Source organism: Dermacentor andersoni, chromosome 6 (assembly GCF_023375885.2).
Source record: "Dermacentor andersoni chromosome 6, qqDerAnde1_hic_scaffold, whole genome shotgun sequence".
Lineage (NCBI taxonomy): Eukaryota > Metazoa > Arthropoda > Arachnida > Ixodida > Ixodidae > Dermacentor > Dermacentor andersoni.
Window position 1 is genome coordinate 7,741,621 of NC_092819.1, and position 144,179 is coordinate 7,885,799.

The 144,179-nt window shown below is 47.4% G+C and overlaps 1 protein-coding gene, 2 long non-coding RNA genes and 2 pseudogenes across 4 annotated transcripts; 2 read left to right on the top strand and 3 right to left on the bottom strand.

The window, feature by feature from the left end:
- The first annotated feature begins 1,653 nt into the window (after positions 1 to 1,653).
- Positions 1,654 to 8,931, top strand: LOC129382193 (uncharacterized). Of its 2 annotated transcripts, none has more exons than XR_008610276.1 (3): positions 1,654 to 1,734; positions 7,438 to 7,528; positions 8,655 to 8,931. It is a non-coding gene; the product is annotated as an uncharacterized lncRNA (long non-coding RNA). The 2 variants fall into 2 exon arrangements; XR_008610275.1 differs by lacking the exon at positions 1,654 to 1,734 and adding an exon at positions 6,494 to 6,604.
- A 17,352-nt stretch (positions 8,932 to 26,283) lies between these two features.
- LOC129382219 (uncharacterized) lies at positions 26,284 to 104,964 on the bottom strand. Its single transcript, XR_008610313.2, has 3 exons — positions 104,830 to 104,964; positions 100,823 to 100,895; positions 26,284 to 26,417 (listed from the first exon to the last, which is right to left on the bottom strand). It is a non-coding gene; the product is annotated as an uncharacterized lncRNA (long non-coding RNA).
- Positions 39,449 to 46,540, top strand: LOC126521655 (larval cuticle protein 16/17-like). Its single transcript, XM_050170376.2, has 2 exons — positions 39,449 to 39,850; positions 44,360 to 46,540. The coding sequence occupies exons 1-2, from the start codon at positions 39,815 to 39,817 to the stop codon at positions 44,744 to 44,746; spliced, it is 423 nt and encodes a 140-aa protein (XP_050026333.1). The 5' UTR covers positions 39,449 to 39,814; the 3' UTR covers positions 44,747 to 46,540.
- Positions 47,693 to 47,864, bottom strand: LOC126521755 (U2 spliceosomal RNA; annotated as a pseudogene).
- Positions 104,965 to 128,652: 23,688 nt separating the features above from the next.
- Positions 128,653 to 128,792, bottom strand: LOC126521760 (U2 spliceosomal RNA; annotated as a pseudogene).
- Positions 128,793 to 144,179: the final 15,387 nt, after the last annotated feature.

A 144,179-nucleotide genomic window follows, 5' to 3' on the forward strand; every position in this document is an offset into this window, starting at 1 on the left:
TTTTAGGCGTCTGGCAACAGAAACGGACTTGCTGATTTATAACAAACCCATACGGGCTAGTGCGGTGGCGCAGATGTCTAAATGCGGAATAGATTAGAACGATCGCCGTGAACAATAGCGTGACGTCAAGGTTATCGCAGTATATAAGCAGGAGAGGTATCGACGCTAAAAAGAGCTGCGTTATCGATAGGGCAGACACGTATAGTTCGTACACCCGAAGAACAACATGCGTACGAGGAGCGCTGGAGGGAACAGAACAAGAACGTCAAATGACCACCGAAGAAGAACGTTCGCGCGATGCTGAATGAAAACAACAATCGCGAGCCCGGGCACCTCCGAACGGGCAACGACGCCAAACTCGCAACGCAAGAAAATGATAACCATTCCACTATGTAGAGATGGCATGGCAGCGAAATCACTTTGCTTTTCGTTTGAGAGCTTTGACTGTCGTAAGCTTTCGCTGTCATTCCATCTTCACAGAGTGGAATGATTGTTATTTTTGCTTCTAAAGTATTCGAGGTTTCAATATCCTTATTTCTGAAGTTGCGTTGCATCGTATGTTTATCGGTCTTCTCAGTGAGCAATTACCCGCTGCTTCTTTTTCTTAATCCAGTACATTAGTCATTGTTTGGTGCTGCACAAGCATGAGTATATGCCATCCGTTTCTTTTTAATGCGCGTTTTACCGTTCCCTTTCCATTCCAGTGAAATTGCCACTATCTAGCATCAACAAGTCCATAGACCAAAACTTCATGACATTAGTCGGGCTGCGCGTGCGGGTGAGCGTCTCATTGCGCGCTTTCTGCTGTACTCACCGAACACTGTGCCCAGACGCCGTAGCAGAAATCTTCCTCGCGGGAGTGCTTGCCGCACACCCGAGTTGTAGCCGATGGCTGCTTGCTGATTCCAAGTTTCCCGATCCAATCTTCACGCAGCTCCTAGTCATGCGGGTACGTGTGAAGACTGACACCGGGCTCCGTTGCGTACATCCGACACTGCGGCACCGAGCAGTAGCCTACCATGTTGGACGCCTTCAAAAGCAGCCACTTGCTATTATATTGCTTTCATGTGTTGTCAAGCACACACACCCGAAGAGGGGAAAGCTCCCCACTTCATCAGAACCGCAGCGCAGGTGGGATTTTAAACTTCCGTTCCCAGCTCGCTTCGGCGCTTTCGAAGCAGCCGACGCGGCCACTGCGTTCACGTGATCCCTCATACCACGTCACGCCGACAGCGGCGCCAGCTTTTCCAGTGGTGGAGCACGCCCCCAATACGCAGTGGGTGTAAAGTGGGGCTATAGTTTCGGTATTGGCAATAAAGCCTCGCCGTGACACTGGTAGCCAAAGGAAAATTCAAGAACTTTTGATTATGTGGCTCTATCTTTTCAACATACATAACAATAAAGTGAAGCGATGCAATTATAAGTAGAAATAAAATGCGCTTTTGGCTTGTTTTTCCTTTTCGGCGTCTTATATGCTTATTTAGGCGCTTGATTTGTTGCGACGACGGGCGGCGCTTTCGCTCTTATCTCTTGGTCTGCTGCTGCCGCTTTCTATGCATGCGCACGTTTTTTTTCGTATTCTCTGCAGTTAGGAACTTTCTTTCTGTGCCTGCGAACGTTCTGGCATTGTCGGAAAAACTGAGGAAAGGGCACGCGGCGTGCTGCACGGATGTGGTGTGGCGACTCGGGCAGGAACAAAAGGGCGAAATTTTTCAGTTTCCGAACGGACAAAAGGTAAGCACACTTTTTCAGCAGTCGTTGTGAAGAAACAAGCGCTATCCTTATCAAAGCAGCTATAAGACGAAACGAAAGATCTTCCGCGGTGGTATTCAAGTGAATATTTGTTTTGGCTTGGCGCGGCGCAATCTTCTGCAGTGTTGTAAGGAACGGAAGGTACTTGTTGACAGTTGCACGTGGACCGATTGGTGCTAGCTGACGTGCAGACAAAAATATCGCTTCGGTATATGTTAGCGGTTGCGTTTCATTTTTTCTACGAGTAGAAAACTTCTAATTTGTCTATGCCGAAGGTATTTGAATGCTTGCTGCACAAACGCGTCACGCTGAAGAGCATTCAGGTGACCAGTCTTCAGTGGCACGAGCATCGGGTGACACTCCTGTTTCTTGCGCAGCACTTCCGGTTCACCTGCTGAGATGATCGTGGAGGAAATTCAAAATAAAGCAGATCAAAAATAGAAAAAAATACTACAGTACAACATTTACGAGTTTCCTTATAGATATTGTCACGTGGAGTGACGTATGAAGAACACAGTAGCAATAATGTGAAAGCCAAAACTAACTTTTATTGGGCGAACCTGTGCCCACAAAAACAGGCTACACTTATAGCACAAAGATAGCGGCGAACACGGTCGGCGATCGTCGAAAATCTGACCAGCGGGTCAAGCGCGTCGGCTTTTAGTCGTCGAATGTTTAGTCGTCGAATGTTTAGTCGTCGAATGTTTCAGAGTAATCGCTGGGACCCGCGTGCCTTCTACAAAGTTCTACATTATTCGCGTCGCGCACATATGCAATCAGATTACACAAGGTTTGGTCATAGACAGCGGATGGAAGCATCGATAACATTCCAGAAACTTCCCACACATGCAAGCGCGTCCTGCGCTGTGCGATAACATTTCTTAGGCGATGAAACGTGTCGCCCGATAAAGACAAGTACACGTGCCAATATGATATCAGCGCATAAGTTTAGTTACAAGTTGTGTTACTGAGATGTCTGGAATAATTAGAATTAATTAGAAATCACTGATTACGGCACACCAAACCACAGAATCGTAGACATTAGAGACCCGCCGCGTGAGCACGACTTTGGCGATATTCCCGGAAACCCGGAAGTAGAAATCGTGAGTAATGACGTAACTAATGACGTCACACACAAGGAGGTGGCATGATATAACCGGCTAAATAATGGAAAACAGTTGTCTTCGAGTTTGGTTCGTGCGTTGCGTTCGCCTAAGTTAACCTAAAAAACACCAACGTCGAGGTCCTAAGTCAAAGATGAGGGTCGCCTACCATTTTCTTTTTTGACATTACCACCTTTTAACGTTGTTACGGTTGGCGTGTAACACCCCGAGCGAAAAGAGGGCTCGAAAGACACTGCTCAACTGAAATGGAGGATGGATTCCTAATTTGTTATGGTTGTCTCGAGTGGTTGCCGGTCTGGCGGACGCCCCGAAGCGTTTACAGGCCCCTTTGTGTATGCGACCAAGAGAGAACCCTTTTCAGAAATTGTGCGACTCTAGGAGAGACCCTTTCCGCGAACTGTCCGACTTAGGGGAGGCCCTTTCCGCGAACCAACGTAGCTTAGAAGAAATTATCAGCCGCCCATCTCAGACCTGCGGGTTGCCACCAGAGGAGGCAAGCCGGGACAACGTCGCCTAGAAGAAAGGATCAGCCGCCTACGATTCCCGACCCGCGGGTTGCCGCCAGCGAAGGCAAGCAAGTGCAACGTCGCCTAGGAAAGTGGGAGCAGCCGCCAAGCAGCGAAGAGACTCAGCGCATGTCACTTGACTCTGACGTAAGCAAGATCCCGCCTACGGTTTCAGTGGGCCTATTTAAGGGGTCCCGCAATGTACTTTTTCAATTCATTCATTCTCTTCGCATCCTTCACCAATCATTGAATAAACAGTGCAAGTTTCGCACTAGAAATCGTATCGTCCCTGCCTGGTCACCATGGTCTACCAGACGCCTGTAGCCTGCCGACGCCACGATACCCAATAGTAACGCCGGTCGAGCTTCGAGAAATGGTGTCGCAACAACTGGTTGGCAGCCCTGGAGACCCCAACTTTGGACGACATCTAAGAGATCGTCTCCTCTTCGTCCTGGTGACAACGTTCGGAAGGAAGGTGTCAGGATTCATGAATGCATATGGTGAGTGCAGGGCTTTTATTCACTAAGATATCACTTGGCTTTACGCATTTTTGAGGGAAAGTACAAAGCAGTGATTTTTTCTTTAACCGCTGACGGAAGTTTTCAGTACGTCGAGGTTGTTATAGAGTGAAGAGTTAGCAGCACTAAGGGCAGCCATGAACTTGAAGGCACTAAAGAAGCCGGAATTGTTTAACTTGGCCAGAGAATTGGGCCTCCAAACTGCCGAATCAAAGAGAAAGCCGGAGATCCTTGAGGCGATCGAAGCGAGCGGGGCAGACGACGGTGAACTGAAGGAATGCCTAGAGAGCGTTGCGGATAAGGAAGGAAAGGAAGAGCGTAAGCGCCTAGAAGAAAAAGAAGAGCTCGAGCGGGCAGCATGTGAGACCAAAGAAGAGCGCGACCTTGAAATGAGGCACCTAGATATTGAGTTTCTGAAGGCTCAAAATACTGAAAGACCTAGCACAGAGGCATGAGAAAGCGAGCGCAGAATGACAGACTTGATGGCACCATACGCAGGGTAGGAGGGGACATATGTCTTTTTCTGGTGCAGTTTGAGCGCACGTGTGAGAAGGCAAAATTCGCGAGAAACATGTGGCCGCAACACTTGCTTACGTTGCTGCCACGTGAGGTAGCTGATATCATTGCACGCATGGGGAAAGAAGAAGCAGATGAATTCGACATAGTCAAAGCAAATCTGCTTAAAGAGTACACCCCCTTAAGCAATGACTCATACCCGTGTAGACGCGTCCTCCCAATTACGACAGAAGAGAAGTGAGATTCTACGCTGGAATGATGAGCCGCAACGGAGCCAGCTGTGGAAGAAGACGACGGCGACGAACGCGCGAGCAGTGGCACTAGTGCGGTTGGCGCCGATAATTGTTTAGCAGTCCTTTCTTGAAAAAGTTGCACAAAACGTTTTTTTCAAAAACGTCAGTTCTTACCCTTGTGCTTGGGACCTATTTGGATCCCACATGTGACGAGGGTAGTTCAAGGGCGCGTTACAGGTCCCTGAACCCACAGGGGTATATGACATTGAGCTTGGACCCTTTCTGTACCATCATCGCCGTGTCTGCGTACTTTGTGTGCCTCCTTTGTCTCCGTCGGTTCTCGCGCCGTAGCCTTCCACTATGTTCAACCAACAAGCCCAACCAGTTACTCTGCTCAACTTTGTCACCAGAATAGGCCCACATGATGATTTGTTTTTGTAAACATCTAGGGGACACTTTTTAAAGCGGAGTTTTCTTTGCCGCTTCTTTCGACTTTCCCACTGCTGCTGCTGTCCGGCACGCCGCTAACGCCGGCCACGTCAGGACATATAGTTGAGAAGCCCGCCACTAACACGGGCCGCGTCGGGACGTGGTCGAGACGTGGCCATGTCACAAAAACATAAAAGGCATTCGCTGTGGGTGTTTTGTTTCATGACATTTGTTTATGAGCTGTCATTCTCAAAATTCCGAGCAATAACTTTGTAAAGAATGTAAGACAAGGTATGTGCCACGTGGAGGGCCTGCACGGTTGTGGTTCAGAATGATTACTTGCCAAGCGACCGTGGCGTCGACACCAGATTATTTGTGACACGTGGCCCCTAACGCTATCGCGTTAGTACATGAGAAGAGTGTGGCACAAAGGAAGGACGACCAGAGAAGCTCGTGTCAAGATTTGTGCTGCGTCGCATCTGCACAATGCGCTCTAGACGCCCAACTATGCGTGACGCCTCGCAATACTGTGCAGGACCTGCCGCGCTTGTCTTCGCGCTCACCCGCAACAGCAACGGCAGCAGAGGGAGGAGGCACGGTTGGTGTTAACGAGGTAATAGACAGGAGGCAGTTTTGTGAGCTACAACGCTACAACCCAGAATGACGCCGAAGCGTGCACTTTGTGCCGACGAGACGAAGGCCTGCATAAAGCGTCGAGCAGAGCAAGAACAACAAACACAAGCGGAGCAGGCAAGGTAACATTTCACATCCCGTCACGACTGTCCTGTGTCGCCAATATATCACCGCCAAATAACGTCAACGAACGCAAACAACAGACAAAACTTCGCTTACATCGATTCCCACAGTGCGTGGGGTCTGCATATTTTTTCCAGATCCTAGCATGCATAGACAGCTTCGCTGTAAAAAGCAATTCCGTAGCACTCACCGTTTGCGTTTTGAATGACAAGAAGTTCGAGTTACCTGTGAGACGACATAGGTTCGCTTCACTTTTCAACATGTGCCTAGAAGGGCAGAATGTTTTCGTCGCCCCTTCTTACTCTCAACTTTGGTTGCACTTTAGGTGCTCTTTAATCATGAACACGCGTTATTTTGCCCATTTTTCATATGTGCCATAAGGCTAAATTACGCTAAATGGGCAGCCCTGGCGGGGCTGACATGGGAGCGGTTGTACAACGGCTACGCCCTCTGCTCGGGCCACTTCACAGAAAGCGTTCTCACCGACCTGACCAAAACGAGATCATTGTCATATCTTTTTCTCTATGCTGTTGCGGTCGGCTGTGCCTACTGCTGGAGTGGAAGAGTGATAGATGAATATAAGGAAAACAAGTTATTAGTGGTTGCGAATCTCACCATCTGTAGTTTATTATTTTTGTGCAGAAACCCCCAGACGGGGCACGGCGCAAGTGCCATGAGCACGGCGAGCGCTGTCTTTCCCGTTTCCTACGGCGCCGGGTACCACGTGACGTTACGCAGCGAGATTTGCTCCGCGCGTACTAAGAAACCGGGTACTTGCCAACTTCTCTTTATCGCTCGCTCTTCTGCGGTGCGCGATGTTCCCGATTATTGGCTAAACTAACAAGCCGAACAGTTTTGGCTGACTATGAGCGAATTCATGTTGGTAAAAAGCCGCGCCTCGCTTGGCGCTACAGCATACGACACGGCGAAGACAGTTCTTGCCGCGCGCTGCTGTGTGCTCCCCAAGCTTGGTTTGCCAGCACCAATTGATCGGGAGCGAAAATTCCAATGCTCAGTTGCCAAGCAGCTTTAAGCTATTGGTAGTTTCCCTCTTGTGGGTATTTTGCAGAAGAAATGAAGCCAAATAAAAGGCTCAATTACCTAATCCTTCACAAGACGAATCAGAAACTTTCATAGATCGAGAAAACAAGCTGAAAAAAACTTATGCCTAGTATTCGAAGCCAGCTATTGAGAAGCCAGCAATGCTTAACGTGTTACAAACTTGGAACTTTGCTTATTAAATTTTGGAGGCATATTTCTACTTGAAATCCTGCAACCAAATATTATCAGAACTGACCTGCATTAATTAAGAGTGCTATTTTACGAAAACAGTTCTGTTTTTTTTTGTCACATGCACTAGAAATTTGATAATGAACGGACTTATCATGTAGTGTTTCCATAATTGTGAAGTGATGTCATGTGGCACGCATTTGTCGCCTTGGAATTCACTTTACAGTGGAACATGACATTCAAGCATCGACAGGACGCTGCATGCGCTTGTCCTATGTGCCTGTGTGTAGTGTTCCTTTACACAGCCTGCAACTTGGCTAAAATTTGTCAACTCGCCTAACAAGATGTTCTGATGATGTATCTGTATTTACAGGTTCTACACCGCCGCAGCGAAGCCAAAAGCGGAAAATATATTCACCAGAGACCGCAGGTGTGATCCACCGACTAAGGAACAGTACGCAAAGGTATTACAAGTCAGCAAACTTAAAAGAACTGCCGAAATATTACCGCGAGGAAAGCACTGGACAAGTTGATGTATCATGTGAGCCCAGAGTTCTACCAACTCTTGCAGAGCCAGGTGACATTCCATTATCGCAAGAGGAAGGAAAGGACATGTATAAATGGTTTCCGGAGCACGTTGGTGTGGTCGCGCAGTTGTGCGGTTGACTGTACTGAAACATAAGCTAAACAGCAGTCTACTATATATATAAGAAATCTTTTGTTCTATTAAGTGTCACATAGACCTGCTGAAGCAGTTCTGCTATGCGTGGCTTTTGCTGCACATAAATGACATCAATCTGAATCTCGTAAAACAGCGTGAGAGAAAGTTCGCTGCAGAAAGAAAGCTCAAGAAGCTTGAAAATTAGAAAACATATCCTTACTGATATATTATTTTTTTTGCAATTCCGACAGTTCTTAGTGCGTTTTCTTCATGAGCCTATCTATACAAAATATTTCGGCACGTTTCAATATTTGCATTAACATCGTGCAGCGTGTTGTCTGTGTGCAGACAATAATTTCTCTCGCATTTGCACCCTCCTCTTTAAATATTATTACATAGCTACCATGCATGGATCTTGGGATGCTGGAACCTTCTTAAGCTTACCTCAGTAAAGTTGTGCAAATACTGATGTTGCTCGACACACTTGACTGCAGTGATCTCATTAATATGGCAAAAGTGGGAGAGGGGGGGGGGCCCTTCAGCAAAGCCACGAATAATATTAATAAGCAAAGAAAACATGCTGTGCCAGAAACGAGTGTTCTAGAAAAGTTGAAATGGTTTCGCCTCCTTATTGTGTCGACACCGAAATGACCTACAGCCAATGGTGAAACTCCTAGCGTAGCTCTGACACCTGTCCTATGCTTCAAACAAGTCGCACGGATCTATGGGCACTGTTAAAGAAAGTGCATAACGTAGGTTCAGTGTATCAGAGGAAGGTCCTGAAAACCATTCAAAAGAATTGCTCTGAGCAGATTGCCGTGACGCATTCAATGCAGCCGATGTGAGTTATACATTCGAATATATTTCTCCATAACCCGAAGCCACGCGTTCAGTAATACCTGTGTGCATCTCTCTGCCCTTGCCCACAGACGACGAACCCCTGATTGGCCCCTGCTCCTCCTGGATTTACAGTTTCTCAACAAAAAACTTGGTGCTACTTGTTATTGTCTCGTAACTGTGCCATTTATGCCAAGATGACAATAGAATAAGCGAAGTGCATTACACATTTTAAGAAACATCTGCAATATGCTCGCGACGAATTTCGCAATGATACCTTGTTCGCATGCATATGAATGAAACTTTTGTGGTCTTACATGCTGTATTGCGAAATAAAACCATATATGAAAAAAAAAGAACTATATACGTTGTCAATATAATTTGCGAAATATTTATCGGCACATTACACAAGGAGAGAAAGTTGACTATGTATAGCATGTTTTTGGACTAGCAAGTATAGCCGTTGTATGGAATAAAAAAAACGAAGTTGTTTTTACTGCATGCGAAGAATGTGGACCCGCTTCTTTTGATAATCTTTTTATTACTGACAAATAACGGTTGCGACAAACAGTTGCTTTGATAGAGTTGCATTGTGCACGGTGTTAGGATCGGCCTGCAGCTATTTCAGCCCGCTGCACGTGTTCCGATCCAACCGGGACGGTGGCGCACTTCAGAGAACTGCGGATAACCGGCAGCCACGTGGGGAGGGGTCAGCTCAGGGGAGTTCTCGAGGGGAGGTAATTGGCGGAACTTCCCCATGCGCTTTTCGAGACACCAGACAATGTGCTACCCGGTGCGCCACCCGGGGGGGCTCCGAGTTCGACGAAACAGGCTTTGTGCGCAACAAGACAACGCCGCCCTGTTCTGCTATGAGTTGGGGAGTTGCCGCGGGAACGCCGACGAGGGCTCCTTCCCACGCGCCGACCAAGACGCAAGACAATGTGCTACCCGGACGCGCTACCCGGTTCGGCTCAGAGTTCTACGAAGCCCCTCTGACGTCGGCTCCGGACCATTGCACCTATGTGTGTGTGTGTGTGTGCGTGTGTGTGAGCCCTCCTCCTCCTCCAAGTCGAGAGCCGGCCTCCTCCAAAAGGGAGGGTCATCTACAATGACGTCGAACTATGACGCCGAGCGGAGTGCTTATAAGCAGCGATTGTCGGCTGCTGGAGTGTGCTCGTTGTCGTGCTCGAAATGTACTCGTGAGCTGTGTGCTCGTCTTGCGGGCTCCATTTGGGAGTGACGCTAGACTGTCGATGTATCTCATGTTCAACTGTAAATAACATGTAAATAAATCCTGCTCTCCTAAGTCCCGACGAAGAGTCAAGCTCCTTCCTACAGCTACGACTGCCAAATCTTACATCTGAATGGCAGCGGTGAGATCAGCCTACAGCTCGTAGGTAGTCCAACAACTCTGACAAATGGTGGCAGCGGCGAGATCATCCGACGAATCTTACAACGGCAAACAAACATGGCCTCTGCAGCAATTTTCTGTCTATGAGAAATTGTCAATTAAGCTTCAATAAAGCTCTGACTGTGGCTTTCTGCTTGTGCTTTCGTTCTGCTTGCTGTGCTATACTGTTGCAGGAAATTGTAGGACGCTGTCCCATGTATGTATGATCGTAGTACAGAATGCGCCCATTTGTATACTGGCTAAGGAGATACTCAGTTCTACATTATTGTGCTGTGTATTGAATGCCTTGATGTGCAATAGGCTGCTAATAAAAAAACAGTGAATAAACTACATTTTCCTGCCTACTTGTGTTTTGCCGAAACAAAATAGCCGTGCCGCATGCAATACTGGCTCGGGCATCTTGAACAGAAAAAAAGATAAGTTTTTACACAGATGCGTTGCCCATATGTTGCGACTACGAAAAGAAAAATTAGAAGACGAAGGGTATTGAAAACAAGATCTGAAAGCGGAAAACAATCTGAATAAATAAATGCAAGCGGTGTTGGCTTCCGTCGGCGCCTGCAGAGAAAGTCGTGTGCCCGTCGAGAGCATAGCAGACGACAAGCACGATGGCGTTTCCCCTTCGCGCGCCAACAAAACCGTTGCCATGGCAGCATGCTTGATTTCTTCTTTGTTTGTTTCTCTCTGAGTTTGGCCTACCAAGCACCAGAGGAGAAATTGGCGCTCGTGACGCAATTCCCGTTTACGCGGGGGGTATGCCACCTGACATAGCATCGTGGTAATCGCCTCTGCTGATCGCCAATCATCAGCCTTCTCGGACCTTGTGCGTCCATTCTCGTGAGCATCAGCCTTTATGCTTTTTCGAAATCGGGCCCGAAAAAAATATACATAAAAGAATAGTGTAACGTGTAGCCAAATGAATGCGGGACCATGTACGTCAATACATTCCATCGTCTTGTTGAGATCGGTTTTGTGCAATCGATCTCGTGAGACCGTGGCATCACCACCGACGTCAAAAAAGGAAGAACGCCACGATATATGCCCCGGCAATCGAGGGGAAAAAAAAGAAGAACGACAAAAGAAAATACCGAGCACTACGAACAATCACCAGACGATATTATATCCTTTATGTTTATTTATCGGACCTTCAACTAGCCTTCGGCTACGGGTCCGACAAATGTTTGTTACTTGTGTATAATATATTATAAGGAAATAATCAGTTCATTCATTCATTCATTCATTCATTCATTCATTCAGTCGTTCATTCATATCTCCATGAAATCTAGGGCTCGACGGAAACCCGTCTGGTCGAGAAAATTCATGGCGGGAAATATGAGGCGCCGACCAGTCGTCGAAAAAGAAAAAAAAAAAGGACGCTTCGGGCCTTGTTCAAAATCTTGATTGTGAACAAGGCTCCAGTAGTGGGGCCAAAACGTCCTTTTTGCCTTTTTCAACGACTGGTCGGCGCTTGATATTTCCCGCCGTTATATCTCCATGTCAATATATCAACACATTGTGGCAGTGTTATATCGACACTGTGACAATATCAGCAGAAGTATAGATGTAAATTTTCTCGTGAGAGGAAGCGCTCGTCTGGTTTGAGCGGTTTCACCGTGGCCATTCAGAAGACTTGGGATGGATGGATGTTATGAGCGTCCCCTTTGGAACGGGGCGGTGGGTTGCGCCACCAAGCGCTTGCTATTATACTGCCTAATGTCCTACCTAGGTTAAACAATGAAAAAAAAAAAACACTACGAACTACCACACCCAAATTTTCCGATCCCCTATTGTGAACTGTGCTTTTGTACGTCTCCATCTTTTGTCGTTTCCCTACTTTTCTTCCCCCACTCCTCCAATCGCCTCTTACTAATGCCTATTGCGGACATGTTTGCTTTACCACTACTCCCGCTGAACCCAAGGGCTTCAAGGAGGCCAGTGGTGCCTAAATCAACCGCTGGGTAGACGTCTTCACATTCCAATAAAACATGCTCCGTCGTTTCCCTAGCTTTACCGCAGCAAGCACATGCTTCTTCTTCCTCCTTATATCTCGCTTTATAGGTGCGTGTTCTAAGGCATTCCGATCTCGCTTCGAAAAGCAATGAGCTTCCCTTTGAGTTATCATAAATTCTTTCTTTCCTGATTTCGTTTTTTCTTCTTAAGTAGTTACTCATGGCAGGTTTCTTTTCCATTGCCGCCACCCATGAGATTAATTCAGCCCCTCTGACTTTCCGCTTGACCTTCTTTGTTGCTGTGTTGCCCACCCCACAGGCCGCATACTTGCTGGTATGCTTCTTTTCCTGCACTGTGAATCAATGTTTTTCCTGTACAGATACCTGAACACTCTCCCAGCCCATTTACTTTCCTCCATATTCCTTAGCCGTTCTTCATACTCAATTTTACTGCGAGCTTCCCTCACTTCAAAACTAGTCCAGCCCATATCCCTCTGCACAGCTTCATTTGTAGTCTTCCCGTGAGCGCCCAATGCGAGGCGACCCACTGACCTTTGGTTCCCGTAGAGTCCTGATTGTACACCTGATTTAAAGCAAACAACTGCATTTCCAAAAGTAAGTCCTGGAACCATTGCACATACCTCGGAGCATGACTTCTTTCATGCTACCAGCGCCCTCATGTGGCCGCTACAACGACATCGTCTCGCCGTCTCTCTCATGAATGCCCGAAGGGCACTTCCAAGAAGAACGAACGGTCGTTCCATTTCCGCACGTGCGTGCTATTTTTTTCAACGATTGGTCCCACGCCGTGAAACACTGATCAATACTCCTTTGATAATCGGGTGCATTGGAGAGGGGAATCGCTTTTACCCGTTTCATCGGTGGGTGTTGGGCGGCGCGAGCGGGTTCGAACCCGGCACCGCCCGCACTCGAGACGGACATTCTAATTACGTTACGGCTGCAGTCGGTAACTTAAAATGTTGAAGATCGCTACGGCGCGTCGCTGCTGAGCGGGAAAACTAAATCAGATGTTCCGAATCCGTCAGTATATGACGCCAACTTACGAAAGGTCAACAGAGTTTTCATGTTTTCTTGGGGGATTCTTGCGATCCATAGTCTGGCCCATTCGCATTGAATGAACCTCAGATTGTCCATCAAACGCCGCGAGAGAAAATTTCAGTCATGCATGATGGCGCCACTAGCGCTGCTGCGCACGTGTTCCGGCATTCCGACAATTGCCACGCGTTGACGGAAATGCTCCTGAAGGTCTCCACCACGGACGAAGAGCAGCCGTTCCAAATGTGCTTTTATCGGTTCATAGATTCTCTACCGTGTCTGTAGATTCTCTACCGTGTCTAGGGATCTTTTGAACCTACTCGTTCGAGTTCTGCCGATCTGCCGCGTTCACAGTTCTTGAATATAAAGGTGAAACAAAACCGCAGGAGTGAATGATTTGAGAGAAAGAAAAGACCGCGGCGGTGCGGTGGGTGGAACTCGCAATAAGTTGCTCTCCGCAAGGAGGAGTCGGCGGCGACGACTGCAAACGATGAAGTGCGGTCCGTCGGAGGACGGCGCGCGGCCAGGGCGATTACACGTGTTGCCGGGGCGGCCGTCCGCTCCATTAGCATCGCGCGACGACGGCGTGGGAAAGAGAGAGAGCGCGCCTTCTTCCAACCGGCCGGGAACCGAGGAACGCTGCTTCCAAAAAAGACCGAGTCGTTAACGCGCCCTTGAAGCTCTCTTTTTGTTTTCCCCCCTGCTATTGCACAGTGACTCCGCAAATTGTAAAACACTGGTCACGTTAAATCTGACTGCCAATCCTGACTGCGTTTCTGTTTTTTTCGTTGTACGGTGGATACCGAGCGAATGATCGTATTGTAGATTAATAAAGAAGGGTTATATTCGCTGCACAAATAAAAAAAAAGTGGAAACAATGCTACACCCGGCAAAGCTGTTACACTGAACACCAGAGACCCCGGGGTGCTCTTGTACAGTGCAGCCGCGCGGTGGCATAGGAATGACGGGTTAATATTCAGACCTTGCGCTTTGCTACAGCAATGATATGTGACATTTTTTACAGCTGCCCCTCGGTCGGTTCAGGTGCTATTGATAGCCCCAGATTCTTGTTCTTCAATTCCGAAAGTATCATCCTGGCCCAACGCTATAAAAGTGTCGACCCGCTCCCTTTGTCGGCGTTTCTTAACGGCTTTAGTTTTTTAGCACTGAAGTGTCCGAAGGAACGTGTCGGGGTGATTATACGCTTATAATAAAGCTCTTTGTACAGTGAACGTTTAGCTCGGTCCCGGCTGGTTTACCGTCGTAGAGGTCCCGAAGAAGCCCCGCTCTCCAGCGGCATTCTTGGGGGCCCGCGGTTGGCGGGGGAGGCGGCGTGATTTACCTTCCCGCTTCGCCGCCAATTTTCTTCTTTCTGGATCAATAATTATTATCTGTCTTGCCCGCCAAGGGCCAGCTCTCCCCTGCTCGCTTCTTTCTTTCTTTCTTTCTTTCTTTCTTTCTTTCTTTCTTTCTTCACTTTGTCTCGGTGCTCAGCGCGGGCCTTCCGCACAGATTGTGGATGGAGGAGGGAGAGCCGAGGTCACGACTTGTCGGAATCCAAGGTCACGGTCTCTGGCTGCTCGCTCTAGCCGCCGCCTCGGGTCAGAGGTGACGGCGCGGTGCGGTACGGTGCGCGGCTGCCCTTTCGACCGGCCACAGGGGTCGAGGCGGCCACTCCCACGTGGCCGCCCAAGTCAGCGCCACTGAGGAGACGCCGGGCGATGATCGAGTCCCTCGTGGTGGCACGGCCGAGCCGCAAACCTGCCCGCCTCTCGGCGCTTCGGCCGGAAAAGGAGGGAAACGCTCGAACGTGGGAATTCCGCTGGGCTCGCGGAAAGAGAAAAGCGAGGCAAAGACCCATCCAGATCAGATGATTCAAATGAGTTCGGCGCAAAGGATGAACGAAACCAGTCGGCTTACGCCGGAGAGTATAACGCGTCGCCTACGGGCCCGTACGCAGGTAAACCACGTCGAATAATAGGTGCTGGCTGTGTGGTTAATTGCACTGTTTTACCTTCGGAATTGATCTGCCGAGTTTCTTTTTCGAGTGGCAAAGTGAATGCCGATTCATTGCTGCGGCGAGTAGACAATAACTTGTTGCATTATTCGGCAAACGAGTTTTGAACAGCGATACCAGCACTTGAACATGTCAATGAATGATGCGAGCACCTTCCGGCCCAATTTTGAACAAACAGTTTCATCATCATCATCATCATCATGGTTACGCCCACTGCAGGGAAAAGGCCTCTCCCATACTTCTCCAACTACCCAGGTCATGCACTAATTGTGGCCATGTTGTCCCTGCAAACTTCTTAATCTCATCCGTACACCTAACTTTCTGCCACTCCCTGCTACACTTCCCTTCTCTTGGAATCCAGTCCGTAACCCTTAATGACCATCGCTTATCTTCCCTCCTCATTACATGTCCTGCCCATGTCCATTTCTTTTCCTTAATTTCGACTAAGATGTCATTAACTCGCGTTTGTTCACTCACCCAATCTGCTCTTTTCTTATCTCTTAACGTTACACCCATCATTCTTCTTTCCATAGCTCGTTGCGTCGTTCTCAATTTAAGTAGAACCCTTTTCGTAAGCCACCAGGTTTCTGCCCCGTACGTGAGTACTGGTAAGACACAGCTGTTATACACTTTTCTCTTGAGGGATAATGGCAACCTGCTGTTCATGATCTGAGAATGCCTGCCAAATGCACCCCAGCCCATTCTTATTCTTCTGATTATTTCAATCTCGTGATCCGAATCCGCGGTCACAACCTGCCCTAAGTAGATGTATTCCCTTACGACTTCCAGTGCCTCGCTGCCTATTGTAAATTGCTGTTCTCTTCCGAGACTGTTAAACATTACTTTAGTTTTCTGCAGATTAATTTTTAGACCCACTCTTTTGCTTTGCCTCTCCAGGTCAGTGAGCATGCATTGCAATTGGTCCCCTGAGTTACTAAGCGAGGCAATATCATCAGCGAATCGCAAGTTACTAAGGTATTCTCCATTAACCCTTATCCCCAATTCTTCCCAATCCAGGTCTCTGAATACCTCCTGTAAACACGCTGTGAATAGCATTGGACAGATCGTATCTCCCTGCCTGACACCTTTCTTTATTGGTGTTTTGTCGCTTTCTTTATAGAGGACTACGGTGGCTGTGGAGCCGCTATCGATATCTTTCAGTATCTTTACATACGGCTCGTCTACACCCTGATTCCGTAATGCCTCTATGACTGCTGAGGTTTCGATTGAATCAAACACTTTCTCGTAATCAATGAAAGCTATATATAAGGGTTGGTTATATTCCGCGCATTTCTCTATCACCTTATTGATAGTGTCAATATAGTCTATTGTTGAGTAGCCTTTACGGAATCCTGCCTGGTCCTTTGGTTGACAGAATTCTAAGGTGTTTCTGATTCTATTTGCGATTATCCTTGTAAATAATTTGTAGGCAACGAACAGTAAGCTGATCCGTCTATAATTTTTCAAGTCTTTGGCGTCCCCTTTCTTATGGATTAGGATTATGTTAGCGTTCTTCCAAGATTCCGGTACGCTCGAAGTCATGAGGCACTGCGTATACAGGGTGGCCAGTTTTTCTAGAACAATCTGCCCACCATCCTTCAACAAATCTGCTGTTACCTGATCCACCCCAGCTGCCTTCCCTCTTTGCATAGCTCCCAAGACTTTCTTTACTTCTTCCGGCGTTACTAGTGGAATTTCTAATCCCTCTAGACTATTATCTCTTCCATTATCGTCGTAGATGCTACTGGTACTGTATAAATCTCTATAGAACTCCTCAGCCACTTGAACTATCTCATCCATATTAGTAATGATATTGCCGGCTTTGTCTCTTAGCGCATACATCTGATTCTTGTCCATTCTTAGTTTCTTCTTCACTGCTTTTAGGCTTTCTCCGTTCCTGAGAGCACGTTCAATTCTATCCATATTATACTTCCTTATGTCAGGTGTCTCAAGCTTGTTGATTAACTTCAAAAGTTCTGCCAGTTTTATTCTTGCTGTAGTGTTAGAGGCTTTCATACATTGGCGTTTCTTGATCAGTACTAAAAAGTTAGTCAAAGTCAAACATGATTAAATGAAAGCAGCCTCGAGGCAATTGAATGCTTTTTTTTGTAAATGCTTCGTTTAATTTCTTGGAGCTTTAAATAGGTAAGTGTAATCGGAAACATTTATTTTGTGAAGTAAATATAACCGCTTTATATTTCTGCAGCATGTGAACAAGAATAGTCGCTTAGTTGTCGCCATGAATGACACAGATGGCCTGTTTTATGACAGCCCTTTGGCAATACGTAGATACGGTATACGGCCGGCTATCCCAAAGCAAAAGAAAGTTAATGAGAAAATATAAAATAAAAAGCCAGATGAACAGTTTGAACTACATACACCCGTGTGAATGTACACGTCACAAGTGTACTTCAGTAGGTTTATCGATTTATTTATAATGGATTGACACTATGTCGCAGGCTCCTCCACAACCTTAAATTGTTGAATGAATGAAGGATGATGAGTGGCTTTGCTGCTGAGCACTAGGTCGCGGGTTCGACTTCAAGTCGCGGCGGCCGGATCCCGCAATGCGTTCGTGTGCTTTGAGTGCACCATTATGAACCAAATTGGCTGGTGATCGTATTCACCTGCTATTTCTCGGGCGTAGCGGATATGTGTTACCTTGAAATAACATCCCACTTTTCTCTCATGGGAGGAGCAGGAAGCCGCAGTACTGGCTCTCGGTTGCCACCTGTGCGCTCGCGTGCACGTGTGCCTAGCCCCGAGCGTGTTGGCCAGCGCTACTCGCGGGAGGAGGAACCGCCACGTAGTACGCGAACAGTCGAAACAGGGAATCCGCGCGGTGCTCAACGTCTGGCGGCGGATATACGGTCCTGACGACGACCTCGAAGTAGTCATGACTTGCTTTCATCCCACAAATGCATTATCTTAAAACCTAGTTACGGGGGCATCAACAGTGTAAACGGATACTTTACTGCCATTTAGTGCACATAAAAAAGCGTGCAGCCATATTTTATGCACACAGAGTTCATAAACGGCAAGAATTCGTCGGCCAAGCATGCTTTGCAGTGAAGGCGCATTTCGGGGGTGCCTATCGATGAGATTCGTTGTGGACTTCGAAAATTGTTTCCTCGCTTCAAGCAAAATGTACTCAAATTAAGATTTCTAGGTCACAAGATGAAAAACTGGTGCGTTTAATGAGCTAGTTAACGCATAATTATCTGGAGGCCCTTAATGCTTAATGTAAGACTGCTCATCATCAAAAAGTGACTTTATGACGAATTCGGAAGTAATTTTCTGGCAGAGTACTTGATTTCGCAGTCGAACACTATATTTAGCATAAATTATAGAAGCGGGGAGAAATACCGACGATTGCGATACTCCCCGATGCGAAATTTAAGCGCAGCTCTATACGTGAAAGAAGTATGTGTGTCAATATTTTGTATTATGATTAAAGGGGTGCACGCTTTATATTACAAAGAGAGCGCTGTGAGTAGCGTGCCTGGCGCAACACTCTGTCTCGTGCGGCACATTGCAAATGGAGCGAAGTGTGACGTGACTGGCTCGCTAATCGGGAGTTCGTGAGAGGCAGCGCGTGAGTGACGCGAGGGCGCGATTCACAGCAGCCGCCGCAGACAGACCTCCGCTCATGCAGCGCTTTGTTTCCATATGTGGGTATCGTTGGACGCGCTCGCCGTATGCCTTATCGATGGCGTCATCGGTGAACTGACGACAGCGTGCTAGTCTTGCGCCATCTGGTAACGGTCGTCGCCGCAGAGCCCGTCTTGCGCGGCCATACGCTTCTCCCGCCTTCACCATACACCCCTCCGCCTCCTCCTCTTTCCTCCTCGCGCTTTCCTCGCTATCACCGCCCTTCAGCCCAGCTGCGCTCCACGCTCGCTCTTTCATTCTTCGCTGTGCTCGATGTGCTTCGATGTGCTGAGGGACGCCGACGCTCAACGGCATCTAGGAACTGCGCTTTAAAAAAAGTACAAAAGAATGTTGCAGCTTAAACCTTAACGATGCAAAGAATTTGTGAAAATGCGCAATTTTTCGTTGTTTTTACTTTGCCAATTTAACGCCGTAAATTCATAAATGCGTTCACATATGACGTTACATAAAAGAATCAAAGAGATATTTCGGTGAATCACACAATTGCGAACTTGCCCGATTTCTTCCAAGAGAAATCGCGATGGTCACTTTTGCGGTCTGGGACGTTTCGCGTGGAATGACCCAAAAACGAGGACCTCCGCTCAAATGTGTGATTGTTCAGTTCAAAAGCCTTTTTTACAGCGGAGCTGTCTTAGACTAGTTTCTAGCGTTTCGCATAGGCAAAAACGATGGCGGCGTCTATAAAGCTAAAATTGCTTAAGCATAAGGCAGAAACTTATCAGCTTGTGTGCAATTGTCCAACTAATTAGCGCGCGAGGCTTGGAACCAAAAGCGTGGCAGAACCTTTCGCCAGAGATATCAGTTAGTGGGGCACGATTGAAGCGCTACTAGGTGAGGGGGGAGAAACACTGAAACTAGATAACCAATGCGAAAAGAAATGTTGAAAAATGTTTAATCAGAATACTGTCATACGAGTAAATATTCCATTTAAAATATTTTGCTGTACTAAAACAACAAATGTTAATTTTTTTCTATTTGACAATTTATTAGTTCGTTCTTGGTGACCTTTATCAACCATTGACTTTGGCGCAAGACTTGGCAAGGCTGCGGAAAGCAGCTATTGAGTCATGCGCAATGGCGTTGCTCACTTGAACGTGGCAGTTTCACTCGAGTTCCTTTATGTCCTTATTTGTTCAAAGTGCGGCACGCGCTTACTTCAAATTTTTTGTGACCCAGCGCATGACGTTCGTTGGCGAAAGGTGCGGATTCTTCCTTATCGTGCAAGTTCACGCTGCGGCGTCCAACGCGCCGTGTCTCGTCGTCACGATAAGCGCGGAACGCTCCGCGAAGAAACGTCGCGCTATGTTCGTTAACTCTCCGTAACGAAGGCCTTGAACGCCCGGCGGGCAGCAAAATAGTGTGTGGAATGTTTTCGAAATGACAATGTTGTCTGATAACTGTTGGATACCAATACATGGTGTCTCTCGGAATCGCGAATGATTCCGTGAAGAGGCTTCGCATATGTTGCTATACATTACGACTGTGCGCTGGACATAGTACTTTTCATCCATTGAAACATGTTTTGTTTGGTTGCATTATTCTAGACCAATAAAAATGAAGTTGCTTTCGAGACCCCTGTGGCACTATGATTTACTTCCATCCTATTCGCTGACCTTCCTAAGGAACCTACTGCAGCAATTTGCCGTCAATAACAGCCTAATTATGTTCACACTAAGACGTACGCCACTCCTGTAGTTTAATGACACGCTGACGCTTCAGCTGAGGCGAGTCACAAGTTCGCCTCAGTTTCAAGAGAAAAATAACTGCTGCCGTAGCGGTGGAAACGCCGGACGCTAAAGGAATTTAAACATTCACGCCAATCAGCACAAGATCTTGACGTCACTTCCATTTCAGGTTGTGACATCACTTTTCATTTTTTGTTTTTTGTTTGCTGTTAGTTGTCCCTCCGATACGTAGATGGCGACGGTTGCAACGAGCCGACATTTTGTTGGCCTGTGGGCTTCTATACGGAGGCTTTGCTACCAGCCTACCTTGGTATGTGTCCCAGCTGCGTTTCCGGCCAGATGTGTCAAAACCGGCGACGGAGGATGGTTTGATGCGCTGCGACACACGCAAACAACGGCAGCGCGACCGTGGCGCGCCCTATGCCTTGCAGACGACGACGGGCCTTGCCGTGGAAGGTGCCGGCCAGACAGACTGGGGACGGAATCCTTGTCGCCCACTGTATACGTTGTATACGTTCATCCCGGAACGTGAAAGAGGGTTCTTGAAGACTTTATGATCGACACATTTGGGTGGATCCCGATCCCATCGTCATTGTGGGCGACTTCAACGTCGATGTATCTCGTCCCGACGGAAAGTGGTTCTTGGCGTTTCTCTCAGAAAGGTTCGACCTTCAATGTTACACCAAGGTCAATGTCTCCACGACGCGCCATCGGTCGCGCATAGACGTACACCGTTCGCTGAGAACATCTCCAGTGTCGTCACAGAGTCCGTGACCCTCTATCATAGTGACCATGAAGACATAATTACCCTGGTCACGAGATAAGCGTAAATACGAGTAAACATACCGGGCATGTTTGTGTTATATTGTTTTGCTATTTTCATTTGCACCTTCACAGAGTGGAATGGCTCTGAATTTTTTTTCTTAATACTGTGTTCAAACTTTGTAAATAAGTTGTTTACAAATCATACTATTACAATGCACTACAGGCCCTTTTTACTTGGAGGCTACATTACGTAAATAATGCTGCAAATATTTTTTTCACACTTTCACTGGTTTGACAGATTGTTTACGGTTTATTTGTTCTCACGGCAGTTTTATTAGCTAAAATAAACGCTTTCAACACCCTCACTCCGACTTTATTTTGTTGTAAAAGAAGCTTTCTTTTAATTAATGAAGTGCTACATCTTTAGTGTTTCTCTTACATAAAAACTACATAGCTTGCAATAACACTAAACAAACAAACAAACAACACTCATTTGCAATAAAAATTATTAGTTCCAATGTTACATTGGCGTTGTTGCTTTAAACAATAGGTTTCTCAGCTGCAGAGTAAAAACAGTAGTACACTAATGTAGAATTATTCTGCGCGACATAGCTTCCCGTCACCTGGGCTGATTTTAATGAAAGTTGTTGCATTTCAGAGAGAAGTTTATATTCTAGTGAGTATTTAAACGAAATATTAATCTAGGGCCTCCATGTTTTTTTTTTTTAATATTAAAGCTTTCTAAGTATGAAAAAAGAAAATTCGTGCGCAGTTTGCACTAGTGGTGCAAGGCTGGAGTCAATAGCGGAGTATGTGATCACCTAGCTTTTACTTGACTTTCCTAACCTGTTCGAAGGTTTTGCGCAGATATGCTAGGTTTTGGTAAGTTTTTGGTAGGCTCGGCTAAGTCGTTTCTAAGTTTTGCGAGGTTATGGTAGGCTTGGCTAAGTTATTTCTAGGTTTTGCGAGGTTATGCTAGGTTTTGCTGAGTTGTCTCGGCGTGCTTGACGCTGGAAGTTTACGAGCAGTCGCAGGCCGCAATCGCTTTCTGGCGACGTCGAGTGTTCAGGCGTGGACTCTCGCGTTCCCTGGACTGAAGCTCGGTAACTTCGACTCGGCGTCGCCTGTTCTGAGCTGCAGCTTCGGCGCGGTGTTCTGGATCAGCTCGGCGGCGACGCATCCCTTCTCGCTTGGCAGTGCGGCGCTCTCCCTGGTAAGCCGCTTCTTCTTCGGGCGGCAGGACTTTCTTCCGCCTTCCCATGGCATCAGCACGTACGCACGGAGTAGAGGAGGCGAGAGGTGTGTCGCCGCGCCGGCTGTTCCGAGCTTTTACTCGCCTGTGACGTCACGACTCCGCCCTATGCGCGGCGCGTGGGTGTGCGAGGAGGTTACGTGGCTCGGCGCTCTCGCAGGCGGTTGCTAGGCGATGCGAGGCGGCGCACAGCGGGGCCGAGTTTTCTGGTAATGCTCCACGGCGGAACTAAAAGCTTAAACAGTTACAGTGTTAAAATGGAAGCCCTAACTTTACGAATGTGGCTGTGGTAAGAGGACGGCACCCTGATGCTTGTACTCGTTGTGCGGAGCCGAGAGGTGCAATGCGCGGGCTTTTCGTGCTCGTGTTCGGCGTGCGGGGTCGATGAGCGGGTCGACCAGCTGGCAGAACGACGCAGCACGGCGAGCTTTTAACGCGAGCGGATTGAACGCTGGGCCACGTCCCGACGTCCCGGTATCGTACTGCGAACCGGGACCCACTGCGGTTCCTACCATCGTTCCTGCTGACGTCGTCCCGGCTTGCACCACCGCTGCTGCCAAGCTCGGGCCACGTTCCAGAGCTAACGCTGCGGAACCTGGGCTACGTACTGGCACCCTGCGCCCGAGCCTGGCCGCTGCTGTCCAGCTTGGCTACACGCCGGAGCTGTGCTGCTGAGCCCGGGCTGTCGACAACCTGCGGCGCTCGCCACCGCCGGGAGCCAAGTGCGCCAAGCCGTCGCCGCGACGCTCCCACACGACGGTGAGGCTGTTCATTGCGAAGCGCGTCTCCATGTGCCGTGCTGCTGGCACTGTCTTTGGGCGCTTCCTTCGTGCGTCTGGCTGACCTGCGCCCACACTCTAGCCCCACAGTGGCACTCTGCATCGAAAACGGATATCGCCGTTCTGTAAACTGCAGGCGGAAAAATTTAAAGCGGACAAATTCAATACATAAATTTACATCTCCCGTGAATTTCTTACAATGTTTACGAGGGTATTGCAAAAGTCACAGTCAGATAATTTTATTATTATTATTATGGGGTTTTTACGTGCCAAAACCACTTTCTGATTATGAGGCACGCCGTAGTGGAGGACTCCGGAAATTTCGACCACCTGGGGTTCTTTAACGTGCACCTAAATCTAAGCACACGGGTGTTTTCGCATTTCGCCCCCATCGAAATGCGGCCGCCGTGGCCGGGATTCGATCCCGCGACCTCGCGCTCAGCAGCCCAACACCGTAGCCACTGAGCAACCACGGCGGGTTCACACTCACATAAGGACGGTATATTGCAGAGCGGTAAGCGATACATTCATTTTGTTCGCTTTGAAAGTACTATTAGATGAAGTTTATACAATTGTGATATCGTTTCTTTTATTCTTGAGTTCAATTTGTAACCTTGATAGTTTCGCTTTCTAAAAGTTTTCAATTTTTGGCAATTTTCATAAAGAATTTTCAGTCTAAATCGAAAATCCGCTTCCACCAGCCACTAGATTTAAAATTTTGCTTTTAAATACAATGAACCTCACCAAATTGGTGTAGTCATTGCCGAGAAAAACGATTGCTCCTTTCCCAAGCATGTATGTAGATAGGAGCCCCGGAGGCTTCTTCCTAACTACATTGACTTAATCAGTACTTCCCACATTGATGTAAAATGTTAATAACCCTCCCCCCCCCCACACACACAGACACGCACAATTCTTTCATTACTGTTAATCTGATAATAACATAATCCGTGCGCTTACATTGCCTTCCGCCTTCTCTTATCCTGTCGAGGGCTCAATGTTATCACTGCCGGTGCTGTCATGGTGGTGGCATGATACCACTTGACCGCTACCTACCTTCATGGTGACTTATTCATCCTCTTCTTGCCACGGTACACTTTGCACCGGTGAATTTAAAATTAAGTGGCATGGTTATTATTTGTTGCACTCCTGATGAATTGAGGCTTTATGTGACTGCTTTATTGACAAAAAAAAAAAATTTAACATCAAAAACGTGAAGCGATGTCTTTTCTTGAGCGCGGTGATTGGTAAATAAATATATTTTGGAAATCAGAGCTCGTACGTGATAACATATCGTGCTCTCGTTGCATTTGCTCCCACGCTGATGAGCATTACATTATGGAGATGTTTCAAGTGACCAGTATAAATATGGACTTAAGTGTTTGCGCTTGCTCAGTTCATAAAATAGATGAACTTGTGTAAACGTGGCACTCGATCGTGCACAGTCTGTCTCCTACTATGAGGTCTTGCGTATACTCATATAACGCCGTCACTTCAGCACTAAATTTTTCGTGGTCACACGCAGTTTCTTCAAGTGCAAGATTATATATATATTTATAACTGCATTCTGCAACGGACCAAACGTATCCATAAAGATGAGCCCTTATAGTGTGATGCGCAGGTTTATAGAGCACCTTCAGAAACCACCGATCGAGTTATTTCCCGTACTATACGGCTTACGCAGTCCCTTTTTCCGGATTGCAATGAAAGCCCCAGAAATATGAAAAAAAAAAAACACGTGACGGAGGGGTTACGCAGTCGTATCGTGCTGCTCTCAAGCGTGCGTTCGATGAACAAGGTCGGCTGCATCGTGACTGGCGACGGGCAGGGCGTTCTTTATCTCCTCGGCAGCTCTCGGCCAGCAGCATGCATTGGCACCGTCATCCGACGAGAGCCGATATATATATATATATATATAAACCAGATGCGAAGGTTGTGGGATCGTTCCCCGCCTGCGGCAACTAATTTTTTCATCCACTTTCAATTCCATAATTTATCGTTCCTTCATTTTTATTTATTAAGCACAGGTAATTTCCCCTATGTTGTCCTTGGTGTCAGTGTTTGTTGGCTTCTTATAATATATACATATATATATATATATATATATATATATATATATATATATATGAATCCCGGCGGCCACAGCGGCCGCATTGAAAAGATCCGTGAAAAGACCCGTGTGCATTGAAAAGATCCTGCGAAAAGACCCGTGTACTTAAATTTAGGCCAACGTTAAAGAACCCCAGGTGGTCGAAATTTCCGGGGTTCTCTACGGCGTGCCTCATAATCAGAAAGTGGTTTTGGCCCGTAAAACTCCATATATATATATATATATATATATATATATATAGTTGAATAAACGAAGGAGAACACTTACGAAAATTGCATTTTTAATGCTTTAACGTTTCGGCCGTGGCACGGCCTTCGTCAGAATACCACCACCGTCATAATATTGTGACGAAGGCCATGCCACAGCCGAAACGTTAAAACATTACAAATGCAATTGTCGTAAGTGTGCTCTTTCGTCTATTCAACTACCTATGCACCGGACCTACAGAACTTTTCCTTGAATTATATATATATATATATATATATATATATATATATATATATATATATATATATATATATATATATATATATATATATATATATATATATATATGCGTGCTCAGTGTCAGTCGCGGATTTACGCGAGCACAGGCGAGGGGATATTTTGCTGCAGGAACGGCACACGTGGTCCAATGCCACCACACACGTAGCGGCCCCTGACGCACAACAATGCGCTACAGGTTCTGGCCGTCGTGACACTAAAGAGATGGCAATGGGAAGAAGAAAAACAAAAGATTTGCCGTCACACTTTTTTTCCCTGACAACGCCGGTGTCGCCCGTACAGGCCACGCCTCCTTCGCCATACTTCTGTGCAGCAGAGCGCGAACCGATCTAACGGCCGGTGGACTTGCTGGCACGGTAATTCATTTGGGGACACTGGACACTGGAACTTCGTCTGTGAGTGTCGCGCGAATCTGGATCCGGATAAGTGGAAGTGGGTGCGAGGGCGTAATTTTTTATTTAAGACGCGAGTGATTTACAGCCTTTGTCAGTGTGGTTCGACATGTAGTTTCCAGCGGGAATTCGTACCTGCGTCGCCTCGAGGGACGCCGCCAGAGGCAGGCACACGTGCGCGCCTGCGAAGCCCTCGCCGCGCAACAGTGGCTTCGCTTGGCGTCGTCTGGTCCGGGGCAGTCGAGGGCAGCAACCACGCACTTCTGCGGATGATGAGCAAAGGGCACGAAGTAGCTCAGCAGTGCGCTATTGTATTTGCCTTTGTTTGCTTCCACGGAGAGAGAGAAAGAGGCTGGGGGGAGAGGGTGGGCCGCACTGCAGCCGGCACATCGAAAGAGCGAGCATCCAGTGCCCAATAGCAGGGATCTATCACTGCATTAATTTCTCTCCACGTCCGACACGATTCCAACAGTCGCTCTTTTTTTCTTGTTGTTTACTTTTGCAGCTAACAAAGACATTCATATTTTTTGCGTCTTTCGCCTACCGGACCGACAAGGGGCGCAGCGTAGCCGGCGTTGCACGCATTTGACGAGCCTCGCGAGAGAACGCACACCCTCGGCGGCACCAACGCCGCCGTCCCATAATTTTGCGGCGAAGCAGCATCTCGGCGCGGAATCTGCGGCCGACGGGGAACAAAACGTGGAGACGGCGAATAAATAAACGCCGCCACGGGGGAGCTGCGACACGCACAGCGGCGATGCGCCGAGCGTTTTTTACCGGAACCGGGAAAGAGCGACGCCGCCGAAGAGACGCGCCGCAGCGCAGAACCGGATTGGCCCAAAACCGAATGTATACAACGGGGCCCGTGTGTGTAACCGGGAAGAGAAGCGTTTTTCACTCGGTTCTTTCTCCCCCGAGCTCGTGTGAATAACGAGACGTGCTTCGAGCATTCTGGGAAGAACGCTCACGGGCGCGTGCGTGCCGAGGGTGGAAAGGGCGCGACGCTTAGGGGGGCGTCAATTGCGGTGATGCGGTGATGGTTGTTAAACCGACTTTTAATTCCAGCCGTTGCTTTCTTCCCTGTTCTTTTTTTTTCTTCAATGCAACGGAAAGCTTACCGACCAGAGTGTCCAATCATACAGTGGTAATGCGGTGGTACACTTATTACGAATTTTCCTTTTATCTCCAGTGAGGATGCAGCCGTACGCGGGACACATGCCAGATGAGCGTGAAAGGGATTATATGCAGCCATCGCCGAAAATCAAGTGCTGCCTGGTGCGGACGTAGATAGATTGCACAGCTATAGTTCTTCTTGTAGGACGCTTCTACAACGGCAGGCAATCCAAGGCGTACAAGTGCGTAGCAGGCGCCAGCGTAACGCGTATTCGAGAGACCAACGGCCTTTTTGTCCTTGCCTGTTCAGATCGACGGGTACCGAATCGTAGGTTATGCCGGTGGTGCTATTCTTAATGCGAAAGCACTATACGTCCCATCAGACAGAAAATCCCGCATGGTCGACGGATGGTACCAAAAATGGCCGACGGCGCAAAGAGTAAAAACACGTCAAAAATAATTCGGATTGACGTCAAATTCCTCATGGAGATTCCTGTAAACAAAGTAAAATTAGTGGCGTTGAAAATAAATTTTCGTACATTTGGGTCTGTGAGGGAAGCGAACCTACGAGCCCGCTTCCCCGACGCCATGGCGATGACTAAAGCTGTGCCTAGAGGGTGCGCACTGCACACGTCACGCCGCAGCCATATGGTTGCGACGTGAGAGTAAGATTACTCAAGGTGGAGTAAACAGAATGAAGGTGGAGTAAAGTGAGTGAAGATGGACTATGGCTTATGGGGCTTCACCCCCCCGCCGAAATTTTTTCGTGCTGTCCATGCACCGCCGACCAAAACAACCCCCGGCGCCGGAAATCACTGTGGATTTTGTCTAGAATGTCTTTTTCACGCTCGCAAACACATTTCACCGCGAACATTGCGAACTCGGGCTGGATTTCGTGGCAACGCCCATGCACCGGGAGTCACATAACGCAAGCAGCCGCATCCGAGCACAAAGTTTCAAGGGCGTTTTGATGGCGAACTTAATGGCGAACGAGCTCGCCGCGGCATTTCGCGGAGGCCGCGGAATCTACGGAACGCACGGATGTAAATTCCGATACTTTATGGGTATAAAGTTCTTATAAACTTTTGATTTGAAAGGTGCATTGGCATTTCCAAAGTTATGCTTTAGATCTTCAATGGCGGAATTTTGTAGGTTTAATGTTGTTATAAACATTTGATGCCAAAGGTGCATTGATTTTTCTAACGTCGTACATCGGAACATACAACGAGACAAGCCAAATCAACACACTATCGACAAGCTGACAAAGCACGCAGCGACGTCCGATGAGACAAAGCGTTGTGGTGGTTCATTTGTGCCATGTCACAAAAAAATATCAACATTTTTTTTCTCTTACGCCAAAGCGTCCATGTCAAGACAGGAGAGCCAGCAAAGGTAACTACGTTCTTATTTATTGTTTATATTTTGACTTTTATTCGTGAGGACACATTGAGCCTCTTTAATTTTTTTGTTCCCGCTACCCTACCAGCGGGCTGCCAGAGCCAGCCAGAGCGTATGCGTATTTCTCGTGTTGTCCCGACCACCACGCGGCGTACTTCGTTGCACGTTCAATTTTCTCTGGCCGAGTGGATTTTCGCCTGGCAGAGTTCCGGACGCTTTCAGGCTAGCAGACGAGAAAAAGAAACAATGGTCGCTCGCCGCCATCACTGTGGGGACTCGACGGATTGCACCGCGTTCGCTTGAGCGCAACCTCTCTGGAATGTCTTGTCTCGCCGGTGTAGGATACAGAGCAGGATGCGTCTGGGGGCCCTATAACGTAAAACTATTCCAATGTTTTTATTCCAATCTCCTGACGTCAAATGTGCGTAACCGCCGACGCAAGCATCGGGCGGTGACACGCAGGATTGTTAAAAGAGACCAATCAAATGCTTTCCTCGTTTATAGGAGGTCTCTTTTGTTTGCTTTGAAAACGAAAAACATTGCCTACACTGAGCGACTTGTCTTATCTAATTGGCTGATAAGAGGCGAGCAGCACGGCTCAAGTGGAGAGGTATTCGATGGGGCCGAGCCAGTGCACTGAAAATCGATAACCGGGTGAAGAGGCTGGTGCGGTGTTTGCGATTGGTCCGCTTTCCCTTACTTAGCTTGGGGTGCCTGATCGAAGATCGCGGCGACATGCAACGGAAGGTTAAGAATGCCTCTAAAAAAATCATCAGCAAAAAAAAAAGTTGACTGAGCGAGGTCGTAAACGTGCAGAAAGTGCTCGAAAACGTTACACAGCCACGCAAAAAGTTTTACTGTACGCAAATAAACCCATGCTCTCCGGCAGGTGCGAGTAGTCAATGCCTGAGAGATCGGCGGCAGCCATCTTTTATTCCTTTCGGAACGGGACAGCCTGCGGCTATTCAGAGAAAAATTCAGTTTTGTTGGGCATATTAATTCATCTTTAACGCGTACACATCACTTTGACGCGGTGAGTTTTCGCGGTTTTGTGACGTCGGATGACAGGCAAGTGAAGTAGGTGCAGCCCGACAACTTTTGACCAATAGCCGAGGTCTAATGGCGAGAAGGCGTCGAATCAGAAACAAATATTTTTCTTTTGTTCTTTGCAGTCATGCACAATCAGTGTGTTCACATCATATCAGATGGGGAGTTACCGCGGTTTTCGTGACGTCGCGTGACAGACAGGTGACGTGGGGGGGGGGGGGGTTAAAAAAGTTGTTGGCCAATGGCGGAGGGATGATTGCAGAATTGGAATAGAAAAGTTTGGAATCATCATCATCATCATCATCAGCCTGGTTACGCCCACTGCAGGGCAAAGGCCTCTCCCATACTTCTCCAACTACCTCGGTCATGTACTAATTGTGGCCATGTTGTCCCTGCAAACTTCTTAATCTCATCCGCCCACCTAACTTTCTGCCGCCCTCTGCTACGCTTCCCTTCCCTTGGAATACATTCCGTAACTCTTAATCACCATCGGTTATCTTCCCTCCTCATTTCGTGTCCTGCCCATGCCCATTTCTTTTTCTTGATTTCAACTAAGATATCATTAACTCGCGTTTGTTCCCTCACCCAATCTGCTCTTATCCCTTAACGTTACACCTATCATTCTTCTTTCCATAGCTCGTTGCGTCGTCCTCAATTTAAGTAGAACCCTTTTCGTAAGCCTCCAGGTTTCTGCCCCGTACGTGAGTACTGGTAAGACACAGCTGTTATAAACTTTTCTCTTGAGGGATAATGGTAACCTGCTGTTCATGATCTGAGAATGCCTGCCAAACGCACCCCAGCCCATTCTTATTCTTTTTGGAAGTTTGGAATAGCTTTACGTTATAGCGCCCTGGTTCTCGGTGGAACAAGCGTCTCACGTTTTCTTCGATATTCCTTCGGTAGCCACACTAGGTGCCCAAAGTAGGCATTCCATTGTGGCCAACATGCTTTCCTTTGCGTTCTTTTTTTTTCAATTCCCTGTTCCCGCTCCACAAAAGACTAAAAGACATTGTCGCGGCGCAGCAAATTGTCGCATAGTGAAAGTTCGACTTTGTTACTTTTTTTGCGAAAAGTAATGGGCCACGGGACGCTTCAATTGCCGGATACTCTTATTATATTATTTCGATAGCAATTATATGGACACTCCAGGCGCGTTCCTGCTGTCGCCCTCATGTTCCGTATAAACTCCAAGGGCGATAACATCGTGACCGCGCGCCGCATATTGTATATCTCAGTTTCAGTTTATTGATGCAATTGAGATTTTGTACAGATAAAGTAACTGTAGGATGTCTCATAGTCAAAGACTGGGGAGGGACCTCCAAAAATTGCGAGTGAGAGCGTAAGGGAGGGGGGGTGGCATGGCTTAGCCGACGATGGCGGCTCAGTCTTGCTTGCGCAAAGTAGAATCGCGGGAGGAAGCTTGCCGCCCTCCGTCGCGCGCAATACATCGGGGGTAGTGGATGCAATGGGGGCGGGATCGAGGATTCTGTAAATCTGTGGTAGCGCAACATGTTTATTTGCCTTGTTTGATGCGTTATACACAGTGATTTTTTCTTAGATACGTAGATTTATTGGAGACTTATACGTATATTTAGATATCTTGTTTCGAGGTTTTGTGTAATCATGCAGTGAACTTTGTTTCCAGTGACACTTTCTTGCCCTTTATCAAGCTGTATCTTCACATTTGCATATTCCATTGTATCTTCGCATTTATAATGTTCGAGGACCAGTCAAATGAAAGTGAGCCTACCCACACCGCGCAATAATGGTTTGGTTCATTACATGCGAGACATGCGCGTAGCAAACAGGCATCTCTCATTTACAAAAGTGACACGCAGGTGTGAGAATAAATGTTCTTTAATGCTATCATACACTGGGTTTAACACGATTGCGTGACGAAATGCATGCTCCAGAAATTGAGCAGCGCGGTGCGGTGAAGTTTTTGACAGCTGAAGGTGTTTCCTAAAAAGAATTCAGTCGCCGTATGGCTGCCGTGTACGTTGAACATTGCATTTTATTGGCCACTGAGAAGCGTTGGAGCAAACGGTTCAAAGAAGGACGTGAAAGTTGCAAAGACGATCCAAGACCGGACCAAAGCCACCATGCAATCACCCCCAACAAAATTGCAAAGCTTGATGAGCTGATGAGACAAGAACGGAGGATAAGAATTGGTGAACTGGCAGAGCGTGTGAACCTCAGTCACGATTCGGTTCACGCCATAATTTATGAACATCTTGGTTATCGGCTCTCGTGTAATGGATGCCCAAGATTTTGAACCACCGCCAGAAGACGGAGAAGTTCGGCGCTGCCTTGACTCATCCGATCCGGTATGAGAATAAGGGTGACAATTTCTTGTCTCCAATTGTGATTGGAGACGAACCATGGTGCCACTTCTACGAGCCTGAAACACGACGGCAAAGCTTACAGTGGAAACATTCGAATTCACCACCCCCAAGAAAGCAAAGGCCGTCATTTCTGCCGGAAAGGTGTTGTTGACTTTTTTTTTTCGATTGATTGTCAGGGGCCATTACTGGTAGCATTTCCTAAATCTTGAAAGGCTATCAATTGTTTCCGATATCGTGAAACGCCGGATCGGCTGCGTGTCGCAATGAAGAACAAACGACGTGGAAAATTGATGAATGGGGTCATCTTGTTCCGCGACAATGCCCGTCCCCGTGTCGCGGATGTGGTTAATATAAAACTGGCAAAGTTCAAGTGGGACACGCTGCGACATCCGCCATACAGCTTAGACCTGTCGCCTTGCGACTTCCACATTCTGGGGCAACTGAAAAAACAGCTCAAGGGAACCGGATTTGTGTCGGACGACGGCGTGAATGAGTCAGTTGCAGATTTTTTGAAGCAGCAACCCAAGGAGTCCCAACAGGGGAATCACGCGACTAGTTAGTCAATGGGACAAATGTCTAAATGCTCATGGAGACTACTCTTAAATACAGTACCCCTTTTGTCATATGTTAGCATTGGCTCACTTTCATGCACTTTCATTTGACTCGCCCTCGTATATTTTGCAGAACTCCTGCTTTTTATACGTATTCTCTGTTGCGGCTATAATTTCGGTGCAATTACTCACGATACACGACCGGTGACAACTGCTCCTGCGTAATACATTGGAACAAATGACAGCGTCATTGATATTTTTCACTGGCCGTTGCATGTGTACAAGAATGTAAACAAGGTTCTTGAACGACGAAGTTTCATTAACATGTTTGTCCTCAAGTTGTTCAAACTGATATAGTTCTAAAGTTCGTGTGATATTTTCTTTACTTATAAAATGGACAAAAAACATGGAAGCACTGATATCAGTTATTTTCGGCACAGTTTTTGGCGCATACGAATATATTCTTTTATTAAAAAGTGCATAAGTTACTTGTTTTGACAGTGCGTAGCGTTCAAGAATTCGTTTGCAGCATCTTTGGCAATGGCATTGCAGTTATTATTCGTGTATTTCATCGCTCGACAAATTGTTTAAGAGGAAACTTTAGCTCGGGCCCAACTCCGACGCGGCCTATTGAAATACGTGTAAAACGCAGAAACGCTTTTCGGAGATAAACCCTGGATCGCTTTTAATAAAATATGTTGCATTTGAGAGAAAAAGTCGAATTCTAGTGTCTGTTGGAAGCGGAATTTCGGTTTAGGGCCGGAATTTTGTTTAAAATATTTTGAAAAAAATTGAAAATTCGAAAAAAATAGGAGCACGACGTTTACAAACTAAATAGCTCTGCATCAAGAACAGATATCGCGGTTCTGTAAACGGCATCTACTATAACAGTCAAAGTGGACAAATTTGGGGAGTCAATTTCTATCTTATGTGAATTGGTTGCGTTGTGTACAAGGGTTCTGCAAAAGCCGTATTTTCATACTGAATTTTATGAGATTCATGTGTAACATATCAATTTTGTCTGCTGTAGATGTACCGTTCGATGCAATTCACCGAATTGTGATATCGTTTTTCATTGTTGAGTTACAGAGTTTTAAACTTGATAGTTTCGTTTTCTAAAAATTTGCGATCTTTGCCAAATTTTAATAAAGAATTGACAACCTAAATGAAAAATTCCAAACAAGCAGTCATAAGAATGTAAGTTCTTTTTTTTTTCAATGCAACAAACCTTGTCAAATTTGGTGCAGTGGTTGCCGAGAAAAACGAATTCTCCTTCTACATGTATTTAGATTGGAGCACCCGAGCTAAAGCTACCTTTTAAGGAGGCGGCCGGGCTGTAACCTGAGACCCCCCCCATATGAAATTTCTGGCTACGCCACTGACCACTGGGGATGTGCTGTGCTCTATACAGTGACACGAAAAATATCCCTTAAGTTCCTCCGATGCCGAGGGGAATCCAACCCAGGTGAAAAGGGTTCATCGAGGACAGCAACCCGACACATCAACAGGTTCAATAACGTGGCTGTTTGGGCCTGTTGCTAAGACACGACAGAAAGCGCAAAGCCAGACGAGGACGGCGAAATAAGACTGAGACACGCGTGCGCTAACTTGCAACAATTTACTGAGACACGCGAAACGCGGAGTCTAAAGGCACTTTGTGGCCGAACATCAAGCGAGCGCCGCTAGCAAAACAATCGGTGACTACCCAAGTATCGTAATCGCTTTGGAGTTCAAGCAATGGACGGCTTGCACACGCAGTTGTCCCCCAAACTATCATTTATCCCTGTCTCGATAATTTCACGCGTCGGTTGGCAGCTGCTTCTCGTGACGATGGCGCAGTCTTCATAGATTGGCACGCAGCTCGATTTTGCAGCGGAGTTTGCGCTTTTGCCGGAACTGGAAACAGTACTAGCATCGTCACTAGATTCACACTTCCTAAGTGCGGATCAAGAAACTCTCCGCGCGTGTCCATCACATTTCTACGGTGTTCCCGGAGGGGATCCTTTACACACCTCCCAGTTAGGCCTATATAAGTGTTACTACAAGAAATCGGTACACTATATATATACACGATTGACCCCGCACATTCAACGAACTCGTCCTTGTGCTTCTTATTGCACCCAGTCTTGTACGAGGCGCCAGGATTAGTCATATTGCACATTTCTTGAAGCTTGTCAGGAGCAGTAAAAAACAGCAACTTGAGCGTTCTCCTTTTGTCCAATCGTTTTTTAGTCGATGTGACAAGCTGCGAAAGTACGAAATCACCGCACACTTCTGCTTCCCACCAGAAACCCGCAAGACATCAGGCAGTTTGACGAATTCCGTTTTAGGATGCCTTCGGCGACACTGACTAGTACGCGAGTGGGATACCCAGAAGCAGTCGGCTGGAGAACCGTTCATTGAAGCTAGCAGCCATTAGTTCAGGGCAAGATTTGCGCAATGCGTTGGAAAGGCGTGGTATTGCAGTACCCCTCTTAACCAGTTTTGAATGAACTCAGTCGTACGGGAGCAGTGGCTTATTGGCGCGTGGTTCGTACTTCCAGTAAACCAGTTCGTCGTGAAATTAAAGACTAATGTCAAGGAATCTAATAATGTTATCTGATGGCATCTCATGGTTTATTTCTAGCGGCGCTAAGCCTGTGCGTACGAAGGTTAGTGTGTGATTGGCTAGTGATTCAAATGAGTCATGAGCCGCAGTCAAGGAATACTAAGAAGTCATCTACGTACCTAAAAGCCTTTGCCACAATGAATTCGGCAAGGCAGCAGCTAAGTCCCCTGTCAAGTTGTGCCACCCACGAGATGCCATCAGATAACTAGTATTAGATTCCTATTATTCCCATTCTACACGGCCCATGCCCCCCCCCCCCCCCAAAAAAAAAAAAATTATGGGGTTTTACGTGCCAAAACCACTTTCTGATTATGAGGCACACCGTAGTGGAGGACTCCGGAAATTTCGACCACCTGGGGTTCTTTAACGTGCACCTAAATCTAAGCACACGGGTGTTTCTCGCATTTCGCCCCCATCGAAATGCGGCCGCCGTGGCCGGGATTCGATCCCGCGACCTCGTGCTCAGCAGCCCAACACCATAGCCACTGAGCAACCACGGCGGGTGGCCCTTGCCTACGGACGCATCACAAAGCTTCGCTGCAAAAACTCGAGGAACGGGACAGCAACTGCCTCTGCAGTGGGAGCTCCACGTGACACGTCCAATGTTGCCCGACTGCTGCGCGTGTTCATCCTGAAGGCCAAGGCCAGCGTTTACGAACCGAGTCGTTAGGTGTCACTAACGGGCTTGCGCAAGGTTTACCATCTTAGGACCCACAGTTATGCGGGAGAGTCACGACCGCTCGATTCGAACACGCTTTTTATCGAGCGGCCGTGGTCACGCCTCTCGCTTGCATGTGTCTGGCCGAGCACTTGCGCAGAAATTCGTCACTTCATCTTCCGCCTCTGTAGAGCCTTTAGTTAAAGCTACCACTCGTTTATGGAACAAATAGACCTTGGTGCTTTGAAATCAGTATTTGGCGAACATGAGGAGAACGCAGCATGCACACCAGCAGAATGCCAAAAGAGCAGCGGTGGCTTTTCCTGGCTACGAGTGCCATTATTGTCCATGGTAGAGGATACCGAAGCGTCTAAGAACGCTGGACAACTCTAGCATTAACTCTTACTGGCTGAGCATCGCTGATTATGCCTATGCTGAATTACACGTGCACTTGAACATCCTGTTTGTTACAGACGCAACGTGTTTTCAACGCCCATGCTAAATTTCAGCGCAAATGAGTCACCAAACCTCAGAGAATATATACTAGGCGGGCCCTGTATAGCAACACAACAGCGGGTAACGGCTACGGTGGTTACACCGGCTCTCCCACGAGCAGGGAACCGATGCAGCGAACGCTGTAAGGCGAAATCGCTACATCGTGTTACGTGCGGACAGGCGAGCACCGAATGCAAAGGTGCTGTTCAGTTGCGTTTGAGCTCGCACAGCGAATATGCACTCCGGCTGCACGGTCAGCTTCTCTGCCGAGCACTGTAGTCCCACGTGACGGAGCACGGATAATGGTAAGGTGGGAGACACAGACGCGCAACTCTGCTTCGTACGGGTGCGCACAGCAGAACGCTAACGCGCCAGCTGGTACGTCGACCACCGACGCCGTATGGCGCAACAGCCAACGCCGGTGATTATAGGTCGCCCAGCGCCTGTACTACACAGATGTCACGAGGGAAGAAAACAGAAGAGTGACCAAGAAACTAACAAGTAAACATCACAATAATAGGAAGGCGGCGCGGAAAAGGATTTCAAACGTAAAGCTCGACCTAATGCGTTGTGCTCACAAATGTCTGACGCAGTGGAGGCCAATCGGCTTTCCATCTGGCCATTGGGTCCGTGCAAATGGGCCAGACCGACGGGCTTGAGTCCTGCGAAGGATGGGCCGATATCCGCTCGACCCGCTTGACAGAGTGCGTGCGAACACGGCCGAGTCGATTCGGGTCAGCCCGACTTCCTACACGACCCGCTTGCGTCGAGTTTATGCAAAGACAACTCTTATTGAGCAGGACAGAGTGATATCGAAAGGCTAAAAGCTCTACGACAATTCAAACTAATCTTAGTAAGCGGAGTTATAGGCGCAACAAAATACTTGATTCGGTGGTTTCTGTATTTCTTACAATACTGCTAACCACAACGATAGGGGTCCTTGCAGAGTGGTAAAGCAAACAGCAAATACATCACAGCATCATTCATAAAAAAAAAAGTAATCAACAGATTCGTTAGCGTGAACCTCGGATGTTAAATGGACACTAAAGAGAGAGAGAGAGAAAATAAAAAAAAAGGAGCTGCTCGACTCGTCCTAGCGAGTCGGCCTTTCGGGACGTAAAGCGTGCTCTTCCCAAAGTATACAATCCAGCAGAGGACGGGCGCTGACGCCGCCTTCGTCAGCTCGCAGTGACGTCATGGATTTTTGTGGCGTTTTCTCGAGCCTAGTTAATTTCTTATCGGTAAAGACGGACTACATCGTATTTTAAAAGAGCCAAATACTGAACTAAGGAAGCTTCAAGAACTTTTACGGAACCACAACGACCTAAGTGCGAAACAGTACTTTTCAGTCGACGAAGCTTCGACCCTCCACTTATCAACGTATTACCGCGAAACCAACGAAAGTAGAGTTCTCCAAGACTACATTGTTGTTCTAAAGTTATTTACTGTTCCCCTTTGGTGTCCTGTTAAACGCGATAATAAAGCGAAAATAAACACAACAGGAAGACAGAAATAACGAGTTTGGTGACCCCACCAACAGCCCCATGGCAAGCCCCCTGAATGAACGTGTGGCATGCTCGATTGATCGTTCCCGTAGCGCTCTGAAGGACCTGCAATACAGCTCCACAGAAGCAGTGCTGCGACAATACTTGAGTCGAGTATCGGTGCGTCATCGTCGCCACTCGAGCCCACTGCTTCTCGCTGCACAAGCTCGGCTGCTGTCTCACATTTGAATAGGCGCCGCGGAGTGCTCTCCGACGACGGGCGTGTTGCCTTCAGGGCCGGCTGGCGTAAGTGGTTTGTGATGCCACGTGACAGTGACTTGCAATTTACGTGATGTAACCGGCTGCTTCCTTCGCACACGAAGCCGCGCCGCAGCTGGCCTGTTTTCAGTTGGCCGTATTACAGGCGTTGCGCGTTGGAGGAAGTTGGAGCTACCTTATAAATAAATAAATAAATAAATAAATAAATAAATAAATAAATGCAACCACTGTATTCCACTGAGTATAAAGTGACGGAATTCAACTTCCATTCTAATCCGGTCTGCGAAAGAGTCCAGGAAGGGAATATTGGGCAATGTTCTGAACAATCTGTTTCTGAAACGTCCGCTGTAGATTTTACGAGGCGCTTACACTGCGGTTCACAAAGAGCAACTACCACACGACACAAACACGCAGACAAGAAGTGATAAAAAGTAAAGCTAAATCTTGGAAGAGATACTCCAATGAAGGCTTCTCCTACGCTACACCATTCACTCGTGCGATTTCCAGTAGTTGTAGAAAGCAGAAAAAAATAAATGAAGTAACCGAATAAAATGTAGCAGACTCACGTTCCCGCGTGGGGAAATGCTGCCCATTCAAGAGGAAAAGCGCGATCGACAAATCGTGCGCGGAAGATCGCGGGGGGTACGAAGGCATCACGAGGGGATGAGGAGGGACGCGATTCAAAGGGGGGGGGGGGACACGATCGAAGAGCGGTGCACCTCTTCGGAATGCGGGGAACGACGCGGCGGTCCCTCCGGAAAAGCACAGTGTCCGTCGCGCACGCATGGCCGTTCGGTCGGTGAAGGGGCTCGCACGCGAACCCACCGCGTGGCATGCGCGCTTTTTGAACCCACGAATAGAGCTGCATTCGCGCAGCCACGCGCTCGCCGACGAAGAAAGAGGGTCTGCGGAGGAGTGCATCGGTGCACAGCATCTTCCAGGGCTATCCTCGCCAGACTCATTTTCTTGTCTAGTTGCCGCCGATTCTTCGGGAGGCGGTCATACAACACGCACGCTGGTCCAGGACGGACGCAGAAGCGCGCTCGGGAGAGGGGAGCAGCAATTTCCTATTTTGCGGCGGGCCACTCGCTGTGCTCTTCCTGACACCTCCTCGCCCGCGTCGTCCCGTCGCAATCTCAGTCATCTCGTCCCTTCCCGTTCGTTCTCTCACCCGCACGCGCAGTTCCAAGAGCACAACGGAAATTGGTCTGTCCTCCTCGCTGCGTGAGAAGGCGCGTAGCCGCGTCCTCCTCGCCGCTCCAGCGCGTGCGAGATGCGTTGTTTCGGCCACACGTCCGCTCGTAGGCTGCTTTGTACGGGCGTGTATTCGCCCCCTCCACGCTTGCGTGCTGCACGCTTTGCGTTGATTGCAGCGGCGAACGTGGCGAGGAGGCGGCGGCGCGTTTGCGCATTTTCGCGTAGTGCACTGCGTCGTGGCGGGGGTGGTTTCGGCTTTCTCTCGCCGAACGAACGAAGATGGTCACGGAGGAGCGAGCCAGAAGAAAGTGCCGAGGGTCTCTCTGCGGGGGGAGGGCGTATAAAAGGGAGTAGCCACCCCGTGGACCGCAGCAAAAGGAGGAGCCCGCAGTGTCCGAACTCCGCCTGCCGCGTGTGCTAGTCGCTCGCACACCCTGAGGCACCTCTTCACGCTCCGAGTGGACGCAAGAACGGCACGCCGGAAGATGCCCGCCGCGATGGGATTGCCCGTCTCAATCAAGGTCAGTGCAGATGGCCTCCCATTCCGAAAGCTACGGAATTCGCACAACTACGAGACGAAATTGGAACCGCCGTAGCCGTTTGCAGCTTAGTAAGCGGGGCCCGTATTCACAAATAAAACTCGTTTTACGTTACAACCAGTCCTGATGCCGGACAATGTTCGAATAGTGAAACTTCCTAATCCAATCCAATATTAAGAGAAAAATTACCTTCGAATATCGAATATTTTCTTATTTCTAAACAAACAAAAGATGAAGTGAAATATGAACATTACGCGGAATCCGTCTGGTGAAAAGGATGAAGCTTCTCTATATATTATAATTATTTGTCAAATGTATATAATGCTTTCGCAATTGGATGTCCGCATACCCGCGGAGCTTCTAAGTGAACAGCAACTGCAATAACTTATCTGGGGCACCACAGCAATCACAGTAATGAAACAAGGAAGCAGCACGTCACCAGGGAAAAAAAAAAAGAAGTGTGACGATTGTTTCGAAGAGATGTAAACGTGCTGACAGTGGCGAAATGATAAATCTAAACAAAACAAAGTTGTGTACAGGCTACCTAGGAATTCTTATTTCCTGACTGGAGATTATCGGTGTGCGTTCGGCACTGCACAGCAGCAGCAGCAGCGGAACCATTCGGAGCGGTACTGAGTCCCGTCGTTCTCTCCTTCCCTCGAGGCTCCGATATTCGAAATAAACGAACAAGCGGCAATATTGAATGCCGAATTCTCGAATTAAATAGCACACGCTATTCGATTATTCGAAATTCCGAATATTTGCGGACTCCTAAAATGTATCAGCGAAGGCGGCCGGCCGTTTGCAAAGAGCTCTTGCGAATCTTCGTGAATTCGGCCCCTGATTGGCGCTGCTCGCGAACTTTTTGCTCAAGCGAAGGGAAGCACCAGACACGCTGACGTCAAGAGATTCGTAGGTGTACGACGTGATGTCGTTGGTGGAGGAAAGGGATTGGAAAACTTTTGGCGAAGTCTGCCACGCGGTGCACTTAATTCGGACGTCCATCGACACTTCGTTTTTAGCATATACTTGTTCTACGGGAAAGGGGTAGCTGGCATCGTTTGAAGTCGCTAACAACTACTAAGTACCATGTAAACAAAAAAAAGAAAATCCACGCAGAACCCTACTCCAGTTGCCTGCACGTATTCAGCGAAGCATCTTCGACTTTGCTTCCATAAATTGAACCTAATCTCCGTATAACTTATATAAAGTCTTGCTTTCTTTTGTTTTTGCACTATGCAACGCTCCATTCCTACTTTGTTGAGCGGTACAGAACGAAGGTAAAGAGTAAGGGTTTCGATGTATACCAAAAACAGAGTAAGTTCTGTTTATGGACTCAAAGGCCATGTTAAATTATAAAGGAGATCGCTCAAGGTAGTCCAGCCGTCATATTTAATTTATAGCCTCCGAGAGGAATATTTTGTCGCAGAATAGGTATACACTGCGATTATAGGATTCCTTTTAAATGTCGTAAACAGTGCGTTGCTGTGCAATGAAAAGTGAACTAAAGACTCGCACGTTGCATTTAGCGGAGCTCCTTATTTCGAAGTAATCTATTTTACTGGTGTCTTGCTGTTGTTCGCCTTTCAATATAGAGCATTTAATCATATATTGTTGATTTACTTCAGTTAATATCAGTGCGGCACTGAAAATTGATTTTTCTCCATTTGACGCCGTGACAAGTGCATTGCTTTCAGACAAGATGACCTGTGGCGTACGAGGTGACCGTCGCGAAATTAAACGTTCTGAAGTGAGAAACGAAACAAGTCCAGCTGGCCTTTTTCTTTCGTCTCTTCGATACGAGATGCATAGATTGCTGTCTTTCAAACCATTTTCTGACGAATAATTCTGCTTAATTGTGCCGATGTTATTAGGTGTAGCCGCGTCAAGCGCTGCTCGGAACCGTTCATGCACAGTGCTCGGAGGAGTGCTTTGGAAGCGCCGGATGATGAAAGACTGTCCACGCTCTGTAAGAAAAAGCAAAATAAATGGGGGTTCAGTATACGAAGCGGCCCTTCGTCTCGTTTCAACTTATAGTTTAACGCTTTGCGCAAATCTTCGTTACAGAAGCAGTCCCGACACTTGCAATAGAGAGCAAAGCTCGAGAAATGAGAAAAAAAAAAAAGAAACTAGATCTACACGCATGCACTGCGAGAGAGCAGCGCTTGTTCAGCGCTTACTGCGGCATGCTGTGGGATGTAATCGAAAAGTGTGCCAAGTCCTGTTCAACTCTCAACTTTGTCACAGGCGCAGTCAGAAGGGCACAAGTTTGGCGGTTTATTTTACCGGGTTTATTACGGGTGTGTGGCTGCACACATCCACGCACGCACGTTGAGAAAAAAGGAACAATGCGCGGGAGACAGCGTGCTGCGCCTGCTCGACCATCCGGGCTCAGAAGTCAATGAATGAGATCGTTTGCCAAGGTTGGCATCGGGGAAGTGAGCCTACTCCGTCAATCACCTACATTATCCCCCCCCCTTCGAGTCACACTAGAAGTGAACCCTTCCCTTATAGGAATGGCGCAAGCACATCCACCTTCCAAGCGCTGACAGGCTCATTTTCGAGCGAAAGCACGAAGTCTTGTCAGTGGAAATAGGTCGGCTCGTGACCACGCTGGTACGGAAGTGCTGAAGCGAGAAATAATTTATTCACACACACACGAAGGCACAGACGTCTGTCCGAGCTGACGCTTTCCGGATCCTCGTGTGCGCGAGTCACCCACGGGCCACAAAGTGCGCGCGCGTCAGGCAGCGCACGCGCCGCAAGCTCTTCCCCGCGACCCCCGTCAGGCAGCTGTAACGGCGACGTCACTGCAGAAATGTAAGTACGTGCCAGGTAGCGGAAAACAATAATGAAATTTCCCAAGCCTTCCGCATGTCGTGCCGGTGGTGTCTGCAGCTAATGCAATTCGGCTGGCCACGCTTTCAAACTGTTATTCTCGAAACACGTCTGATAGACCCAGAAAGGCCGCAACTTTTGCTGCGTTCACATACGCCGAGTGCGAAAAGAAATGCGAATATTTGTTCGCCATTTTTTATTAATTGAATTGGAGTTGCGTGCAAATATAAAAGGCCAGCTGAGAAACCGAAAAGGATTGCGCCGATGACCTAGCAGCGTCTTTGCCGTGGCTGTTGCAGTACATGTACAGGTGCCACATTGAATAACTTGTTTGCTTCTCAGCCTCTCACCAGGCTGAGAACAAGCGGCCTGGCAGAGCATTTCACGGCACGCAGCCAGCAGTGCCTGTGGCTGCACGGGGCGTGTCAGTGCTTTGGTGCAGGTGCACCGGGCATTTATCGCAAGGCAGCAATGACGAAGAAGGGAAAAAAGAAAAAAAGCTAGAGTCTCGTTTCGTCCACCTTAGCTCTCCTTATATTGGAGTGTATGTAGAATGAAATTCTGAAACGACGTAAGCTCGCATACGCAAAGAAAACTATACGCGCGCGGCCTTTTAAAGGTCCTTGAAACTGGAATGGTCAGGCGGAGTATGTATGTATACTTGCTCCCCATACGTGACGTGTTCTTTCACAAGCTTTTCCTTGAAATTATAAAAAAAAAATCAAGAGAAACGTGACTGTCATGCACTGTACCATTTCATATGAAACAGAGTAATTCTTAATTAGATTAAATTATATTATGAGATTTTACGTGCCAAAACCACGATATGATTATGAGACAAGCCGTAGTGGGGGACTCCGCAAATATGCACCATTTCGGGTTCTTTAACGAGCACCTAAATCTAAGCGCACGGAGTTTTCGCATACCGCCCCCATCGAAATGCGGCCGCCGTGGCCGGGATACGATCACGCGACCTGGCGCTTAGCACCCCAACACCAATGCCACTAAGCAACCACGGCGGGTATGGTAATTCTTCGATGCTTTCTGCGATTTAATTTACTAACACACATATACAGTGTGCGTGCGTGCGTGTCGACAGGAACGAGTAACGATCCTGAGAATCGATAGGAAACAGTAACTAAACGTAGCGCGATGTCTCACCCTTCTGATGAACGGTCTCAGGTGAGCGAAGAGTGAGTGATGGTAAAGACCTTTCTCAAGGTCGTGTTCTGCCGACAATTAGGGGAGGTATAGGGAGAAAATTTATGTATAGAAAGGCGGGACGGTTAACCAGAGGCAATTCTGGTTGCTTACTTTGCATAATCTCGAGAAGCACGTGCTGTACAGGCTGAACAATCGATCACTATCAGAACTAAAACTTCTGGGGCCAGTTCAAAAAAATAAAAAAATAAAAGAAAACTCCCCGCAGAATGCTATATTTGCGCTGTTCGAGTTACTGAGTTCTACGGGAATATATGATAGACTTTAAGAACGCGTACCTGCTATCACTAGTATGTGCTGTTCACTGTATGTGCTTAGTTCTCTCTCTCTCTCTCATTACGCTCTATTTTTCTTTTTATTCGGGCGAAATTAGGAGGGCTTCTGAATCCCTGTTTCCTCGCTCTTACGCGAATGCTTCCTGCACGTGCGCAGGTGCTGGTACTGCTTTCAGTAGTCGTGTGCCACGCGGAGCCGGCTATACCATCGGGCAAGCGCACTCAGTACTTGGTGCAGGACCACGCGGGCAAGGGCACCTACAAGTTCGGCTACGACACGGGCGAGGGCGCCCAGCAGCAGAACTTTCGCCAGGAGGAGCGCACCTCGGACGGCACTGTGCGCGGTCGGTACGGCTTCACGGACGCCAACGGGTACCTGCGAGTCATCGAGTACATCGCCGACGAGACGGGCTACCACGTGATACACACCAAGACGGAGCTGCCGCAGAACCGGCCGCGGTCGACGGTCAAGCCGCACGCGCCTTTTCTGGGCCCGCTGCCGCCGTTCATCCCGCGGCCGCAGCCCGAGGAGGAGGAGACCTGACCCTCCGGACGACGAGCGGCTGCCTCCCCGGAAAAGCGGGGCTGCCGAGCGACGAAGCGCCCGCTGTTGCGCCTCGCCCCGGCGACTCGGGCCACGCACAACCGCCGACGGCGTGCGGCTTCCTGTCGCCGACCGTGCGCGGTGCTTTCGTCCGAGAAGCGTCGCTCGCGTCGATCATCGATTACGCTGGTCACCGATCACTCGCTGCAGAGAAAAGCGCAATTTACTTGAGGGGACCTCCACGTGCCGAGAGTGTGAGCTCTCAGCCCACATAAACCGGTGACAAGCCGGTACAAATTGTGGTCGCTTGGATGTCTATTTCAAGAACCGTGCGTGCCTCAAGTTATAAAGGTCAACCGAAAGACCGCACATTTCTTGAGTGTGTGCGTCGGTCCCCGAATTATGTAAATTGGGCAGCAGTACAGTACAACATGATCTTTTTCATTGTGACGAGCACTCTCAGATGAAAATGCCACACGAGTAGTATTTGCAGAAGTGCGGCTCCGCTGGTGAAGATGTTAAGTCCATACACTTCTTTTTCGGTCTTCCTTTGTTCTCGCGAAGGTGGTCTCTCAATTTTATATTGGATCCGTCCATTATTATCTGCAGGCACGAGCAGGGCTTTTTCGTCTCTCTTTTTTCCTCCCTTCATTTGCAGTACTCTGGCGCTTCGCTTTTACAAGCGCGCGGATGACAGCTGACTGACGCCGCGAGGTCACGCCGTCTTCGGGGGCTGTTTCGGCGTCCGCTCTGTCAGCTGGTGCTGGCTGCGAGCTGGGAACAAAGTGGCCGCGGTTCGACAGCCTCCGTAGCGGAACTCCAGCGGCAATCCATCCCGCCATTCAGGACTTCAGTCCAACTTTATCGGCTTTTTTTTTCTTCAAAAACACGCTCAAAAACACATTTAAAAAAAAGTTTTGAACTACGCCTTATTTAATATTTTGGTCGCCGAAAGTCAGATGATACCGTTTGCAGCCGCTACACGTGCTTCCTCACGAACCAAACCCGCAGTGCTTGCCGCCACGTATCGCCGAGCTTGCCGGAGCCAAAAATAAAATTGATTGACACCGAAATTAAATTAGGGTGTCATCGAGCGAGGGAACGCTCGTAATTCGCAGTGCCACCACGCGTAGAAAAGAGAGAGGAGGAAAAGCTTCTCTCACGGAAGCATTGCGCGTCACGTGAATGCCGGACCACCTGAACGTGAAAGGGAAGCCCGAAAGCTGCCGACTGTGATCCTGTCGTGTCTTTTATTGTGGTCTTCTATTACAGCGCGTGTATACCCAGAAATTTTCGTTAGTTGGTGTGAAATGTGGATGTGTGATTAAGGCGTGCTATGTGGCTGCGTGTGTCCCTCTTCTTTCCTTTTGGGTCTGAGCATTATTTACCTCCTCATCTCATTGTGAGCAACGTGACGCATGCTGAGTGAGAAAGTCTGGTAGCAGAAGTCGTTGCCGACAATTTGTTTTGACACCGTTCTCCTCTGTGTGGATCTTCATTTGTGTACAAAGAAAAAAAAAAGAGAGAGAAAAACAAAACTCGGTGCTAGACACCAAAGTGCAATGATGACAGAGTGTAGAGCTGTGCTTAGGCAAATAATTTATTCGCATATAGCGAGCTAGAGCTGAAAGGCAAGTGATAAATAAAGAGATGTTCGAGTGCGTTATTTTATGTGATATATATGTCGTGTGTTATCCTACATTTTATGCCGCCCTGGGCTGTTCGAAGAATGATTACGTGCCTTCTGCGAAAATAGTGGTCTGCCTTCGAATAATAAACTGTTACCATAAACTATCTCCTTTGTTCGTGTTCATTTTATGGCCTTTCACTGCCAACGTATCTAAAGAAAGCATTTAGGTCAGTACAACTTGGCACTTCAGAGTGCCAAAACAAAAAAGCACGAGAAAAATTTTGTGACGCTCCAGGTGACTGAAGCCAGGTGCTCTCTTAAACAACGCAAGGTTGCGGCAAACACGTAGTCCAATCAGGGCGTTGCGTCAACGCGCGTCAGCTCCTGTTCCGCAGTGAACGGCCCAGTCTCGACGTCACTGGGCAACGACAAGTGCCACACCACCGTGGACAGAACCGCCCGACATTTTTGTGAAATTGCCTCAGAGGCATTGAAAACAAGCATAACGAAGACTTGAAAGGTTGGGCTTTGGTGCCGTCACATGAGACCAGTCATATCGATAAACGGTTTGATTGGTCTCATGTCGATGTAAAATAATATTGTGTTAATTGTACGATTTCTATATGCTGCGTGAGAGCGCGCGGGAATGTGCCCTATCTTTGTTATCTCATAGATTGGGGGAGCAGGAGAATAAGGATACGAAGGGCAACAGGGAAGGACGAGGCCATCATGTGCGCGTGTAAGAGCAGCGCCATGCAGTCAAAGGGGTTCGAGCAGACGAACCTCTCAAGGAACACGCACGCTTCAGTGGATGCAGGCAGCAACGCCGACTCCCCAGAGTCGTACGGCGAGGCGTGATCCAGTCGTGTTGGGGAGCAACGGTCTCTGCGCGGCCAAAGCAACGGCACAGAATGCGCTCCTCTCCGCAGCCGCGCACGACGTCGCATGCGGCAGTCAGTCATTCCGGTGAACAGCGAATGCGATTTGATGACGGCAACTTTTATACCTGCAAAGACTTTTCTGAACAGGGTTGCATTGGAAAAATTCTGTGGAGCTATGGCGAGTGCCTTGCACTTCTGCTCAGTTATCCTGAGTGCAGAAGGCGAAGCTGCACCGCAGCGTCTGTTCTTGAAGTGAAATTTGAACACGAACGTTATTCTTTGCGCTGACGTGTCGTGCCAGTAATCGTGTCTGTGTACAAATTCCCAGTGATGCTGAGTGACCGCATACACGACGAAAAATAATTACGTGGCTTTTTTTTCATACAGCGAAGCTGTATATGACTAGTTTCCAGCGGATCGACGTCCTTAGACTAAGAACCATGGGCCGATCCCGAAGATAGTGCGATACTGGGCCGACCCGCCGCAGCAGGCTTCGAGCACTCCGCCAACTTGCAAAAAAATGTTTAATATCTTGGGTCCAAATAAAACCCGTACCAGATATTAAGCTGATAAGAACAGATGCTACACTTTGACCCGCGTCGGCCATGTCTACGTTCGTACCGCCCGTTCTTTGTCGGCGTTCCAAGCGCCTGCGTATCTCCTTTCCTTCCGCTCTCCCGTCATGGCGGTCCCGTCGTCCACGTGAATTTGTATAAAAGTCACGGTGACTGAGTCCGTACCTATGTTCAAAATTCTGTGTCGCCTCTGTGTTGTATGCTAAACAGCTTCACTGGTCATCCACCTCCACAGAGCCCATGATTTTTCTTTTTTTACGCAGTCGTGAAGTTCCACAATTTGTAATATCATCCGATATTTTGATTCACGTCGAAGGATTGGCTGTACACATAGCCGAGCTGGCTTTGAGCTCCAAATGAATCGGAGGTCCTCTTCCAAAAAGATTCCAACTCCCGAGCTTCAACAGCAGTGTTTGTGCTCTGCCGGGGTAGTCAATGCAAATGAGTTGTCAGTGTTAGATCGACAGGGTTGTTTGAGAACAGCTTGCAGCCGGTATTACTTTTTCTCAAGCCCTGTGCTTCTTGCCAGCTAAATCATCGTGGGAGCAGCAACGATCTATTGCTGTAGCCGCAAGTAAACCCCAGCATGCCTGTGAAAGGAAGGTACGGTGCGGAGAGTTGTACTCCGTCTTGTATGGCAACTTTAAAAATTATGGGGTTTAACGTGCCAAAACCACTTTCTGATTATGAGGCACGCCGTAGTGGAGGACTCCGGAAATTTCGACCACCTGGGGATCTTTAACGTGCACCTAAATCTAATTACACGGTGTATGGCAACTTTCTACGGAGAGGCTTGGGCGGTGGTGGAAAGGGGTCCGGACTAAAAGCCATGAGCGCATTGTCTTACACCCCTTGGTGGGTCGACGGGAACGCTGTCGCGTTCCACTCTTGAAGGCGAAGCTTAAGCGTACTCCAATTTTTATTTCTTGATACTAATACCTGCAAGCCTCAGAGCGCCGTAAATAATTTAATAGCTTCTCTAGAGCCAGTTCCACTTTCGCTTTGCTGGACGACGTCACATTGTCCCGCTCTCACATGACCACATACTACGTCATGACGTCACAACAAAGTATCCTCCTGGGAAACGAAACCGGAACTGGCTATTTACGGCGCTCTGAGGCTCCGCCAGTTTTCTTGCTAGGATTCGGAGGCCTAGGACCTTCATTCAACGCGAAAAATAAATAAATGAATAGTCGGAAATATGGTGTCGGTATGCCCTTTTAAAACTATTATAACATTCATGCAGAATAGGTACTGAATGAGACGTTTTTTCGGCGTTTTTTTAACCATTAGGATATTGTGATTTTAAATTGGCATTGACAGTCCTGTCACCGGCAGGGTGGTTGAATTTGCTTAGAAATTCATAAATAATTTTACCTAACTGATAAACGAGATACCGAAACCGAAACGGGTAGCTCATTGTGTGACGTCACGACGAGTCGATGACGTCAGGTCCTACACCACCACAATGTAAACACACAGAAAGCGTGCTAAACACGCAGTACAGATGACGCTAACGCAATACAAGCGAAGCTGATGATCTTTCCTGACGGTACAGCGAGCTTTTACGGATTTTCCGAACTAGACAGCGGCGATTTCAGCGACGGTGGCGATGTAGTCTCTGACGTCACAAGCACAGGGTGGCCAGTAAAAAGTTATGAGTCAAGAATGCAGCCAATATTAAAATTCATTTTCAGGAAAACTAAATGACTTGCAGCCATATTGCTTGACAAAGATAATAAGAGTGTAGAAGAGAGCGTATATTGAACATTTTATTAAGATCAGTGGCCATGGAAAAATCGCCGGAGTTGCCCTTTAAGAAGGGTTGAAATCTGGGCCAGTTGGCTACATACTTGAACGAAAAAACCAGTCAAAAACACAAAGGACAAGAGGAGAGGCTCACACCACAACGACTGGACTATCAACTGAGCTTTATTAGAATCGGTGTAGTCCCAGCAAGGCCAGCAGAGCATGCGCAACTGCATCATCGCTAATCACAGAGCACGAAAAGACAAGGAACGCTTCTATCTTGACCGACCTAGAAATTCAAATTCTTTTTCAAGTAAGCGCACCGAGGTTGTACTAACGCAGTCGTCACCTAATAAACTGATGTAGTACGCTTCCAAGATTTCTCGCTGTTCTTTGCCCTTGCCCCTACCAAGAATCGTCACATTGCTGAACAAAGGGTAACAACCACACTCATTGCAATGGCGAGGCAAGTTTGCACCGTTATCTGACCCCAGGGAGGAGTGGTGCTCACGCAGGCGGTCATTAATACATCGACCGGTTTGGCCCTTTAAGCTACCTTGAATTTGAGATCTAGTGCGTTTTGCGTGCGTGTTCGTGTGCTATGCACACGTTTACTATGACTTTCTTTCATCCCTCATCGTACTATACTGCACTTAATTAAACAGCATGCCAACTGCCTGTATATTAGATGCATATAGGCTACTCCGGCCGGCAGCTCACGCACCAAGCAATTAGTGAAGTTTCATTTTCCCCCAGAGAACTGAATACTTCACAACACAAGCTGCGGACATGCAACCAAAGCGGACTCAATAAGGCAAATATATTTGTGTGCTGCTATTCACCGGTGCGTCAAAAGCGGTCGAAATTAATTCGCAGTACGACGTCCCTCACAGTCCGGGATTTGTTCTCGCACGTTTAACATAAACTATATACATATGATAGTTTAAGCTTCGAATCTTCTTTTCTTTTGTATGGCTGTTACTGAGTGGCGCTGGTCACTTAATTACTTTAGCGTCTTTATGCGAAACATAGCACTCTACGAACATTGGGCGTTGAGACAGAGTCCATAAATGCGCAAAAACGGGCAGAAGCAAAAAGCGCACTTAACAATAAATGATATTGTGCGCAAATAACCAGCCGGTGCGATCGACGCCGCGACACAGTTCCGTGAACGGACATTTAAGATTTTCGTTCAGTTTTTTCGCTCCGTGGCCGCGTGACAGGCTGTAACGTATACGTCACAACCCCATAAAGTTAGTACAACAACCACGTAATTCGCAATTTCTACAATGACAGAAACAATCGCTCCCTTTGGGTCCCATAGTTAACATTTCGGCAGTTCAGCGAAACAGCGAATGGACCAGGCAACATGTGCAGAACAGCAGACAGTTGCCACAAACGATGCAGAAAATACGCGGGGGCGGCCTGTCGCAACACTTGTTGCCTTGTTTTATGGCAAGCGCAAACACAACCAAAGTGCGGACTACGCAGACTTAAATGTCTAGTATGCACATCAACGAGGCGGCACAACGCACATACAGCAATGTAACATTAAGTGCACGCAGAGGCGAACGGAGCCCTCCACCACGTGTCTAACTCATCGAACATTTCGGTCGCACATGGCCGCATCGAAGCGCTGCTACTTCGCGGCGCGATGTACTCGCTGTCTTCGGGTCGACTCAGTATGTGGATGATGAAGAACGAGGGATGGGCGAATAGCACAAGCTCTTTAGTAACGGATCGACTACCACCCTATTTTTTTACTTTTCTTAAATTTTATTTATTGCACACTGCAGACCACAACAGGGTCCAAGCACGACAGGCATAACATAGTAAATGTACAACAAGAATGAGAATGCGGAACACAATTACAGTACAGATGGCGGAAAAAAAGAGTTGTTAACATTACGACGAAGTTGTAAGATGGTTCCATTCAGATATGGTACGTGGGAAAAAAAGAAAATTTATAGCAGTTAGCTTTCGCAAGATATGGCGTTAGTGATTCAGTCTTCGATTCGGATTTGATTCGGTCTTTGGATGGAATAGGCACTGTTCATAGTAGTAGTAAACGACTTTATTGGGGTCCCGAGGAGCTAGGCAGGGGGCCTGCTAGGCGGGGACCTACCCAGCCGTTGGCTAGTCCCATGTCGGAACAGAGAGGCCATGCCTCTCTGCGCGTTCACGGGCCTTCTGGACAGCCAGGAGCTGGACGTCTTGTTTCGGGTCTGTGATGGCCTTCGTCCAGTCTTCTTCTCGGTTAAAATCCTGTAACACAGGGCACTGCCACAGCATGTGACTTAATGAGCTAAATTCAGTGCCACAATCTGGGCAGAGAGGATCAATGTCCGGGTAGAGCATTTTCAGAAAGCTCCTAGAGGGGTAGGACCCCGTCTGGAGCATGCGGAACGTGCTAGCTTGCGGCCTGTTGAGCTTATGATGGGGGAAAGGAAAGCTCTGCCTATTCCCTCTGTAATGAGATGTGGTCTCACGAAAAGTAACTAGAGGATCACTGTGCACGAGCTCTCCCGAACTCACCCGAGACACCATCCCGTTGCGGAATATGAAACCTCGCGCACGGTCGTGGGCTATCTTATTGGGGTTCAGGTGACCCGGTAATATGTCTGGTCCCATGTGAGCTGGGAACCAAACTATGTGGTGAACAATGTCAGAGGGGTGTTTGCCGTTCGGAATCCTGGCTGCTTCTTTGGCTATCAACCCCGATGCGAACGCTCTAACGGCTGCTCGGGAGTCCGTGTACACGTAGTGCGTTTTGAGTCCAGTAATGCGATAGCTATAGCAGCCTGTTATAAATAGAAATTTTTGAAGTTTTCGACTGTTCCAAATCGCCAACTGTGCGCAATCAAGCATAAAATTGGAGAAACAGTGCCATGAATTTAATCCCGGTGGCCTTAGTAGAACACAAAAAATTAAACGCATGCTCCAGATTTCTCCGGCTAATTAAATCGCTACACTCGCCAATGAGTCGCGCATATGCGAACAAACTGCTTGTTTGCTTCTGATACCCCATTTGTGTTTTTGATGAACAACGCTTTATAACGTGCAATGTAATGGAATCAACTTACTAACGCTGTGAATTACTAACGGAAGGCACGTTGGTGACGTGCTCCCAGATCTAGAAAGTGCTCAATTATTTATTAAACGATACATTCGCTTCTGTCTTTACGCACGAAGACACAACATCGTGCCCTACCAAAAACATTCGCAGTGATATAGCGATGTCCGAAATAATTATTACAGAAGCCGGAATTCACTCATTATTAAAGAATCTTAATCTTCGGCGTCTGACCCTTCGTGGTTGCTAAGCGGATATATGGCGTTGCGCTGCTAAGCACGAGGTCGCGGGATCGAATCCCGGCGGCGGCGACCGCATTTAGATGGGGCCGAAATGCAAAAACGCCCATATACCGTACGTTGGGGGCACGTTAAAGGTCCTCAGGTGGTCAAAATTAATCCGTAGTCCCCAGCGTGCCTCATAATGAAATCGTGGTTTTGGCTCGTAAAACCCCATAATTCAATTCTATCTTCGGCGTCTGATCAGCTCGGGTTCAACAACACAATATTAAGAAATGCGTCGGCTAGCCTTTCATCATTCTATGTACCCTTTTCATGCAATCATCATCATTCCCGGTGGCTAAAATATTCTTCAAATGTGGCGATCGCTCATTGTCAAACAATTATCGCCCCATTTTCTTAACCAGCACGACCTGCAAAGTGATGGAACACGCACTCAGGTCATTATGCTGTGTCCGAAGAGCACTTCCACTCAACAGGGCGGTTTCCGCAAGCGAATTATTCGCGAGACTCGCGGCGTTTGCGCACGGCCTACACGCTGCACTACCAGATTCTGGATTCCAAGTAGACGCCATCTGTTTTTCTCGATTACTCGAAAGCTTTGGATCCTGTGCCTCACTACAGGCCATAGCAGAAACTGACGCAACTTAACATATACCATAAGGTCGTGGCATGGATTAAGGAGTTCCTATCACTTAGAACACGATATAAACAGCTCTAATTCCTCCTCTGTAGACATGTAACCACAGGTGTTCCCCTGGGTAGTATTCTAGGTCCAATGGTTTTTATAATTTATATTAATGACTTGCTTAATTGTGTGTCCTCATGCATTAGACTTTTCGCGAATGACTGCGTAGTATACCGTTCGATCCCCTTTATTACCGATCGTGTTATCCTGCAATCTGATCTTAACTGTATTACAAGTTAGTGCACGAAATGGCTGATGACGATCAATGAATTTAAAACCAAATTTACTACCCATCGTGATGCCCGCCTGTCAACCTGCCAACTGCGTATATATGCTTTAAATAACATTAATATGAAACTTTGTATTATATACAAATACCTTGGAATCCACATTCAATCTGACTTGGCATTATCACATAGATGTCACTACTGCCTCAGTTAACCGCTCGCTCAACCTAGCGAAATGTACTCTGAAGCACACACCTCCTAAGATACGTAAGCTCGTATACCTTACTATTGTTCGTCCGGAAATAGAATATGCCTCCGCCATTTAGGGGACCCCGATAAGGCATACCTTACTCGTAAGATTGAATCCTTGCAGTACCGTGCTTTGCGCTTTGTATTTTCTGATTATTCACGTCATTCTAGCATCCCGTCACCGAGAAGTCGAGCTCAGTTAGAAAGCTTATCACATCGTCACAATATCCCGCGTCTTTCACTCTTTCACAAAATTTGCCATCATTCAATTTTTCAAGATGATTTATTTCAGTCTCCTGAAGTCATATTTCCACACCACGATCACCCATGCAAAGTTAGGTGCCCAACATGCCGTTGTTTTGCAAGTTCATTCATACGTACGCACTATGGTGGAGTGGAATAATCTGCCATCGCACATCGCTACTGAAACTAACATAAGCAAGCTCCTGGAGCTACAGCACACTGAGCAGGCGGACTGTCATTCATGCTTTTCTTCGTCTTCTTTTTCATTTGTATTCACCGAAATTCATTTGATCATATTTAGCTATAATTTACTATTTTTGGGCTATTCTGGTTATTCTGTGTTGCGATCCTTCATAAAATATGTGCTCTGTACTAATTTTCAACGTATTGTAACTGGAATTCAGTGCACATGCACTGTATCATTCTCATTTCCTTATGTTGTGTTACGCTTGTAGTATGCTTTTCTTTGTCAACTTTTCTTTTATATTTATTACTGATTATTCGCGCTGTTTACGTTAGTGTTAAGATTCACCATAATATGTTCACTCATTGCTAATTATTGAAATACTGATGCATCGTATTAGCCCCGTCCACAATGCAATACTCTCTCTGAAGGCCTTCAGGAGTATTTTTGAAATAAAAGAAATAAATAGACAAGGGAGGATGTGTATATTGTTTTACAGTAATAGTGATAACGGCTGTTCATTATTCAGGAAACTAATAGAAAAATATCAGACATTCCATTCGCTTCTGGCATTACTCGATTCGCATACGATTCGGTCTCCAAAGTTACTATCCTCACATCCCTACGAAAAAAAACCTCTTGCATTCTGTGCCCTTCATTGGCATCTTTCAATGCATGCAGGCGTGCGCTCGCGACGCGAGGATTACTTATCGAACAGAAACGCTCGAGGGGTGAGTGCAATGAAAACACCGAACGGCGCAACTTCAAGAAAGGGGGTTTGGCTGGTGAAATGGTTGGCCTCTGCAACCGAGGAGAAATAGGCGGGCGGCAGTTTCAGTGCTTCTTGTCGGGGTGGCTTCAAACCAAAATGTTCTTGTTGGGTTACGCTATACATAGATCAATATAGATACATAATAATCATCATCTCATCATAATCATCAGCAGCCTATTTTTTATGCCCAGGATGAAGGCCTCTCGTGACAATCTACAATAACCTCTGCCTTGCGCTACATGATTCCATCTTGCGCCTGCAAATTCCTCATTTCATCACTCCACCTAACTTTCTCCCGTCCTCAACGGCGCTTACCTTCCCCCTGGCACCCATTCTGTAGCCCTAATTGTTCACCGATTATCTGCCCTACCAATTACATGGCCTGCCCAGCTCTATATTTTTCTCTTTTAATATCAGCTAGAATATCGGCTGTCCCCCTTTGCTCTCTGATCCACGCGCGTCCCTCTCTCCCTGTCTCTTAACGTTACGCCTAACATTTTTCGTTCCGTCGCTCTTTCCGCGTCCTTAACTTGTTCTCGAGCTTCCTTGTTAACCTCAAAGTTTCCGCCCCATATGTTAGCACCGGTAGAATGCAATCATCATCATCACCACCACCACCACCACCACCACCACCACCACCACCATCATCATCATCATCATCATCATCATCATCATCATCCTGTTCTACATCCCCTGCAGGACGAAGGCCTCTCCCTACGATCTCCAAGTAACCCTGTCCTGCGCCAACCGATTCCAACTGGCGCCCGCGAATTTCCTAATTTCATCGCTCCACCTAGTCTTCTGCCGTCCTCGACTGCACTTCCCTTCTCTTTGCACCGGTTCTGTAACCCTAATGGTCCAACGGTTATCTAACTGGCGCATTACATGACCAGCCCAGCTCCGTTTTTTTCTCTTGATGTCAATTAGAATATCGTCTACACCCGTTTGCTCTCTCATCCAAACCGCTCTTTTTCTGTCCCTTACCGTTATGCCTAGCAATCTTCGTTCCATCGCTTTTTCCGCGGTCCTTAACTTGTTCTCAAGCTTCTTTGTCAGTCTCCAAGTCTCTGCCCCATATGTCAGCACCAGGGGCGTAGCCAAGGGGGGGGGGGGTCTTATGGGGCTCGAGCCCCCCCCCCCCCCCCCCCCCGAAATCTTTTCGTGCTGTCATGCGCCGCCGACCGAAACAACTCCCGGGGCCGGAAATCATGCTCGGTTTTGTCTAGAATGTCCTTTTCACGCTCGGAAAGACATTTTAGCGCTAACGTTGCGAAATCGGGCTGGATCTCGCGGGAATGCCCATGCATCAGGAGTCACATATCGTATCGCAAGGAGCTCCATCCGAGCACTAAGTTTCGAGGGCGTTTTGATGTCGAGCGGGCTCGTCTCGGCATCTCGCGGAGGCCGCAGAATCTACGGAGCGCTTGGATTTCAATTCTGAAACTTTATGGGTGTAAAGTTCTCATAACCTTTTCATGCGAAAGGTGCATTGACATCTCCAAAGTCTTGCTTTAGATTTTTGATGCCGAAACTTTGTGGGTTTAATGCTGTTATAAACATTTGATGCCAAAGGTGCATTGAATTTTCTAAAGTCGTGCATTGGACCATACAACGAGACAAGCCAAATCAACACATTATCAGAGAAGTTGACAAAGCACGCCACGAGGTTCGATGAGACGAAGCGTTGTGGTGGTTCATTTGTGCCGTCATGTCATAAAAGAATATCAACATTTTTTTTCACCTGCGCCAAAGCATCCATGTCAAGACACTAAAGCCAGCAAAGGTAACTAAGTTCTTATTTATTTTTCTACTCGGACTTTTGTTTGCGAGGACACATTGAGCCTCCTTTTCTTTTCTTTTTTTTTTGTTCTCGATACCCGCGGTCTGCCGATCCAGACAGAGCGCATGCGTTTTCCTCTTGCTGCATCGACCACCGCGCGGCGCACTTCGATGCGCGTTCGTTTTTCTCTGGCCGACTGGATTTTCACCTGCATGGCAGAGTTTTGGGCGCTTTCTGGTTAGCAGACGAGAAAAAGAAACAATGCATAGTCGCTCGCCACCAGCACTGCGGGGACTCGACGGATTGCAACGCGTTCGCTTGAGCGCAACCTCTGGAAAATTTTGTCTCGCCGGTGTAGGATACCCAGCATTATGCGTAATGTTCTGTGTGGACCAAGCGTCTCACGTTTTCTTCGATATTCCTTCGGTAGCCACACTAGGTGCCCAAAGTAGGCATTCAATTGTAGCCAACATGCTTTCCTTTGCGCTATGTCATTTCGGTGCCCCCTTCCCCACAAAAGGAAAAAAAAAAAGACGTTTCGGCGCAGCGAATTGTCGCATGGTGAAAGTTCGATTTTGTTACTTCTATTGCGGAAAGTAATGGGCCACGGGACACTTCAGTTGCCGGATACTCTTATTATAATATTGCGATAGCAGCTATATGGCGACTCTAGGAACATTCCTGCCGTCGCCGTCGCCCTCATGTTTTGCATAAATAAAGTTCAAGGGCGATAACATCGTGACCGCGCGCCGCATGCTGTATTTGCGTGAGGGCAGGGGAGGGGCGACATGGGTGAGCCGATGATGGTGGCTCAGTCTTGTGTGCGCAAGGGAGAAAAGCGGGGAGGAAGCGCGCCACCTTCCGTCGCACGCGATACAATGGGAGATTGGAGTGGGGGGGGGAGGGCTGTGATCTGTGAATCTGTGGTTGCGCAACATGTTTATTTGCATTGTTTGACGCATCATATATAGTGACTTTTTCTTACTACGTATACTTATTGAAGACTTATACGTATATTTAAATATGTTGTTGCGAGGTTTTGTGTATATGCGCAGTGAACTTTGTTTCCAGTGACACTTTTTTGCCCTTTAACAAGCTATGTCTTCACATTTGTATATTCCATTGTATCTTCGCATTTCTAACGTACGAGGGCTAGTCAGTTGAAAGAGCGCCAACTCACTCCGCGCAATAATGGTTCCGTTCATTATTTGCGAGGCATGCGCATAGCACATAGGCATCTCATTTACAAAAGGGACATGTGAGGATAAATCTTCTTTAATGCTCTCATACACTGGGTTGAACATGGTTGCGTGACATAATGGACGCTCCAAAAGTTGAATAGCGTGGTGTCCTGAGGTTTTTGACAGATGAACATGTTTCCCAAAGAGAAATTAGTCGCCGTATGGCTGCCGTGTGTGTTGAACATTGCGTTTCATTGGCCACTGTGAAGCGTTGGAGCAAACGGTTCAAAGAAGGACGTGAAAGTTGCAAAGACGATCAATGACCGAGCCAAAGCCGCCGTGCAATCACGCCCAACACAATTGCGAAGGCTAATTAGACAAGAACGGAAGATAAGCATCGATGTGAATTGGCAGGGCGTGTGAACATCAGTCACGGTTCGGGTCACACCATAATTCATGAACATCTCGGTTATCGGCTCTTGTGTGGGCAATGAATGCCCAAGACCTTTAGCCATCGCCAGAACACGGAGAAGTTCGGCGCTGCCTTGACTCATCTAATCCCGTATCACGATGAGGGTGACGACTTTTTGTCTGCAATTGGAACCGGCGACGAATCATGGTGCGCTACTACTAGCGTGAAGCACTACGGCAAAGCTTACAGTGAAAACATTTGAATTCACCTTCCTCAAGGAAAGGAAAGACCGTCATTTCTGCCAGAAAGGTGTTGTCTACTTTTTTTTTTTTCGATCGTCAAGGGTCATTATTGGTCGAATTTGCTAAACCTGGAGACACTATCAATAGTTTCCTATATTGTGAAACGTCGGATCGGCTGCACGTCGCAATCAAGAACAAGCGACGTGGAAAATTGAGCAATGAGATAATCTTGCTCCACAACATTGACCGTCGCCACGTCGCTGATGTGGTTAATACAAGATTGGCAAAGTTCAAGGGGAAACGCCGCAACATCCGCCATACAGCCCAGACCTGTCGCCTTGCGACTTCCACAGTTGGGAGCATTTGAAAAAACTGCTCAAGGGAACCAGATTCGTGTAGGACGATGAAGTAGAGTCAGTTAGATTTTTGAAGCAACACAAGGAGTTTTATGAGACGGGAATTACGCGACTCGTTAGTGAGTGGGACAAATGTCTAAATGCTCATGGAGACTACTTTTAAAGAAAGTACCCCGTTTGTCACATATTGGCATTGGCTCCCTTTTATTTGACTCGCCTTCTTATATTTAGCAGAACTCCTGCTTTTGATATGTGCTCTCTGTTTTGACTATAGTTTCAGTGCAATTACTCACAATACATGACCGATGACAGCTGCTGTTGCGCAATACATTGGAACAAAGGACAGCGTCATTGAGATTTTTCCCTGGCTGTTGCATATATAGAAAAATGTAAACAAGGTTCTTGAATGACATGGAGAGAGATAGAGAGAGAGAGAGAGAGAGAGATGCAAATGAGAGAAATGCCGGGAGGCTAACAAATTTTCATTAAAATATTTGCCCTCAACTTGTACATTTCATGGCCTTTACATTTTTCATATCAGCGGCATGCACTGCTTTGCTGGTTTCAAACTGATATAGTTCTAAAGTTCGTCTGACATTTGCTTTACTTATTAAATATACAGAAAACATGATATAAGATATTTCGGGCATAATTTTCAGACGTACGAGTATATTCTTTTATGAAAAAATACAAATTTTACTTGTCTTGACAGTGCGTAGCGTTCAAGAATTCGTTTGCAGCATCTTTGGCAATGGCAACGCAGTTATTATAATGTTTAATGTATTTGGTCCATCGACTGTTTCTATGAGGAGGAGGCCGAGCTGCAAAGTGAGCCCCCCCCGAACGAAATTTCTGGCTACGCCACTGGTCAGCACTGGTAAAATGCACTGATCGTACACCTTCCTTTTCAGTGATAATAGCAAGCTTCCAGTCAGGAGCTGACAACATCTGCTGTATACAATCCAACCCATTTTTATTCTTCTATGAATTTCCTTCCGATGATCAGGGTTCCCTGTGATTAATGGACCTACATAAATGTACTCCTTTACAGACTCTTGAGGCTGACTGACGATCCTGAACTCTTGTTCCTTTGCCCGGCTATTCATCATTACCTTTGTCTTCTGCATATTAATCTTCAAACCAGCTCTAAAACTCTCTCTGTTAAGGTCCTCAATCATTTGTTGTAGCTCGTCTGCATTGTAGCTGAATTGAACAATGTCATCGGCAAATGAAGGTTGCTAAGATATTCGCCGTCGATCCTTACTCGTAAGCCTTCCAAGTTTATTAGCTTGAATACTGCTTCCAAGCACGCAGTGAATAGCATTGGAGAGATTGTATCTCCCTGTCTGACAGCTTTCTTTGTAGGTATCTTCCTGCTTTAATTGCGAAGAATTACGGTAGCTGTAGAACATCTGTAGATATTTTCCAAGGCATTTACGTAAGCGTTCTGTACTCCTTGATTACGCAATGCCTCAATGACTGCTGTTGTCTCTACTGAATCCAATGCTTTTTCGTAATCTATGAAAGCCATATAGAGAGGATTACTGTACTCTGCGGATTTATCGATAACCTGATTAATGACATGGATGTGATCCATTGTACAGTATCCCTTCCTGAAGCCAGCCTGTTCCCTTGGTTGCCTTAAGTCCAGTGTTGCTCTTATTCTATTGGAGATAATTTTGGTAAATATTTTATATAATACTGGGAGCAAGCTAATGGGCGTATATTTTTTCAATTCTTTAACGTTCCTTTTTTTGTGGATTAGTATTATGCTTCCATACTTCCAGTTTTCTGGGACCCTTGCAGTCGATAGAGACTTCATATAAAGAGCCGCCAGTTTGCCAAGCAGTATGTCTCCTCCATCTTTGATTAAATCGACTGTTATTCAATCTTCTCCTGCCGCTCTTCCCCGTTTCATGTCTTACAAGGCCCTTCTGACCTCATCTCTAGTTATAGGAGGAGTTTCTGTATCCTGTTTATTTATGTTTGCAATGCAACGACTGCACACTTTTCTTCTCAACGATAGTGGTAAGCTCCCAGTCAGGATTTGGAAATACCTGCCGTATGCACTGCAGCCCATTTTTATTCCTCTGTAAGTTTTCTTCTTATGATCAGGATCCCCTGCGAGTAATTGACCTAGATAAACGTATCCTGCACAAACTCTAGAGGCTGACTGGCGATAATGAATTTTTGTTCCCTTGCCAGGCCATTGAACATTACCTTTGCCTTCTGCAAATTAATCTTCAATCTTACTCTTGTACTTTCTCGGTTAAAGTCCCGAGTCATTTGTTGCAATTAGTCCCCCGCGTTACTGAACAGGACAATGTCATCTGCAAACGTTCAGTTTGCAGATGACATTGTCCCTTGATTGTCCCTTGTCCTTGTCCCTTGTCCCGAGATATTCGCCCTTGATCTTCACTCCTAAGCCTGGCCAGTCTAATAGCTTGAATATTTCTAAGCATGCAGTGAATAGCATTGGAGATATTGTGTGTCCTTACCTGAACCATTTCTTACTACAGGTACAATATCGCGTTGAACATATTCTGATAAACACCTATTGTCTGTCCTGATATATATGTATATATATATATATATTGTGAGCATTATTCATACGCTTCATATTCTCACCTGTACATACTCATCATCACCGTTTTGGGGCCTGGTGGTGGGGCTCTCTCTCAAGAGAATAAAGAGGAGACTGGCTGCCTAAACCTCGTCTCACAATATATACAAGATAACCGAACACATCACCAGTGAGGGCACAAGTGAAGCCTCAGCCAGGAGCCTTGGCTTCCTCTATTCGCCCATTCCTGACAAGGTGTTGATCGTACCACTCCATTCTCGTTAAGATAACCGAATAGTATCTTAAGGTCGCATATGTGCCTTAGATACTGGCCTTACGCGCTACGGGGGATGTTCAATCAAACGCCCTTTCAGCGAGATCCGTCACCCCGCCGCCGATAAAGCAGCCGAGAAGCGGCGAAGAGCGACGCGTCGGCCGCCGAGCGCCCGCGGCCAGTCTGTCCCGGCGCCCCGCGGCGCCGATCGAGCGTCCCCAGCGGGAAGCCGGCGACAGGATAGCTGGACGCGATTCGACGTCGCACCTGCGTGCATATTGCGTTCTGCGGACACAGAGCACGCACTGACCTCTTGACCACCACTCCCCAAAGAGACGACGCATGTATATGTGCGTACATGCCCTGTCAAAAGCACGCAGGCCACCACACGCTTGACATGAGCTGTCGCCAGTCTGTATGGTGGTGGTTCGATGAAAGAGCTTCGGCTAGAATCTCCCGCAAGGACTGTGAAGGCCGGGCGGCGTACGCGACCGGGCGTAGTCGGAGCGTATATATGCACAACTTTCAATGACAGGAACCAAGCGCGGACAGCTCTTGTCCTGTGGCGATTTTTTATTTGTGTGTGTGTTGTGTGTGCTTGTGTGCACGCGCAAGCGAACAATAAGTGTCATGCACTCCTGTGGTGAGCGATTGTACTCGGCGAGGCTTATTATTACTATTATTATTCTTTTTGATGCGAAAGCGTCACATGGCCCACGGAGCGAAAAAGGCGGCGTCTCACCTACAGGAGCGAAACTGCACACAACTTCCCGTCGACGCCACGTCACGAGCGCGCCTCGACGGAGCAGAGCGGGCGAATGCAGCGCTAGCGCGCCAGGTGTTGCATAAGGGAGAGGGAAACGCCGCGAAGCTACGTCACCCTCGCTCTCGGAAGCCTGTGTTATCCGCGCGTTCCTTGCCCGCGCAAGCTCTCGCCTGCGCTCTAACTGCGCGCTCTAACTGCGCCTCGGTAATGCCAAATCGAAACGCGCCAAGCGTCTCAACGCGCTCGCTTGCCCGTGAGGAGCTCATAACTCGAAGCACCACTCATTGGCGTTCAACGGCACATTAATTCGTTCGCATTCACAACTCATAAGATGCGCTTAGGTGTCCTTGGATTGTTTCTTTTTAATGCTGATAATCATACTCTCCATGCACCGCTTGAAAAAGCCCAAATTACGCTTGGAGTGATCGTTATGCTGTTGGCGATGACACTTGTACTTTCGCTTCCCTGGGGCACGAGACGAAACAGTTCCGCCACGTATATATACGTTCCCCTTTCCACGAACTCAGAGAAGCGGATAACACATCATCGCACTTTCAGCACGCTACTTCAACGATTCTATTTGGCTACACAAGAATAGCACATAATGTTCTAAGCACTGAACAAGTAGGCAACGCAGTAGCAACGCTTGTACCTCAGCGCGTAAAAGAAAATGCATGACGAGGCGAAAAGTAATCTTTCGTTCCACGAGATGAGAATCAGTTTCACAGTGGCGGCAATGAAAGCGTTTCGACGACCTCTGGGTAAAGGTGACTTCACCCCAGGCGAGTTGTCAGGCTGCTTTCGCGAAGCACGGTGCACACATTGGGAGAGTGCGCGTTGATGTTTGCGTCTGGCCGCTGGACGCCTTCCCGCTGCCTTCGGTGTATGCGTCGGAGGATGCTCACCTCGAGCCGTCATCAAGTGATAATGCTGCTTATCACCGATCGCCAAGAGTTCTCTCTTCCTGTATTTTACGCTCACCTCGTGTTCTTAGTTCGAGCATATATTGCAGACGCTTTTCCTTCAGAGACTTGTCTCCTCTCCAGGAAAGCTTGCTCTCCATGACGCGCCGCCCACGCCCGCCATCGACACCGAAGCATATAGTATATGCGTGGGAACCACTTAACGAACGCACCGTTGCCAACAGATGGCGCGACTCACCGATGAATAGCGTAGTGTCCTTGCCTAGGTGCTATAACCAACGAACAGTGGAGTAAACGGAAACATTTCAACCTGCAAAGTTCAACTAGCGGAGCTCCCAAAGAGCAGCGATTCCCTCTGTAAGGATTGGGAGGTCAATCCCACAGTTCGTAACCAGTTGTCAAGATTGGAGTCGGGCATGAATTAGGTGGTAGCTGCCCCATGCCGTCGTCCAACTTATGCACGCTGAGGACGTTGTTGAAGCGAAGAACTGCTTCTCATCGAGAACGAGGAATATGGGTTTATTTACAGTATCTGCATAAGGACGTTGCAGTTCATCAGCCGCACAACAGCGGTTTATAAACACTCGGTCCTCCCTCGATCCCAAGGTGAGGGAATCGTTCGACCAGGCACCGTAGACGAGCCGCCTCTCTGCGGGAGGGACACACACACACCCACTTCCGCACAAGTTCACAGTACCCACCGACGTCAGAAGGTCTTCGCAGAACTCGGGGCTTACTTCAGGAAAGGCACATCTTATTCCCCGAGCTGACCCCCGCAGCGCGGCCGCCGGTTGTCCATTGTCTTGCGTCTTGAACGGCGCGTGGGAAGGGGCCTCCAACTACGTTCCCCCGGGCACTCCTCCGCTCGCGGCAGACAAGATCGGCGGTGGCGTGTTCAGTCTTAAAGCGTGGTTCGTCGAACTCATCTCGGCAATCCCGCGACACAGAGTGGGGGACGTGGAGCATTGTCCTGCGGACACAGTAGACTTAGTGACGCCGTGTGGATAGAGGGTTGCGGTGGCGTTCCAAGAAAAGTTGACGCCGCTGTCGCAACTGGCTGGCAAAACTTGCACCTCAGCGGGCCGTTCTTAACAGCGCCTCCATGGCCCGGAAAATCTCCACTGTCCAGTGTTGACAACCGCTGGGCAGGAAGACAACGGCTGGTGGCCAGGGGGTGATGCCTTGGCTCGCAGCGACCACTTGTGTAATGATGTCACCGCCCCAAAACATCCAACAAGGACAGGCAACTGCAAAACGAACCCCACAACACGGCTCTGCGCCGAGATGACGTACCTTGGATCTCACTTTAGACCCGCTAGGCTTCAAAGAGAACATAAGTGCAGAAACAAAAAATGCTGCATTTCGCTATGCCAATTTTTGAAGCAATTTCGTGCTGACAAATACAGCAATCATGGAGGGAATCCTGCTAAATGAGAGGGGATCTTCTTGGCTTAACAAAATTAACAATAATAACCCTAAAATTTAGGCGGGTCCCTTAAACGCAGAATTCAAATTAGCCTGCTGAAACCATCCTCATTGCTATGCAACTTTCCCTTCTTATATCTAACGGAGAAGTTGTACTCGTGGAGAGTGAGACTCCATCGGAGCAAGCGGCCATTTTTGTGTGACATTTGATTGAGCCACGTCAGAGGACAGTGGTTGGTCTCGAAGATGAACTTCGTTCCGTACAAGTAACACGACAACTTCTGGGCGGCCCAAACTAAACAAGCGCATTCCTTCTCTGAAGCGCTGTATGCTTCCTCTCTTACAGTTAGTTTATGGCTGGCATAGAGGATAGGATGCTCCACGTTATCGTCGCCGACCTGACTAAACCACGCCCATACCTCTGTCGCTTGCGTCGCATTGAACTATGAATTCCTTTTTGTAGTCTGGCGCGCGAAGCACAGGACGAGATACCAATAGCGTTTTCAAACTTTGGAAAGCGTTCTCTCTGTCCTTATGAGAACACCTGTTTGAGGTGCGATACGTGTTGTTCCCAGCTGTCCGAAAAAATTGCTACATCATCAAGATATGGCAAGGCGAACTCCTGCAAGTCTTTTAGGAGAATATCCCTTAACTTAGAGAAGCTAAACGGCGCGTTCTTCAGCCCGAGGCTGAGTGCGAGAGGGCGAAAAGTGCCTACAGGTGAGATAATTAAATGCGGCATAGCCGCTGGCACTTTCTGAAAGGGCAACTTGCCAGTATCCCCGCACGAGATCTATAGATGAAATATATTTAGCAGCGCTAACTCTTTCAATTCGTTCCTCAATGTTGGGTATCGGGTACAGCTGATCCCTAGTGTTAGCATTTAACTTCCTGTAGCCAACACACGGACGAGGGTCCTTGTTAGGGGTTTCTACAAGTATTAGCGGTGACGTGTATAGTCGCTCTCAGCAGGCTCAATAACTCCCAACTCTAGCATGCGCTGTATCTCTGCCTCCATAATTTCTCTCTGTCGTGTACCCTGTACACCCTGTAAGACTTTGATCTTACGGCGAGACAACTTGGCATTCTGGCACGCACGATCTCCTTAGCAGAGTGGAATACCGTACATACAAGGCGCACAAGACTGCACCGACTAAACCCATCACTTCAACTCAGACCTCCAGCCGGTGTGCACCGGCGTGAAGCGTCTCTTCTGTGTCGGTTATGGCTTGGAGTGGCCTTCACGAATGCCTACTCAGCACTAATTGGAATGGCTGATAGTCCTGCATGTGATGTTTGCGCATGCGAGGAGAACATTGACCACATATTGTGCCATTGTCCTCAATTTCAAGCACAAAGACAGTATTTGTCCGACACATTGAGGAAACTAGACGATCGTCCTCTGAGTGAACAGACAATATTAGAGCACCGTCCCGACCGATCATCGGCTCAGAAAGCAGTGAAGGCACTTTTGTGTTTTCTCAGAACTTCTGGTTTGCTCGAGCGACTTTAACTGAAGTGCTGTCCGTACACGTACCCACACCTTCTCTCTCCCTTCTTTCTCTTCCCCTTCTCCTTTCCCCCAGTGTAGGGTAGCCAACCAGACTATTGACTGGTTAACATCCCTGCCTTCCTGTATTCTTCTCTCTCTCTTTGATCTTACGGGTTCGGTTGATGTCAGCTCTATTTCATGCGTTATTAGTTCGGTTCTACCTGGCCGATCGCTGAATCTGTCGAGATATTCCCCTAACACCCCTTTTAGCTCATTTAGCTGCTCGGGTCTAAGAGCGTGCGAGCTTACCGAATGTTTTACTACTTCTTCTAGGCCGATTTCAGAGTTGGAGGTCGCCTTATACTCAAACTTGGTACTAGTGCCATCCTGCTCTTTGATGGTATAGTTAACGACTCCGCTCCACTCTACATACGGCTTCATCAAATTGCAGTGATATATCCTCACCTCCTTCCTGCGACCGGGCATTTTCAGAGCAGTTAGTATCTGAAAGTTTGTGCAACACTTTAACGGGCCCGTCCCAGTGAACTTCAAGCTTGTTCTTTCTTGAAGGTTTGAGGATCATTACCTGGTCTCCGGCGTTAAACGTACGAAGCCTCGCATTCTTGTCGTAATAGAATTTGGCGTTCTTTTGAGCTACTCCCATGTTCTTTTCGACTAGTTCTTGGGTTGCGCTTAGCCGTTCCAGCAGATTTATCTCGTGTTCAACCACTGTAGGACTCTCTCCTCTTTCCTCCCACATCTCTCTTAACATTCTCAGTGGAGAACGGAGTGTCCTCCCATACACTAGTTCTGCTGGCGAGAACCCTGTAGCCTCATGTGGAAACGTTCGCAAAGCAAACAAAGTTGCCGGCAGACAGTTCTCCCAGTCCTCCTTGTGCTCGTAACAGAGCGCACGGAAATCTCGCTTAAACGCTGAATGCCACCTCTCTGCACTGTTTGACTGAGGGTGATAGACGGAACTGTGTATAAACTTTACCCCGCACTCTTGCAAAAAAGTGTAAGTCAGTGCGCTGGTGAATACTGACCCTTGATCCGCCTGAATTTCGGCTGGAAACCCAACTCGTGCAAATGCCGTCAAAAGCGCCTCTACTACTTCGGTGGAGCTGAGCTCTTTAGGAGGGATTGCTTCTGGAAACTTTGTAGCCGGACACAGCATGGTAAGCAAGTACCTGTAACCCGATTTTGTTTTTGGTAGAGGCCCTACCGTATCTATCACAAGTCGTCCGAAAGGTTCTGTTATTAAGGGCACTGCCTTTAGTGGAGCTTTCCATGTCTTTCCTGGTTTACCCGAGCGCTGGCAGGCGTCGCATGATCTTACAAAGTTTTCTACGTCTTTGAAACAGCCAGGCCAGTAGTATTTTATAAGCAGTCTTTCCTTTGATTTGTTTATGCCTAGGTGGTGGGACCACCCATTTCCATGACAGAGACTCAAAAGGTCCTCCCTGTACATAGTAGGTACGACTAATTGATCTAGAATCCTACCGTTTCGATCTCTGTAGTGCCGATACAACAATCCTCCTCTCTCATGTATCGTCACGTTGCGCCTAGCAATGCCTTCTTTATCTGTGTGATGTAATTTAGCCAAGCTGTCATCATTCTTTTGCTCCGCTGCCAGTCACTCTCAGTCCACGCGTAAGAGCTGATCAAATTTCTTTGAGGCTGATGGTAGTAATTACCCTGTCTCGTTGCGAGTGCATCAGCGAGCTCTTCCTGCAGGGGTGAACTTTGACACCCTAGCGATACGCTCTCATTGAGCTGGTCAGCTGGCGGGCTTTCCTCAACTGTTTTTTCATGCCTCGGGCCTAGCTCGGATTCGGGTATTGAAGTCCCCTTTTCTGCTTCCGATGGAGCAGCTTGTGCATTTCCAGCCGAAAGCGATGCGATTTTACGAGCTTGGCCTCGCGTCAATGCCTGTACTATGCCCTCTCCCAGTTTAAGCCCTTTTTCAAGCAGTAACCCATTCGAACGATTCAAAAAAATGTAAGGGTACTGCAGTGACAAAAATTTGTAAACTGCAGCCTCGGTCACTAGCTCCCCGAATGGTACACTGATTTTGACTTTGGCCATGGGCAGACACACGCTGTTTTCTTCTACAACCTGTTTAATCCATGCTACTTCTCCAGTAAGGTCATCTACCGTCATGTAAGACGGATGGACAATGTCCATCGTGGCGGCACTGTCTCTTAGCACCCGGCATGGTTCGCCATTAACTTGCGGGTCGTGAAGATATGAGCTCAAAAGTTCCATATTCTCGTCTTTTTCATTTACGTAGGAAAAAACTACACTAGGCTTTCCGCAGTTCACAGCGTTATGTCCCAGTTTGTGGCACTTATAGAAGCGGATCGGCCTAAAAGATTCGAATTTTCTTTTCTGCTCTTTTTGTACGGTTTCCCCGTTCGGTTTCTCCTCGCTCTTTTCTGCGGGCTTTTCCTCCACGTCTACAGGCTCCATTCGTCTAGTCTGCAAACCCCTTTTGAACGGACATGGTTTCCGCGGTTCTTTTCGACCGTCCCAATTACCGTCGTCGGCGTTCAGCTTTCTACGCGTTGCGTACTCTTCGGCTGATTCCGCCGCCCTTTCTACAGGTGCACGGTCCGGAGCCGACGTCAGAGAGGCTTCGTAGAACTCGGAGCTGACCCGGGTAGCTGGCCCGGGTAGCCATTGTCCTGCGTCTTGGTCGGCGCGTGGGAAGGGGTCCCCGACGACGTTCCCGCGGCAGCTCTCCCGCTCGCGGCCGACCCCGTTGGCAGTGCCGTGTTGCGGCACAAAGCCTGCTTCATCGAACTCATTCAGTCCCAATCACGACGAGGCCGTTTAGTTAAAATGGCGACGAGGTGATGCCGTGGCTAGAGGTTTGCGGCGGCGCTCCAGGAAAAGATGACGCCCGTTGGCGCAACTGGCAGGCAAAACTTGCACGTTATCGGGCCGTTCTTGACAGGGTGTACATACGGCTTGGTGATGCGGTTTAGGCGGCGACGACGTATGTAGCATACACGCAAGAGCGCGTAGTGCCTCCTCTGTGACGAGAACTACTGGGGAAGACTAAGGACTGAACGGGCGAGATATGACGCCACGCTTTAACATATCTTCCATTGGAGTTGTAATTTCAGCGATTTCACAAGCAGTAACACGGCGAGGGTTGTGACGAACGGGCGCATGGGAGCCAGTGTTGGCTTTGTGACGAGCAAGAGTAGTACAGCCAAGTTCGCTCACTGATAACGTCTTATCACCTTCGAAATTTCGTCAGCAATGCTTGGGTATCGGACTTCTCGAATGAGGTTAGGTTTGGGCCGAAACGGAACAAATTCCGGTCGACCGAGTCATCGCCACTGCCTGTAGAAGTACACAGTGTTGCACTGCTTCGAGGACGGAGAAGGGCTGAATAAGGCCTGCCCCAAACGCCAACACAGTTCCAGATAGTAGGCGCAGTGGGCTGTCTGATAGGTTGAACACAAGCTAGACAGCAAATGCAGAAGAACAGCAGTGCATTAAAGAGCGTGGGACGGCAAATTCATTGCCTGGTCGCGAGCAGATAGTGCAGTCAACAAAGACATCCGCATCTAAGCATGCGTCCACGTCGCCGTGAACGGGTGCCCACGCAGCAGAAGACAAGGGTATATAGTTACCGTAGCTGTTGCCAGCACAGGAAGCGGTGGTGGTGGGCGAACATGTTCATTTTTGTGGGGCTTCAGCACGCGGTTGTTTGCGCACATATCCATGTTGAGAGGGCGCGTGCTCTCGTGCGAAAGTAAGATACATGATTACGCAACGACGAAGCGCCATTGCTGAGCAAGGAGCGAGCTCCTGCAGCCACGTGGCTGCCCAACTTAAAGATAGAGCGCACACACGAGGCCAGCACTTTATTTGCGACTGTGTTCGCTGCCATGTCAGGTGCCAGATCGTGAGGGAGCAATCCTGTTATGCAGCCGGTGTGATTAAAGTTCATGCGTACGCCCAGCGTTGAGCACCAGTAGCAGCCCAAAATTGAAGCTGCCAAAGGTTTTCCACCACAATGAATGCGACACTTACACTTTTTCCGAAAGCAGTCACAGTCATCGACGTTTCTCCAAGGGATGGTAGACGAGTTCCGCCAGCTAGGAGGAGGCCGGCGGGTGCGGCCGTAGCCATCTTCACATGGTACTGAACGGGGAGTAAATTCGGTGTCATGAAATTAAAAGCTGCACCGGTGTCCGCTAGGGCCTCAACGTTTTCCTGTGGGTTACCTAGCTGGACTTGCAACGTGGGCATGCCTGTTGTTACGTTTCGCCTACAACGCGCGGTAATGCCGACGCGGATGCAACGGACGCCGGGGCTTTGTTCAAAACGGCGGACATTTTGGCCCGTTCGACGCCGCCGCAACGCCTACCCGCCAAGCGTGTCCAGGCGTGTTTCAGTGCCCCGTGTCTTCGTGTGTGCGTGTGTGTGTGTGTGCCCTCGCTTGTCAAAGCGCGGCAGCCGGGGAGCGGAGTTCCCCGAATGAGGAGCCTGGAGGTCTCTCGGCTCAACCGTTCGCGCCGTCGTGTGTGAGGGTTGGCGATGCGTCACTACACTCGGTTCAGCAGGTCTCTCGGCTCGACCGTGCGCGCCGTCGTGGGCTCATGCTCCGCCGTCCCGTGACCTTCATCCCGTGACCTTCCCTTTTGGACCGCGACGCCGAGAGTATAAGAGCAGCTGCCCCCGGACGCCAGGAGAGAGGCTCCGATTTGTACTGTTGAGTTACGTGCTCTCCCGTCTCTCCACTTCGGTCGACCTGACCGGCCGCTCTTTTGCTATGTTAGAATAAACAAGTTGTTCTGTTACCAGTCTTCTCTTGCTTTGCCGGGACCTTCGGATGCTTCCAGTGCCCCAGGCCGCCAGGCCAACGCTACCCTTGGGGCTTGCGACCCATTGGCAATAACGGGCGTCAGCACCGAGACCCCAACAACTCGTGCCAGCGGTACGATTCCAACATCTGGTTGCCAGCGGTGAGATCGCGACAACGGAGGCCAGCAGCGAAGAGATGCGGTTGACTGTATGCTGAGCAGCACAACGACCATCCGGGAGCAGCGCAACGAGCCCTGTGTGATGACTGGTTGCCTGCAGCGGAACGACTGCGCTGAAGTCTTGGCTGCGAGGTTTGGTGAGTGCGGGACTTTCTTCTTCTGAGTTTTGCCAGGCTTTTGTTAGTGTTAGAAACAGAGCTGGTAATTGTGGTTGTCGTTGCTACCGGGTTAGTTTGCGGCAAGACAATAGTAGGCAGTAGAGAAAGCAGCATTCAGAGCAGCCATGGATTTGAAGTCGTTGCGCAAACCGAAATTGCTGGAGCTTGCAAGAGAGTTGGGTCTGGATGTCTCAGACAAACTCAGAAAACCAGAACTGCTAAGGGCTATTCTTGAGTTAGAAGCTGAGGATGACGAGCTGTCGGAATGCCTTGAGACCATTGAGGAGAGGGAGACGGCAAAAAGACAGGAGCGCGAACTTAAAGAACAAAAAGAGAAAGAAAAAGAAGAGCGTGACCGTCAACACGCTTTGGAAATGAAGCGTCTCGAGTTAGAGATGGAACGCGCTCGTAATGGAAGTCAGGCACACGGTGCAGGAGAACGAGTATTGTTCAAAATGACTGACCTGATGCGGCCGTTTAAGCTTGGAGAGGACATTGGTTTGTTCCTGGTTAACTTTGAGCGAACGTGCGAGAAGCAGGGGTTCTCTCGGGAAACGTGGCCACAGCGCTTGCTCACTTTGCTACCCGGCGAGGCGGCCGACGTAGTCGCTCGCTTGGAGAGAGAGGAGGCAGAGGATTTCGACAAAGTGAAAGCGAGTCTGCTAAAAAAGTACCGGCTGTCAGCGGAGGCGTTCCGTCGGAAGTTTCGGGAAAATGAGAAAGGCAAAAGTGAGTCATATACAGAGTTTGCGTACAGGCTTATGTCAAACATGCAGGAGTGGCTCAAAGAAGAGAAAGCGTTTGGTGACCACGAGAAAGTTCTGAAGTGTTTCGGGCTAGAACAGTTTTATAGTCGGTTACCTGAGAACGTGCGGTACTGGGTCTTGGATAGGCCAGACGTTAGTACGGTGGCTAGAGCCGCTGAGTTAGCCGAGGAGTTTGTGACGCGTCGGGCTCGCGGAGCTAAGGACGGTCAAAAGGGTGAATTTGGCTCCAAGTTTGAGAGGCCGAAGTTCACACCCATGAGAGCAAAGGGGGATACACGTAGTGCGGATGCGAGTGAAAGCAGTCCGACCGAACGTAAGGAGACGGCGGCAACCGAAGCCGAACGCAGAAAGCGGTTCGAGACGAGGCAAGCGCGCGTTTGTTATACGTGCCAGAAGCCGGGTCACTTTTCGGCGCAGTGTCCAGAAACAAAAACACAAGTCGTGTTTTTGTCTATATGCAGCACTGACGAGAACATGAAGCTTCTCGAGCCTTACATGCGAGACCTCCTCGTGAACGGGAAAGAGTGCCGAGTGCTTCGCGATTCCGCAGCTACAATGGATGTAGTTCACCCCTCTTACGTAGAACCCGATATGTTCACAGGCGAGTGCGCATGGATCAAGCAAGCAGTGGAAGCTCATAGCGTGTGTCTGCCGGTAGCAAAAGTGCTTATTGAAGGACCTTTCGGAGCACTTGAGACGGAGGCCGCAGTGTCATCTATGCTGCCCCCCCAGTACCCGTACCTATTTTCGAACAGGTCCGATCACCTCCTGCGCGAGAAGGGGCTTTTGTTTGGTGAGGCTAGCGTTCAGGCCTTAACCAGATCGAAGGTTCGGGAGCTCGCTGCAAAGGCGGTAGTTGCGGGGCCGACGTTGTTGAACGATGAGAAAGGGTCAGAGGCGCAGCAAGCTGGTATTCAGAGCACGCCCGAACTGAATAAAATTGAGCCTGTAGCGTTAAAGGCACCAGATACTGGAGAGGAAAATCCCGACACGGGAAAGTTAGAAGAGCTGTCTCCAGATTTGCTCATCGCCCCTACGTCAGACGGACTTAACAGGTTGCTAAAAGTCAGCCGGTCGGCTTTGATAGCCGAGCAAAAGAAGGATGGCAGCCTAGAAAACATACGCTGCATTGTCAAGGAAGGTATCGCCAAGAAAAATGCTCGCTTTGTGGAAAGAGGTGGGGTCCTGTACCGGAAGTATCTAGACCGCAGGGGAGTGGAGTTCGACCAGCTGATCGTGCCTCAATGCTATCGTCAGGATCTGTTGCGCTTGTCGCATGGGGGTTCGTGGTCCGGACACCTAGGAGTTAAGAAAACTAAGGACCGTCTCTTGCAAGAGTACTATTGGCCAGGGTGTTTTCGGGACGCAGACCACTTTGTGAAGACATGCGACACCTGTCAGCGGGTGGGCAAGCCAGGGGACAAATCGAGGGCGCCGTTGAAGTTGGTACCTATCATTACGGAGCCTTTTAGACGGCTCGTTATTGATACAGTGGGACCTCTGCCGGTAACAGCCACGGGGTACCGACACATTTTGACTGTGATCTGCCCAGCGACAAAGTTCCCTGAAGCAGTGCCGCTTAAAGAACTCAGCTCAGTTGAGATAGTCAATGCACTACTGTCCATATTTGCGCGAGTTGGTTTTCCTGCAGAAATCCAGTCAGATCAGGGTACAGTGTTTACTAGCGCTTTGACGACAGCCTTTCTCGAAAGGTGCGGGGTAAGGCTATTACACAGCTCAGTGCACCACCCCCAGTCGAATTCCGTTGAGAAGCTCCACTCCGTCATGAAGCGCGTGTTGAGAGCATTGTGTTTTGAACATCAAACTGACTGGGAGCTGTGTCTGCCTGGAGTGATGTTTGCATTAAGGACCGCGCCGCATGCGGCTACGGGGTTCTCGCCAGCTGAGCTGGTGTACGGTCGCTCGCTGCGATCTCCGCTTCGCATGCTTCGAGAATCATGGGAAGGCAGGGGCGACGACCCAGTCGTGGTAGAGTACGTGCTTAAGCTCCTCGAACGCTTAAGAAGGGCACAGGAGTTGTCAGGTGAAGCAATGGCAGAGGCCCAGCAGAGGGCCAAGGTTTATTATGATCGGACAGCCAGGGCCCGTCGTTTTGAGGTGGGCGATGAGGTCATGATATTGCGCACATCGCTAAAGAACAAACTCGACGTGCAGTGGGAGGGCCCAGCACGGATTGTTCAAAAACTGTCGGACGTTAACTACGTGGTGAGTCTGCCAGGAAAGCGGAAAGCACAGCAAGTTTACCACTGTAATCTGCTCAAACCCTATAAGCAACGGGAAGCAGTGGTGTGCATGATGGTAAACGTGCCCGAAGAGCTTCCGGTCGAGCTTCCGGGACTAGGCTCAGTGACAAACAGGAAAGACACCGATCAAGTCATTAGTGACTTAATAAGTAAAGCATCGCTGTCGCCTGAGCAGAAAACAGAACTACACCTGCTCTTACAAGAGTTTCAAGGTCTGTTCTCTGAGAGGCCTGGTAGGACTTCTGTCCTTACTCATGACATAGAACTTACCTCCCCAGAGCCAGTACGATCCAAGGCGTACCGGGTGTCACCCCGCCAGAGCGATATTATGGAGGCTGAGGTAAAGAAAATGCTACAGCTCGGTGTTATTGAAGCGGGTGAGAGTGATTATACCTCCCCTTTGATTTTAGTTGAGGTACCGGGCAAGGAACCTCGTCCTTGCGTCGACTACCGCAGGCTTAATTCCATCACTAAGGATCAAATTTATCCGATCCCTAACATCGAGGAGCGCCTTGAGAGAGTGAGTAGCGCTCAGTTTATTTCCACCCTAGATCTTGTCAGGGGTTATTGGCAGGTTCCACTTACAGAAGAGGCTAGTAGGTATGCGGCGTTCATTTCACCAATGTGGACATTCCGTCCTAAAGTTTTGAGTTTTGGTTTGAAGAACGCGCCATACTGCTTTTCAAGCCTCATGGATAAAGTGTTGCGGGGACAGCAAGAATTCGCTTTACCGTATCTAGACGACGTAGCGATATTCTCCGCATCCTGGCCTGAGCATATGGCGCACTTGCGGGCAGTGCTAACCCGCCTGCGTGATGCGGGCTTGACAGTCAAGGCTCCCAAGTGCCAGTTAGCACAGGCCGAGGTTGTCTACCTCGGACACGTGATTGGTCGGGGTCGACGCCGCCCCTCTGAAATAAAGCTGGCCGCTGTGCGAGACTTCCCGCAACCGCGCACGAAGACCGATATTCGGTCGTTCTTAGGTGTCGCCGGCTACTATCAGAGGTACATCCCCAGGTACTCTGATATCGCGGCTCCCTTGACGGATGCTCTAAGAAAGACAGAGCCGCAAACAGTCGTCTGGGATGAGACGAAGGAAAGAGCTTTTAGCGCCCTAAAGAGCGCCCTAACAAGCCAGCCTGTGCTACGATCACCCGACTACACAAAAGGGTTCGTTGTTCAGTGTGATGCTAGTGAGCGAGGCATGGGCGTTGTACTGTGCCAACGGGAAAATGGAGAAGTAGAACACCCCGTCCTGTATGCTAGTCGTAAGCTGACCAGTCGTGAGCAGGCGTATAGCGCCACCGAGAAAGAGTGTGCGTGTATCGTGTGGGCCGTTCAGAAATTGTGATGTTACCTAGCTGGCTCGAGGTTTATCATTGAAACGGATCACTGCCCTCTCCAATGGCTGCAGACCATCTCTCCCAAAAATGGCCGCCTCCTGCGCTGGAGCCTCGCTTTGCAACAATATTCCTTTGAGGTGCGTTACAAAAAGGGGAGTCTCAACGGTAACGCCGATGGCTTAAGTCGAAGCCCCTAACGTGGGAATCAGCCTCAAAATTGCTTGTTACTGATGTTTTTCTTCCTGAGGCAGGATTTTTTTTAACTTATTGCTTTTGTGTAGTGTTTCAAAGTGATGATGTGCTTTTTAGTGCAATTTTTCCGATTTGTGGACGCGTTCTGAGTGCTGCTAAACTACTGTAAGGAACTAGGCAGCAGTATAAAAGGGGAAAGAGCCTGGCAGGGCTTAGTGAGGGTTGTGCCGTGCTTGCTGACTGAGCGGTTGACTTTCAGGCGTGGTTCTAACGCTTGCCGGAAACGAGAACAAAAATGTCAACTCTCCCGAAGTCACTTTGCAGTGTCCTGTGTGCACCTGAACGTGAGAACGAGGGCTTCTCTGTGCGCTGCGCTCAAGAAACGCCAAAGGACGCCCGACTTCGGTTATGAGCATCATCGAGCGACATCCCTCCGGACAGCGGATGCAGTCCCCTGACCATCGGGATCTCCTTCCCCCGGCGGGGCGGTCTGTTACGTTTCGCCTACAACGCGCGGTAATGCCGGCGCGGATGCAACGGACGCCGGGGCTTTGTTCAAAACGGCGGACATTTTGGCCCGTTCGACGCCGCCGCAACGCCTACCCGCCAAGCGTGTCCAGGCGTGTTTCAGTGCCACGTGTCTTCGTGTGTGCGTGTGTGTGTGTGTGCCCTCGCTTGTCAAAGCGCGGCAGCCGGGGAGCGGAGTTCCCCGAATGAGGAGCCTGGAGGTCTCTCGGCTCAACCGTTCGCGCCGTCGTGTGTGAGGGTTGGCGATGCGTCACTACACTCGGTTCAGCAGGTCTCTCGGCTCGACCGTGCGCGCCGTCGTGGGCTCATGCTCCGCCGTCCCGTGACCTTCATCCCGTGACCTTCATCCCGTGACCTTCCCTTTTGGACCGCGACGCCGAGAGTATAAGAGCAGCTGCCCCCGGACGCCAGGAGAGAGGCTCCGATTTGTACTGTTGAGTTACGTGCTCTCCCGTCTCTCCACTTCGGTCGACCTGACCGGCCGCTCTTTTGCTATGTTAGAATAAACAAGTTGTTCTGTTACCAGTCTTCTCTTGCTTTGCCGGGACCTTCGGATGCTTCCAGTGCCCCAGGCCGCCAGGCCAACGCTACCCTTGGGGCTTGCGACCCATTGGCAATAACGGGCGTCAGCACCGAGACCCCAACAACTCGTGCCAGCGGTACGATTCCAACACTGTAAACGGGCCCAGTGACAGGAGAAGGACTTGACGACTTGCGTGGGGTCCTGGCCTCGGTGGCCGGCGGTGAAGTTTCCGACGAAGGGGTACGACCAGTCTCGGCTATAATGGCCGATCCTGCTGCATTGATATCAGCGCATGGTTGGAGAGCGCTGGCCGTATGTGTCGGAGCGACTGACTGGGCCTGCTGACGCTTGTTGACTTGTAAAAGGGCGGGGCCGTGGAGCGTCTCCCAATGTGAGCCTCCAAGGCAGAGTTAAGGCAGCGTGAGCTGTAGACGGGCGGGCAAAGCATTGAACGTTGAGGTCAGTGATGGCGTCGACGAAGGGTTTCGTAGCAATGAAGCCGGAAGTGGAGTTCGGAGAACCAGCCAAGGCCTTCCTCGACAAGTGCTCGACATGAGCAGCGAGCTCTTGCAGGCGGTAGTGGCCCTGTTGGACATGCTGTAATTCGGTATAATGCAAGTGCTGAAGATGGCCATCACCGTAGCGGGACTCGAGTGAGGAGACGAGACTTGCGTAGTTGGAACGGTCGGATAGCGGCAGAAACTCCAGGGATTCAGCGGCAGCAGAACGAAGATGAGCCACGATGATTTGAGCTTTGTGGTGAGGTGACCAGGAGTCAAACCAAGACGTGGTACCGTCAAAGGTAGTTGGACTTGGGAAAGATCCCTGATCGTTGCTGTGCGACGGAATTGGGAAAGACGGATTGAGATGCCAAGGCAGGTGGATGTTGACCAGTGGAAGCAGGCGATGCGAGGCTGGAAACATGTGTGGTGAGGTCGGCGATGAGACTCCCTGCGGAAGACATATACTGGACGAAACAGTTCTCAGCGGAGAGCAGTCACTGGTCCAGGCGTGCTTCAACAGAGTCCAGCACAGCCGCTAAGTCACGCGCAGGCTGATGGCGAGTGGAATCCGAATGGGCAGAGAGAATGTTTGAAGGGATTGTGGCAGAATATGAAGCTTGAGACGGCGGCGACGGTTGCGTTGCGGTGGCGTCGCTCGCGGAAAGGGTGTGGTCTAGTTGAGTGTCCGATGACGATGCTGGCATAGATTGCGGTTGTGTCTCTCTGTGGGTGTACAGAGAGAGAGAGAGAGAGAAAATGAGAGAGGGGTGCATACCCCCCGCTCGAAAAATAGTTGATACGTCACTGGCTGACAACGTTTACACTTGAGTTATTTTTTTCTGTTTCAGGAAGCACCTCATTGTTTTAAAATATAGCGAGTACGATTTCAAACGCAAAACACGAACTGCATTGTTCTCTAGCGCCTTATTATTGAATACATGAAAGTGTTTCATGCCCCTGATGTAATCATGCCCGTTGTGTGCACGCAGAGGTCAACATGTGTTCATTCTTGCTCTTGTTTTTGTTCCTCAGTGAAATGGCGTAACCCGCTCAGGGGGATCGGCCAGGAATCGGGCGGTGAGAAAGCTTACTATTTTTTAGCAAAATAAAGTGAAATTAAATAAGTGTTTTGTAAATGTGAATTAATATGTCTACTGTCGACTGATCAAATATCGAAGTATTACAGTAAAAATTATGTGATGATACGAAGTAAAAGAACGATTGTAGCATGTAATTCTTTTTGTCTCGCGCAGAAAGTTGCAGAGGGCTTCACAAACGGCCCTGGGGCTTTAACCCAGTATGGTAGTCTCAATGGAAAGAACTAACGCAAGAGTCAAATTCAAGCCAAGATATTGCAAGGGATCATCTAAAAATCTTTTCCTTTGGATAATGAACCGACGACAGGTCAAGAAGTGTTGTAGAGATTCACTCTCATTGCATAAGGACACAAAGATGATATAGCCAGACCACACCTGTGGAGGTAAAAATTCAGGGGGGGGGGGGACTCGGCACTATAGTCTCGTAATTGGCACTTCTGTTTTCTAGAGGAACACCATTTGTTGTTCCAAGGAAAATTGAGATGTGGGAAATCAGATGTTGACAACGCTGACTTGCGAAGTTATTTGCAGTAGAATATTTTCTGAATCGCGCCGCAGTGATGAAGGCTGACGTAGGTAAAATGGAGATTACAGGATCACCGTGCGATGCTACTGCGAGTGCATCAGCATATTGAGTTAAGGCTAGACCCTTGTGGCCTGCCACCCACACTAAACAAACGAGACGTAAATGTCTTGGGAGAAGAGAATAGACTGTTACTGATGAATCTGACAACTTGGAAGTGGTTAGTGAAGAACAGACAGACAGTCAGTTAAGATTACGGCTGACGACAAAGACGATGGTAATTTGCGTAAAACTAATTGCCAATAATTCCGCCTGAAAGATAGGCGTGAAGTCAGGCAGTCGAAAGGAAAATGTATATACAATTTATATGTGGTAATACAATGCCCACACCTGCCTTTTCTTCACAGACGAAAGCATCTGTCACTATAATGGTATTGGTACCCAGGTGTGTAAGGTGCTCTTCCAATATATCATTAAGATACTGATAGGGCAAATGCTTAGCATTAGTTTGGAAAAATATAATCAAATTCAGTTTTAGTGACTGGAACAGAGGAATTTAGTAAGACCACCTCGGCATAGGTGAACATTGAATGGATCCCATAGTTTTTGTACGAAAACAACTTGAGGGCTACGTGAGCGATACCACTGATGGTTAAAAAATGAGGGCGATTCAAAACCATATTGTGATCTCCTCTGCGAAAATGCATATATCTTTAGGAGAGCTTTTACTGTTAGTATATGAAATCGCATGAGAAGAGAAGACAGGCGTGCTTCTTGATATAAAATATTCTTCGCGACAAATTTAGGCAGGTCAAGACATAAACGTAATGCCTCTGGTTCTAATAGAGCCAGAGGCCGAATTTTGTATGCGGGTCCGCCAGAAAACAAAACGCGGCTGAACTCTATTATCCAGCGAACATACATGCAACAGATCATAATGAGGGCATGCCGGCGCAATCCTGATCGACTGCTGCTATAGGTCTTCGCAACGTTCCTACTGCACGTGCTCCCTTTGAGGTAATGCGTGCGGACTCAAATTAGGCTTTTCGGCGTGAACGACACCCAAATGTTTAAGTGAATTCACCAGTGGGTGCTCTCATGTAGATAAAGAATCGAAATTTGCACAGGAACATTTTGAGACAAAATTAGGATGACACCTTTTCTGATATTAGGAGACACACTAATGCCATCAAGCCACAATTCAAGGGCACTAATATAATACTATAGCGTTTGGTACAATGCATGTATATCTACTGATGCAGCGAAAAATGCGATGTTTTCGGCGTATACGTACACCTACACATCCTGTTGAAAAGTTGCAGTACTTAGTAAAACATTAAATAGCAATGGCGATTGGGCTGATCCTTGGGGTAGACCTGTTGACTGTTTATACTTTAAAGAAGACAACCCGCTTTGAGAGCAGTAAAATTCCCTGCTGTTTAAGAACTCATAAACCGACGCAACAAAATAATTTGGCAGACCTGTATTCTGAAGGCTTACATACTGTCATGCGCTTTAGTGATATCTAAAGTGACTAAGGCAGCATATTTTTTCTGACATCGAGCTAGTTGAATTCGGCTTTGTAGGTCGACATGGGCACACCAAATCAAGCACTCATGTCTGAAGCCAATTTAGCATGGGCTCAAATCCATGTTTCCATCAGCCAATTATCTATGCGGTCGTATAAGGTTATTTCGATGAGTTCTACTAGGTCTGATGTAAGAGATATTGGCCTAATGCTATCCAAGACGTAACCAGCACCTTGCTCATTTAATAACGAGGCTACTTTTGCGAGTATCTATTCCAGTCGAATCCACGAATTTTTAATAGAATGGTTTACCATGGTAAGCAGTGTGTGAGGCGATATCTTAAATAAAGTTTTTATCAGTGGCATAGTAATGCCATCGGGATCTGGCGCCGAATTGGGCAGCTGGCTTACGACATTTGTCAGCTCCGAAGCTGTAACTTCATCAGTCTTCATCATGAGTAGGCGGCATAGCGTGATAGGGCAAAATGGGCTTATAGCAGTTTTCTAGACCTTTATCAAATTCTTCCAGTAATATGGAATTTTAAAGGGTCTTGGAACCATAGAGTCGAAGTTCATCCGTGCCGGAATGGCTTTCTTGTTTCTCAGAAATCGAAAGAGTGCATTTGTATTGGTGGCCTTTGAAAGAAATTCGAAGTGCTTATAATCAAAGCTGTCTTTCGCATTTGCAACTGCTATTGTAAATGTTGCTGCCACGAAATTATAGTCTCTCAAATTGCTAGGACACTGGTTATGTAGTAGTTTTCGCAAAGCTGTTTTCTTTAAATCCTGTAATCGCGTGAGCACTCTGTGTTGCACCAAAGGTTAGAAGACCCACTTTTAGTGGAGTGCACAACGAATTGAGATTACTGAATCCTTTAAAACCGAAACTAAATGTATGGCCTTTTCTTCTTCATTATTCGATAACTAGTTAGGTAATGCCGTGTGTCAGACCTGTCTGAATGTTCTGAAATTATAAAAATATTTGAATGCATACTAATTTGAGTCAATGGGCATACAAGCTAAAAATATAGAGGAAGATGGTCACTGCTAGTGCCCGAGTTTATAATAGACCGTGTGGAAATAGAGAATTTAGAACTAGCTAAAGTAAGATCTACCGAGGAAAGGGACTGACTACAAACAAATGTGGGTGTTCTTGTGTTAATGCGTGATAAATTACTGTTAGCAGCTCCCAGATGTTTACCGCTCGAATCGGTATTGAAACCCCATGAAGTATGATGCGAGTCAAAGTCCCTGGTAAAAATTATTTCTTTTCTACAAGACGAAATTACTGAATCAAGAACACCAGTATGCAGAATGCCTGCGGGGAAATAATTATTAACTAATGTCAATGGGATGTGGCCTGGAATAGAAATGTCTATATAGCTAGAATTTCGCTTTCTTAAGTCATAAGCCGGTAAGCTATTTTAGCTCGGTGCGCGATTTCTGAAGAAATATAGCTAAGCAGCCGCCGCGAGGGGGACGGTCTAAACAAAATGTACGGCAGTTTTCAGGTGAAATGTCTTTCTTGCTGATAACCAAGTTTCTTGCAATGCAATAATATCAGGGAAGTGCTGAGTACATAGGTAATATGAGTCAATACCAGCGGAATAAACGGAACGGCAATTCCACTAATATTTTTGGCGTACCCATGATGAAGTAAGACCACAAGCAGTAACTGCCTTATCTAGCATGCCGTCCTTGAAGAAATCATTTTTCAGGAATATTCTCTTTCTGCCTTCATCTCATGTGTCAGTGGAAATCCCTGCGCTACAGGAGATGCGTGGCGTTGTTTAAGAGCCGGGGAGCCAAGCTCCTTGTGTGTCTCTTGCGAGCCACACATTCCTGTTCTGCATGACACACATGAGGGATTACGTTAGAACGAATCATAGAAAGGCCTGGATTCGATTTATCAACACGATTAGCATCATAGGCATTGAAGCCTTAGAGGCCACAGTTGGGCGGGCAACCACCTGAAGAAGTTGATTCGTATGTGTACTAACCATTTGGGCCAATGACCCCAACAGGCTGACAAATAGATTTTCCATTGTCTTCTTCATTGCCTTCTCCACTGCTGAAGCTATGACGTCTGAAGGCGATGAGTCAACTGCATGCGACAGACAATTTGCTGCACCGGCGTATCAGCGAGATCGCTCTGCAATAATAGCACGGGCATCGCGTCTTGAGCGTCTCTTTTGCTCAATTATTTATAAAATTTGTAATTCCTGCGCTCTCGCAGAGGCAGTTAGCATTGTCCGCTAAGTGAGAACTACTTAGCAGGCAACATTGTTCTTTCTGTGATGAACGATCTTTTGATTCGTAGTTTTCTCCACATTTTCGACAGTGAGGAACCGATCGGCATCCCTTAATGCTATGCCCATAACGCCAACGATTAATACACTAGAGGAGGCGAGGAGACCGAGATTCAACTCAGTAAATGAGTGGCCATGCTTTAATCTCTGTCGGGCGAGTTGTTCCGGCGAAGGTAACAATGACTGATTCTGTGGGGGTCTGCCTGTTCTCAGACAAACGGGAGCAACGAAATAAGGACACGGCTCCGCCCACAGTAAACATTGCTAAAATTTCTGAAGGGGGTAAGGCTCGAGTCGACGCTACGAACTTGTCTTTTAACGCAAGCGAAGTGTGCAGGAATGAAGCAGCTCACCGGATGTGAGGCAAACGCTGTACAGTTGAGGAGGTCAGTGATAAAGGTCTGGTCTGGCGAACAGCAAAGGATGCCCCCGCGACCAAACTGCCGCACTTTGGTGACCAACTGGTAGTGAGGTGTCACCTTCTGAAGCTCTTCCTGGATGAATTTGGAGTTTTTAACTCGACGTGACTTTGCGCGTTCGTCGGTACCAGGGCAACATGAACGTTGGCCAGCAATAGACATCGGTCTAGTCATCATCATCATAATAATCAGCCTGGTTACGCCCACTGCAGGGCAAAGGCCTCTCTCATACTCCTCCAACTGCCCCGGTCATGTACTAATTGTGGCCATGTTGTCCCTGCAAACTTCTTAATCTCATCCGCCCACCTAACTTTCTGCCCCCCTCTGCTACGCTTCCCTTCCCTTGGAATCCAGTCCGTAACCCTTAATGACCATCGGTTATCTTCCCTCCTCATTACACGTCCTGCCCCTGCCCATTTCTTTTTCTTGATTTCAACTAAGATATCATTAACTGACGTTTGTTCCCTCACCCAATCTGCTCTTTTCTTATCCCTTAAGTTACACCTATCAGTCTTCTTTCCATAGCTCGTGGCGTCGTTCTCAATTTCAGTAGAACACTTTTCGTAAGCCTCCAGGTTTCTGCCCCCTACGTGAGTACTGGTAAGACACAGCTGTTATGTATGTACTTTTCACTTGAGGGATTCGGACGCTGCCAGAGAACTTCGCCAACTTGCGCGTAAGAAGTCCCAAGATCTCTGGATTTCAAGTGGCCTAAATTGCAGATTACGTAAACTGGACCCCACGCTACGGCTACAACTGCCATCTAGCCTTCCCCGCGGCGAAGCAACCTTGTTGTGTCGCTTGTGGCTGGGAGTGGCGTTCACGAACGCATACTCCTACCGTATGGGAATGGCCGAGAGCCCGATGTGCGACTCCTGTGGGTGCGAGGAGACCATCGAGCACCTATTGTGTACCTGCCCTCGCTACGATGTCCAACGCCTCTCTCTGCGGGCAACTTTACGCAGACTGGACGCGAGATGTTTCACCGAGTCAAAGATACTCGGACCGTGGCCACACCCGTCACTAGCTCGAAAAGCGATTCGTGCACTAGTGCGGTACTTGAAGTGCACGGGCTTAACAGACCGTTTATAGTGTCCTTGTGTATGGTGTCGCTCCCACACGTACTCAGTGCTTCCTCTCTCCCTTTCTTCCTCTTTCTATTCCCCTTTCCCCCACCCCCAGTGTAGGGTAGCAAACCGGATGCTGTTCTGGTTGACCTCCCTGCCTTTCCTACCCTTGTTTTCTCTCTCTCTCACTTGAGGGATAATGGCAACGTGCTGTTCATGATCTGAGAATGCCTGCCAAACGCACCCCAGCCCATTCTTATTCTTCTGGTTATTTCAGTCTCATGATCCGGATCCGTGGTCACTACCTGTCCTAAGTAGATATATTCCCATACCACTTCCAGTGCCTCGCTACCTATCGTAAACTGCTGTTCTGTTCCGAGACTGTTAAACATTACTTTAGTTTTCTGCAGATTAATTTGTAGACCCACCCTTGGGCTTTGCCTCCCCAGGTCAGTGAGCATGCATTGCAAATGGTCCCCTAAGTTACTAAGCAAGGCAATATCATCAGCGAATCGCAAGTTACTAAGGTATTCTCCATTAACCCTTATCCCCAATTCTTCCCAATCCAGGTCTCTGAATACCTCCTGTAAACACGCTGTGAACAGCATTGGAGATATCGTATCTCCCTGCCTGACGCCTTTCTTTATTGCGATTTTGTTGCTTTCTTTATGAAGGACTACGGTGGCTGTGGAGTCGCTATAGATATCCTTCAGTATTTTTACATACGCCTCGTCTACATCCTGATTCCGCAATGCCTCCATGACTGCTGAAATTTCGACTGAATCAAACGCTTTCTCGTAATCAATGAAAGCTATATATAAGGGTTGGTTATATTCTGCACATTTCTCTATCACCTGATTTATAGTGTGAATATGGTCTATTGTTGAGTAGCCTTTACGGAATCCTGCCTGGTCCTTTGGTTGACGGAAGTCTAAGGTGTTCCTGATTCTATTTGCAATTACCTTAGTAAATACTTTGTAGGCAACGGAAAGTAAGCTGACCAGTCTATTAATTTTTCATGTCTTTGGCGTGCCCTTTCTTATGAATTAGGATTATGTTAGCGTTCGTCCAAGATTCCGGTACGCTCGTAGTCATGAGGCATTGCGTATACAGGGTGGCCATTTTTTCTAGAACAATCTGCCCACCATCCTTCAACAAATCTGCTGTTACCTGATCCTCCCCAGCTGCCTTCCCCCTTGGCATAGCTCCCAAGGCTTTCTTTACTTTTTCCGGCGTTACTTGTGGGATTTCAAAATCCTCTAGACTATTCTCTCTTCCATTATCATCGTGGGTGTCACTGGTACTGTATAAATCTCTATAGAACTCCTCAGCCACTTGAACTATCTCATCCATATTATTAATGATATTGCCGGCTTTGTCTCTTAACGCATACATCTGATTCTTGCCTATTCCTAGTTTCTTCTTCACTGCTTTTAGGGTTCCTCCGTTCCTGAGAGCATGTTCAATTCTATCCATATTATACTTCCTTATGTCAGCTGTCTTACGCTTGTTGATTAATTTCGAAAGTTCTGTCAGTTGTATTCTAGCTGTAGGGTTAGAGGCTTTCATACATTGGCGTTTCTTGATCAGATCTTTCGTCTCCTGCGATAGCTTACTGGTATCCTGTCTAACGGAGTTACCACCGACTTCTATTGCAGACTCCTTAATGATGCCCATAAGATTGTCGTTCATTGCTTCGACACTAAGGTCCTCTTCCTGTGTTAAAGCCGAATGCCTGTTTTGTAGCTTGATCTGGAATTCCTCTATTTTCCCTCTTACCGCTAACTCGTTGATCGGTTTCTTATGTATCAGTTTTTTCCGTTCCGTGCTCAAGTCTAGGCTAATTCGAGTTCTTACCATCCTATGGTCACTGCAGCGCACCTTGCCGAGCACGTCCACATCTTGTATGATGCCAGAGTTAGCGCAGAGTATAAAGTTTATTTCATTTCTAGTCTCGTCATTCGGGCTCCTCCACGTCCACTTTCGGCTATGCCGCTTGCGGAAGAAGGTATTCATTATCCGCATATTATTCTGTTCTGCAAAGTCTACTAATAACTCTCCCCTGCTATTCCTAGTGCCTATGCCATATTCCCCCACTGCCTTGTCTCCAGCCTGCTTCTTGCCTACCTTGGCATTGAAGTCTCCCATCAGTACAGTGTATTTTAGACGCCGATTCCACGTCTTCATAGAAGCTTTCGACTTCCTGGTCATCATGACTGGATGTAGGGGCGTACACCTGTACGACCTTCAATTTGTACCTCTTATTAAGGTTCACAACAAGACCCGCCACCCTCTCGTTAACGCTATAGAATTACTGTACGTTACCAACTATATTATTATTAATCAGGAACTCAAATCCTAGTTCTCGCCTCTCCGCTAAGCCACGGTAGCACAGGACGTACCCGCTTTTTAGCACTGTATATGTGCAGTGCTAGCTAGCACTGCACATATACATATGTGCTCGCTTTTTAGCACTGTCTGGTATGTCTGTGTCAATCACCGCCCGATATCCAGCCGTGCCCCCGAGAGGGTACGCCAAGACACCGCGAAGGGGCCTCTCCTGTTGTAGGTCGACGACGCAATCGCTAGAAAGGTGGCACTACTCCTCACGGAACGGAACCGAACAGTGGAGACTGCGGTTGGCGGCATATTGCTTGCCTGCTTGCTCCTCACTTGTGGTGCCCCCACAACATACAATGAAATCACGAAACACTACTACCTACAACGTAGAGAGTATAGCAGGCCACACCGCACGCTCACTCGAGCTCAAGCGGCTACACTCAGAATGCTACAGACAGACACATACCCCACGCAAAACAGACTACACCATTGCATGCCTGAGCTCTACGACAAGTCTCATTGCACCAATTGCAATACATCCCTTAACGTCTATCATTTACTCTGGCCGTGCTCGCAAGCTCACATAAACTGCGAACTGGACAAGTGCAAGTTTGAGGAAGCAATCCGGAGCGAACAACTAGCTCCCCAACTCTGGGCCGTCTAGCAGGTCCAAGACGCCGCCAGGAGACTCAACCTCCCGGTTCCGTCGTGGGAGACGCCCACTCCATGAGAGTCCAAACCTCTCGTGGCCTGCAGGACCTCGAATAAAGTTGATTTCCTTCCTTCCTTCCCACAACGGGGGATTGACGAAGAAGCCGGCGGTTAAAGGGAGAGAGAAAAACCTAAACGAAAAAGTAAATCAGGGTGAAGTATGCAACGTTTATGATAATTAGGAAATAGATTTACCTTCCAGATACATAAATAAAATTGTTTGCAGTTATATATAAACACCAAATCTTGCGTTTCTGTTTGAGTGGTATTAAAATAATTTCCAACACACAATCAGCGATTTAATGATCTATCCAATTATTGATTTCGAGTATTAACATGGTAGCCTCCTTGTGTCGCAGAGATAGTCGGAAACGGCCAGGCAGACGTTCCTGTGGCTAAAGCCCAATGGAGAAGCCCCGAAGGAGAGGGTATTTCGAGTAGTTAAATGAGTGCCCAGCTTTCGGAATGAAAATTCCAATTTCTTCCTCTGATTTCTACATCGACGGCATGCTATTAGAAAGCGATCAATGATTTCGCGTTCCTGGCAGGTAGAACACAGAGGGGATGGTGCCAGACCAGACCTGCATATGTAAAAATTTAATGGTGGGATGCGGCATCTTAATTTTTTATGGGGATTTCTAATCTACGTGTGGGACACCATTTATTGTCCAATGAAAAGGACAAACGATTAAATTCCGACGTTTGGATTTTCAGTTTTGTAGAATCTTGGAAAAGAGAAAACTTATTGAACCTAGCCGCAGTGACATAAGCCGAAGTAGTCGTAACGAACATAGCTGGTCCATCCAGAGACATCCGCGCAAGTGTGCCTGCCATTTCATTTAAGGATACACCACGATGGCCTGGAACCCATACCAACCGCACGAGGCTTAAGTTATAGGGGAGTAATTACTTAAATGTATTCGCTACAGTTTGAAGATGAAGTGAGTGGTGTGCGTATTGACAGTGAATCAGTGACTGTAACCGCCGTTGAGTAATTTGAAGGAAGTTTTCGATGAAGAGCTGGCGCGATTGATGATGCCCTGTGACTTGGCGGCAGCTCGCAGGGAATCTTAAATCGCGCAGGCTGTTCTTGCGTGCTCGATCACCCTTCGCGCTTCGTTACTGAGAACAATGTGCGAGAGTTCTTTTTTTTTTTTTCAGAACACGCATTCGCACATTCACGTTGCATCGTACAGAGGCCGGCACATATACAGTTCTGGAGACGAAGTATGCTTACTAATTTTTTTTATGTCATAAGAGAGCACCACAGTAAATAATAAAAATAGCCCTCAGAAAGGAAATAAAACTCAACACTCTTCTATAGCGTAAATTATTTTTGATTCTGTACTTTCAGGTTTGGTCAATCTTCCACGTGCGCATGTCACCGATTAGATTAAAGGCACGGTGTAAATAGCCGAACGCGATACATTATTTAACAGGGATAAGCGGGCTAGTTGGTGGTCGTTAATGGAATGCATCATGCAACCGCACTGAAAAACAAGGGACAAGGAAGGAACACACAAGACAGTAGACACAAGACAATAGACCATACATTAATACACCAAGAACAATAGAATGAGCGAATGGGTAACAGCTCATAGTCAACAGGAAAGAAAAAAGCACGATATATGACCAACCAATTTCACTAGTTTCACTTGTTCATTTCATAGAATTAAGAAACTGCATGTGCACTTGTGTACCAGAAACGCCTCCAAAATTGCATTGACTTAGCCAAGCTTACTTACATCTGTGTATTGTAGAAACGCAGTTAGTTCAAATTGCGCACTCCCATTCACGAAGCCTTCAAAACTCGTTTTAATATAAAGGCTATGCTAGCCACGAAAATGCGGCTTGCAAATGTGATTTATGCGCTTTGGCGGACACAGTTTCCGTGGACAAGCAGGGTCAATAACGACCTTATATTAAAATGTTTGTTTATTAATTTTCGCATTTAATTTCGGGATTGGTGTAGATTTATAATAAATATTTGAAGGTACTCTTGTAGGAGTAACTCCTCTTGGTTGCGTTCTGGAGCACTTGGGTTCTGAGATACTCATAATTAAATTTGGCGCTCAGTACGCTAATTTTGCATTCAGTGGCAGGGGTCACGACACAAAGGCGAAGCCCTGATGTGATTCTGTATGGCACGCTGGCTGTTGAGAAGCCGGGTGTAACAGCTGCGCTCATGATGGCAACAAACGAGACTGGCTTGCTCCTCTCGCGTCACGTGGGCGGAGTGCTGCGGGAGACCCTGGCTCGATCCCACCATCGAACACGCATACTTTCCTTTTTTTTAAATTGAGGGCGATCGAAAAGAGGCGTGACTAGAACATACCGCCAATTGCCTAAAACGCTTCGCTTTAAAAGCGCCTTAGATTGACAGTTATGAATATGAAACTACGTTGCCCCTTCAGCGATCCACCGCATGTACAGCCAAGCACAAAATTTTACGGAACACGAGATCTGAGAAAAAGCTGAATATCTGCGCAGACTCACAACGCAGCCCAGTGTTCGCATTTACAGCCTTTTAACAGTGTACGTGAACAGCGTCGTGATGTTCGGTTTTAGTGACTACTGTTACAGGCTGCTCGGAAAGTGAGCGCTTTCTGAGATACCGTGGTCAGTAAACTTTTGTGGTTAAATGTACCTGACCTTATTCGATACACTGACCCGTAGCGCTACAGCGCGAAGACGCGATGTTTCATTACTCGTGGTGTCTCCGTATACTCCCCGTTCTGTCGATAAGTTCACTGTAGACGCTCTCGGCAAAAAAGAGAAACATGGCGCTAGTGCCTGGAAAATGGCTCAATTTGGTAGTTACTTGAGATTCATGTGCTGGCACATTTGACGCTCAAAGGAGAAAGCGTAGCAAAAAGCACTGGAACACATGGCAGCCGCCAAGAAAAACCGCGTGGAATGTACGCGTTAAATGCGCTGCTACACCGTATCAAGTTCGTACATTACGTTTATTGCGCGTTAGCAACGACCTTCCTCAACCGACGTCATCAGAATATATCCGTGTCCCCGCGCGTTACACGGATGATATGTAGCAGACGTACGCAATGGTTCAAATCTGCACCGTATACACTTACTGTATATATGCTACGCTGAGCTTGATATATATACGAGGACGAATCAGAAAGTCTTTGTCCCTATTTATTTTTAGCCAAATTACGGCTGTAAATGCGAAGTCAACATATCCATTCCCAGCGGTGGACCTTTCTTGGACTGGTCCGGCCTTATCTGCCGGTAGCCCCCCGGCACGGCGTTGCTGTCAGTTGTTGAAGATGGTGGTTGTGCTTCACACGTCCACGGCGCCCGAGCAACGAAGTGTGATCCGTTTTCTATGGAGCTAGGGACGAACGTCCATCGAAGTCCACAGGGAAATGCAGCCCATATATGGGAAAAGGTGTCTCGCTTTGTGAAGTGTGAGGTGGTGGTGTTGTGAGTTCGCAAAAGGCCGTGAAGACTTGCATGGCAATGAGCGTTCTTGGAGGCCACGTGTGTCGCTGACCGACATTTCCCGCGTGGACCCCCCACCATATAGTCCGGACCTCGCCCCTAGGGATTTCCACGTTTTCGGTCGGCTGAAGAAGTTCCTGGCAGGAGAGCGTATCACGTGCAACGATGAAGCCAAGACAGCAGACCGACGGTGGTTCCTCAGTTAGCCTGACGAATTATACCACAGGGGCATCTGAAATTTAGTGCTGTGATGGGGCAAATGTCTGAACCGGTGTGGGGACTATGTGGGAAAATAGTGCAAGGTACGTAGAATAGTAAATATATTTGTAATTACCTGTAAGCACGGAAAGATTAACACATATCCTGTAAGTGTTTTTGGTGCACTGGAGCGAGGTGGCAGCTTTGGAGTTGAGCAAGCCAAATGCGACTTATATATTGCTTACTATACTAATCAAGTTTATACTCTAAGAACACTTCATTTCTTTTTACAAACGTATGTTCTCCATGGCCAGAGATAAACATAAACAAGTTGTCCTAATTTTCGTTTATGTGGGTGTGTGCATCAGAGAGTGACGCGATATAGTCGCGCGACTAGTCACGTGGCGGCGGCGCACGTGCGCCGGATGACGGCCGCCGCGTGCTTGCATCGTGCATTCGCGCGCCTTCTTCTCGGGACGAGGGAACGAGCTTCTCGGGGTGGCACGCACGGCGTCCTCGCGAGTGCTGTTCACAGCGCACCTGCGAGTGGACGAGCACGCCGTCCGAGTTTGATCGTCGAACGGATCGGAGCGAAAGGATGGATTGCGCGCGTGCTTGTTTGTTGCGGAGAGAGCCTTGGGCAGAGCGGAGAATGCGGTACGCACGCAGCTGGTATACAGACCAGGGATGAGGTCACCAGCTGCAGACTCGTCACAATGCTAGTAGGGCGGGTGCCATCGGCGAACTTGGAACGAACGCCACGAATGTTGATCATAGACCTTTGGCCGGTTTGAGCCGTGCCAGAGGCTCATAACCATAGGTCGTAACAAGGACCTCGCTGAAAACGAAGGGCTCTGAGACAGCACACGAAACGAAACCTGCGCCTCAGTCACTGCGTCCCACAGGGGATGGAAACACCGAGCCGCCTAAATGCGTTTCACTCTATTTCTTTGAACATGATGGAAGACGGCGAAAAAAAGCTGGACAAGGGACTGTAAGGCGGTCTACGCCGACTCAACGCATACGCGCTGCGCACTGGTACATCGACGAACAGCCTGATGTGCATAAAATTCCGTGGCACGTTTGTTGTGAGATATGTGACGAAAGGCGTAGAGAGAGGAGCAGAAGAACCGATGCTGTGAAACCGCACGGTCACGACCACTGCGGGGCCGGCGGGTGTTGCGCACGCACGCGCAGATCGGCGTCGGTCGAAGGAGCGCGGTGGGCGGCCGCCTGCCTGGTCGTCTCTGGTGGTTTGTTATGTTCGTGGCGCGATTTAGAGATGGTAAGCAGGCCTGCAAGCGTAAACGGGCATTACAAATGCATTTAGTGGAGGAGCGGGTAGAATGTCGTGAGAAGTCGTGTTGAATAAATGGCGATCAATACGTCAGCGAACTACGGCAAATGAATGAGTGAATGGGAGGGCGAGACGGAGCGAAGCCGAGTGACTGCCCAATTGACTCGGTGGCTGAGTGCGCGAGGAATCAAACTGATGCCTGCATGAGCGAGTGAACTGGGTGAGTAAAAGAGTGAATAGGCCGAGAGGCTATTTCAGCGATGTCACTTCAACTGAACGGCTCATAGAACAGGCCCCAGCAGGCCTACATAAATACAGGTGTCGTTGAATTTGGGGATCGTGGTCTCTGAGTGTGGCACTAGGGTTCACGCTCTCGCCTACCCCGCCGGTGCATCTCGAAACTGGCAGCCGGCCTATACGCTATACCGGGGCGTCACGCGAAGGGGCCCACGCCGTCATCCGAGCCTTCTTGATGAGGTCGAGATGCAGTGATTGAGGAAGTGAAAACACCCGACAGGAGTACGCGTGTTTCTTTTAAAAGCTGCACCAGCCCCCGGTGAAGTAATCGACTTTCCCAGAAAAGGAATCAAGGCAATTATTGAACATTAATTTTAACAACCGCTTTATAATAAATGTCATTGCCTATGTACTCAGACTGAATCGCGGAGACCGAGAGTCTTTACCAATGTAATCTCCACGGCTTGTCTGGCGATCTCCTTCAACGTGCCAACAGGCAAAAAGAAGTAGAAACATATAGTCTAATCGAATGGTATTTGCTATTCAGATCATATTCGTCTTCAGAATTCGCTATTAAAAATGGTCTAATAGCCGTTTCCGTTCGAACGTAACACAAAACAGCACTTTTCAAGTCTCGAAGGTGAGGGGCCCATGCAAGTGAGGACTCTTGTTCCGAATGATTGTGCTGCTGGAGAGTCGTGGCTGCTGCGCCGAGGCGCGCCAGTTCGTGAGAGAATTAGCGCACGGGTGCTAATCGGTTCTGGTGAACAAGTTCCTGGCTGTCATTCAATATAAACGCCCCGTTTTGGGGCAGACTCTAAATCTGCACACTTGATTCAGGCAAGGGAAACATTTTTTTGACAGTCTCACCATGCCTGCAACCCGTTAAAACTGGGTGCCCACTGTGGTACCACACTTTTCTTCAACGAACGCAGCAGATCTACAAATATCTCTACGTGTATGAGAGGCATGCCGTTCCTTTAATTGCTTCATTATTGTCCCTATGATAGTGCACCAGATAACTGAAAGCAGCCGTTTATAATACAGAAGCTGCTTAGTTGGGCGGACATACAATTCGGAACGGTATTACATTTAGGTATGAAATATAAATTAAGAGTAACATATTTTTTATCAGAAACCAGACTCGAGAATAATTTCTTTCGTTTACGCCCCTATAGAAGAAAGCCGCAGGACGCAGTTCACCTCATTTTCTTTTTTTATTTATTTATTACACAAATTCTGGCGTTTTACGCTTGGCGATATGATTATCAGGCACCCTTTTCGATTCTCACCACTTGCGGTTCCCTAAAGCGCACATAAACAGAAGTACACGAGTGTTTTCCATTTCGTTCCCATCGAATCCCGCGACCTGGTTTGAACCCGGCAGCTGGAGTTTAGCAGCGCAACGCCATATCCACTATGTGGCCATAATTACTTGTCGTCGTTGTGCATGGACTGGACAGAAGAGTTCACACGGCTTACGGGCAAAATATTAGCTTACATATAATGGCTACGTAAAACTGTTTTCGGCGCCCGAGGTCCGACTGCAATAACAGAACCCGTACTAGTTATTACTAATTATTCCGCATTCTGTTACGCGAGGAAGACGGAAACATGAATGGAATGTTGCACTGCAGCTTTGTTTTTTTGTTTTTTTTTCTGTAAGAATACTTCCCGTAAATCTGAGTACAGTGCGCCGGGTGGGGCAAATATGTGTTATTTTTTTGAACCGGCAAGCAGGAAGTTTAGATATGTTTTCCGTCCGCATTCCGCAGGACCTACTGATGGAAAACTATATGCGCAAAAATACACACGAGAGATACGCGCTGCTTGAAGAACAAGAAAAACATTTGTTCGTCAAAGGGAACCGTGCAATAACAGAGTAGAATGAAAGCCGACACCGCGGCCGCAATGCGCGCGCAGTCACCGAGCGGCATTAAAAAAAAATGAAATAAAGAAGACAAAGAAAGGCATATATTTCTAAGGCATAAATACATGTCATATGCGGTTATAAACACCGTTTTAGCGGTCTTAACGCAGCATATACCAGTGCGCGAAGTTGTACGAATGACCCTGTACGAGAAGTATCGCCAGCAGTTTCCAATTAACGGCGCGACCTTGATGCGGTTCCACCCCCTTCGACCGGAGCGCCGCCACAGTATTTTTCGTCGCCGCAGCGTCTCACTGCAAAGCAAACGCCGCCCCAGCCGCTTGACCCACTGAACCGTACTCTAGAACACTCTAACCGTGACTGAATTTGGCATCAAAGAGGCTCGTTGAACTTACCCAAGGGTGCATACCTACGCGAACGGCCCACATCTTTAATCTGCGCAGCCTTCTAGATCGGCCCACATTTTTAGACTGCACAATCTTCGGAATCAGTACACATTTTTGGCGGTATCTGTGGATAGCTATATAGCCATAACTGGTCTGACAAGAATGCTATTCGCGGAAATGTCACGCATTGTTCTATCAGCAAGTCTGTGTGCTTGAAAGGCACCCTGAGGCCACTATACATGTATACTCGCAGGTATTGATGCCGTGGATTATTGTTTGATTAAGCAGAAATGAAATGTGCTCGCAGGCACTGCTACTCTGTGACTTAAACAGGCCGCGCTGTATGACCCAGGTTGTACGGTAACTGCCAGCAGCGAGAACGATGCAATGGCGGTCGTCGGCAAAGTTCTTTTTTTCTTCGTACAGAAGAGGGCAAAGTTGAGAACGACTAGGTGGTCTGACGACAACGACACGAGAATGACGACGACATGGCGATGATGACTATGGTGCGCCGCCGTTGTCGGCCTAGTGGAAAGAACGGACCGACACGTCAAAACCAGTTTTGAGCTTTTAGCTACTGTCGCGCTGGTAGAAACGGCTTTTTTTTTACAGTGAAGCTGTATATGGCTAGTCGATTCGTCCGTCCGTCCGTCTGTCGCCTGTACGCCGAAAACTCCTCCGGTGCAACCCCATGAGCGTGCGCGAAAAAGAAAAAGAGAAAGGGAGGCGCGCGATTGGCTGCTCCAGTATGACGTCGTTGCTCTCCGTCACAGCCGAGCACGCGCGCATCAGTTTCTCTCCGGCCTCCGAAATGGGTAGGCCATGCGTCATACGTATTCCTGAGGAACAGGCAGCTTTCGACCAGCAACGCAGCGAGTAGAACCGGGAACGAGTTCGCCTCCGCCGTGCCGATGCTACAGTCCGAGCACAGGAACAGGCTCGTGCAGCCGAGCGCAAGCAGCAACTGCTTACCGAGGATCCAGCAGCCTACCAAGCCTTCGTTTAATGAACCGACGGGGTTCACCCAGTGATAAATACCGGGGCCGCACGTTTCAGCTTCGCTATTTAACCATGTGTACGAAACGCTTGGGCAGGGATTTTTAAAGCGAAAGCTTTACTAACTTCATCGAGCTGAGTTTCTCCGTCGCAGCGAATTTGACCTTCCTTTGACCGCAGCTGCGCCGTAGCCTTGGCAGCTCATCACGAGACTCGCTGCGCCGAGGTCCGGCGCCGCCGCGTGCGCTAGCCGCCGCCTGACCACGTTACTCGCCGCGCGCCTGGCTAAGAGGAGTTGGAAGGGTTTGGGTGCGAGCTAGTTGGTATGGGTCATTCATTTTTAAGCGGCGCCAAAAACAACACACGGACAAGGAAGAGCAAAGGACCAGTGCTCAGAGGACCAGCACAGAGAAGCGCCGCGCTCGCCTAGTCAGCGCGAGCTTGGCCATGGATGAAAGCGAGGCCTTCTGTGAGCGTTGCGCGGGAGGCTCTGAGCCGTCGTCGCCAAGCGGCGTCTGTGACCACCCCGCGGATCTCGCCTGGCGAACTGCTTCCCTGTCCGGAATGCAACAGGCGTCGCACAATCGAGGTCAATGTAGCGACCGCGTTCGCGCCCTGTCCGTTCGTGCTTCGACGCTGTGCATGTTCGCGGCGTCTCTTTGCATGCATATTAGCACTTGCGCTTTCCCTGTGACACAACAGGCGTCGCACGTCAAACGATGCGTGCCTACCCAAGCCTAATCACAGTCATGTCTAGCCACCGACCTAGGCACAGCCGTCATACCTGGCTTAACGATGATTGTACACCTATATAAGTATAATAATTACAGCTAAATCAAAGGTTAACCAAGTGAAACCAAGACTTCAGCAGGCTATAGCAAGGTTTCACTTTGCATATCCAGGGTTAGCTGAGCTAAGCCGCAGCTGATTTTTTTTTCAGTCGTCGGGTAGAGTACCCGACTGTAGCGACTGGTTAACTATCTATTACTGTACTGTCCAGAAGGGAGTTGCTCCTTTCCTTGTGTACCGTGTTTATTGCTGGTTTCTGATGCGATTAGTATTTTTGGGTTACTTAACGTACTTTTCGGCATCTACGTTCGTGCCGGTATCTAACTTTTTCTTTTACGCCAACGTGGGTCACTGGGCATGTGCCACTGGGTAACATTTCAATTACAAAAATAAAAGATCCTTTAAAATTCATCCGGTTATGGGCGAAATCGAACGCGCGTAATATATGATGAGACACTCCTGTTTTAACATATAGTCAGTCACGCGCAACGCGCGGACTTCGCGGGGGCGCCGCTAGATGGCGCAGTATATCCAGAGGAGAAGCGCGGCTGCAGTACACGCCTCGTGCATGACGCGTTTCGGCGGTGGCAATACGTTGTGTTGCTACATTGCTTAAATGCTATTGCATTTAGGCAATGTCGATGGCCATCGCTACGTCGATGGCCATCGTGAGATGGGTTCTACCAATGTTTTTTATTAAGCGTGCACCAACTGGCCCAGATGTCTATTTTGGAAACAGAAGGTGCACGGAGAGCAGGCAGACATATTTCCTGCCCTCGCGTCCCGTCTTCAGTCCGTCGACTCGGACGAAAAGACCACGCGCACTGGAAGTTCACTTCGAAGCCCTTTCGTGAGGTCAGAGCATTTCCCTCTCTTCGATAAACGAGCGGACAACGCTCGGGAAGGACGCCAGCGAGGATAATTGCGAGCAGACCTGCACTCCTTTTTCCGCGAGAAGCCGCTGCTGGCCAGCAGGGAACTCGTGCAACGACAGCAACATTTTGCATTGAAGAGACGGAGTGTGGCGCCTACGAGGGCGGCTCGCCACTGCTGTTCCATAAAGCGAATTCCCGCAGCGGCGTTACGTGCACGATCGGTTCCGATGTGGCAGCAGATATATGCCGACGCACCGGGACAGCGTCGTTCCGCCGGTCGACTGCAGTTGCGCGCAGCGCCATACCTGAAGGTGCGATTCCTGCCGCCGAGCGCCCGTCCCCACACCTCGCCATCAGCAGGGCGAGCTGCGTTGCAGAGACCGGGATTGGCTTCGCCGATAGTCGGCAGCTACAAGTCCAGACTTTCCTGTGGAGCCACAAATGTTCTCCAAGAAAGAGCACTCATGGTTCTTACAATTTTTCGCGGAAATACCAAATCTTCGTGAATGACGCCACTATGACTTTTTTAATACCATAGATCGGATATGGGTAGCTCATGTCCGTGTATTTGTAACACAAAGCTGATTTCGTTGTGTGTTGTTTGTGTCATTTTTTTTTTTGTAAATATGTGCAGATTCTTGAGCAACCTCGACTGCAAGAATGTCACCTTATGTGCGTGTTTTCGAACTCTCTTGTGTTGCGGAGCTATGTATCTCTGAGGGTTCTTTTACTATTCTGCCTGAACGTCGCAAATGTTTGTGATATTTGACTTTTTCAATGTTTTCGTGTTTTTAGTTTCCCTTAGCCTGCGAAGAGGAGCACCGGCACCATTGAAGGCGCTGACGTCTCGTTCAGTTACATAATAATAAAAAGTCTATTAATGATGCCGAGCGCTTAATGGAACGACGGGTACAAAATATGCAATCTTGTAACAAAATTTCAGCGAAAACAAAGCAACAATGACTGCCGCACTCTTGCTACAGTTGTTCCTCAAAAACACAGGCTATTCTACAGGATTCACTTCATGTATATCTGTATCCCTTACCCCAAGACAGATACTCTCCCGGCTTCTAGCATATGCACAGCTCCTTCGCTTTAAAGAGACATGCATGGGACAAATGCGACTTCAAATCCCGGACGTTTCGTTTAAATAAGATGCCCGTTGACACACGTTCGTAGGTGGCATTCACAACGCCTGATCGCACATTGTCAAGTCTCTACAAGATAAGGGGAAAATAAAGAATCATATGTCCGCTTATAGTGACTTTGCCTATAGTGGCTACTGAACTACACTGCAGGCACATCGCTCCTTGGGATGAGTCATTCACGAGAGGAAATGAAGAAGATCACCGCCTGCAGTGCAGTGCACCACAAGAGTGAGCAGATCGCCCACTTGGCCACGCTTTTTAATACACACAATTCGTTCACATCTTAAGCTGATCGACCTAGGCAGTGTACAAATTGTGCTACATGTGCGCGAAGCGGCGATCAGCGCACGGAGCCAATTTTTGCGCGTTGCAGTGATTTTGAGGCTTGTTCTCAGTAAAACATGCACTTTAATTCACGAAGTGCAAAGCGTACAATGTACCATACGCAAATAGCGCCTGCACCGATGACTTGTCTTCAGAAATAAGTCACGAGCGAAAGGAGACACACTGCGCGTCGCTCCGCAGCCTAGCGCGAACGTGCTGCCACGGAGTGCGCGCTCGTCGACTCGGCAGCGCTGCACGCATTTCTTGTCGGCCTGCCACAGAAGAAGGCGAGGGGGCGGAGACGCCCGCGTGATCGACCCTGGCAAAAGGTGCAGCCGACCTCTGACCTGGCCGCGGGTCCCACGTAGCCATTCCAGGAATGCATGAATCGCTCGCAGGTGACGCGGGCGCCTTCATTAATTCTGAGCCGCTGTGGAAGGCGAAAAAGAAACAAGGAGCCGCACGACTGGCCCCTCTCTTGTTTGAGTGTGTACAACCTTCTGCTCGGCTGCATTTCTTGCACGGTATACCACAGGGAAGGCGCACGCATCCCCCCCCGCACGGACAGTTTCTTATCCCCCTCGTTTCGCTGTTTGCTTCGCAAGCTGCGAGCACGGTCTTTTCTCTTGTTGCTCCACGTGTTGTTGCACGTTGGGGCTCGTTTGGACTCGAAGCGACGGCGGCGGAATGCTTTCGATGCCGGCACGGTGCTCGAGTTGAAGGGCAACGAATGATGTAGCCGGGGGATTCGGCAGCGGCAGCTCGCTGGCGTGCAACCACCACTGCGCTCGTCGTCTCTTTCTCTGTTCAGAATCGGACTTTATTCTTCCAAAACTTGGGAGATACGCCGCACAAGATGCTACAGTCAGTATCGAACTTGGGGCCCGCGGTCACGTGGCGCATGCGTACGAGTGCCGTCCAACGGCAGTCCTGTCGCGCGGGCATGCACACCTGCGATGTCCGAAGCTATGCGATCAACGGGCTCCCCTTCCAACCGCGTCGCGGGACAACATCGACGAAGAGCGAGCGCAGTAGCCATGACCAACGGAGCATCCACCGTGGTTCGCGCCGCACGTTGACGAAGAACATCTCACGTGCAGGGTATCGAGGCGCACAGGGCCAGAGTAATGCCTTCACCCACCGAGCTTTTTCAGCAGTTTTCACAAACTTAACGAATAAGACGAAACTTAATTTCCGCAGTTTAGTCATTCTGCCTATATCAGAGAAGTCGATGAAAACTAGCTGATTTTCAGGAAAAAACTTGTATAACTTACCGAGAAATACGTTCCACTCTTCCGCATCCACGGTGACGCTGGTCAACCGAGGCGTAATCATTCTTTGAGGAAGCTGTCAAATAAAAAGAAAGCGTATCTTAGGATCTGCCAAACTGATCCACTCTATTTCCAAGTGGGATAAGTATTTCAAAATATTTCATGAAGATAACAGTATTGTTAAGGTGACCAAAAGGATTCTTTTTCCATCAGGACTCGCTCAGCATTCATGTCAACCCTGAGAAATTCTAGCGTCTCCTAACACGGAAAAATTATGCTTCAGACACTATATCCCTATATAACCCTGACAGTTCTTTCTGAACTTCACTCTGCGGTTATGAATTCACACTTCTCATCTATCTTCGCTCGTGAAATCACTTATGATTTTTCCGTTCGCCCAATCCCAAACTATTATGCAATACTTCCCATTACCATTGCTGCCGAGGGCATAGCCTAATTAAATGATGACCGTAAACTTTCAAGTGCTACTGACCAGATAAGATGACCGCTAAGACAATGAGGAGAAAAAGCTAATAAACTTCAGATACTTGCAAATTATTTTCTCGCAGTCAGTTGCAAGCAGTTTCCTTCCTAGTGAATGGAAAATAAGTAAGGTTGTACCAGCCTTCAAGTCTGGTGCCCGCACGGACCCTTCGAATTACCACCCAATCTCGTTAACCTGTATCACCTGTAAGCTCTTGCAGCTTATAATTTATACTCACACGTCGCATCCCAACTTGACAATAATTTCTTCTCCTTTAGTAACCAGCACGGATTCCCTCTAACCCGCCAACCTTGCCACATGTATGTACAACGAATATGTTGCCATGTCGCTGCCTGTTGTTCACGCGGAAATGGGACAGGTCAAGCTGCCGTTATGCAGCTTTCATCCTGCCATCCCCATCGCTTGTATACATCAGGGTATTTATGCGGTAAATAAAGTTCAAATTTCCAATTTCAATTTGAAACACAACTTTTCGAGCTTACTACTAAATTAAATCTATACCTAGATTTTCTTTTACAAATTGCCGTAATATATCTGGGCTTTTCGAAAGCATTCGACCGAGTTTCTCACCAAAGACTGCTGACTAAACTTTCATGGCTTCGCACTGACCCTATTATCTTATCCAGAATTTCCTGGATAGGAAGGTAGGGGGCTCTGTCAGGGGATGATTTCTTAGAGATAACAATGGAAGAGCTTCAGCACGTTGTTCGGCTGCTCCCTGGCACAGCTACGGGTCCAGGTGGCATTACATCAGGCATGTTGAAAATATTGCTGGACCTCTCCCCGCAAGACCTCTGCAGTATAGTTAATTACTCTCTCGTGAACGCATAGATGCCCCTTGACTGGAAACTCGCAAAAATAATCCCCCTGCTTAAAAATCAAGGAGCTGGAATGAATATAGATAATATAAGGCCAATCACACCAACTTCGAATTTTGTGAAATTAATAGAAAGGTTATTGCACATTCGTATCATGAAATTTTTGAGTGATAATTCATTATTAAGCCCATGTCAGATTGGATTTAAACCTGTATGCTCGATATGGTGCGAACATGTCCCTTTAGAGGGACGCATAAAGCTTGCTGGACTCAGACAGCAGCTTTAGTAACGTTCGATTTAGCTAACGCATACGGTAATGTGTAGAGCATGTCATGCTCCCTAACTTTTTAGATAGTTTTACTCGGTGCATTATAAATTGGATATATGAATCTTAAAAAGATAGGAAATTTTATTGTTTTCAACGTGGCTTGTTGACGCAGAAATATTATCAATCAAGAGGATTTCCTACGGATATGTCCTTTCTCCTATTTTGTTTAACGTTTAATTAAATTGAATTCCATTGTGTGATGCCGTACAAGTATATGTCTCTGCAGACGACATAGCATCTTTTGCGTCTGCGAGTGATATTCACTCATTACAAAGAACACTGTAGGCATACTTAAGAACGTTTGAAGCTTGGTTTGCAGATATTCGAATGTCGCTTAATGTCAGCAAAAGTTCATTGATTATGTTTCCATTGAATGTACCGGTTAATATCTCTCTCCGACACCGCCAGGAATTAATTGCGCAAGTTGACTTTATCAAATGTCTACGTGTAATATGCGACGCAGAACTGAGCTGGCGAAATCACATTGGTCGTGTTAAATCTAGAGCAGCAAGCGCTGTTGACATAAGCAAACTTGGCTGACATCACTGTGAGCTACGCACGTAAATTCCAATAATGATTTGTCGCATGTACGATAGTGGAACGTTGGTGCGTGCTATTCTCTGCAGGGCCAGCATACAAAATTAACCCCCTGGTTCTTCTAGAGCGGGAGGCTCTCCGGAATTGTCTTGGTTGACCAAAATTTGTAGCTAACCACTTTTTATATCAACAAGCACGACCGCCTGCTCTTCCCTGCCGATTCTTCCTTCTAACAGTAAGGGTGTATTTAAACATTTACGGATCTTCTTTGAGACGATGACAATTTGTATTTATTTGCGAAATGAGGGCATTTTTCGATGAGCATTGGTCCCTCTTACATAGACCTCAGTTTTGTTTGTACAAGCTGAGCTAAATCCACTAAACGTTAATATCCAAGAGATCATTTGTATAGACAAGCCCTTGCCTAATATAAAGATTGAATTTGATGATATATTTCCATCAAATGCCAAACTCCTGCCCACTACATATTTAAATGGCATGCTACAAGATCATTTGACGCAATTGGGAATAGATCATGGCATCGCGACTGATGCGTCAATGAGTGAGGTGAAAGCGGGTGTGGGTATTTTCTCCGAGTCCCTATCCTGGTCATATGCATTATGCCTTCCGGATTTCACACCCACATTTCTGGCTGAACTGTCAGCCATTATCTTAGCTCTTCGAAAACTTCCTTCAAATTATTCGACGGCAGTTACAGTCACTGATTGACTGTCAGTACGCACGCCATTCACTTCATCTTGAGACTGTAGTGAATACATTTAAAAAATTACTCCCCTCAAACTTAAGCCTGGTGCGGTTGGTATGGGTTCCAGGCCATCGTGGTATATCCTTAAATGAAATGGCAGGCACACTTGCGCGGATGTCTCTGGATGGACCAGCTGTGTTCGTTACGACTACTTCGGCTTGTGTCACTGCGGCTAGGTTTAATAAATCTGCTCTTTTCCAAGATTCTACAAAACTGAAAATGCAAACGTCGTTATTTAATCATTTGTACGTTTCATGGGACGATAAATGGTGACCCACACGTCAATTAGAAATCGCCATAACAAAATTACGATGCCGCATCCCCCCATTAAATTTTTACCTGTGCAGGTCTGGTCTGGCACCGTCCCCTCTGTGTCCTACCTGCCAGGAACATGAAAGCATTGATCACATTCTATAGCATGCCGTCAATTTAAAAATCAGAGGAAGAAATTGGAATTTTCATTCCGAAAATTGGGTATTTAGTTAAGATAGCCTTTTCTTCGGGGCTTCTTCATTGGGTTTTAGCCCCTGGAACATCTGCGTGGCCGTTTCCGACCATCTTTGCGACACAAGAAGGCTACCATGTTAATTCTCGAAATCAATAATTGGATAGATCATTAAATCGCTGATTGTGTGTTCGAAATTATTCTAATACCACCAAGAAAAAACATAAAATTTGCTGCTTATATACAATTACAATGTTATTTCTGTATTTGCCACGTAAATCTACTTCTTAATTGACGTGAACGTTATACCTCACCCTAATTTACTTTTCCTTTTAGGTGTTCCTCTCTCCGCTTCCCTTTAACCTTTAACCGCCGGCTTCTTGGCCAGTATATCCGTAGTGGGTGCGCGACAAATGAGGAGCAAGCAAGCAAGAACGGCGTTGAGACATCGACAGGCATTGTGCTTCCCGTGCATTCCCGCTGCAGCATCGAGTACGAGAGGGGATCGGCCACATTTTAACTGATTGTAGCGCTTTGTTCCTTCTATAGGCTGTTTGTTTTTCCTTTCCAGGGACCGTGAATGCCGGTCTCCGGTCCTGGCCAAGGCTCACCCTGGTCAGCTAGTCGTCCCACTGAGTCGGTGCCTGCGGAGTGTTTCCTTCGGAACGGAGTGAATACCTTGCCGTGGCGCTCGTTCCAACAGGTGGTGGATCCATTCGGGTGACTGAACCGGAAAGTTTCCAGGAGGAGCTGCGCGTTATAACGGAACATATTACAGTTACATCTTGGAGGTGAGGCGTTTTGATAAGACTGGCATTCTGTGTAAGTCGTCTAATGTTAAGTGAATCAATGATTTACTTAACTGCACGAGTTTCACTAGCATCGCGGTCGGTGCTTTCGTGCCACCTCACCTCGCATGCGTGAAGGGCATTGTTCGTTGGGTACCCACCGATATCACTCCTGAGGCTTTCTTGAAGATGCTCTATCCTGCGGGTGTTGTTTCTGTCTACAAATGCAATAGGTCAGTGGGTGATAACCGAGCTCCAAGTGAGAGTGTCACTGTATCGTTCATCGGTTTAACGCACCCGTCTGAGGTGAAAGCATGGCCATATTTAGTCCGCGTAGACACGTTGACACCTAGACCATTGCAGTGCCGAAACTGCTGGATATATGGACACAGTGCGGATGCCTGCAGATATTCCGCTAGATGCTGCAAATGTGGCGGCTCTCACTCCGTATCAGCCTTCGACGTAGATACACCGAGGCGTTGCTTGTGCGAAGGACCACACAGTGCTACGGATAATAACTGTCTTGTGCGAGGCCGTGAGATTGCGGAGAAACGCCATTGTTCCCGTGCGGAAGCAATAGCAGAAACTAAAGAGCGTGATATGTCGCTCACGCAGCCGCTGCATCCCGTCAGTCCGCATCTCTAGATGCCACAGTTTCGGCCGCAGTAGCTGCAGCTATTGACAAAACAATGCCGATACTTATGGATTGTCTCCTCAAAATGTTTGCCCGAAGGCATTACCGAGAGCTAACTGCCAAATTCAACAGCCTGCTACAATCGCACTATTCTGCTGCTACCCCCCTTTAACTAGTATTTCTGCTCAACATTCAAAAGAAACAAACTTTGATAGTTCGACAGAAATTGAGTATGATACTTCCGTGTGTTCTCCGCTATCTGCGACTGCAGATCCCAGCCACTCATTTGTACACATGAGCCTTGGTTGGAACCATTAACAATAGACTCAAGAATTCTCCACTGTCTCCAACTGATTCTCCTAAATCTAAGCTGAAAAAGGAAAAAAATAGAGTAAATACTACGAGCAGGATGCGTTGCGTGCTGCCGCAGAAGCATCGATACTAGGGTCACCATTGCATCAGTAAAAGTTCTTCAATGGAATTGTCGCTCTATCTCCACTGGTTACTTCCTTTATCTAGTTCATAACCTAATTCAAAATGTTATTCTACTTCAAGAATCATGGCTTTCATCACATCAACGATTTACTCTTAATAATTTTCGAACATTTCGTTTAGATCGCCCTGGTAGAGGCGGAGGGCTGTTAGTATTAGTTTCATCAAAAATGGGTCATAAGGTAACTGTTTCTTTTGAGCATGTGTGTTCCGACTGCGAATGTTTAGGATTAGATTTTTTACTGCCTGGTTGCACAGCGTTTACAGTGGTTAATGCGTACTTCCCGAACGGAGTTAAGTGCACTGATCACCTGGACTCCCTGTACCAAACTTGTTCAAATGTAATGCTCCTGGCAGGGGATTTTAATTCTCACTACACTTCTTGGAGAATGAGAACGGATGCTTGTGGGAAAATATTGTGGAATTGGGTGAATGGTAACAATTTTCAATGTCACAATTCAGGTCGAATTACTTTTCTACGTGGGCGAACCTCATATGCATTAGACCTTACTTTCTCGTGTGCTCAGATGTCTATTTCATCGTGGGATACCTGGAACAAGTAGCGATAATTTACCCATTATATTTGATATTATGCTTTCAAGTCAAGCTCGTATTGTACGGCAAAGACGGCTCGTTAATTGCAAAACTTATAAGTCAGCGATAAGTTCAGGGGTATCATCGTTGACCAGTTGTGATGATCAGCGGAGGGCTTACAAGGTGTATCACTTTTAAATTCTGCGACTCAGCCCGCTGAGTTTACGGCTTTGTCTGGCAGCTAGCCGTCAAACTCATTTTGGTGGAATGAAGCATGTACACGGGCATACATGCTAAGGAAAACAGCATGGAGAAGTCTATCATTCAGCGAAAAATTGGATTGACTATAAACTTTGCAGCTCTGTTTAAAAGAACTGCGGCAATAGCAAAAGATGAACAAAAAAAAAAAAGGAACTGTATTCATCTTTGTGAAAACCAGAAAGAAGATCGGCACTTTTTAGGTTTTTACGGAGCAAAAAATCTCTCCAACAGTCCGTATGGTCACATCCCGCTGTTCTATCAGCCAAAGAAGCGGCGGATTCGCTAGATGATATTGCAAAAGGGCTTGAAGCACGCTTTTCTTCGCAATGTCCTAGACCTAGGAGTTTGAATAGTACGACATATCAATTTGTCGAAGTAACCATGACGGAATTATCCGACGTCATTTTAACTTCACATCAATCGGCTCCTGGACCAGACCGTATCACAACAACTACGATTAAACTGTTAACTCTTTCGCTAACGAGTTTTTGAATATAGTCAACTCTTCACTTCAACATACATGGATCCCGGACTGTTGGAAAATTTGTTGGAGGATTGTTGCGCTGGTTCATTAATAGAAACACAGGGATGCGAAGAGCTACGCTGCTGCTGATTTATAAGCTTTACGTGCGCCCCGCTCTCGAATTCGGCGGTGTTATTTTTTCAGGATGTGCAGCATACAGGCTGAGACCTTCAACACAAACAGAAAGACAAGCGCTACGTCTTGTGCTGCCACGTTTTCTGGCTAACGACGGGCTCTAGCTTGTCTGGAAGGCTCGAACTCCTGAGTCCAGATTTAAGCAACTTACTGTCCTGCACTTTTCTGAGGCTATGCGATGCACCCCTCTTCATATTGCAATTCATCTTGATCAATTCTCCCTATTCATTTTTCAGAACACATTGGCGGCGTTATCTACCATCACAAGTTGTTTTTGTTCACATGCTGTTATCAAAACTTCATGTTCCGCTACCACGCCTGATTTTTCAAAAACTAATTCGTTAAAGCTGAAACTGATTTTTGATGACATTATTCCAAAACACGCAAAAATTATTCCAGCGCGCATACTTGAAGGTCTTTCAAGATTATCTTCGTAAATTTTCGTCTCACTTCGTTACTTCTACCGATGCAACAAAAAATTAGAGAAGACCGGAATTGGCATCTTCTCAAATCAGCTCAACTGGTCTTTTGCTCTCCATCTCGCTGATTGTACCCCAATATATCTTGCAGAATTTCTGGCAATTATTCTAACTATGAGAAAATTGGGTCCGCAGAATTCTGAAGTAATAATTGTTACTGATGCACTTTCGGTTTGTATTCATTTGACTTCTAATAATCGGTCACACCTTCTGAATATATTTTCGACGCTTGCCCAGAACAATTTGACTCAAGTCCGCTTTCTCTCGGTCCCCAGTCATAGTGAAATCTTTTTAAATGAATCAGTTGACTCGTTCGCATTTTCGCCGCTAAATGGCACACTCTTAAATATCCTTCCCGATTTTGCTTCTATAACAGGAGCTATATTCAAACGTCTTTTATTTTTAAATTGTAGGGATTCATTCCTACTTCCCGCATATTACTTTCGACACCAAAATTTCCGATGGAACACGAGCAAATGTCTTTCACGACAATGTGAGGTGACCTTAACAAGCTTCCGTTGTAGAATTTCTCACCTAAAGGTTTACCTTCATAGATTTGGTTTATCCATAACTAACCTCTGCTCTTTTCCCAATGAACCAGAAAGTATGGAGCATTTCTTTCCTTCTTGCCGCCGCTTCTCCTCCTCCACGGAATGTTCCTCTTATTTCCAACCAGTAAACTGGGTTTATCGCTTACTACACCAAACACCTTGTGCTTTCGCGCCTGTAAATTAGGCACAAGCCAAGGATCAATGATTACTGTTATACACAAGTTCATTGAAGCGTCAGGAAGTTTCGCTGCTAAGGTGCCGGCTGTGGGGCGCTTTACTTCATTTTCCTTTTATCCTAAATTCATTTATAGGCCCTCAAGAAATTTCTATTTTCATTTAGTTTTCTAATGCTTCGTATTGAATTTATGCATTTACCCCCTTTTGATATTTTATTAGATACATTTTTCAAACAACCCAGTGTGGCCAATCACCCCTGTGGGTGCAAGCCATGTTTTGAGGCAACAACAACAATAACATCTCTAGCCTTTCTTGTGGAATTATACGTGTACCTCTGAGACGTTGCTTCTTTATCCCTCGGCGATGGACTACGTAGGACGCCTACTATATTCGGCGACGGTGGCCGCGTCAAGAAAGCGGACGGGCCCTCGCAGCCATTCTGACAGCGAGGACACCCGTATCCACCAACTGAGCACGACTTCGAACTTGTTGTGAGCCGTAAGGCGAAGAGACGTAACACCAGGACCTCTTCGTCCTCGAGCACGTTGAATGAAAGACCACAGCGGAGGCCTGTGACCAACAATATCCTTTTCGCTCCTGCTCTGCCCGACGGGAACATGAAACGTTTTAATTACTTCTCAATAACCCTAAGGGCCCTCTAGAGAGGGTATTACACAGGGTAAAGGTCACATCCGTGAGGAAAAGAACAGCGCGTAAATGTCAATATAACACAAAAACAAAATTGGGATAAAATAATTACAGTGCATCAGCGTAAAAACAGGGAAGAAACGAAATAAAAATAGTTATCAGTACCGAAACTTTAAATGATTTGCACAAACTATGACAATGTCACGGAGACTTTGGTTATCGGCACATGAAAAAAAGAAAAGTTTACAAATCAGAGTGAAACATTACACATTCGGTATGCGTGTTACTGCGCAAAGAGTCTGCAAATTTCGAGGCACTCGTTTCCGTGACAACGTGCCCCCCCCCCCCCCCCCCCCCGCCCCGCTCCGATGGCAGATTATTCCACTCTATCGCGGTGTGAGCTATAAATGACGGACCAAATGCGAGGGAACGACATCATGCTTTTGACTTTGCAAGAGTGATCACGACGCGGAAAAATGGCTGAACGTTCACACATGAACTCGTTACGAAGAGATACGTGATAGTCAAGCTTATGGAATAGTGTTAAACGAGATATATTACGACGAAGGGTAAGGCTTCAAGCTCGGCGCGATTTTTCAATGGTGTTGCACTGGTTTGTCGTGAACAACCTGAAAAGATGAAGCGTACAGCACGGTTCTGCAGGGCTTCTAAGTCAGTTATCAGGTATGTCTGATGGGGATCCCATATGGCTGAAGCGTACTCAATTTTAGGGGGTATTAGCGTTGTGTGTGCCAATTTGCGTAAGTGTACGGGAGCACGTTTGAGGTTATGTTTAAGGAAACCAAGCGAACGGTTTGCAGATGCGAGAATAGGATTAATGTGATTATTCCACGTCAAGTTAGGGGTTAAGTATACGCCAAGATATTTGTAGCTGGAAGCTTGTTCCACAAGGCTGTCGTTTAAGATGCAAGATGTTGAAGTACGGGGTGCCTCATTAGTAAAAAAAAACATGAATTTAGTTTTGGCAATATTTAGAGGCATTAGCCAGGTTGAACACCAATCGTTTATGGTGTTTAGGTCTGATTGAAGGATGTCATGATCACAGAGTGAATATTACGATATATGACGCAGTCAGCAAATAGTCTGATATTGGATTTGATGCCGTCAGGTACATCATTAATATAAATTAGGAAAAGTAAAGGCCCAAGCACACTTCCCTGTGGTACACCAGATGTTACGGGGCTAAAGATGAGTTGTGATTGTTAACCGATGTAAATTGCATCCTGTTAGAAAGAAAGTCTTTATCCATGTGACAACAGTAGAGTCGATGTTCAGCTGTGTAAGCTTGTGAATAAGACGACGATGAGGGACACGGTCACATGTTTTCGAAAAATCTAGGAATACGGCATCTACGTGAATTCCAGTGTCTATTGATGAATGTATGTCGTGAATGAAGCCAGCGAGCTGAGTGTCACATGAAAAGCCTCTGCGGAAAGCTTGCTGTTGCTTAAGTATGAGGTCATGTTCTTCAAGGTAGCTAATGACCTGGGAATGTATAATATCTTCGACTAATTTACATACGTTACTTGTTAAAGAAATGGGTCGATAGTTAAGAGGTGAAGAACGATCCCCAGACTTGAATGGCACTGCTTTAGCCACCTTCCAGTCGTGGGGGATAACGCCTATTCATAGTGATTGTGAAAATAAGGCGGACGGTATTGGGAAGATGCTTGAGGCTATATTTTTTAGAATTGTTTTATTTAAGCCAGTATGGTCAGCGGAAGATGAAATCTTAAGATTAATAAGGAGAGAATAAATTCCAGAATCGGTCATTATTATTTCCGGCATAACCGAATCAGTGCGAGTCATGGTGGCTAATGGTTTTAAACATTCACGCGTGAATACCGATAAGAATGTTTCGTTCAGTAGTTGAGAACAATCAGTCTCAGTTATCGCTGTGCCGTCATGATCAGTAAGGACGATGTCGGGATTATGCTTGGGATTTATGACACGCCAAAAGCGCCGAGGGTTAGTTGTTAACATCGATGACAGGTCCCGTTTATGGAATTGCCTGCGCGTGGCTTTGAGTAAACTTTGGTATTCTTTGTCACATGCTTTATACCGACGCCAGGATTCAGATGATTTATTTTTGTCAGCTTGCTTGAATAATCTTTTTTTTCCTGTTATTTAGGCGCCGAAGGTTCTGCGAAAACCAAGGAGCAGTGTTATCGCATTTTATGGAAATCCTATCACATTACTGAGTGCGTTTTTAAGTGGTAACCAGTCTTCTCGTACTGTCCGCGACAAGTAACCTCTCAGAAAGTCGACATAAAAAAGCGATAGTTCATTGTTAATACGATCAAAGTTAGCTCTTTTGTAACACCTCATCTGCTTGCTGATAATTTGCCTTTTGATAGGTGAAGAAACGAAGCGACCAGTTAAAAGATCGTGATCGGACAGACCAGTAATGTGAGTTATTTCAGGGCATATATCCGGATTGTTAGTTAGGATCAAATCAAAAATATTAGAAGAGTGCGTGAACATAGTGCCGGGCTTGAAATTAACTGGCTTAGGCTGAAATCGAGACAACACTGGAGGAACGCATGGGACTCTGACTGTGTGCTACAGGTTGATAGTGTGCATCATGCTATGTCTGGGAAATTAAAATCACCCAAAATGATTACATTAGAATGTGGAAAACGATGGGTAAGTTCGATAAAGATGCGATGAAATTCGGCTGTGAACCCATGAGTGAGGTCCGGTGGCGAATAAAAGACACCAACAATTACGTTCAGCGCAATATCTTGGCTGGATAGCTGGCGAGAATCCATAATTACTTTGTTTAGCGCAAAACAACGGACAAGAAGAGGTAAGAAGAGGCCCAAGAAGAGGCCTTGCGCGAGAAGAGGCCTGAAGTTGTGCCGTATTGACATAGTGTGGCTCACAATCTAAAGAATGTCGCCACTAGATACCAAATCCCAGTATTGTTTTCTACTCCTCAGAAACTGTCAGTGTTGTGCAGCCATATTTCAAAAACAAGTAAAAAAACCAGATTGTGAAAAGAACCACGCGAAGGATGTAGATTGCAGCGTCGGTGCGGTATATGAGATTCCGTCGTCATGTGGCAAAGTTCATGTAGTGCAGTCAGGTGTTAACGAGCGCCTTAGAGAACACGAGCGATCCATACTGACAAGCACAGGTTGCCATTTAGCCCAACATCGTAAAATATGCAATTGCAAAGCTATGTTTCATGATACTACGATCTTGAAAAAGAGCCGTGATACCACCGCCCGAGAATTATCGGAAGCTTTTTTCGTACAGTCAGTGGGTTCGCAGTGCATTAGTGTGCCTTCTTTAACCTTGTACGGCGCTGAATATGTTTTTTTGGATTCTGTCACATGAGTGCGCCCTGGTGATCGGATGTTGGTGGTTCCTGCACATGGTGCTCACTGCGCATGTTCCTCTAGTTTCTGCTGTCTATAAAAGAGCGACGCAATAAAATGATGTCAGTTGAGAGTAGCGCCTTGTCCTGGTCGTCTCTCTTGTGTCCATTGTTTTGCGCTAAACAAAGTAAGTATGAACGCTTACGTTACTTGATCTGAATTTAAAACAATTTACTACGCATTCAAGGAAAGTGATAATAACCACGGACTCTACAATATACTATCTGTTTATTGCAAGGAGGACACTGCCACATCGGCAATTTTCCCACTGCAACGAAAGATATTAAAATCAGTTTCACAAACGAATATGTTTTCATTAGGAATAGCATCGTTCAACCAAGTTTCAGTTAATGCTATTACTGTTGCCGATTTTGAGTCGATTAGTGAAGATAGTGCAACATTTTTATAAATAACGCTTCTAATTTTAGTGTACAAAAAGCAACAACCGTCCTCAGTACTAGTTGTACTATTTGTTAATGTTTGTGGTGTTTGTGGAAGCTTACGTGAAGTTGGAAGGCTGGCGCCGTGTCAAAGTGGAGACGCAACCGGGTAAACAAGCTTCGCACAATTTGCTTGAGTGTCTCATACGTACACTTCCTTGTTAGTTTTTAGTTTGTTAAAGACAAGGCTAACACGGTCTTCTTCTTTCTTTATGGTTCTTGAGAAGTGCCATAATTTACGGCTTTTATCGCGAATCACCTCGGAGTAATCACGAAAAATGCCAAAGTGAGCATATTTCAGCTTGTGGCCATTGCTAAGCGCTGTTTCGATTTCTTTTTCATTGAAAAACTTCACGATAATTTGTCGAGTGCGTTCATTTGAAAATCGTCCAAGGCGATACGCACGTGCGATTGAAGCTGTTGATACTTGTAGTTGGTCCTTGCAGAATTTTGTTACCATTTGCTCGAACGTTTCCCAGTGTTCCGATTCACCCGTATCTTGTATGTCATAAAAGAGAAGGTTAGAGCGCCTCGAGCGGTTTTCCAAATCGTCTACTTTGTCCTACATCATCGATATATCATGCTCGCTGCTGCTGCAAGACTGAGGCGACACTCCTGATGCAAATTTTTATTCTAAATCCTGAATTTGATTTTGCATTTCTGTTAGATTAACGTCTTGGTTTGAGATTGGTCTCTGTGAGGAAAGCGACTCAACTTTGCCTTCAACTACGTGTACGCGTTTGGTCAGCATTTCAAGATCATTTTTTAGTCCAATGTGTAAGTGTAACACTTTGTTCACCGATTCCAACAAGTTAGAATTACTCGCTTCCAAACGTTGTACGGCATTGAATACCATGTCGACTGTTTCTTCTTGCGCTTTCGTCATGGGACCCGGGTTGGCTTCAATGTCTTCACCTAGCAATAACAGGCACCAAAGATAATGCTGCACGCGCAAACCGCTTGATACCGTTGGACATATCAGGGGGCCACGACACCGCAATGAGACAAGGATTGTTGCTACGAAAAAAATGAAACGCTTCAACAGGCAAACTGTTTCGGTGGTGCTGGAGGGATTGGTGCCGAATAAAATTTCCGACACCAGAGTGAAAACATGGAAAAACGTCCTGGCGATTGATGTCACGCATGCGGCCGCGCCGAATATCCTGCGCAACGTCGCCGACCTGGACGGAATGAAGGTCCTCCCACATCCCGCTGGGCTCTGGCGTCGTCACCAGTGACATCAACGATGTAGGTGCCGCCGTTCCGACATAGAAGTTCTTGTCAAGCAAGCCAGTGAAGCTGCTGTCATCGCGAGTGTTATCCGCCTTAGAAGCTCACGTTATTCGAAGATAGTGTTCAAGGGAGACTCTCTACCTTCATATATAAAGGTGGGCCACTTTCGACATATTGTACGACCTTTCGTACCGATGCCCCTACACTGCCTCAACTGCATGAATCTGGGTCGCGTGAGAAGCGCACGCCAGAATACAGCAGTGTGTTCTCGGTGCGCTTAAATCCACTTCGTGGATGATTGCAGGGCCACTGTTCTTAAATGTTCGAATTTTCATGGGTCCCATGAAGCTTCGTCAAAGCATTGCCCAAATATTAAAAAAAGGAGCTGGCTGTCCTGAAACAAATGGCGAGAGACCATTCGTCTCATCGAGAGACTGCCAAAACCATCAGAAAGCGGCGATATCGTCGCCGACGTTCGTTAAAGAAAGTCGGTGCCTCTACCGTGTCCGTCGCATGCCCTACTATACTCCACCTCCCTTGCCGCCCAGACCTGTCGTGGCTGATAGGAACCAGGGCCGCTATTTTGTAGCGATGCCTTATGCCTTATTCTATGCTATTCTTATTATCCACCACACACGGCCGCCTGATCCCGCTGATAATGTGGGCGGACCGTCGCTCTGACTACTGGCCAAGCGCGAAAAGCCTGAAAAAGCATAGAATCGGAAAAGGCATCGCTACAAAATACCGACCCAGAATGCTGAAAACAGCGAGGCTGCGGCTGATGCAACTTGGCCTAGATTTTCAAAGCCACAGTAACCTGCAAATTCACAGAGCGCATCGGCAACTTTGAATGCTGAACCTCCCGTCGATAAAGTGCCTGTAGAGGACAAACAAGTGATCGTAATGCTTCGAGCACTGATGAACGCCATTCGCGTGCTCCTCGGCAAGCTAAAGAACGCCGTCACCTCAGAGTGCACTACAGGTACTGGATGCTCCAAGTCCACTACATGCAAGCCTTGAATAGACACCATGGCTCATCCGACACTGTCATTTCTCACTGAGATCAGACAAGCTTCTATATTACAGTGAAACGCCAGAGGATTGAGGTCCCGCATGTCATGATTCCGTCAATACATTTTCACAAATAGGATTCCCATAATCTTTATTTGCGAACCCAACGTCCTTACTCCCATCAAACTGTCAGGGTACTAACCATTTCTTTCGTCGGCGTACGAGGAGCGCAGCAAAGTTGTGTACATCCACATGGATTTTGTGTATGCCTGCCTACTAGGCAGTACAACCACGTGGTAACAATCAATATGTCTGCCTGCGTGTAAGAAATAAGCAAGCAAGTGTCACTCACCCTCATTGCTGCGTACACATCCCCGTCAGGACGATTTGTAAGCGATAGCCTTCGAGACATATTGTTACAGACCACTTGTCCTTGGATTATAACGGGAGACTTCAACGTACATCATTTACTGTGGGGTAGCTCGGCAATCAATTCTAGAAGCAAGAATCTGGTGTAGTTCGCCTCTGGTCACGAACTTTGATGGCAATCCTACATTCCTGCAAGGCCTTAAGCACAGCAGTTGCCTGGGTTTGACTTTGGTATCACGACGCTTCAGTTCGCAAGTTCAGTGGTATGCAGACATAGAAAAACATGGAAGTCACCATATTCCTGCATACTTGCGGATCATGGGGCTATACAATTCCTCCTCGTCGAATGCAGCACGAAGAATCGACTGGACTAAATTTAAGCTACACATGAAAAATGCATGCAAAGGCCTTGGCCTAGCTAGACCTTGGCTAGACCTTGGCCATAGACCATCACAGGGGCCGTGAGAGAAGCTTCATCTCTTCTAACGTTGACAGCGAACCGTTCCCAATTCGATGTAGAACTAGAGAAGCTAACTGCACTTCGGCGACGAGCTGAAAGGAGACACAAGTGCATGAATGCAGTTTGCAACCCGAGAATGACACGGAGAAAGAAGAAAATCCAGGGCCGTTTGCACAAATTTCAGGAACAACGTTGGAAGTCCTTTTGTGAATCATTGGGCCCTCTTACACCACTTTCATACATCTGGGGGACTATTTGTGGTCTGCGCTCGTGTCCGCAACAGCGACTTCATTTCATTGTCTTAGCCCTACATCACTGCCAGATGCAACTTGAGGTGACGAATGACTTTTGTGCGCGGATCGCTGGCATGTGTAACACCCCCAAGTCCGAAGATGTGAGTGTCGGCACTGTGTCTCGCGTCCCAGAAATGGAAATTCAACTTACTACGGAAGAACTGAACGCCCCTTATATGCTTCTCGACGTTCATCTACACCAGGGCCTGACACCATCACCTATGCAGCTCTTGTCCATCTTGGACAAGAGGCCAGGCAAGAACCGTTGGACTACTGCAACCTTCCATGGCATGACGACATTGTTCCTCAGCAATGGAAGATTAGTATGCTCATTCCGCTACTTAAACATGGAAACCTGCCGTCGACCTGACGTCATATCTCCCTATTGCCCCGCCAAGCTGCATAGGTAAAGTAATGGAAAAACATGATCATTACACGCCTAGAATGTTATCTTGAAAACCACAATGTGTATCCTGTCTCTATGACAGGCTTTCAGCGAGGCAGGTCATCAATGGCAGTGTTATTGACCGCACAACTTTCATACAACAACAAAAATGCCTCAAGTGCATATCAGTGGTGCTCTTTCTTGATATGAAAGGGGCGTATGATATGTCACACATGAAGCGATCCTCGAATCATTGGAGACAGTTGGAATCGGTCCCCGAATGTTTCAGTGGATCCGCGACTATTTGACCAGAAGGTCCCTCTTTGGGCAGACCGGAGTAAGCCCGACGGCCAACTATAATTATACCTATGATAGCGTCCCACAGGGCGGGGTATGGAGCCGTATTCTCTTTAACCTAACTATGGTTGGCCTTGCTGAAACATTAGCCAAGACCATTCACCTGTCAATGTACGCTGATGACATTTTGGTGTTCTGCGATGATTCGTCTTCAAGTTCGCGCAAGAATTCAGTGGGCAACCGCCCTAACTTTTTCCTATCTCCGCAAACAAGGCCTTAGTGTGTCCATCGAAAAATGCGTCTTAATCGCGTTTGCGCGCAAACGCATGGCACCGTACCCTGTTTCTCTCTATGGCCAGTATATCACATGCCGGAAATCTCACCGTTTCTTAGGTGCGATTATTTACAGTGACCTTTCTAGGAGCCCCCACTGCATCTACCTGAAGCGGAGACTAATTTCGATTTTACATACAATGAAGTTGCTGTGCGGAAATACTCGGGGCACGTTGGCACGGCCCATGCTGCAACTGTGCAGGGCACTATTTCTGGGCTTTTTACGGTACAGCTTGCCGAGACACGTAACACATACCCTCGAAAGTTTGCAAGGCCAGGCTCCACGGACATGTTTTGGAATAGCAAGATGTGCCTCGGCTCATGCAACAATCGTGATTGCTAGAGATTACTTGGTTCCAACATATGTTCCGATTGACAACCTTAGAGCACACATTCGACACCTGTGTCGCGTACCCAGTCACTATATTGCTGATTTGCCAGCACAAATACCTCAAGTCACATTTTGCAAACTTGTTGTGACACATCAAGGCTACCTTCGGTCGGGCTTTACACCAGCAACAAGACCACTGTTACCCCTGTGGTACCTATGACAGCCACAAGTACACCTCACAATTCCAAGAGTTGCGAATAAGACGCGTCATTCAACAGTGGCTCTACGTGAGTTGACACTGTCATTACTGAACGAGGCTTATGAACAAAGCACGCACATTTACACCGACGGATCCGCCTCAGCCACCAGCTCCACAGGCGCTGTTATGATACTGGTATTACAAGTCACAATGAAGTTCAAGGTGTCCCACACAACGACCTCTACGGCAACAGAACTTGCCGCCCTACGTACCACTGTTAATTACATCGCACAAGCAAAACCTCGAAACTGGGTCGTTTTTTGTGACTCCAAGGCAGCCTCACGGCGCAAGAGCCGTGAACAACTGGTGTTTGAGACCAGAGAAGCTCTCCATCAAGCACTCATAAACGGCCATAGCATCATCTTCCAATGGCTTCGTCGGAAATGACCTTGCTGATGATGCCGACCGGTCAGCCCATAAATATACCCTTACGGTTCTTATACCTTTATCAAGGACAGACGCTGCGAGGGGTCTTCATTTACTTGCTCAAAAGAAGACTGAAACTTTGGGGAACACCCCGATTTTCTTCAACTGCCGTCTCCACCGGCTAGATCCTACACTGAAGCTGCAGATTCCATCGAACTTCTCCCGCCGTGATGCAACTTTACTGTGCCGCATCTGGTTAGAGGTGACCTTTAAAAAAGCTTACTCATTCCTTATTGGAATGCCCGACACACCAATCTGTGACTCATGCAACTGTGAAGAGACGTTCGAGCTCGTGTAGTAGTTTTGTAATCTCTATGACATCAAACGCGACGTTCTTCGGAGGGTGTTAAACCGATTAGGCAGCAGACCATTTTTAGAGACTAACGGCGTTTTTCATTGGTCGGCCTCTAGCGGCCACTGAAATCCTGGAGCGAGCGCCGATCGCATTTCATCAATCAGTATATACCAGCGAAGAGCGAAAATCCTCGCCGGTGCATAGTACCGGAAGTCTGTGCGCACACGTAAAACAAACCTACTTCAAGTCTGTGCGTTTCCATGACCACCAATATCGCCGTCCCAGAGCGACCGGGAGTGACGTATGCTTCTCGTCCTATTTCCGCCCGAATCCGCGCCTCGGCAGCGGAGCAAGTGAGGGCGATCTGGCGCGGAGCAAGTTGAAGCGAGACGACTAGAGGAAAGCGCGATGCCGTCCAGGTCGACCAGTGAAATTTGGATTCACCGCCATGGAGCAAAAAATTCTGCTCCAGATCGAGAAGTGAGACACGCCGTAAGATTGTCGGACCATGGTCCCACGCGTCGCAGGCTTCAATTCGTGAAATCGACTGGCCTTAGTGACCGATTTTAGGCGTGAAGTAATTTACAACCACTCGTGTTTACACTGAAAGTGCCTTCTTCCCTCCCTCTCCTTTCTTTTCCTCCATTAAACACCTTCCCCCGCGTAGGGCAGCAAACCAGACGTGCGTCTGGTTGACGTCTTTATCTTTCCTCCCTTCTTTTCCTCCTCCTCCTCCAGAATTTCCTGTTTCCTTACAGACCGCTCGCAATATGCAGCAATCGGAAGCGTTAATTCCGCATTTATTATTCTCGGGCGTGCCGCAAAGGTGTATGCTCGGCCCACTGCTGTTTTTAATCTTCATAAATGATCTTTCATCCAGAATCACATCGACCATCCTTCTTTTCACTGACGACTGCATCCTTTACCGTCACATTTTCCCTCGCAAAGATCAACTAATGCTTCAGAACGACCTAACAACTATAGAAATCTGGTGGGCTCCGTGGCTCGTGCAGCTCAACTTGTCCAAGTGCAAGTCCGTGCAGATATCACGCAAGCGCACTAACGTCACCACCATTATACTTCAACCTCAGTTAATATAGGTCACATCCTACGAATACCTTTGCGTTATCATCACAAGTACATTGAACTGAACTGATCATATGTTACAGTTTGTAATTAATTAAATTAATATATGAGGTTTACGTGCAAAAACTACGATTTGATTATGGGGCACGCCGTAGTGAGGGACTCTGGATTAAGTTTGACCACCTTGGGTTCCTTAACGTGCACCCATAGGCGGAAAGCTTTCCTTTTTCCGGGGGGCGGGAGGGTCTGGGGCCCGACCAGCTTTCGGAAACCCATGTGTGTGTGTGTGTGTATATATATATATATATATATATATATATATATATATATATATATATATATATATATATATATATATATATATATATATATATATATATATATATATATATATATAGTTGTGGCTGAGGAAATCACGCTGGCCCCAGTAGTAAAATGAAGAAAAAGAGAGTACAACGTACGTTGAACAGTATATTTAACTGACATTTCGGCTGGCGGACCAGCCTTTGTCAAAGTGAGCAAGGCTCGGAAGGCTAAACTGTGCCTTGGAGATATCGGACTGCCTGGATCCGCCAATAGCCGTGTCTACGTTAACGACCCCCCCCCCCCCCCCCCCCGAAAACAAGGCACTTTTTTCTCAGGCAGTCTCCCTAAAAATGACGAACAACTGGAAGTCCTTATGGACTGACAACTCTCAAATCAAAGTCAGAGGATTCCAGAGAGCAAAGTGCTCCGCATTACTTGCGAAGCTGACCTTCCAAAATCTGTTAGCAGACCACATTCAATTTGAAATTCTCCCTCTATTGTAATTAAGTCCATTCACTTATGGCTACCTACTTCTCAATATTCCAACTCAACAGCTTTCTTTCGCCTGTCTCCCGCTCTGCCATTCATTTTAATGCAAGAAGTATCCATAAACATTTGAACGACATACAGCATCTTCTCTCGGCTCTTGACAATCCTTTTTCACTAATCAGTATTTCTGAAACCTGGCTTTGCGACGACGACAAAAATCTGTTTTGTCTCCCTTCATACAAATCTGAATACTCCCACAGAATAAGCAGCAATCATGGAGGTGTAGCTATATATATCAATTCTAACACATACTATAAACAACGACATGACATTGAGTTAAACGTAACTGACTGCGAGAGTGTCTGGGTACAATTGAACCACGATTTCCTTAATTTAGACAAAAAGAGCTTCATCTTTGGATGCATTTATCGTTCCTCATCCTCATCGGTCATTAATTTCTGCTCTCCACAAAGCATTACATACATTAGCTCTTGAACACACGAATGTAGTGATCATGGGTGATTTCAACATTAATTTACTTGACCTATCTTCCCCTAATTCTTTAAAATATTCGAGTGCCTTCCAGAGTTTCGGATACGAATGTTTGATCTCCCTTCCCACTCGCTGCATTAATGGTGGAAGCACTCTAATTGATCATGCACTTTCTAATCTATCACCAGCACCCGATATAGGGGTTCTTAATGTCGACATCACTGATCATTACCCGATTTTTCGCGCTCCAACTTTAACGCCACTCCGACCTGCAAATCCTTCGCCAGGCATGTTTTAGGCAGGGAATCGTTCATTGATGCCGTTATGCGCACTAACTGGTCCTCAGCAACACCCTTAGATGATGCACAAATTGCCTATTCGGTGTTTTCATCCATTTTTTTTTTACGTAAATCAAAGTCATACGTAGGTTCGTAAATGTAAAAAAGTATATGCTAGTCCTCAAAACCCTTGGATTACTGAAAAATTATTGAAAGAGCTGAGAGCCAAAGAGAACCTTTATAGGAAAACAAAACGGAAACCTTTTAATTTAAAACTACTTGCGCGTTACAAAATAATTTGAAACACTCTTACATTACGACTGAAAAACGCAAAAAGGATCTATTATGAGCGAAAAATTGAAGAAGCTGGCTCAAGCGTTAGAAAAAATGGACAATTGTTAACACATTCTTGAACAGGAACGAAAGGCAGTCTAGCATAACTACTATTCAGTACAACAAGGATACGTATAACAGCCCGTTAGAGATTCCTGATGCCTTCATTAACTACTTTTTTCACACTGATGTGATCCACAATGCTGACTATCATCTTTCCCTTTCTCTTTTGCCACAATCCTTCTTCTTATTTCCAACATCTCATAAAATTCATGACGTCATTCGCAACCTGAAAACAAGTGCTGGTCTTGATGATATTCACCCCAACCACATAAAAATGTTTGCGCATGTTGATTCTGATATTCTGGCAACCATTATCAGCCTAACTTACAAATCTGGCATCTTTGCTGTAGAGCTGAAAAAAGGTAAAGTCGTCCCCGTTTTTAAAAAAGGTGACTGCACGCTAATGTCCAACTATCGACCCATTTGCACACTCGTTTTTTTCAGTAAAACATTCGAAAAATTATTTGTAATTCGCCTTGCGAAATACCTCAATAAATTTCACTTTCTATCACCTTCCATATTTGGTTTTCATGAAGCATATTCTACTGACCTCGCTTTGTTATCTTTAACCGAAAAGCTAAAGAAAGCAATTGATGGTGGCTACTACGCAGGTTCTGAATTTGTCGATTTCACCAAAGCATTCGACACTATCAACCACCCCATTCTGTTTATGAAGCTTGACGCAATAGGCATAACTGGTCCCACACTCTCATTAATAAAAAATTACTTGCTCAACAGATGTCAATTGGTCATGTTGTTAGCCTGTTAGGCTATAAATCTAGACCTAAAGTAACAAATATAGGAGTACCCCAAGGTTCTGTTCTCGGCCCACTTCTTTCCCCAATTTACATAAATGATTTACCAGCTTCTCTTACTACTTCAGGATGCTTACTTAATGGAGATAACACAACAATTGTTAACACTGATAAATGCCTCCAGTCTCTGACACACAAACTAAATAATGACCTGGCAAGCTTGGCGGCTTGGTGCTTCCATAATAAATTGCAAATTAATCCCACTAAAACGAAGTTAGTTGTCTTTCATTCTCACCAACGTGTACATAATTATATCCCGCCGGTATACTTAAATCGAGTTGCAATTGAAGCAGACGAAAAGGCTACGTTTTTAGGAGTTCCACTGACCATTACTTGAAATTTCACTCGCATGTTGCTCATCTGCGAAGAAAAATGGCTTACGGCACACGTGCTTTAATCCGATTTCGTGATATATTTTCTCAACCTACATTACTTTCGTTATACTACACTTTTATTCATTCCCATATTAATTACTGTATCACATCTTGGGGATACCTACAGCAACCACCTCCCTGCAAACTTTACAAAATCACTCCATCAGAATACTGACTCGTAGTCCCTATCGCAGTGACGCGAAAGCCCTCTTACATGCCAAGAACATTCTAACGGTTGATAACACTTTCAAATACAAGCTACGAATATTATTATTCAAGCAAATCAACAATCAGCTTCCTCTGTTCGTCATCCCTCAATCCAACTTAGTGAATACTAACTTGACAAGGTTTGCACAGAATCAGAATTTCATTTTACCCTCTGTTCATACCAACTATGGCAAACAAACGGCAGACTTCACCGGAATCCATCTGTGGAATACCATACCACCGGCGATCAAAAGCTCTCAATCAATTGGCAAATTCAAAAAAGAAGTAAAAACTTTCCTCACACTCATTCAATATTCCGCATAATTGCGGTTATTTCTTCTTGTTGTCCCGCTCCCTATCATATCTACCCGTCCACAACCTTTTCTTGATGAGGCTTCTCATCAAGGGTTCTTTTACAGTGCTGAAAATAGATGCGACTTGTTTATGTTTTCTTTTTTCCGTTTAATTTAAGTATTTTTCACCCCGTAACCATCCGACAACTGCTTAGGAGTGTTGAATTACCTTTGCTTTTACCTTGTCTAATTGTTGCTTTTGGTTCCTTTGTCTGCGGCTCTTTGTTTCTTTTTTTTTCTTTGCCTGCGATGTATTTTATTGTTTGATTTCGCTACTGGTGTTTGCTGTTTTAATTAATTTTTCTACATTCACTACCATAGGAGGTCCCAATTCATTCTCTCACTATGGGACCTCTTTCTTTATACAGATTTTTGTAATTCATTGCCAACTAAGTCAATGCCTAACTAAAACCACTTCTGACTCTGACTGACCGAGGGGCTCGATATTTATTAGTCATAGCATAAGAAGCCAACAAACAGACACCAAAGACAACACCGGGGAAATTATTTGTACTTACTCATTGAATTAAAGAAATGATAAATTAATGGAAATGAAAGTGCATGAAAGAACAACTTGCCGCAGGCGGGGAACGATCCCATGTCCTCGCATAACGCGTGCGATGATCTACGAATTGAGCTACCACGGCGCCGTTCTCCCAACCGCTTTCTGGGGCATTTCTGTGTTGCTACTAGAACTAACCCTGGGAGTGTTAGCCAACACCACCACTCACAAACCATGGCGGCGAATGGGGAACATTCTTTCTGCCGCAGGCGTGACGAGTACGTGGTCTTTTTGGCGAAGGCAACTGGTCAGTAAAGCCACATGTGCTACCTAAAAGCATCAGTGTTGCCGGATTCCAGACCCTCGTTATGTAATCAACGAGAAGAAAGCGGGTTAACCGAGGGGCCCGATATTTATTTCTCATAGCATAAGAAGCCAACAAACAAGGACACCATGGACAACACAGGGGAAATTATTTGCACTCACTAATTGAATTAAAGAAATTCTGCATTATACTGATCCACAAAAAAGAAAGAAGAAGTGAAAAAATGACAGGCTCATTAGCTTACTTTCAGTATTGTATAAAATATTCACCAAGATAATTTCCAATAGAATAAGGGCAACGCGACTTCAGTCAATCAAAGAAACAGCCTGGCCCCAGGAAGGGATACTGTACAATGGATCGCATCCATGTAATCAATCAGGTAATCAAGAAATCTGCAGACTGCAATCAACCTCTCTACATGGCTTTCATAGATTACGAAAAGGCATTTGATTTAGTAGAGATACCAGCAGTCATAGAGGCACTACGTAATCAAGGAGTACAGGCCGCTTACGTAAATATTTTGAAAAATATCTACAGATATTCCACAGCTACCCTAATTCTACACAAGAAAAGTAATAAGATTCCTATAAAGAAAGGGTTCAGACAAGGACACACAATTTCTCCAATGTTATTCACTACGTGCTTGGAAGAAGTATTCAAGCTAATAAATTGGGACGGCTTAGGGGTAAGGATCACCGGCGAATATCTCTGCAACCTCCGGTTTGCAGATGACATTGTCCTATTCAGCACCACTGGGGACGAGTAACAACAAATGATTGAGGACCTTAAAAGAGAGATTGTAAGAGTGGGGTTGAAGATTAATATGCAGAAAACAAAGATAATGATCAATAGCCTGGCAAGGAAACAAGAGTTCAGGATCGCCAGTCAGCCTTTAGAGTGTGTGAAGGAGTACGTTTACCTAGGTCAGTTACTCTCAGGCGACCCTGATCATGAGAAGGAAACTTACAGAACAGTAAAATTGGGCTCGAGCGCATATGGCAGACATACTCAGATCCTTACTGGAAGCTTACCATTATCACTAAAAGGTGTGCAATCAATGTATTCTACCGGTGCTAACATATGGGCAGAAACTTGGAGACTGCCAAAGAAGCTCGAAAACAAGTTAAAGGGCCCCTCACCAGACCACATAGCAAATTTTGGTTATACGCTGGAAGTTGTTGCGTGTCCTCTAGGGAGCGTTCTGCTACAAAGTTTTTTTTTTCAAATCGGCTCATTAACGGCCGCGATAAAAATACTTCAGTGCCCCGAACCCATGATTTCAGAAGGCGAACTCCACTGCATTGCGAGACTCTCTCCACTCGCCTCGTCTAGCCTCCGCTAACGAAATGCCTTCCCTGCGTTCTCCCATGCCGGACTTCGAGGATCGCGTGACGCATACGTCACGGGCCCCGCCTTCATTTTTTTTTTCTCCTCGTTTTTTTTTTCGGAGCTGAGCACTTCCGCTGACGGCGTTGCGCGCACGCTGTTGTGATATCTCGTTTCGCGCAGCGCACTATTTAGCGTGCTGTGCACAAGGGCACATGACTAGCGGTATAATTCAGTGCTACACGAATACTGAGGCAGAACAAGCGGATCGCAGAGCATGATCACGGAGCTGGAACACGGTAGAAAATGTCATAGTTTCAGTACCAACACGTGACTGCACGACCGTGAGAACAAGCATACGAAGTAGAAGTACATCTCTCTTGCTTCGGTGCGAAGTAAAACAACAAACACCTAGACATTCCGTCTGTGTGTTTTATTATTTCTTTAAACTTCAATTGGTCAATTCAAGCAACAGATCACACAAACAACAGATGTTGCATGAATAATTCTCGAAGTCACGTGTCACCACGAGCGACGTCACACTGTGGACGCGACTACGTAGGCGCAGGGGCCCGACTACATCACCGTCTGGCTTGGAGCGCGGTCACCACGAGGGAAAGGGAAAATGGCGTTCAGACTGAGATTTCAGACCTTTCCGCGGCGCGTAGCGATGTAATTCTTTGCAAACACGATCGTTAGCGCGCATTGTATGCTCTGCGCTTGTCAGCTCAAGATGGCCAGACCTGGTGAGGGGCCCTTTAAGGACCGCACAAAGAGCGATGGAACGAAGAATGATAGGCGTAACGTAAGACAGGAAGAGAGCGGTGTGGATCAGGGAGCAAACGGGCATAGCCGATATTTTAATCGACATTAAGAGAACGAAATGGAGCTGGGCAGGTCACGTAATGCGTAGGTTAGATAACCGGTGGACCGTTAGGGTTACAGAATGGGAGCCAAGAGAAGGGAAACGCAGTTGAGGACGGCAAAAGACTGGTGGGGTGATGAAATTAAGAAATTCGCAGGCGCAATTTGGAATCAGTTGGCGCAGCACAGGGGTAATTGGACATCGGAGGGAGGGGCCTTCCTGCAGTGGACTTAAAATAGGTTGTTATTGTTGATGATGATGATGCCGTTTTTATTATATTTTTATTTTGCCTACTGTATTCAGTTTGTTACTGTCAATACGTCCTGCATAAATTGCTTACCTGCGTTTGCTATTAACAATTAGGCCACTTTGACCGTTTTTACTTTGGCACATCTCAGTGTATTAAATCTAGATTCGCACGTTACTGCACGCTAAACAATCAAGTAGTAAAAGCTTCAATTTCAACTTAAAGACTTAAATATCGGCTTCGCTGTTCTGTGGTATAGGGAAAGCAAGGTGTCGAATAAGAATAGCGATTTTGGCGGGTTGGCATAAGTTGACGGCGTGATTTTTGCAGCGGGAAGCACTGAAGAGCGAACAAAATAAGAAAGAGGACGAAGCGTAACGCCCTTTCCGCACTTTAGTGCTTCGGGCTGCAAAAATGACGTCATGGTAGGCAAGGTGTACAAAGCAAGGAATTGATAAAAAAGGGAAAATGACATGTTCTTGGACGAACACCATTCATGAAACGGTACTTGTAGCTTATAGGTTACGAATTGATCAGCGCCTTGACAACTATAAGCGATGGCTTAGTTAGGGACAAAATATTTTACACGCCACTTGAATAATGCACGTACCTGCATCCTGCATGCATTTAAATTTCTTTCCTGCATATTGGCGAATGGCAAACCTAACGAAATAAAGAAGCAGTTATTCGAGTACACATGGTTACGCACGTAACGACAATCCCTGTCCGTAGTGGAACAAGTCTATACAATGTAACAAGCCAACCACAATATAACAAATAGGAGCATTAGTAGTAGTCGAGAAACACTGTATGTTTTATGAGCGCAAGATACATGTCTAGGCATACCTCACTACACGTTTTTATTTGCAGCGAAGCAAGTTTTCTCAGGTAACATAGAACAAAGGAAGCAAACCTAAATCTTTCACAGAACGCTGACAGGTGGCCGCCTATAAGGCAAAGAGACTCGCCAAGCAGCCTGGGTAGTAGTGCAGTGGGCATCAATTTACGAGGACATTTGGTGTCGGTTGATGGAACTTCAGTAGACTCTTTCGAAAGTTAGGCGCGATGTTATCGCGAGCGCAGAGCTGTCAACGGAGTATTTATACACGCGGCGACCAGACAGTCCACGGGACACCTTGTATGACCATGCGTGACGCCGTAAATTTGACTCGCAGCGCACGGGAGTGGACCAACCCAACCGGAAAGTTTATGCGGTGCCTAGCGGAGAGATTGGTGCCGATAACGGTGTCTCAGTAGTAACACCGTAACGTGTGCTCGCGTCGATCCACGCAGGCAGTAGAGATCTGCTTTTCTGATTGCGCAGTACCTGGCACTTCCGCAGTTCTTACTGGCGCCAGCTCGGCAGGCAGTGCATCGTCGAAATGCTTGCGGTTACGACTTTGTACCTAAAGAACTACACCGACAAGGAAGCTGGAGTTTCGGACTGAATCCATGCGCACGGGACAACAGTTCGAGTGGATGAGATTCAATCAAAATATTAATCGGACAAGTTGACGGTATAATACTGTGCCGGTTGTTTCTTTGTTTTTTTTTTTCTTTTTACAGCGAAGCTGTATACCTCTATCCCCCAATACGTTTGTCGTGTCCGTGGGCAAAAATGTGGGCCGATCCCGGAGGTAGTGCAATCCCGGTTCGACCTTCGGCGGAGCTGAAGCAGGCTTCAAGCAGACCACCAATAATAATAATAATAATAATAATAATAATAATAATAATAATAATAATAATAATAATAATAATAATAATAATAATAATAATAATAATAATTTCTATAAATCCATCAAGATGCCTTGCTTGAAGTCGATGGGTATACGGATCGTTTGTGGAATCTGCAAACCGAAGGTTGCTGAGATATTCGCCGTTGATCCTTACTCCTAATCCTTCCCAGTTTAATAGCTTCAATACTTCTTCCAAGCATACAGTGAGTAGCGTTGGAGAGATTGTGTCTCCTTGTCTGACCCCTTTCTTTACAGGTATCTTTCTACTTTTCTTGTGGAGAATCAAGGTAGCTGTGGAATCTCTGTAGATAGTTTGCAAGATAGCGACGTGAGCCTCTGTACTCCTTGATTACGTAATGTCTCTGCTGGTATCTCTACTGAATCAAATGCCTTTTCGTAATCTATGAAAGCCATATAGAGAGGCTGATTGTACTCTGCAGATTTCTCGATTACTTGATTGATTACACTGATGTGATCCATTGTATGGTATCCCTTCCTGAAGCCAGCCTGTTCTCTTGGTTGAGTGAATTAAGTCAAGTGTTGCCCTTATTCTATGAGAAGTTATCTTGCTGAATAACTTATACAATGCTGGAAGTAAGCAAATGGGCCTAGAATTTTTCAATTTCTTAACGTGACTCTTTTTGTGGATTAGTATAATGTTGGCATTCTTCCAGTTCTCTGGCACCCTTGAGATCGTGAGACGTTTCGTATAAAGGACCGAAAGCTTTTCAAGCATGATGTCTCCTCCATCTTTGATTAAATCAACTGCTACTCCATCTTTTCCTGCCGCTTTCCTCGTTTTGTGTCTTGTAAGGCCCTCGTAACTTTATCGTTAGGTATAGAAGGAGCTTCTGTGACCTGTTCATTACTATTTCGAATGGAGGTATCGTGGCTGCTCGGGTATTGTACAGGTGAGTATAGAATTATTCCGCTGCTTTTACTATGTCTTCGAAATTGCTGAAATACATGTACAGTTGTCTAACCCTGTGTGACGTGCTACAGCTTCGCTGGTCATCCGCCTTCACTGAGTGGAATGGCTACTCAATTTTTTTTCCTTTATTAGATTTGGAGCGGTCGTACTTGAATGGAGGACCTAGACGGGGAAGTAGGCGACCAGGATTTACATTTTAAGCAAGATATACATCGACAGTCTAGCGTGACTCCCAAATGGAGCCCGCAAGACTAACATACAGCAAACAGCTGACGAGCACACAGCTCACGAGTACATTTCTAGCATGACAACGAGCACTCAGCTCCCGACGACGAGCACACAACGAGCACGCTTTAGCAGCCGACAATCGCTGCTTATAAGCTCTCTGCTCGACGTCATAGTTCGACGTCATTCAAGATGACCCGCCTTTTTGGAGGATGAGGGCTGTCGACTTGTAGGAGGATGAGGGCTCACATACACGTGCCGCACATACACACAGGTGAAAAGGGCCGGAGCCGACGTCAGAGGGCTTCGTAGAACTCTGCTTTGTCCCGGGTGGCGCGGCCAAGTACTACATTCCTGAGCTGACTGCGCGCCACGTGGTTGCCGGCCATTCGCAGTTCTCCGAAGTGCGCCCCGTCCGGCCGGATTGGAACACGTGCAGCGGGCTGAAAGCTGGCACTTTGTCACCCCGTGCGGCCATTCCTAACAGCTCCTCCATGGCCCGGAAAATCTCGCCTGGCCAGTGCTGGCAACCACTGGGCAGGAAGAGAATGGCTGGCGAGCAAGACGATGGCTTTGCTCTCTGCAACCCTTGCGTACTTGGAATGCCTTCAACCATCTTACAACTGGCACAGAAGAGTCGACCCGGCAACACAATACCGCTCAGCGTTCAAACGCCCGGAATTAGCTGTTAACCTGCCAGGCTTCCTATCAAAATTTCAATGCAAGTCACTGAACTGGGAACCCCAAATTCTGCCCCAAAATTTTGTGCCGCCAAAGCGAGCGTCCACGTTCCTCTTGAGGTCGACCAAACCCGACCGTCGCGCTGCACAAGAGCAAAGGCTTACGCAGAATTAAACCGAAGGCTCTCAAACACCAATACCCAAACATAACTTAAGCAGCCTAACTTCGCGAACAGCCTGTTCTTATCCTATCACAGTGGCGTACTTATCGCATGTACTGCTGCCACTGAACCGTCTGGCCAACTCCACAGGTACGTCCTCACAAACGCGCTAACTTTGTGGTCCCTATTCCGAACGCGTACTTGCGTCGCTTACTCACATTTGTTCCTTTAATCCACACAGGACACGTTCCTTAAACAAACAACCAAACTTGCGTAACTTACGCAACACAGAGGAACCTTTGAACAAATGTGTCTTTTACTAACTAGCTCTACGCACGCGTACTAGAGAAGCCAGAATACGGCTGCCCTCGACACACACGAGCACAACGAAGTCATTAACAATCTGCTTCACTCCGTCCACACAGGACACGCGCTAAGGGACCTAAGAGCTCTTCTCAGTGCAAATCAAGCACTTACTGAAAATCTACGCGCTTAACCTTAAAAAATAAAAAAAACACATAAAACAAAAGAAGGTTAACTAATACACACGCGCGTTACGATAGGCCTCTCAACGATAACCTTGACCTTCAGGTTGCTCACGCACACACAAAAAAGAAAGCCTATATACTTATTAATGAACACCTCGCGATACTACATGTTTACAAGAAACGCGTCTTTCAAATCTCCGAGCTTCTCAAACAAAACACAAACAAAGCTCATACCTTTACATATTGAAAGAAACTTAAATCGCGAAAATTATCCGAGTGCTCAAAAATAAAACAAAACAACATGGTTTACTTCCACGGAAGCTCTCGGCCTCCCGTTCCCGATTGCTTACGACTGACTCATACTTTGAGCCGTACCCGATGTGGTCGCGGTCCAAAAGCTACTCTGGCTCCCGAGGAACAACAAAAGGGCTGACTCACTATCAGCTCCCCCAAGACGTTACAGTCCCCTGCCAATTTGCGTCCTGGCGCCCGCTTTCATCATGACCTCGATTGACCGCGTCGCTACTCCCCACCTGGTCTCGTCTTGCCACCTTGCGCTCCTTCGTACTGCACGCTGAGCTTCGAAGAGAACAACGGAACGACGAGGAATTTAACTGCCCCGTGCCCTTTGTCCGCGTCCGTGCAGAACATACTTCGCGGTCCCCCTTTGACCGGTGGCTCGAACGTGTTTGATGCGTCAACATCGTCAGTGACGACCGCACCTTTCTTTTCCTCGCGCCCTGCCCTTTTGGGTCTCTCGCCGTCTTTGGCGGCGCGACATTAGTCACCGCATTCCTATCTTTAGGGCGCTTCTTTCGGCGGCGCTTTCTCTTTGCATTCTCTTGCATATCGCCTTCTGGCGCCTCGTGCTAGCCGTTACATATCTCATCGGCCAGGATCGGTCTCTTACCCGCACAGTCTGAGTGAATTTCATTTAAATCAACACTCTCTCTGCCTCGACTCGCGGACAGCTCAACCGACTCTGGCACAATGCAGCAGGCTTTACTCGAGTTATGCAACTCGCACTCTTGCGAACTGCCCTCTACTGCATTGCCCTGCTCACGCTGTGCATCGACACACAGCCCGTCGGTCTCGATCGCTGTCTCACGCGCACAGTCCGAATGATTCCTAATTAAATCATCCATCTCTAGGCTAAACTGGCGGAGAGCCGCACCGATCCCTGAACAATGCAGTTGTTCTCTCGTGAGCTACGGAGCTCGCCATACCGAGAACTACTCTCAACTGCATCGTCCAGCTGGCACCTCACTTCGGCACGCAGATCTGACTCGACATGGGTGCTCGCGTCTGTCAAGTCCGTAGTATTCTGTACCTCGCTAACGACCTTGCTACCATGAGATGCGACGCACACGCGCGGTAACTGTGCCAATTTGTTCGCAGCTGGCCTAGCTGTCTCTACAGTCCTCTGTTGGCACAGCACCTCGTCGCTCTCACTCGGGCCTTTAACGGCCTCTGCTGCCACTAAGGCATCGTTAGCGGCTAGCACTTCGAGTTCACCTGTGAACGTGCTGCTACTCTCACAGGTACTACTACTTTCCTCGGCTTTAGACTGAAATCTGCAATCTACTTCCTCACACTTTCGCTGCATCCAGCCTACAGATTTCTCAAGCCGCTGTTGACTTCCTCCGTTTAGCTGCTGCAAATCCTGTATTTGTTTCTTTACTGCTGCAATTTCTTTTTCAACCTCCTGCCGTTTTTGCTCACGCTCTTGGCGTTTTCGCTCGCGCTCTTGGCAGTCTTGCTTAATTGATTCCTGTTCCTGTTTTTTTCTTAGAATTCGGTCACCTAGGTTTTCGATTAGTTTCAAATCATTGCTACTTGCGAGAATGGTTTTACCAATTTCTGATTCCGTCAAGTCCCTCTCTACGTCTACCTCGAGCTCTTCACACAACCACAACAGGTCAGCTCCCGTCAAACACATTAGGACCATGGTCGCTACTTTAAGCTTTGGCTCTGCTGTCACACAATACTTGTTGCGGTACCCACGCAAATCAAAATGCAAGTAAAAGATCCCCAGCGAATAAAATCCAAAAACACACAGAAATTGAAGCCTGGTAAATCTTACAGCCAAAACCAAACGCTCACCCACTGAAGCAGCACCATATCACCAGTCCTTCCCCGCCGTATCCAGTCAGTTGCAAGAGGTGGTCAATCTCAAGTCGCCTCCAACTTGATCAGGATACCGGTCGGTCACCCTGTGCCAACGTCCGTCAGCTGCCGTTGCTGTCTCCGAGTCGTAGGCCGATTTACGAGCCGTAGGCCGATCTCACCGCTGCCAACCAGATATTAGATTTGGAGCGGTCGCACTTGAAGGGAGGACCTTGACGGGGAACTAGGCGAACAGGATTTACATATTAAGCAAGATATACATCGACAGTCTAGCGTGACTCCCAAATGGAGCCCGCAAGACTAACATACAGCAAACAGCTGACGAGCACACAGCTCACGAGTACATTTCTAGCATGACAACGAGCACTCAGCTCCCAACGACGAGCACACAACGAGCACGCTCTAGCAGCCGACAATCGCTGCTTATAAGCTTTCTGCTCGACGTCATAGTTCGACGTCATTCAAGATGACCCGCCTTTTTGGAGGATGAGGGCTGTCGACTTGTAGGAGGATGAGGGCTCACATACACGGGCCGCACATACACACAGGTGAAAAGGGCCGGAGCCGACGTCAGAGGGCTTCGTAGAACTCTGCTTTGTCCCGGGTGGCGCGGCCAAGTACTACATTCCTGAGCTGACTGCGCGCCACGTGGCTGCCGGCCATTCGCAGTTCTCGGAAGTGCGCCCCGTCCGGCCGGATTGGAACACGTGCAGCGGGCTGAAAGCTGGCACTTTGTCACCCCGTACGGCCATTCCTAACACCTTCAATGTTTACATAGAAGATCGCTACTCCCAGCGCTGTAGCAAAGCACGGCGCCCCACTTTTGCTGTAACAATCTTCGAAATTGTATACTTCACTTTGTAGTGCTTGTGGACACCCTGGATAGCCAAGGAAAACAATTATAGCGCATCTTTCGGGTGAGTGCTCTCTCCGGTTGGCTGAGGGCGAACTGATCACACCAGTCGGCGGCATCGCAACTCGCCCTCTCTCTCCATGTCGCTGGCCAAAGAGGCTAGTGTGTGGCTAGTTGCTTTGACAAAAGTCTGCAGCGGAATTTAGGGCATGTTTCCATCTCAAGCTTTATGCAAGGCACGTAACAGCCCTAATAATTTTAATAAGACTGGAAATAAGTTCAGTGTTACCTTGCTGTGTCTGTCATAAGAAGCCAACAAACACTGACACCAAGGGCAACATAGGGGAAATTACTGTGCTTAATAAATCCACTTTCATTTCCATTAATGTATCGTTTCTTTGATTTATTAAGCACAAGTAATTTCTCCTATGTTGTCCTTGGTGTCAGTGTTTGTTGGCTTCGTATGATATAACTAATAAAAATCGGGCCCCTAGGATAATCCCGTTTCTTCTGGTTTGCTGTGTATGTAGTAATATAGACTACCACACGTTGACTAACAGGATACATTTAGTGACGCACCCATGTGGTCAAAACGAGGTGGAAGCAGGAGAGGTGCGGTCGCATTACACCTTCGATCGTAGCGATTTTCACTGAGTAACCGACAGCTCCCGCATTGCGTTAGGTGCAATTTGAGGTCTGCTTCGTCGTTATATGGAAAAGCGGCGAAAGGGGTAGCGAGTGTGCGTACAAGGTAAAGCACCTGGGGAGGGGCGGGGAGGTTGGGCAGGTCAGGCGCAGTATATATAGCCACCTTACTTCGGAGCGAACGGATTTTCCTAACCACAACTGAAACTACCAATCTCACATGGATCTTTCTAGACTAATTAAGGTAATACCGTAACTATGCAAGAGGGGACTTCTTGCAGTGCCATACGAAATTAACTTGCAGGTAAGGAAACCACTTGGTTGGGCAGAGGAAGAGCGAGCTTTGACTTCAAGAAGGTGGCAGGAGAAATGCGTTATATGAGTGTCCTGCTTCAAAGCGCGGATTGTGTGCAAGGGAAGTCGCCAAGAAATACATGAGCTACGAAAAAACAAATAATGTCAGGCTGTATACGCTGAAAAGAAATGTAAGGTTGAAGAGAAAGATGACGCGAGTGGATGGTCTTGAGGAGTCGAGGAAGAAGAAGAGAGAATAAACAATAATGGCGACCGTATGACTAGTTGTCCTTGGTGTCGTTGCCAATTTGGCAGTCTACTTCACGATCCTGTGTTAATTGCCTGATGGACCACTCCGATTTCCCAAGGGCAATGTGTGTCAACGTCATGGCCACCGATATGAATGATGTCCAGCTGGTGAGCGGTGCATACAGCGTCTGTGGTGGAAAGTCGGCCTGTTAACGTGGGCTTTGACTGTTTTTTTCTTAAAACGTGCATACTTGCGTTCGGCGACCAAGCGACGATGGATACTCATAAAATAAATAGCAGCGAGCACGAACATGAAGTGGCCGTCGCGCATCTTAATAGGGAGCATCGCGACGCGAAAGTGCAGGGAAATGGGCTCACGATTGCAGAAGGGGATTGCTACGAAAAAGACAAAAATGTTTCGAGAACAAAATATATTTTGCGAGATGTGCTTGATTTGCAAGAAAAATACAGCCAGCGGCAACAACAGTTGTTGGAACTCATAAGGCAAACGGGCCTCTAACGGTCTCTGAGGACACGAACTGAATTTATTAAACCGGATATCTTCGACGGGTCATTAACAAAGAGTGCTCAGGCTTGGCTTGATTTCTATGAATACGCATGTGACAATAATTGTTGGCAGGATGGTGTTGACGATGTTATGAACATGCGGTTGTACCTCGGAGGCGTCTCAAGGACTTGGTATGAGATCTGAGTGACCAAAAAAGCAAGCAATACTTGGGCGGAGTGGAGGAAAAACTTTTTGTCGACATTTTCTGTAAGTAGGCTCGAAAGTTGGCGCAAGGCAACAGCTTTTAAGTACGCTTCTGGCCCTGTTCATAACTATTTTTTCGAAAAGTGGAGGCTATTGCATGCAGCAGATCCTGCACTGTCAGACTCGTCTCTCGTGCCCCTCGTCATACTGGGACTTCCTAAACGGATACAGCGTCAAGTTCAACTTGGGGCACCACAAACACTAGAAGACCTACTGCCAATTATGAAGCAATTATTTCAGGAGCGACAACATGCGACGACAGAAGTGAATATGTCAATGAAATATCTCTAGTACTGGGGTTCCGAAGTCACCGTTTTTGGAAGGCAGGCGGCAAATCTGGTTCATTTGTGGAAGACTTTTCTAAACAGAAGAGAAACAAAATATTTAAAATGATGCTTGACGATCTCGCGCCACCTGCAAAGGAAACAATTTTCCTCACTGATCGTGCCAAGCTGATATATGTTCCCGCACAAGTCAATGGAAAGGAAGTGAAAACACTCGTGGACAGCGGAGCGTCAATCACTATGGTCCACAAGAACGAGATCCCAGAGGTAAATATAACCAAAGATTATCCGGCCATCGTCTACGGGTAGGATGGAAACAAACAAGTGCTCGATTAGTGGGCGGATGTACTCATTACGTGTCAGGGCAAGAGCACTTGCGTAAGAGCTTTAGTTCTTAGCAGCGTGAAGTATCAGATGCTTTTGTCCCGTCCGGTAATGCAAGAACTCCGTTTAAACCTCTACTGGGATGGCCGAGTCACAACGCAAGACTATCGCATGTTTCCTTCCTTCACAGTCCTGGATGAAATTGCTCGCAAGCCCAGTGCAGCAGAAGACGTCACTCGGATGTACCCAGAGCTACTTTGTGTCGGAGGCTACCCAAGAGCGACATCAAAGTTTCAAGTCCCATTCGAACTACACGATACGACAGCAGCGAAGCGGAAAGCCTACAATATGTCGAGAGACAAAAAGCTTTGGCTGAAAGAAGAGCTGCAGAAAATGCTTGACGCTGGTATCATACACCCCTCTACATATTCTTTTGCTTCTCCGATCACGATTGCGCCTAAAGAGGATGGAACATTTCGTCTCTGCCACGACTACAGGCAGATAAACAAACAGACCTACCTTTCCCCGTTTCCTATGCCACATATAGGCGAAATAATCCATAAGGCGGGAGGCTGCAAAGTTTTTTTCTTGACTCGACCTTTGCGAGGGCTTCTGGCAAGTGCCTTTGCGAGAAGAGACGAAGAAGTTCTCAGTATTCATCACACGGTTTCATGTTTATGAATACGACAGACTCCCATTTCGCTGGAAAAATTCTTCAGCCTGGTTTCAAAAGATGATGAAGGATGTTTTGAAGCCACACTTGGGACTCTTCTGCAACGTTTACAATGACGATATCCTACTGTACTCATGGTCAGAAGAGGAAAACTGCGAACATCTGGTGAAAGTTTTGCAAGCGCTCAGTGACGCGGACCTCAAGATAAATAAGAAGAGCGAGTTATTTAAGTCAAAGGTAGTTTTCCTTGGAAGAGTGTTCGACGGTGCTACCAAGAGCACCAAACAGGAGTCCGTCCAAAGGATCACGAAACTTACAAAGCCGCACGACATTCACTCCCTCAGAGTGTTCCTTGGACTCGCAGGTCACCTCAGGAGCTTCGTTATAGATTTCGCCAAGATAACCAAGTGCTCGACGGAGCTCACAAAGAAAGATGTACCTTTTGTCTGGACCGAAGAATGCGAAAAGAATTATCAAGAACTAGTACAACCTATATCCTCGGACCCTGTTCTTACCCTACCGGGCTATAATTTATCTTTTGAGGTGAACACGGACGCCTCAAATTATGGTACAGGGGCAGTTCTATACCAAAGAGATTTGACATGTCCCACTCAGCAGCTGCGAGTTATAGGATACTGGTCCTATACATTCAACCCTACTCAGCTGAATTATTCGACAACTGAGAAAGAAGCACTAGCCGTTTTAATGGCCCGCGTTACTTCCGTTCCTAAGTCGATGGAAAGAAGTTCAAATTGTACACTGATCACCAAGCACTAACCCATCTTTTATCTATGTCAGAGCCCAGAGGGAAGCTGGCCCGTTGGGTCAATGAACTTCAGCAATACGACTTTGAGGTCTTTCATCGTGCAGGTAGTCATCATGCAGATGCCCTATCTCGATTGGCAGTTGAGGTTCCACATGGAATGGTCAATTTGATAAAATTATGGGAAGAGTATGAGCCCCTGCACTTCGAGGATGGAAGGTTCACCATACCAGAGACGCTGATACCAAAAGTACTTCACCTATACATCACGACAGCCCTGAATTTGGTGGTCATGACGGCTTTTGGCGGACGTACATTAAGCTTCTTCAGAGGTTCACATAGAAAAATATGAAAAAGGACACTGAAGACTACGTCAAATCGTGTCACTTATGCCAAGTAAACAAGGCCAAGTACCGGCCGCGACCCGACGAACTAGTTTTGCCAAATAATTCCGATACTCCCTTTGAAGTTGTGCACGAAGACTATGCAGAACTGAAGAAGAGTCCTGGAGTTCGCAAGACGCAACCTTTTCTGGTTGCAGTAGATCAGTGCACTAGAATGGCAGCAGCGCGCCCTGGAGGAGAAGACGCTAACAGCGTTATGAGCCTTCTTGATCGCTCAATATTTTCAGCAGTGGGCAGTTAGCGGAGGTGTTGTGCTACGACGTTGTGCTCCATATCATCCGCAGGCAAATGGAATGGCCGAGAGAGTGATCCGTGACCTCAAGCAGTTCATTTCTATGTACCCAACGTTTAAAGGAGGGTGGAAATGCTGTCTAGAAGCGGCCGTGGCTCACCACATCAGGACGCACACTACTTGTTTTGGTTGTAGCCCTCATTTTGCTGCTTATGGCAAAGTACCGACGCTGTCAGCTGACAAAGAATTTGGAATTGAAGACAACATGCGCCTGTCTGAGTGCCGTAAGAGCAACGAGGAGCAAACTAGATATCAAAAAGCGATGAAGTTGCAATATGACAAGCGACGCCAAGGCCACCGGGTTGATGTTTCACTGGACGACCTTGTGCTTGTATGGAAGGGGCTACCCAGCAACGATACAAGAACACTTGGCCCTTTCAAAGTCCTGCAAACATCGACACTGTGCTTAAGGTTATTGGCTACCACAATAACGGACAGCTAGAATTCGCGGTCGTGAGCAATGTTCTCCGCTATCACCCCAGGAGGGGTGAACAAGGAAAACGGAGGGCTCGAGTGTAAGGTTGAAGAGAAAGATGACGCGAGTGGACGGCCTTGAGGAGACAAGAAAGAAGAGAGAATAAACAGTAATGGCGACGGTATGACTAGTTGTTCTTGGTGTCGTTACAAGAAATAATGTGCAACAGTTTTTTTTAATAAGCTTCCCGGGGAACGAAAGAAGAAGCTGAAGAAGTTGGGAAAGACGGGGCGAGGAGTTTAAAAATTCACGGTCAAACGAAGAGAGAGAGGAATGCGACGAAGTGGGAAGCTCCCTCCCTCCGCCGGCCACGAGTCCCAGCTGAGCACAGTTTAGTATGTTCGGTTTCCGAACCAAGCTATCGACACAGGATGTCCTTCTCCAAATTAAACATGAGGTTCTCAGCAACATCCCATACAACGGAGAACACGTTTTAATGACACTAGACATAAAAGGAGCTTTTGACAATGTCAGCCACGCGGCAATCCTGGAAGGCCTTAACAGCGTAGGCTGCGGGAAGAAAGTACACGGATACGTCAAAGCCTTCCTCTCCAATGGAACAGCAACAATAGGTTTGGGAGAGATCCAATCACAAAAATTCCCCGCACCAAACAAGGGGACACCCCAAGGTTCAGTAATTTCCCCGATACTCTTTAACATCGCAATGATTGGCCTAGGGCGTAAGCTAAGCAAAATCGAAGGCATACAACACGCCATGTATGCAGATGACATCACCATCTGGGCCACTAAAGGCTTGCTGTGCCAAAAAGAAAGCTACCTGCAAGAAGCAGCCACTTGCGTGGAAGAATACGTCGGGGAAAGAGGCCTTGAGTGCTCAACGGAGAAACTCGAGCTCCTGAGAATTACACGGGGCAAGAAAAGCAAAGAGACTCTTAACATGCGGCTAAAGGAGCAGCCGATACCGGAAAGCCAACAAATCAGGATCCTTGGAATGTGGGTTCAATTCAACCAGCGCTGCACCCACACGCTGAAAACACTCAAGCAGTCAACAACCCAAATAGCACGCATGATCACGCGGGTGTCACAAAAGAGATATGGCATGAAAGAAGGAGACACACTTAAGCTGGCTGGGAATCTGGTGGCCAGCAGGGTCGCACACTCACTCCCGTACTTCAACTGCACCAAACAGGAAATACAAGAAGCAGACACCATTTTACGCAAAGCTTACAAAACAGCACTTCACCTGCCGAGCAATACATCGACAGAAAAACTAATGGCACTTGGTTTAAGCAACACCTTCGAAGAACTAAAAGAAGCCCAAAGTATCACACAGCTCTTGAGACTCCAGCAGACCAAAACGGGAAGGGAACTGCTAATAAGGCTAGGCTTCGCGGAATCAATCAAAGAAACCCAAAGAACGGAGGGGATTCCTGATGAATACTATCAGAAAACATACACTGTTAGCCCCATACCCAAAAACATGGACCCAAACCTCCACACGGCGCGAAGGGATGCAAGGGCGAAATACGTTGAAAAGTACCTGGCCACAAAAAACACAACAGTATACACAGATGCTGCAGTATACGCCAAGCAAAGAGGCACAAACATAGTAAAGACAGCTGCGATAGTAATAAGCCCGGACTACAAAGAGATCAGCAGCACGTCAATGAAGGACTGCTCGGTAACGGAAGCTGAGGAAATAGCCGTAGCTCTAGCGGCAGTGGAGGGCTACCGATCCGAAAGGTCCTTAACAATACTCACCGACTCGCAAGCTACGTGTCGGAATTACATGAACGGCAGAATAGGACGCGGAGCGCTTCACGTCCTCCGCTCCTGCAGGGCTAACAACAAAGTCAGGCATATGATTTTCTGGGTACCGGGACACGCTGGAATAGAAAGGAACCTAAGGGCGTACAAGGCAGCTCGAGAGCACACAAACCGAACGGCCACAAGCACCGACCCTGAGGAACCCATACCAGTCGACCCATGCAAGCTACTCTGACATTCTGAATTACTATAAGGGGGTCCGAATCAAATACCCTCCACCCCACAACAGCCTAAATCAGCATGAAGCAACCTCTTGGAGGAGGCTTCAAACAGGAACATACCCAAATCTAAACAAACTAAGCAAGATGTTTCCCAGCCAGTATAGAGACATTTGCGCCTGGTGCGGCTCCAAGCCCACCTTATATCACATTACATGGGGATGCGTTCACAATCAACGATCCCTTCAAATAAAAGACCCGAGTGCGGAGCATTGGCAGAGGGTGCTCTCCAGCAGCGACACGAAAGTCCAGCATGGACTAGTAAGGCACGCTCACCGAGTAGCCACCCTCAGTGGTGCCCTGGAATAGGGGCGTCGACCTTGCGCAGATGGGGAAGAAGACCGTGAAGACGGCCGACCACATCTGCCACCGCTAATTTATAACCAATTAAAGCAAATAAATTTTTCATCCTCCTCCTCGCCTTTGCACACACGCAGCCATTTGCAGCACAGTTGCGAGGAGCAACCGGCCGACCATGGGAGCTGCTGTTAGAAAAGTTTTTTTAAAGGTTCTCAACAAAACTTGAGGCTGCATCAAAGCAGGCTCCGCATATTGCGTAGCAGTTGCGTAGGATGCCGATCGTCGAGCTCCTCGTCAGAGACGAGCTGCTGGAGCCCCCTGCTCTTGCATATGGGGCGTACGCTGAAGGACGCGGCTCTTAAGCGCACCATATACGTGCTGAAATCTGGTGTATTCGCCTGTACAACACGGACTTCCAGCGCAATTTGGCAGGGTAACACTGATTGCACTTTCGTTAAACGGGCCTGGTGCGACGTGATGCAGCTGACCTTGAAGCTTGATTCAGCTTTCAGGAACCACATGTCAAGATGTTGAGTCCAGAACGGTGGAATACGCGCGATATGTGCTTAAACGAGTTGCTGCTGTGGTGCCGACTTGGCCCGGGGTTTCGATCGGACACTTCAACGCGTTCCCTTCCGGGTCACTGACGTAGTGAAAATGACGCAACGCACAAGACCATGAAACCGGAGTCCATTCCCCCTGCGCGCTCTAAAGCTTGGTCTTCTCCAGCTCTCAGGCGGTGTTAGTCGTCGCCAGCACTGGGGGCGCCACCACAGAACTATACGCTCTCCTGGTCGGAAGCAGCAAACCCATAAGCTAAGAACTGACATGATAGCCACGTATAGCACGGAGCGGGCCACCGATGACCCCGCTCGAAGCACGGAATACGAGGAGCGCATACCACACGGGAACGCGCGTATACGCTTGTGTGCGGATATTGAATGGAGCGTCTCTCTGCCCATCAGCAGCCGTCTCACCAAAAACATGCGAGCGAAGCCGAAGCTAGGCCCACGACCGGGTCCTTGCCACTTGCCTCACGTACAGTAAGCGCGTCCTTCAGAAAAAAAAATTGATACCCGCACATATAGTTTACCTACAGCGCCAACATTGTCGAGTCATTTGCGGCTGTTTTTCACTGGAACAACGCCCCACTCCAGAATACCACGAGGTGTTCTGCATCCGCGAGGCTTCTTGCATTTCTCCGGCTGCGAGGTGTGCTTGAACCCGGTCGCATTCGCAATGTTATGGCAGACAAGAGCTTCGAGTTCTGGTTCGTCTAGATCATGTCTAAATCGTGATTGATCTAGACATGAGTGTTGATCAATCACACGCGCAATGCTAGGTGCATTTTTTGAAGTGTTTATTACACGGGCTGCCTGGCGACGGCTAATCAGGAGCAAATTTTGCAGATCCGTGTCGGCACATCCAAGAATGTTTCACCATGAGCGCTGCCGGCACATCTGCTGACGCTGCAGTAATCGTGATATTGCGAATGACGGGCGCGCGGGCGGCGGCCAACGTTATCCGATAACTGCTTGCTGATTAAAATTATTGGTGCGCAAGTTGATTGTAGTTGCCTCGATCCATATTAGCGCAATAAAAACGGGTAAAAAGAACAGCACAGGCTGTTTGACATTGCATTGCTCAATGGATGTTACGCACGAGCGCGCGCGCACACGCGTATGTGGAAATATAAGGGCGGACAAGACGAGCGCCATTCTTACTGGGGAGGTATTCTGTAAGAGTCCATCTAGTGGACTGTCCATTTAGGCCGCTCCTGGTTGGCTATAGGGCCGCTCGTCTCCTCCTCGCTCGTACAGCTGCATCCAATCAGCAGCGGCCGAAATGGACAGTCCACTAGGTGGACTCTTACAGAATACCCGCCTGCACGCGTGGATTCGAGCCTAGCGTCCATTTTCCTATCGGGAACGTACATTTAAGTGCGAGTATTTTTGCGACATTGTGCTAGCGTTGAGTAATATGTGGTGCTACAGTTGCTTCGCGGCCAACCTTTGTACGAGGACGGCGCCCCGGTAAGCCGGCGCTTTTTTTTTTTTTTTTTTTTTGCCGAGCTGCCCTTTGACGGCGCACAAAAGGTCGCCGCGTGTAATGGCCGCGGCGAGAGATGCCCTTGCACCGCTTGCGCAGCAGACGCGTCGTATTCCGTCGCTTGCGCAGATAACGAGAGCGGCCGTAAATTTCTCGGGGCGTGGCCGGTTGGGCCAAGTCGTGATCGCGCGTGGAGATCGCCGCCATGACCGTCGTCACGCGAACACTGCCACCGAGGCGTGCGCCGTGTTGCCGATTGCGCGCTCGTCGACACCGCGGCCGTGCAGCCACGCGTGCGTGCATGTGCGCAGGCGGCGCACTCGTGGCCACGCAACGGCGCCGTCTTGTGCGGCGAGCACACGCTGTCGCCCGCGTTCCGCTCGTCCCTCGGCAAAAACGGCCAAAGTCTTT

Excerpts from the sequence above, each read along its gene's own strand:
- LOC126521655 (XM_050170376.2), top strand. The coding sequence starts at position 39,815 with ATGCCCGCCGCGATGGGATTGCCCGTCTCAATCAAG. Across the intron at positions 39,851-44,359 it reads GATTGCCCGTCTCAATCAAG|GTGCTGGTACTGCTTTCAGT; the intron begins GTCAGTGCAGAT and ends GCACGTGCGCAG.